General features: G+C 35.8%; 4 protein-coding genes, 1 long non-coding RNA gene and 2 pseudogenes across 5 annotated transcripts; 2 read left to right on the top strand and 5 right to left on the bottom strand.

Annotated features, from left to right (window-relative positions):
* Positions 1-9,904: 9,904 nt before the first annotated feature.
* LOC149213810 (uncharacterized protein At4g15970-like) lies at positions 9,905-11,899 on the bottom strand. The gene is made up of 2 exons (XM_089389163.1): positions 11,585-11,899; positions 9,905-10,427 (listed from the first exon to the last, which is right to left on the bottom strand). The coding sequence occupies exons 1-2, from the start codon at positions 11,897-11,899 to the stop codon at positions 9,945-9,947; spliced, it is 798 nt and encodes a 265-aa protein (XP_089245289.1). The 3' UTR covers positions 9,905-9,944.
* Positions 11,900-13,598: 1,699 nt separating this feature from the next.
* On the bottom strand, positions 13,599-15,537 carry LOC149213809 (uncharacterized). The gene is made up of 5 exons (XM_089389162.1): positions 15,336-15,537; positions 14,831-15,235; positions 14,532-14,623; positions 13,815-13,954; positions 13,599-13,768 (listed from the first exon to the last, which is right to left on the bottom strand). The coding sequence occupies exons 1-5, from the start codon at positions 15,465-15,467 to the stop codon at positions 13,599-13,601; spliced, it is 939 nt and encodes a 312-aa protein (XP_089245288.1). The 5' UTR covers positions 15,468-15,537.
* Positions 15,538-20,252: 4,715 nt separating this feature from the next.
* On the top strand, positions 20,253-20,926 carry LOC149213808 (uncharacterized). The gene is made up of 3 exons (XR_016250862.1): positions 20,253-20,329; positions 20,417-20,503; positions 20,684-20,926. It is a non-coding gene; the product is annotated as an uncharacterized LOC149213808 (long non-coding RNA).
* Positions 20,927-29,493: 8,567 nt separating this feature from the next.
* On the top strand, positions 29,494-32,731 carry LOC149213807 (transcription factor bHLH61-like). Its single transcript, XM_089389161.1, has 4 exons — positions 29,494-29,529; positions 29,614-29,793; positions 32,421-32,512; positions 32,617-32,731. The coding sequence occupies exons 1-4, from the start codon at positions 29,494-29,496 to the stop codon at positions 32,729-32,731; spliced, it is 423 nt and encodes a 140-aa protein (XP_089245287.1).
* Positions 32,732-33,735: 1,004 nt separating this feature from the next.
* Positions 33,736-34,908, bottom strand: LOC149213806 (uncharacterized protein At4g15970 pseudogene; annotated as a pseudogene).
* Positions 34,909-79,408: 44,500 nt separating this feature from the next.
* Positions 79,409-81,813, bottom strand: LOC149213805 (uncharacterized). Its single transcript, XM_089389160.1, has 4 exons — positions 80,463-81,813; positions 79,840-80,252; positions 79,593-79,737; positions 79,409-79,449 (listed from the first exon to the last, which is right to left on the bottom strand). Exons 1-4 carry the CDS (start codon positions 81,811-81,813, stop codon positions 79,409-79,411), a joined length of 1,950 nt encoding a protein of 649 aa, XP_089245286.1.
* Positions 81,814-88,169: 6,356 nt separating this feature from the next.
* On the bottom strand, positions 88,170-137,060 carry LOC149213804 (uncharacterized; annotated as a pseudogene).
* Between the last annotated feature and the right edge of the window lie 7,119 nt (positions 137,061-144,179).

Raw genomic sequence — 144,179 nt, 5'->3', positions numbered from 1 at the left:
TTTTTTTAAGCAATATATAATATACACACATAGTTGGTCTTAAAATATTTTACATAACGTGCATTAAATCATTTTAGCTATGGAATACAATGCCCACTGTAAAATGACTTTCTATTAATAATATATTTTTAAGTATATTCTCTCATGGGGGTGGATGAGCATGGTACAGGGGATTTCACTGAGGGTTCCCACCACGTCACTGAATCAATCCTATGACAATATAGATGGGTGGTGGCATGGCACACCTCCCACATTTTTATTTAATGCTAAGTTTCACTATGGAAAGTATTTGGTATGCAACAAAAGTTATGTGAGAGAGAGTGGTAGTGGTATTGAGTTTGTTTTGGTAGCTGGAACCTTGGTTTTGCAGGCTTTTTTTACTGCTTTGGTGTTTTCATCCATCAACCCTAGTCAATGAATGATAAATTGGTTGGGTATTCCAATAATGGTGGTTGTTATGTTTTGGGGATTTAGCATTGGGACATAGGGTTTATAAGTGTTCTAGATGCGAAGACATAGAGGAAGAGTTCATGTGGTTATTATTGGCATTTCACTGGGATAGCAAAGAGACAAACCTCAAACTACGAAAGCGATAATAGGGAATTTATAGAGCACTGACTTCCTTGTTGTCGAGGATGGTGGCAATGAAAGAGGTCAATATATTTGGCCCTATAGGTTGGGTTCTCCTACGGGTGATGAAGCGATCCCTGATTTAGCAGGGCCATGTAATTCTCCTGAGCACAAGCCTATCAGGGTGGACATTGGGTATCAGATTAAGAAACTTAAATTGCTTGTGATTCAAGTCCCCAAGGTTAGACATGACCAAAAAAAATGCAATTATCTCTTTTCTAAATGATCTACAAAGAAATCAATGGTAAATGCAAAATAGACTGGCAAGCCTTCCAAGGAGAAAATGGTGTCAAAATGGTGTCTTCAGGAGCAACTGGACCATATGGGGGGTCATATGGCCCATATGAAGAAACATGTTCATTTTGAGTTCAAACCACGTCGTCTGGTGGTTGGCTATAAAAAAAATTCGTGTTTCTATAACTTCATCACATACATAATGACTTTTGGATGTACTCTCATTATGCTAGCTCTTTTGGTTCTTTATCTCTTTTCATTTTTGTATGGTTAAATCCTCTTGGCAATGTATCGTGCATATTAAAATATTTTATTTGATGACCCAAATTGAAATTTTTTATTATTAAGAATTTTAAATGTTACATATTAATTTTATATTAAGAATTGGAGAATTACACATCTCTCTCTTATTATTCTTATTAGTAAGTATTTGATATTTTTTATTTTATTTAACTTTTAATTACTTTTTTTATTTGGACATTAAATATTTTATTATATACAACATTAAAATATAATTTTTTAATATGTTTTTTCTATATAAATATATGTGAAGTTAATATTGGTATAAATTATATAAAATTGGTATTAATATAAATTAGTTAATATAAATATTCAAATAATTTATTCAATTTATTTAAATATATAAAATTTAAACTTTTATTAAACTCATTTTTATTTTTCTATTTTTTTTTAAATTAATATAAAATAATATTACTTCGTACAAAAATAAAAATATTTAATTTAAATATTATTTTAAAACATTAAGTAGTAATATCAACCAGAAATAAACTAACCATAACTAATTTAAATTATTGAATATATTATGCTTTTATCTCTTCCCGATCCTTATTAGTCCGTGCCTGGACTATAGCGATCGATTGATCGTTGACTCTGCATTAATTCATCTTTTGACCGATTTTTTTTTCCGCCTAAACATATTTTAACCAAAGTTTAATGCTGACAATGTGATTCACTGAAATTTTAACCAAAGTTTTCCTTTGAAAAATATTGTACCTCTTATTGCGGCCTTCACGTGGCCCGAGACAAAAATATTGTGGTAACTTTGTTTTATACAAAGTTTTATGGCACCCTGCAGCAGTGATTTTTTTGTGCCTTCATTTTATCCAAAGTTCATTTTATCCTAAGTGCAGTTGGGGCCACTTTTTATTAAGATGAAACCACGTGTTGGGTTAGCAAAGTTAGAGAGGAAGCCAAGTGTTTGATGCATGTCACTTAGCTGTGGCACATGACATATTTACAATGCCATCAAGAATTTCATCGAGATCTAGTCCTATTCTGGATTGCAGAGATCTCAGAGGGCGGATCGAGCCGAGTTGAATGAAATGTAGATAAACATTGAACACATTCTTTGTATTTCCTGCTCCCAGACAGAACATCATTGTTTTCTTGGTGGTTTTTCCCTTCAGATTTCAGGTAGCTCTGTCTGTTTTTCCTTAACGGCTTTCATGTTGGGTTTTTAATGTAATCTGGATCTTTTCATAGCATCAATCTGCATTCACCCTGATATATACACAGTGTATATCTACAACACAACTTGTATCCAATTTGGTTATGTGGGCGATTAACAGTATCTATTCCCTATATATATATTTGATTTTTCCTTTTTCTCGGTTTGGTTATGTGGGTGATTAACAGCTTGCATTCCCCGCATTCTCAACTCGGCATATCTTTGTTTCGTATGCAATGTGCCTTGTGGGTGTCCTTGTTATTCCAATTTATATGCAAAGTTTCAAATCGTTTCTTTCTATGTATTTCAACGCTGAGTTTTGGGAATACTGTAAGTTATTTACGCTGAGTTTTGGGAATACTGTAAGTTATTTTTTCCTATATTACGCAAAATATTTAATTTACTCTAGCTCTTTATACATAGCTTTATTGTGACTCAGAGTTTAATCCTCATTTAGTTTTGCGTTTTAGTTATGAATTTCATAAAATTTTTCTCTGTTAGAAAAAAGGGAAAAACTTCTTTGACAGATCCTTTAGAAATACTACGGGTTTTGCTATCTGATTAGGACTGTAACTCCTTATTTATTTGTGAGTTAAAGTTTCTCTGTTTCTTTTTCTTTCTGTTTGTAGTCGTGGGGGCTTTGCTTAATTAGATAGTGTGTTTGCCATGCATTGGTTTGATTATAATACAAGTAAATGATTTTGGTACCATATTTGGGAACCAATTTGAATATGCTAATCTGTAGCATATTTGTTCTCTTTTTGGTTTGAGAGAAATTCCTTCGGTTGAGAGACTAATCTCACTGTTTTTCCTTGTTTAATAAAGGACAGACAAAGGTTTTACTCTATATCTAATATTGTGTTAACAATGTTTACGATCCTATCTCTTTCCATTTTTTTACTTTATATTACAGGGTTTTTGTCATTTCCCAATTTTACTTGTTGCTACAGGAATTTTGTCATTTTCCAGTTTTACTTCATGTTACAGGAATTTTGTCATTTTCCAATGTACTTCTATATTCAAGTACTATAATAATATTATTGATATCTAGCGATAGTTCTTTTCTGTAATTATAGAGAGGGTTTTCCTTCAGTTTTTTCTATTATTGGGTTTTCCTTCAGTTTTTTCTATTATTACTATACTTTTACTCTTCAGTTTTTTCTATTATTGCTATACTTTTACTCTGGATGAAATATTTCAAAATTAAAATTAGAAAGAAGAGACTCTGTTCTTTTCAACAGTGATTTACATATATTATCAAGTTAAAATTCGGAGAATAACTTATACCAGAAATTCTTTACTTATCTGTTTACTATGTTCAGGATTGAATCTAAAACAAGATCCGCACTTTAATTTCCCCCTGCCGTGAGATTACATGATTCAGTAAATGTTCAAGAAAACAAGATCCTCACTTTAATTTCCTCCCTGCGGTGAGATTACATGATTTGGTAAACGTTCAAGATTGAATCTAAAACAATATATATATTTTAATTTCCTCTCTGCCATGAGATTATATGATTTGGTAAATCTCCCCCATGCTACTCCTGACTTCAGGAGTGTTCTCTCTCCTCGTAGACTTTAATGTTTATTGGTTATCTGGTCTTTACCAGATATAGCTGTCTGACCCTTTAACGCATTTTTTTTTCTTCTCCTGATCTCAGATACTTCTGTCCTCTTGATCCTTTCAGTACCCTTTAATTACCAGACATAGCTGTCTGACCCTTTAACGCAGTGTTTTTTTCTTCTCCTGATCTCAGATACTTCTATCTTCTTGATCCTTTCATTAAAAATAAAAAATACTAAGATTTAGTTTTGGAACAGATAACTATCTCCATAACTAATTACCTGGTAAAACAATATTTACTCATAACTGCAAAATTTATCATTCCATAATTAAATTCCAAAAATAATTTATAATTTAAAAATAATAACCATATTTGGTAGCCATAAAAATAAATAAATATTTGTATCAATGATGGATATTACGGTTTAATTTTATTATTAAATTAAATTTACACATTTCATATTTTAAAGAAAATAGGATTATAAATCTATATATTAGACATCAAAAATTTATCAAATTTGATTATTGGTTAAATTTGCAAATTGAGTATTTTAAATAATGAGAAAGATAATGTTTTACTTAAAATACTGTTTGATAGGCGTAATATTTACTTGAAATGCATATTTAATTCACTAGTTAATTATGGTATTTCACATTCACTCCACGATTCTTTCATAATTCGATTAATATAAGTTATGAAAATGAATATATAATCTTTAAATTAAAAATAACTTTCAACTTCAATTAATTTATTTAGTAAATTATGAATTTTTACATTAAATAATTTAAGTTAAAAACATTTACCTACTTCTAACCTCCAATTTCTATCACTTGTTAATTTGTTTAGTAAATCATGAATTTTTATATTAAATCATTTAAGGTAAACACATTTACCTACTTTTAATAAATTATGAATTTTTACATTAAATAATTTAAGTTAAAAACATTTACCTACTTCTAACCTCCAATTTCTATTACTGGTTAATTTATCTAGTAAATTATGAATTTTTATATTAAATCAAACACATTTACCTACTTTTAATTTGGTGTACAATATTTTATATTGATTAATATATAGACTATTGGATTTTAATTGTTTTTCAAATCTGAAAAACCATACACCACCTGCCATAACAGTCAACACATCGACCACCATTCAATTATTAAGACATTGTTGATTGCAGTAGAATGCATTGTACATATAAAGAAGAATTGTAAATATATAGAACTCTGGCCATACCAAAGTTCCTCAACCCTACACAATAATACATTTTACTGACCATGCTTACATAAGCCCATGTTGAATACCATGGCGAAGCTAGAGTTTGTACAATCCTGAATAAAGGCCAAAGTACCATACTACTTTATTATTTATCATCCTAAATTCATATGGACATCAATAATTCATCACATGCATCCCCTAAAAGGAAATGGTTTCCGATGGTAATTGCTCAAATAATGCAACCAACCCAACCTACCATCCAAGGTATGCTTTCTTTCTGTATTGATTTCCCTTCTGTCTCTGCCGCTGCTGCTGCTGGTTCATACACAAGTATTGATTAAGGGACTACTACAATTGATATCATTCATTTTAATCTTACTAATTTAGGATTTGATTTACAGAGATGTCGCATCTGGGTCTTGTTGGGTTTTGAATCCTAAGTATTCCTTAAAAATGCAACAACGATTGAATTTTCTTTAATGAAGTTTAATTTACAGAAAAGATTCACCTGAAAAGACAACTCTTTATAAATTCTAGTGCTGAGACGAGAAGGTTTGACATTCAAATTTCTAAATATTTTTATAAATTATACAAATTATGCAGCTCATCAAGTAAATTTCCCAGCAAAAAGTTTTAGAATTTTTTAATATTTGTTGTAAAATGCAGGTCAGGCACCAAGTCTAATGCAGGGCATGAATAAAACTTGAAAGTATAAAAGAGGATCACTCCGATTTTTAATTTTTTCCTTCTTTTTAAAATGCGGCTAGTGAAGACGTATTCAGACTTCCAGATTTTTCTTTATAATGCAACTCCTGAATTAAACTTAAATTCACTTTCAACAAGCATTTATATTTTATTTCTTTATATTGCTCTAAGGCAATAAAATCTAATAAAATTCGAATTTACATAAGAAAAAGCAATTGGATATCTATATGGATTTTTACGGAAGATCTACATGACGATGGGGATGGGGTTTGAACTTGTTAATGAAGAAGAGCAAAGATTGCAGCCAACGTGGCACCTACCAAGTACTCCACGATGGCAACAACACCGAATGTTGTTTTTTTTGCAATGCACGATGGCAACAAGGCCAAATTTAAGTGGTAAGTGCGGATGAGGGCGTATATTAAGGTCAGTTCATCACTTGTCTACTGCTTCTACTGGTTTGGTGGGCCGGGCACTAATTCAAGGTAGAGGTATTGGCTCTTGGGGGACGCTTCCTGGCTCACTATTTGACAAGATTCACATTGTGGGAGACTCCAAAATAGTTATAGATTGGGCTCTGAGCCACAATTTCATTATAATGCCTTGCCTACAACATTGGTTGCAGAATGCTCAAAATCTGATGGCCTCTTTTTCCAACATCACCTTCGAGCATGTTTTTTGGGAGCAGAATCTGTGTGCTGGTGCTCTCTCCAAACATGATTGGATCCACTTTGACTCTCAGGTGGATGGCTCTGTCCGTGGATCTGGGACTTTCCTCTTCTAGCTCTAGGTTTTTTTTTCTTTACTTGCTCTATTTTTCCTCTTATTTTTGGGTTTCTGACGCGGGCTTCTAGATCATGTGGAGGCTTATGGTAGTTCCTTTTTGTTTTGGTAAAACTGTAGAAAGGGTTAATGTCAAAATGGCAGGGATGGGTTTCTTTTATAGTTGATTTGTCTTCCTATTTCGAACTTGTCTATGTATGCAAGCGCTGATGTCCAAATTGTTAGGACTATACTTTCGGTCAACGAGCCCATTTTGATATTAAACTTAGTGGGCGGAGGATCAAGACCACGGACAAATAAATGCAATATATTTATCGCAAGTCTTCGTACTGTACTATTTATATTAAAATAAAGTTTATATTTTTGACAAATTAAAAATCAATAGGATTTCATAACAATTGTGATGTAAAAATCATGATTTCATATTTTTAAAAATAAACAGAAATTCTAATGTTTTTTAAAAATTATTTAACTTTAAATTTTTATGTAAAATGAGTTGATTAAATTATTTATTAATATAAAGGCTATAATAGATAAATTAAATATATATTAAATAAAAGTTTTGGACAATTTGGATTTATTAATTTTTAAAGTTATAAGTAATTTTGATATCTAAATCCATAATTAATATTTTAAAGTGATTTATTGGTTTTTACGGTGAGCCTTTTTAATGTGAATTAATCAACTACTATTTAAGAATTTTATATCTTAATAGTCATTTATAGGGATTTAATCTGGCTCACCACCACTGCTTTGCCAACAATAGACAAGACATGTTTATTAAAAAATAAAAAAAATTATTGTACTCTCACCAATATAATTTGTTTAAAAACAAATCTGCAAAAATAATTTGAAAATAATTTCAACCGACATCTTGTAATCTGACCAATACAATTTGTTTAAAAACAAATCTGCAAAAATAATTTGAAAATAATTTCGATAGACATCTTTTTATTACAAAATATAAAATTACTCTTATGATTTCAGTATTTAAAAATAATTTCGAAAAAATTTCGGCGGTTATGCCATCTGCAACATAGACCTTCTGGCAAAAAAATTACTCTTATGATTTCAGTATTTAAAAATAATTTCGAAAAAATTTCGGCAGTTATGCCATCTGCAACATAGAACTTCTGGCAAGCCCCGGCAGGGGCTACCCGCTGCATACAGCACTTGTTCCTTATGGTACATTGATCGATATAAATTAGTTTTTCAGTAACTTCATTGGCTATCGGTCTGTCGTGTTTTCACCCTCTTGAGTGACGGAAATACGGTCATCGGTCTTTCTGCTAACAGTCCTCTGTTTTTTGTATTTCTTTATGTAAGGCCAGCCCTTCGTAAATAAAGCTAGCCAATAGCCAGTTAAGGTTTAAGCTACCCAGCCAGTTGAGGTTTGTTTTTTGGTTTTTATTTTTATTTTTATAACTTAGCTGGTTTTATATATAAAGTTCAGAAAGGGTGAGGTTATATTATAGTTATGTTTAAGAAAAATATTTTAATATAGTAATTTATTTTAAGAGATTTATATATTGAACACGAACACAATTATACATTATTTTTATGTTGGTATGCAGAATATATATTTTTGTGCAATAATTTTGAGAAAGTTCTTATACATTCATAATAATAAATCTATTTTATACTATATGATGATATTTGTTATTTCAGTATGTATGAAGTGATTTGATAGTTTTATTAGATAAATTTCAAAAGGTTTATTAATAATAAGCATATTTAAAAAGTAAGGAAATTAATAATGAAAAATTTATAATTCTATCTACTGTATAAAGAAAACCATAAACACAAAATAAAATTAAGAAAACCATAAACACAAAATAAAATTTTTAAATTACAAAATAATTATTCTATTTAACAAAAAAAACCATCAGTATAATTAAAACTAAAATCATTAAGTAAATCAATTTTTCATGTTAAATCATTAAATAAACCATTTTCTTGTGTTAATGTTAAGAGTAATACAAATTTATTACTTTTGCATATCTTAGATTTGGAGTTTTTTTGTGTACTCTTTTAAAAAGTGTTTCCTCTTTTAAATAGCCTATATTCTACATAAATGCCATGAGTCAATATCATGGATCAATAAATTATTTATATTTTTATTATTATTTTTTATCCTCTCACCACAAAATTCCCTTTTTAAAAAAATATCAACATAATTAAAACTAAAATCATTCAATTAAATCACTTTCCAAAAAATATCAACTTAATTAAAACTAAAACCATTCAATTAAATCACTTTCCAATGTTAAAACTATTCAAGTAAATCACCTAATATATTAAAAATTATACAAACTTATACTAAGTTATTCAATTGATTCATAAGAGTGCAATAACTGAATGCTGCCCTCTATGACAACACTGGGTCAAAGCATTAAAATTGTATATAGTAGCCATAATGATATTATGGGAAATTTTACTTTTCTTTAAAATTAGGTCATCTTATGGTTGTCCATGTTTGAGAAGCAATCCAAGCTTATTACATTTATATGATTTACAGGAGTTATAGACAATCTATTTATTAGACTGTTAGTCTATCCATTATCTAAAATGGAAAATTTTCATATGATTTGCAGGAGTGATAGACGATATATCCATTTTTCATATGATTTGCAAGAGTGATAGACGATATATTTATTAGGCCGTTTGTATATCCATTATCGAAAATGGAAAATTTTGTTTCTGAATAGTCCAGTACAAGTCCTCGGTTATCTGCTGTGGACCTCGCGTATCTGCTGGCTTCGGCCTACGATGGTTATCTGCTGGCTTTGCCCTTTGATTTGTAACGGCTATGCGGTAATATTCTGAATTCTGCTGGCTTCGGTCATATGTTTTAAATTTATTCTGAATTCTGCTGGTTTCGGCCATATGTTGTAAATATCTGCTGACTTAGGCCATATGTTGATTTTCCCTCTGAAAATAGTCCAGTACAAGTCCAATGCCAAATGAAAACTAAAATCATTTAGTTAAATCACCTTCTGCATGTCAATAGTAGGAAGCAACGCAAGTATATTATGAAACTAATTTTATTAAATTAAATTATTTTGCACATTTTTTTCAAGCTTGTTACATTTATATTTTAAATTGTAAATTTTAAGAATATCTCAAATCTGATGCTAGGTTAAATAAATATTTTTTTCTAAATTTTAGAATTCAGTGATATTCTTAAAATCTTAAAATCTACAAGTAATATAAAAATTCTATCCCATCTCAATTTATTCTAATATGTTATCTTATATACATCAATGTTTCAGAAAATACCAATCTCACCCCACAAAAAAAGAAAGAAAGAAAAGCAATTAGCCCGGCAGACCTTACCATCAGTGGAAACAGGAATTGGGAGCTCTCCAGTGGACTCGGGTTGTTAGACTGGCGTTGGGAGAGCGGAAGGATGCCCAATCCTGCAGAATTAAAGGCAAATCAGCAAGCTTAGCCTTCATGCCTATACAGCAATTGGCATGCATTGTGACCACATCCCTCAGACTTGCTCTCTGCTGACAGAACCCACTAAAATACTTGGTATCAAGAAACAGCATCTTCAACCCTATTTCAGACATGCGCTTCTCTGATTTGATCTCGTTCAAAACGCCCTGATCGTGCATGTTGGGGTAGGAACTTCTGGAGTCATACCACCATTCATAAAACCCAATACTTCTGTTATTGGAACGAACGAAGTTGAAACCTCCGTTGACTGCATTCGACATGCTGTGAGGATCGCCGACGTAATTATCGCAGGAAATCTGAAAATCGGCGTTTTCATCAAATAATTGGAACGGATTCCGGAACCACATTATATCCGCATCCTGTTCAAGAAATCATCCAGAACCAATTAATACTTAAACATAGCATTGAGAGAATTAAATTTCAAGTTTTAATGGTAACATACTAAAGTGGAAAAAAAATTTCAAATAAAAAGATATATTTGCTACTTTACTAAGATTTCCGTACATTGAATTGGCATATGTGGTCGGCAAATAATACTTTCAACTTATATCCATTTGACAATCTGATGGATAGGAGCGAGCGCCTCACGGTTTTATTTCTGGATATATTTTGAATATGTAATTAAGCTAGAGATGAATCAATAATAATTTTCTTTTCCAATTGAAAAAATAGTGTTTGGAATGTATAAATAGTCTTGTTTTTGGTTGGAACATAATATCTGTCAAGACTAAACTTCTCCACTAACTATTGGATCATATCTGGCAATGCAATTCACAGATAGAATGACACAGAATCAGAATCTATCTATGAACTAGAACAATAGAAAAATGCACCACACAAAGAGGCTGGGATGGTGGCCACAAAGAGATTTCATGTTCTCGAAAGTTCAAATTCAGACAAGGAACACCCACCAAAGATAACCATGAGCCATTTGAGAATGGCTGGATTTGGGGTAGCAAAAAACTCAGAGGAAAAGGAAAAAGAAGAAAAGTTAAGAATCAAAATCCATCCATGAACTAGAACAATAGAAAAATGCATCACACAAAGAGGATGGGATGGTGACCACAAAGAGAGTTCATGTTCTGTAAAGTTCAAATTCAGACAAGGAACACCCACCAAAGATAACCATGAGCCATTTGAGAATGGTTGGATTCAGGGTGGCAGAGAATCTAAAGGAAAAAGAAAAAGAAAAAAAGTTAAGAATCAAAATCCATCCATGAACTAGAACAATAGAAAAATGCACCACACAAAGAGGATAGTATGGTGGCCACAATGAGAGTTCATGTTCTGGAAAGTTCAAATTCAGACAAAGAACACCCACCAAAAATAACCATGAGCCATTTGAGAATGGTTGGATTTGGGGTGGCAGAATATCGAGCAACTTCTAAAGTTTTTTTTTCATATTTTCAATTTTTTTTAGACATATAAACCCTGGCTTATGATAGATTGACAACATGTAGTTTTTTTTTAAGTAAAAATAAAATTACAGGTTTTTCACCTCGATCGGGGTGCAAACCGGTGGTTGGGACAGTGGATGGAGATTAACGTTGAGTACACATGAGTACTGTACCACCACTACCCACACGCTCAAGACGATGGGTGCTGTGGCCCTTGGCATGATTGCATGTTGGGATGTGGGAAAGCTAGCAGCGAGGGTGGTGGAGGAGAAGGTTTTAATGGGAGAAAGGGTAGGTAGGTGGATGATGTTGGTGAGTTTGTTCATGCATGGAGGAGCTAGTGCACTGGACGGGTCTAGCGACGCCATCCTCAACTTCAAGCTTGTCGACCCTGCAAATATCAATGGGTATGTTTTCCGGTATCTCTCTTCCATTGCAATGTTGACCTGTTTGGGTTTCTGCTGGAGGGAGGGAGGGAAAATTAGGAAGGATAATTGGGAAGTTAAGAATCTTGGTGGAATTGGGGTTGGCGCCTGGTTGTGTTGGCTTTGTCCTGCGTCTATATTTTGCTACTGCCGGGTATTGCTGCAATTTCTCTCTGGTTTGAAATCTTACTGTCACGCATGGGGATGTTGGGAACTGTGGGCCGAGGGCTGAGTGGGGATGCCTGTAGGGGTTTTGCGGGTAGGAGTCATGAGCTTGGTGCAGAGGGGCGTAGGTGTCAGTTAAGCGACTGCCTAGGTGCGGACCACTGCTGTCGACACCAATGTAGTTGCTGGGAAGTAGATAGAAACCAATGCAAATAGAGAACTGCTAGGAATCACGGGTGGGAAGTCGGGCATGAAAATATCAGAGGCAATATGTTGGTGTCTTGGGCAGAAGGGAATGGCTCTACTAAACATGGTTGGCCTAACGCTGGCAAGCGGCAGCGCTTACCAACTTGGAATTGGCAAGGGGAAGAGAACCAGTCTGCGGTCATGAGGAGTTCGGTGTGGCAACGAGGTCTCATTGCTCGTAGCAGTAGGCTGATCCCTCCTGGGGAATGGACCTATGACCACGAAGGCCGTGACACCGATACCAAAGGGAAAGAGGAGGAGCAAGGTGGGGCGGTTATCAGTGGTAATCCAACTTAGAGACGAAAGCATTATTATATCATGATGAATTGTTTTTGGTTAACAAATTGTTGCTCTGAACATGTTTGGGGCATCTACTTCATGGATCAACCTATGAAAAATCGCAGTCACGGAAGACGGACCTAGGTGCCCAAAAACGAAAAGGAACCGAGCATGTCTGAGCCTCTAGAGGTAGAAAATCGGTGGAAAGGCTTATCGGTGAGGCTGTCAAGACATATTGCGAGGGCACTGATGAAGGTATTCAGAAAATTTTAGAGGAATGGGAAGTAGAAGTTAAGCAGGGCAGCGAGACTCAGGAAGACATGGATGATTGGAGGACCCTTGTCGTGGACCCTGGTACCACTAGAGGCAGGGTAATGCAATTTAAGTAGATCTTATACCTTTATTGGCTGATGAAAAATTTGTTGGGCAAGGCCATGGAGCAAATCTCAGTGGGTATGGTGTCTATGTCCAATGCATGTCGAGCTACAAACAGGAATTCCAGAAAGTTTAATGTCAATTCCATAAGCAAGATATCAGGGTTCGTAGAATTGAAAATCATATCCCACACATCTTGGAATTGTCTGAGATGTCGGGATCAAATGTCAAAGACCCCGCGCCTTTGGAATTAGCCTCGGAGGAACAAAATGACTAGATAATCTCTTTTGTTTAATTTTGATTTGTATGCGGATAGCGTTTATTTTTCCTTATGCAAGAATATGTATAGATAGAAATACAGAGTATAGGCATGAAACAAAGACTTATATAGCTTGGATAGAAAGACTAAAACTTTTTTGTTTTTGGATGGCATACAATGCGGTAGGTGGTGATCGACTTGGTTTCCCAATGGGCAAGTTAAGGCCACCTAGTCAATATATGTGGTGTAAATTTTCTTATAAATGACTGGGAAAAAAGAGCCCTGCCAAGCTTAACAAAAAAAATACAATTTTTTTCCTTTGTAAAAATAAGCTATTGCTTTAATAATTTTGACAAATCTGGTACTTATTTAAATCGGAGTAGTCTACGGAGGCTGTAGAATGGCCCCTTTTCCGGCACCGGCCGGAAAATCGTCCGGCTCCGGCGATCGGTAAACTCTCCTTCCTCCACCACCATCTCCCCGCTCCGCCACCCTCTTTCTCCGCCACTCTCCCCTGACAGCCCTGACATTCCCTGCATTCTTCCCTGCATTCCCTGACAAAAAAATCAGAATGCAGTTAAACCGCCTGACATCCCTGACCCATCAGCGATGAGCTGGAATTCATGGCGCGCGGGTAACCATTTCGATCTGGCGCGATTCCGCTCTGCAGCTCACTTCCCGCTCTGAATTGCGATTCCGTTGTGCTGAGGTACCGCTCTACAGCTCGGAGGCCAGGAACTCTTCAGCGCGCAGGTACCCTTCGCTATCAGAGCCGTGAAATTCACTGTCAACCTCAGCTGCTAGCTGCATATTGCTATTTGCTGCATCCTCTGTCTATGTCTTCTTTTAATCATTTACTCGATGTCCTCCCTTTCCCTGTGGTGGTTGTTTTTATGTTTATACTCTCGATTCATTTTGCAAGGAGAATCGAGCGATGTGGGTGCGAATGGCATGGGTTAATTGTGATATGCATGGGTTAATCCATTACACTATATTAAGCACTTGATTACTGCCAAATGACTTAAGTTCATCAACAAACCTACATCCTCGATCTGCTTGCATGTATACCATATAGAGAATGGCTTCAGGTGCTTGTAGCTATTCCCCATATTGTTCATGCGTAACGAATTGTTTTCTCGCAGTTCGATCTGCAGCCCAACTACCACTCATTTTAATTTCGTTCTCATTCTCTTTGTTCAACTGCCCATTGGACCTGTAATGAGCTAGTGATTCGTTAAATCGTTTTATATTGGTTTCAAATTTCTTAACAATGAACAAACAACATGCTCTGTTGCGAGTGAGCAACAATCTTCTTACCCATACATGAACTCGGTGTGTAGTCCATTAATACGTTGCAGAAGCTCCTTCAAGTACTCAACAACATCTCCCAATATTGAGGTCCTGTCTGTCTGCTAAAAGGAAATGCCAAGCAAGAGGAGCTTTAGTGTTAGTTACCATTAATTAGCAACATCTCAACAAGCATTCAAATGAAAAAACTCTTAAAGTAGGCAAGTTTCCCCAAATTATATGTTCAAACTGTGAACAATAAACCAGAATCTATCATATCTAAATCATTTGTTGAACCAAGAATTCCACTGAAACTACGAAAATCTAACTAAACCTCCATTTAACTCCTTCCTTTGCTTTTCTGTTGTATTTTTAATAATTAGATCAGCAATTGCTTCAACAGAGCATGTCTCATGCAGCTTAAAACCATAAAGAAAATTGCTTTCCATCTGTTCATTCATCTTCAGCTGCACAATTTCAGCAAGTTTTGTTGGACTGAAGTCATAAAAAATGAAATATCTAGTCACTCTTCTACAAAATCCCTCATTGGAGGCAATTACATGCTTCATCGGCTCAGCATATCCTACAAAGATTACCACCACCTTTCCACTATCCATGACTGACATTATCTCCTCCAATGCTTCCAAGCCATAGTCTTTGTCATCTGCTTTCTGCATGGGTATCAACCTGTATGCTTCGTCAACAAAAAGTATTCCACCCTCTGCTTCCTTGATCTGCAAAATACATGACTTTGGTTAATGTTTTGATATGCAGACTCTTATAGAGTATGTTGATATTTATTCATCTGAACACTTCAGAAAATTATGACCATACCTTTTTCCTAGTCTTGGGGCCAGTATGACCAACAAATTCTCCAACTAGATCTGTTCTTTGAACTTCAGTTACCTTGTCTGAAGGTAAAACACCAACAATATGCAAAAGTTTTCCAAGAATTCGGGCCACCATTGTTTTCCCTGCAAATATGTAACTAAACTTAGCTCAAATTCATAAACAGAAATAGAAAACAAATCTTCCAACCATTATTTTTTATAAGGAAACAATCTATTACAGATCACCATGAAATGATCATTCTATGTGGTGATTTTCAATGGGGCTCAAAAGGAGATGATTAGATGACAGAAGATGAGTTTACGTGATTTACATCTCTCCTTTCTGATACCTTTAAATTATTTTTCATGTTGGTTGAGGCAATATTACGATGAATGTAGAGCACATTTTATTAAAACAGACAAGAGATGAAAAAACAAATTCAGGAAAATATATATTATATAATAAATATGAAGAAAATATGATCAATGCAACGCTAATAAAAACTAAAGAAGAAATTCATAGTGATTTGACAAAATCCACAATCCTCACAAGGACAAGTCTACAACAAAATTGTGGTATTTTTCGTATTAATATACCTTTGTAGTCTGAGCATTTGAACCCTGTATTTTAGTTTCCTTTGATTAAGTTTCGAGTTATGTCAAATGAATTGTCCATTTACCAAATGAGTAATACAATCTTTCAAGTTTCAATATCTTATATGTTTTAACAGTAAGCTCGAAACAAGGAAGAAGGATATTATTTTTATGAATACGGAAATATTTTGCAAGGTTTGACACAGGGTGTACCTGAATAAAATAAAGGTGCAACATTTCTCAATAATTCTTGCTAGAGAGATTTGAAAAAATATGGATTTGAAGAAAAATACTAAAGCCCTAAATGGCTTGAAATCATACTTAGAAATGTCAAAAGATGGAAAGTTGCAATTAGTAGATTGAACATTGGAAACTTATGTCTATTTTCTTCCTGATATGATTTAAATTCATAATGCCATATCAATTAGACATTGCCTGAAGAAAATGAATAACTTATATCAGCTTCATTTTAATTGCCAGGTAGAAAAATGGAAACTTCAAAAAAATAGAGTGATCTTCAAATACAAAATATTTTTCAGACCTTTGCACAAAGCATTGGTGCAAAATATGTAAGGGTACACCCCTTGAGATTTGTCAATAAGGAAACTTGGAAATGCTATGCATTCAAAAATATATGAACCCACAAGTTAAACAAGTACAAATGAGACAATGCAATTTCAAAGTGGGAAGCAATCTGGAGAAAACTATTGAACTTTGAATAGACTGCTTCCCCTCCCACTGTGCCACCTCCATCCCAAGCACAGTTTAAAGAAATACAATTGACAAAAGAAATACTGTAGAGAAAAAATATTGCCAGTACTAATTTTTTAAAGCAGACCAGCACATAAATATTCATAATTAATTGACAAAATATGTCCACCAAGCTGTGGTCTAGTCACAAGTTGGAGCACTTGCTGTAATGATGGCCCAGGTTCAAATATCAAGTTTGAAGGGCATGCCCTTGTCTGGTTTTATTTCAAGACTAGTTGGAGGAAGAAATTGACAGACCATCAACACCACATAGTCACAGTAAACATTTCAGTCAAAAAAATTGACATAATATTTTGGCATCTTCATGGGAAAATGAAGCTTATTAAACAAGGTGTCTGGCATGCAGTAATCCAAATATATTATCAAAATCTGGTTGAGTTGAGCAATGGAATCTTATGTGTACCTTTATTTTGACACACTGGGATACCCCAGTTGTTACTAAGTATATGATGTGTCTTCTCTTTATAATACTTAATAATTTCTGCGGGATGCTTCAGAGTTAGGTAAGCAGAAAACACGGTTTTGTAACTAAATCTTTGCATTTGTTCATGTTGTCAAAGGAATCTTTCATTTAAGGAATGCCTTGTTGAAAATGAATGAGGCAAAAAGCAACATCTTAAAGGAAATGCTTGCATCCCAAATTTTTTGCATCCTTTTGTGCTATTTATTTTTGTCATCATTGAGTGATTGATATTTTAGACCTCAAAAAAAGCATAAAGAGGTTTTATATTTATATATATGTTGAATAACTTGCTAAGATCGAAATTTTGGTTTTGATGTCCTTGCATATTGTTTGACCAGATTAGTTCAAAATGGGCAGGCGAAAGAAATGGCAATATATCATGGATCTTGAGGTGCAAGACCTCAAAGGAAAAATGACTTTCTCTAATAAAGACTTGGTTTGGACAGAAATAAATACAAAAAACAATGGTATTGATCATGTTGCTGTAATCCCGTTACGACGAGTTGCTGACTTTATAAAAGGAGATGAAGAAAATCCTATTGCTCCATGTAAATTCGTACGAAAAACAAAGGGTAAACCAAAAGAAAGATCTACTGCTGCATTGCAATATGATATGTGAGTATTTAAAATATATATTGTTTAGATCTTTTGAAACCACGGTTATCTTTCTTTATATGTACTAACAATTTAAATTTTTGGTTTAGCTATTATTGTTCATTTGGCCCAGAGGACAAAAGAGGAAATCTTTCAGCTAAACGAAGGACTTCATTTGTGCAGAAGAGGGGTTGCCAATGCCACTTTATTGTGAAAGTTATGCATGAAATTCCTGATAGAGCAATATTAACTTTCAATATGTATGAACATGTAGATGGGGAAGGTTGGGCTTGTCATGGTCAATGTGACACTTCAGGTGAGACCAGGGCCTTGCTTAGGCCAAGGCTTTCGAGGGGCATTGTTGCATATGTAGAGAGTTGTTTCTTTTTGGGAGTGCCTATTGATGTAGTGTATAGAACCCACGTTAAGAGACATGTTGACATCGATGTGGAAACTCGAGATAGAGATTTCTTCTTATGCAGGAAAGATATTGTAAACATTTATAATAGGTTGGCGAAGGGAAATTATCAACTTCACAAAAAGGATGAAATGAGTGTAAACCTTTGGTATCAAAAGCATCGGGAAGATTTTTTCGTTTACCAAAAGCCCAATGGTGTGGAGGTCCCTTTTATAATAGGGATTCAAACAAAGTGGATGTTGGAGACAATGGTCAAGCTATCGCACAATAGCTTAATAGCCATGGATTCAACATTTAACACAAACAAATATGGGGTAAGTCAGATGCCAATGATTTATTGAATATATTTATTTAAGTTGTATCCATTCAAAATGATTAATAACTTGTATTTGAATTTATGTAATGTTGAAAATGACAGTATCAGTTGTATACACTCGTGGCATTTGATGAACAACAAAGCGGGGTGCCTGTTGCATGGGTTGTGGCATCACGAAACACATCAGATGATATTGCAATATGGCTGGAGCAGATCATGCGCAAGTGTTTCCAAACCCGTCCTGATTGGAAAGTCAATTCTTTCATGGTTGATGATGCACTGGCTGAAATCAGTTCCTTGAGGTAACTTTAACATTGTCATGATATAACCAAACTTGCATTTTTTCTAAAAATATCACACTAAAATGCATTGAATATGGCAGGAGGATCACAGGTTGTGATGTGATCTTATGTGTTTGGCATGTACGGAGGGCTTGGTTGAAAAATGTCAATCGATTGGCCACTAGTTCCATAAAAGCCAAAGAGATGTTCAGTGAGTTAGGTTTCATCACGAAACACACTCTCAATTATGAAGTGGAAGATGCAATCAATCAATTTTTTATCAAGTTTGCAGATGAAGAGAAGTTCTTAGACTATTTCATCAAGAATTGGGTCACTGGAGATAAAATTCGTAAGTAAACATTTTTTTCATATTATATGTATTTTTTTCTTTTATAAAGGTGATATAGTGAGACTGACATCGTTCTATTTGCAATTAGGTATGTGGGTGAAAGGTTGTCGGGAGTTTCCTCATGCAAATCAGGAGACCAATAATGTTGTTGATTCATACCATTGTTACCTAAAAACAACATTTCTATCTGATAGAAGGAAAAAATGTGCCCGGAGGATGGATTGGTTATTGCATATGCTACTAACAACAGTTGAACCTTGTTATCGGTTCAAGGAAATCTTAAAAGAAGAAGGATTCCTAAACAACTACAAGAGAGAAAAGCAGCTAGAATCATCAGTGGAACGAGCAAGAAAAATTATGGATACTGATTGTTGTCCTCATGAGAACATAACACGTGCTTATTGGGTGAGAAGTCAGACAGATCGAGATAAAAAATACCTTGTCACCTGGTATCGTAAGGATTTTATAACGTGTGAATGTCCATGGTCTATCCGTGGAAACATTCGCAAGCATGCCATAAAGGTTAATTGGTTGTATTTCCAATCGGATAATTCAAATCCATTGCTTCATCAGCATGCAGAGGATAACATATGCAATGACCCACCTGAGATCAATATAGAGCCTCAAAACCATGATGAAGATGTCGATGCTACTCTTATGGCCACAAATGTTGTTGACGCAGATGTCGAGGCACTTCATTTGGCAAGGGAGGAGTTGTTTAGCTATACCCATCTCATTTTAGATAACCCTCCTACTACTTTGGCGAAGACAATCTGATATGCTTAAAAAAATGTTGGATGAAGCCAATAATTTGCACGTTACTGATTTTGACTTCACAACTGGATTGGAATCTCTTGATCCATCTTTGAAGAGGAAGAAGAGTTTCCTTAGCCCCACAAAGAAAAGAAGAAGCAGCAGAAAAAACAATGGTTTGGAAATTGATTTAAATGTTGATCCATCGGAATATGAACCATTTGAGTTTCGATACCTCAATAAGCGAGGACGTCATCGATCAAATAATGCCGTCTCTATGGTTCCAGGTTAGTTTCATGTGTTGAATAGAGTCATGATTTTAGATTTAAGTATTTAATCATCACTATTCTTTAACATGTGGTATGTTTATTTTTACAGCAATGCAACAATCCCCAACCATGGCGATAACCCAAGACCAAAGGGAGATGCAAGGCCATCCAACCTTACTTGCCATGCCAGGTACATTTGACACTCTTTCATTGTGTGTGCACATATACCTTGATGCTCTAGAAAATTTCTTTGCGATAACGTTTGACATTTTTCTAGGTAACTATAGAATAAGTGGAGAAGCATCATCTTCAACCATGACTGATCATCTACAGAAGGACTTCAACTCTAGTGGGAATCAATGAGGTATGCACAAATAATAGATAAGCTAGGTTATTATGGCGTCGTCAGGTGGCCCTTTATCATATGATAAGTATATTTATGTTTTTCCATTGTTATGTTGTTATAAAAATACCTTTTTCATAATCTGTTCTCTTAAAGTTCATGAAACTTTGTGTTTTGACATGGAATGTTGTGTTGTTTCAGAAGGCTCTAGGTACATTGAGAACATGGGTGCCTGCAAAATTTGAGGAAAGTTTGAGCCTTCATCAGTGCAATATTAAAAATATGGGTGCCTGATGAGCACCGAGGAATGTTTGAGCTCTCATCAATGCAAAAGTAAAAGTTCAATTATATGCCACTACTCTCCTGAAGTTTCATGAAATTTTGAACTTTGACATGGAATGTCAAGTTAATTCACATGGCTCTGTAATTGTTCAACAAATTCAATTGTCGATTCTTTTTATTGCAATGTTTCTGTATTTTCTCACGTAATTGGTCTAATATTGCAGACTAAGTTGTAACAATGTTGTATACACACCACAATTTGGGAATGAATTAGTGTTTTAGACATCAATCTAAATTGTTCTTCAAATATATTCTCAAATGTTAGATCTGTTATATGATCAAAACAAATCTGATTTTATTTATGGTGTTCATATTTAAGAAAGAAGCTTTTGGGTTTATAGCATCTTGATGTGCAGTTTTCTGAACCTGTTGCTTTTGAACCAAGTCAACATGAAACTTGCATTCTTAGTTATTCTAATGCTTCAATTATGAGCTCTGTTACCAACTGCACAACCAACCACTGGGATTGAACACATGCAAGGAATCCAGGGGCATTGACTAGGTTGTAGATTTGTTGCTAGTGGACATCACCTACAGAGGCTGGTTGTAGCCATTCATGTACAGAGCATTGTCTTGGCATCTCAAAGCCAACAAATTGAACCACTAGAAACAGAACTGGATATGCTTAGAACTGTTTTGATGAGTGGGGTGCTCCATTGTCGAGAACTAGCCTTGGTTTTCATAGCACTCAAATCAGTGAAGTCTTAAAACTAGACCAGAACATAGAAAAGAGTTGCTGGCCACCATAAGCAAGTAACCAGAAGGGTAATGCATCACACAAGCACAACCAAACACATATGCCTTCAGAAAAATAGTGAGCAGAGGTTACATCCTGTCCATACTCTATAACGTTCAATGCTTACATAAATACAAGTTTGTAGTTTTATAAAGTACACAAATAAAAAATATGTCCATACCAAGCAACACATTTGTCTCCTTTACATAAGAAATCATGGTGTTGTCCATGATTTTGATGCCTTCCTCATTCATTTGTGTTGTAGATGATCCCTCCTCTTGTCAATTAATGAGCTAAACCACTAACTTGACACTGCTTCATTGTGCACTATGACATTTTTATCTAACTTATTCGGAAAATGAGGAACTGATGTGATTCATCTTAATGCAAAAACTTATAAGATTCGACAAACCCCTGTTCAGCATTGAAATTGATGATAGCATTACAGTGATATCAAAGTCCTTCAATATTCTGAGAGTGGTCAAATTACAGTCCACTCAGTAAGCTTATTTAGCACTTACATAAGCATTAATCCAGTATATCTACAGAGATTTGATGATTATACAAGTTGGCATACTTGCTTAAGGGTGATGTACCCTAAATGAAGTAAGAAAATTCTATCCGACTGTAAAATTTGTGTGAATTCTGCAAGTGATTGGCAAGGTGGTTGGAAATGACTGAGAAGCAGTGCCCAGGATTTACCATGCCAAGTTGTTTCTTTTCCTATTAACCTTGTAACCCAAACTGCTCATGATTTTATCCAAACACTTGATTTTTAGCATGCATATTGTATTGAAGAACATGTTATATATGATGGTCACCTCATACTAGTTCTGTCTCAGCCATTGCAGGGAATATTGGCCCTACCTGCTGTCGAGGAACAACCCACAATCCAATCATTGGATCAACTCCCAAAGATGATTACATTACCAGTAGAGGATGGAAATGTATTGCAGCCATTGCAAGGAATATTGGCCCTACCTTCTGTCGAGGGACAACCCAGTATCAAATCATTGGATGAACTCCCAGAGATGATTACATTACCAGTAGATGATGGAACTGTATTACAGATTAACAAAGCTATGTATGCAGAAATTTATCACAAGAAATCTATGCCTTGTGAAGTGCTGTAGCTAGGAAATTGATATTTTTGACATATTTGTTTATATACCCATGGTAGCCTACGTGTTTTATAGTAGAGATTGCTATCCAATGGTACCTTTACATATTCACTGCAATGGTCATCATTTGACATTTAAAACTCCATATGTATATGCGTATATATATAATGGATGCTTGGTTTTTTCAATTATGTTTACAGTTTCAAGTGATGTAAAGAGGCCAATAATCACTAAATCAAATAATATTATTTAAAATATAAACCTGAGGGAAAAGTGCACACTTGTGAGTCGAGACCTTAGTCAGCCCAGGGACCCCAAATTTGGCCTTATGTGTTCTCAAGTATTTGCTTTAAAAATATTAAAATTAAAATATTCTACAAATTAAGTCTTGAAACTAGACCAGAACATAGAAAAGAGTTGCTGGCCACCATAAGCAAGTAACCAGAAGGGTAATGCATCACACAAGCACAACAAACCTCTAAGCAATCAACTAGATACTCATTACAGTGAAAAATAAATCAGTATGTTGATGTAAGGTTTAGTTTCATTAAGTTATTGATTCAAATCTTATGAAAAGAAGTAGAGCCTTAAGTATGTAAATTATTTATTTGTGGAGATGTTAATTGACAGAGAATTGGCTTTAAAGTGTCTTTCCAGCCAAGATAGTAAGATGCATGCTGGGCTGTTGTGGGAGAGGTTTAAGATTTGGGAGGTAACTGACTTTGAATATTGATGATCATTGGGTCCCTCAATTCAGAATGTGAACATTCTCACCTTCATGCCTTGTTTCCCAACTCAGAAATTGTTTAAACTGGTGCATTGTTCCCACTGGGCTTGAACACATGCAAGGAATCCAGGGGCATTGACTAGGTTGTAGATTTGTTTCTAGTGGACATCACCTACAGAGGCTGGTTGTAGCCATTCATGTACAGAGCATTGTCTTGGCATCTCAAAGCCAACAAATTGAACCACTAGAAACAGAACTGGATATGCTTAGTACTGTTTTGATGAGTGGGGTGCTCCATTGTCGAGAACTGGCCTTGGTTTTCATAGCACTCAAATCAGTGAAGTCTTGAAACTAGACCAGAACATAGAAAAGAGTTGTTGGCCACCATAAGCAAGTAACCAGAAGGGTAATGCATCACACAAGCACAACCAACCTCATATGCCTTCAGAAAAATAGTGAGCAGAGGTTACATCCTGTCCATACTCTATAACGTTCAATGCTTACATAAATACAAGTTTGTAGTTTTATAAAGTACACAAATAAAAAATATGTCCATACCAAGCAACACATTTGTCTCCTTTACATAAGAAATCATGGTGTTGTCCATGCTTTTGATGCCTTCCTCATTCATTTGTGTTGTAGATGATCCCTCCTCTTGTCAATTAATGAGCTAAACCACTAACTTGACACTGCTTCATTGTGCACTATGACATTTTTATCTAACTTATTCGGAAAATGAGGAACTGATGTGATTCATCTTAATGCAAAAACTTATAAGATTCGACAAACCCCTGTTCAGCATTGAAATTGATGATAGCATTACAGCGATATCAAAGTCCTTCAATATTCTGAGAGTGGTCAAATTACAGTCCACTCAGTAAGCTTATTTAGCACTTACATAAGCATTAATCCAATATATCTACAGAGATTTGATGATTATACAAGTTGGCATACTTGCTTAAGGGTGATGTACCCTAAATGAAGTAAGAAAATTCTATCCGACTGTAAAATTTGTGTGAATTCTGCAAGTGATTGGCAAGGTGGTTGGAGATGACTGAGAAGCAGTGCCCAGGATTTACCATGCCAATTTGTTTCTTTTCCTATTAACCTTGTAACCCAAACTGCTCATGAGTTTATCCAAACACTTGATTTTTAGCATGCATATTGTATTGAAGAACATGTTATATATGATGGTCACTTCATACTAGTTCTGTCTCAGCCATTGCAGGGAATATTAGCCCTACCTGCTGTCGAGGAACAACCCACAATCCAATCATTGGATCAACTCCCAAAGATGATTACATTACCAGTAGAGGATGGAAATGTATTGCAGCCATTGCAAGGAATATTGGCCCTACCTGCTGTCAGGGGACAACCCAGTATCAAATCATTGGATGAACTCCCAGAGATGATTACATTACCAGTAGAGGATGGAACTGTATTACAGATTAACAAAGCTATGTGTGCAGAAATTTATCACAAGAAATCTATGCCTTGGGAAGTGTTGTAGCTAGGAAATTGATATTTTTGACATATTTGTTTATATACCCATGGTAGCCTACATGTTTTATAGTAGAGATTGCTATCCAATGGTACTTTTACATACTCACTGCAATGGTCATCATTTGACATTTAAAACTCCATATGTATATGCGTATATATATAATGGATGCTTGGTTTTTTCAATTATGTTTACAGTTTCAAGTGATGTAAAGAGGCCAATAATCACTGAATCAAATAATATTATTTAAAATATAAACCTGAGGGAAAAGTGCACACTTGTGAGTCGAGACCTTAGTCAGCCCAGGGACCCCAAATTTGGCCTTATGTGTTCTCAAGTATTTGCTTTAAAAATATTAAAATTAAAATATTCTACAAATTAAGTCTTGAAACTAGACCAGAACATAGAAAAGAGTTGCTGGCCACCATAAGCAAGTAACCAGAAGGGTAATGCATCACACAAGCACAACAAACCTCTAAGCAATCAACTAGATACTCATTACAGTGAAAAAGAAATCAGTATGTTGATGTAAGGTTTAGTTTCATTAAGTTATTGATTCAAATCTTATGAAAAGAAGTAGAGCCTTAAGTATGTAAATTGTTTATTTGTGGAGATGTTAATTGGGGTATCTCTAGCTGTTGGATGGAATGACCACTGTCTTTCTAACTCAGGATTTATTTTCCCTACCCAAGTTCAAATCTGAGCTAGTGACATCATAATGAACTATAATATCTTGCTAAATATTCTTGTATTAGCTTCTAGCTTTGACATAACTTTATCCTGCAACTTCACTCTAATCTTTCCAGTGAAAAAAACTGATCTTCCCCCCTCATTCAAGCAAATTGGAAGTAAATCCCTTTTATGCAATTGGCTTTGTAAATCCCTAATTCACTTCTAGAAAAGTGCGCCCAAGGTGCTTTCAGAAGTTTCCTAGAATAGAGAGCCTCACTCCTAGACTAATGCACACTAGTCTAAAACTGGTTACCTCATTTACCATGCACTTTTCCTATAAATTGATAACAACAATTAAAGGATAGAAACAGTGCCTAAAACAAGGATGTCTATATTTTCACTATAAGAGATGAGACAATTGAAGAGGGAGCATGCATAAACCTCATTGACATACCATTCAAGATTTCCCACCCCAAGTAAACAACTATCTATTATCTATTGGATGAGGAGGACACATACGTAAAGAAACCTTTCATCACTGATCAACAACCAACTAACAAATCACATAGCATATCAATATCTCTCCAGAAACAAAGATCCGAGAAGGTGGTTGGGAGGATCAGACAACATCATAATGTATTGATGATAATCAGAAAATCATGAACCAGTTACTTTTCTCAAAATAGATTTGTCCATGTACATGGAATATATTACATTTGTCCATAAATTTGTCTCCCATACAAAAAACTGTAATGATTGCATGTTGGGGAAAAATAAAATATTAATAGGTTCTTCTTTAGTGAAAGAACCATGCGATGATAGACCCCAGAAAAATGATAACAACAACCCATTCACACAATGGGGATTTATATTGATGGTGATCAATGATTTCTGTTGCAGTGGATGGTGATCCTATGTCATATTTGGCATCTACATATGTGCTTAAAAATGCTCTGGACATTATATCAGTGGACATCTTTTCAATATCTGCAGAGTGATTGATGGTAAAATGTTGAAATTGACAACTCCAATTTATTGCTTCCTTATGAAGAGGTTTTAAATTGTCCTTCCGAACCCGATAGATGCCTTTCATCTGATTACATATCAACTCCGAGTTGGTGAAGACTTCAATATCATTGACATCATGTTGTTTTGCCTCTTTTAACCCTTCAACAAGGGCAATGTAATATGCCTCATTGTTTGTCGTCATTCCAGGCACTTCTCTCTCTCCATGAAATAAATGATTTGTTGCCATATTGTAAAGGACGAATTTAATAACTGCTCGACCTGGATTTGGAAAGCAAGACACTTCAATGCATAAATGCCACTTTTGCACCATTTTTTACACTTCAAAAACCTGAAAAACAAATAACAATAAATTCATGTTAAACAAGTAGACAATTATCTATTTCCTAATACTCAACATGTTTTTCAATCATATATAATTAAAAAAAGCAGATAATTTGTGTTCATTTACACTACATCACTTTTAATACTGGAAACTATTCTGCAAAAAACACATTTAGTAATCACCACTTTATATAGATGAAATGCTCATTATAGGACCCAAATACATCTATGAGTTTTAAAATAAATGATACTCAAGGAAGTGAATATTGTATGCACTTCCCTTATTTTTGGATGTGTGAATAGGAATAATTCTGATCATAGACTAATTCACATCATTCTTTGGTGTGTCTGTTGATAGTAAGTACAGATTCCCTTATTTTGGGATGTGTGAATAGATTAATTCAGATCACAGTGAACATATTGCTTCATTATTCTCAAACATTTCTGTATATTAGTCCCCTCACAAAGGTACCATTACACTAAGGTTGGAGAATTATAGTGTATTATGGTGTGTCATAAATACCATCCTGTACAGCATCATCATTTCCCAACATTCTTATTTTGGAACCCTTTACACTTCTTATAAAATTGTTTTGCCCATTACCCTGTTTCAATGGTTGGAAGCTTTATTGATTCAGTTTCTTTGTGCCCAGTATTTGATAGCAAAGAGTTTCAATTTCTATGTGTTTCTATGAATTTCATGGAGAAGGATTGTTAGACCAGATTAGTTAGGTTGAGTGGCCTGTATAGAGGTGATCGTAGAGAAGTTGCACTCAGAATTGCATTGAACACAAAAACTAAAACTCAAAGCCCTGATTGGCATACTGAACATCAAAGGTACATCTTGTTATTCCATTGCCCACTAACTGTTGTGCAAGCTACACTGAAGACAGAGATCATATTTTCACCTAACGATTGAAAGTGCACTAACATGCCTGCATTTTTTAGGGCAGGTGACCTGACATTCTTATTTCTTGGAGATTGCTCTCTGGTCTTCTAGGTCTCATTTCCGGTCAGTTTCCTTTTTAAACTTGAAGGACAGGTTCTCGGTTGGATTTTCTGATGGGGCCTCTTCCAGAGTCTATGTGGATGTGGTATTCATATCCGGATCATCTCTTCAGAGGTGTATAGTTTTTTGCTGGTACGGAGGAGCAAGTTCCAATTGCAGGGCAGAATTGTTTGCCCTTTGGGGGTGCTGCAGTGTGCCTTTTGGTTGGCAATTGACAAGATTCTTGTTGTTGGAGATGCATTGACAATCATCTAATGGATTCATGGGTCCAATGCTCTTGATATCTCCTTCTTGGTTAATTAAATGGAGACAATTTGGTCACTTCTCCCCTCTTTTGGTTAACTGGATGGAGACAACTAGGTCACTTCTCCCCTCTTTTGCTGACATCTCTTTCCAGCACGTGTTTAGAAAGCAAAATCAAAATGCTGATGCTCTATCCAAGTGTGGCATCTCCATCTTTCCTGGGCTATTTTTTTTTATGAATAACTGCTCCACAATTTTGTTCATGGCGAAGGTTTTTTCAAGGTATAAGCATGCAGGTCGGCAATGCTCTGTTTTAGCAACAATGCGATGGAGGCTCTGTTTTGTTTTTCTGTTCTCTTTATATCTATTTTTAAAGTCACAACCTAAACTGTCACCAAATTGATATGGAGGGTTGTAATCAGCTGGTCAGAAAAGAAAAGAAAAACAAACACCAAAAAAGCAACCTAGAATAATGGCAGAAGTAAACATTAACAAATTGAAAGATGGGTGGTTTTCGTGGGGCCTGTCAAGGAAAGCTTGGAGTATGTGGGAGCAGGAGGCATACTATTTATTCAGGAAAACCATATAGATTGATTTGAAGACTGCACTGGGTGAAGGTACCATTAACTGTGGAGAGATGAACTGTCTATGGTTCTTGTTAAGGGTTGCTATTGAAAGAGGGGTAACAAAATTGCAGATTTCTTAAGAGCTGCAAAACATCACATTTTTGTACCAGGTAAAAGAAGATAGATAAGGTTCACATTGTCAATGGCCCTAATGCTAGCAAGAGACCACAATATCTAAAAATTCCAAATTTCAATGGCATTCTTTTTATTTGTGGGTTTATTATTTAATTTTCTTCTGCTGTGTATTTAGCTTTTATCATCACTGCCATAAGCAGTTTTCAGAACTTGGATTTTCTTTGCTACTTTGTCTCATGATGCTGCCTTCCTTGTGTGATTTAATTTATAAAGTTTTTCCATGCATTTTTCCACAATTTGTTCTTCTTGAATTAGGAGTGTAAGATTCTGTCCCACTACAATTTTCCCCTGTTGATGAGAAGCATAATTATAATTGCTCAATCTGGCCGACTCTGAACAAAGAGCAGCATTATCATTTTTCATTCTTGTGGGGCAAATATCACAAGGCTTTTCAATGCCTTAGTTACATGACTTGGACTTTGGAATGACTTGACAAAGGCAAAGAGTAAGAGGCTCTAGAAAATTTCAGGGAAGACACCACATATGACTCCAGTTATAAAAAGACAAAATAATACTAGTCTTATCTATCAAAATGATAAACGTGGTCATATGTCAAATTTTCTCAGTGTTGGCAAGTTTGATCAGGTTTGATCATGAGACAAAGGGAGGCTGATGCGCCATAATAATTTTGTATATTTCCATATAGTTATCATTGCCAGGTAAAGGAAGGTTGATGCTCCTTGTGCTGCTAATAATAATAACAATAATGGGTATGCTAATGCTGCAAGTGTTGGTAGAGGAAGGAAGAATGGGTTGCCTGCTAAGAATCTTATGGCAGAGAGGAGGCGGAGGAAGAAGGTCAATGATCGCCTGTTAAAGCTTCGTTCTGTGGTGCCCAACGTCTCCAAGGTGATCTCATTTCCTTTTCATTGTCCCCCCTGCTTCTTTCCCTCTTCTGGTTTTCTCTGTTGAATCGGTTACAACACTTCAGTTAGAAAACTTAAGATGACTGAAGTTAGAATCATAGTATAAAAATATTGAGCCTGGCCAAAGATTCTGTTGAAATTCAAGGACTAATTTTGCTGGCATTTGGTTCAGATTTAGGGACCAAAACTCCATGTCTTCAGACACCTTATTTAATAAGCTTCATTTTCCCATGAAGATGCCAAAATATTATGTCAATTTTTTTGACTGAAATGTTTACTGTGACTATGTGGTGTTGATGGTCTGTCAATTTCTTCCTCCAACTAGTCTTGAAATAAAACCAGACAGGGGCATGCCCTTCAAACTTGATATTTGAACCTGGGCCATCATTACAGCAAGTGCTCCAACTTGTGACTAGACCACAACCTGGTGGACATATTTTGTCAATTAATTATGAATATTTATGTGCTGGTCTACTTTAAAAAATTAGTACTGGCAATATTTTTTCTCTACAGTATTTCTTTTGTCAATTGTATTTCTTTAAACTGTGCTTGGGATGGGGGTGGCACAGTGGGAGGGGAAGCAGTCTATTCAAATTTCAATAGTTTTCTCCAGATTGCTTCCCACTTTGAAATTGCATTGTCTGATTTGTACTTGTTTAACTTGTGGGTTCATATATTTTTGAATGCATAGCATTTCCAAGTTTCCTTATTGACAAATCTCAAGGGGTGTACCCTTACATATTTTGCACCAATGCTTTGTGCAAAGGTCTGAAAAATATTTTGTATTTGAAGATCACTCTATTTTTTTGAAGTTTCCATTTTTCTACCTGGCAATTAAAATGAAGCTGATATAAGTTACTCATTTTCTTCAGGCAATGTCTAATTGATCTGGCATTATGAATTTAAATCATATCAGGAAGAAAATAGACATAAGTTTCCAATGTTCAATCTACTAATTGCAACTTTCCATCTTTTGACATTTCTAAGTATGATTTCAAGCCATTTAGGGCTTTAGTATTTTTCTTCAAATCCATATTTTTTCAAATCTCTCTAGCAAGAATTATTGAGAAATGTTGCACCTTTATTTTATTCAGGTACACCCTGTGTCAAACCTTGCAAAATATTTCCGTATTCATAAAAATAATATCCTTTCTTCCTTGTTTCGAGCTTACTGTTAAAACATATAAGATATTGAAACTTGAAAGATTGTATTACTCATTTGGTAAATGGACAATTCATTTGACATAACTCGAAACTTAATCAAAGGAAACTAAAATACAGGGTTCAAATGCTCAGACTACAAAGGTATATTAATACGAAAAATACCACAATTTTGTTGTAGACTTGTCCTTGTGAGGATTGTGGATTTTGTCAAATCACTATGAATTTCTTCTTTAGTTTTTATTAGCGTTGCATTGATCATATTTTCTTCATATTTATTATATAATATATATTTTCCTGAATTTGTTTTTCCATCTCTTGTCTGTTTTAATAAAATGTGCTCTACATTCATCGTAATATTGCCTCAGCCAACATGAAAAATAATTTAAAGGTATCAAAAAGGAGAGATGTAAATCACGTAAACTCATCTTCTGTCATCTAATCATCTCCTTTTGAGCCCCATTGAAAATCACCACGTAGAATGATCATTTCATGGTGATCTGTAATAGACTGTTTCCTTATAAAAAATAATGGTTGGAAGATTTGTTTTCTATTTCTGTTTATGAATTTGAGCTAAGTTTAGTTACATATTTGCAGGGAAAACAATGGTGGCCCGAATTCTTGGAAAACTTTTGCATATTGTTGGTGTTTCACCTTCAGACAAGGTAAATGAAGTTCAAAGAACAGATCTAGTTGGAGAATTTGTTGGTCATACTGGCCCCAAGACTAGGAAAAATGTATGGTCATAATTTTTTAAAGTGTTCAGATGAATAAATATCAACATACTCTATAAGAGTCTGCATATCAAAACATTAACCAAAGTCATGTATTTTGCAGATCAAGGAAGCAGAGGGTGGAATACTTTTTGTTGACGAAGCATACAAGTTGATACCCATGCAGAAAGCAGATGACAAAGACTATGGTTTGGAAGCATTGGAGGAGATAATGTCAGTCATGGATAGTGGAAAGGTGGTGGTAATCTTTGCAGGATATGCTGAGCCGATGAAGCGTGTAATTGCCTCCAATGAGGGATTTTGTAGAAGAGTGACTAGATATTTCATTTTTGATGACTTCAGTCCAACAGAACTTGCTGAAATTGTGCAGCTGAAGATGAATGAACAGATGGAAAGCAGTTTGCTTTATGGTTTTAAGCTGCATGAGACATGCTCTGTTGAAGCAATTGCCGATCTAATTATTAAAAATACAACAGAAAAGCAAAGGAAGGAGTTAAATGGAGGTTTAGTTAGATTTTCGTAGTTTCAATGGAATTCTTGGTTCAACAAATGATTTAGATATGATAGATTTTGGTTTATTGTTCGCAGTTTGAACATATAATTTGGGGAAACTTGCCTACTTTAAGAGTTTTTTCATTTGAATGCTTGTTGAGATGTTGCTAATTAATGGTAACTAACACTAAAGCTCCTCTTGCTTGGCATTTCCTTTTAGCAGACGGACAGGACCTCAATATTGGGAGATGCTGTTGAGTACTTGAAGGAGCTTCTGCAACGTATTAATGGACTACACACTGAGTTCATGTATGGGTAAGAAGATTGTTCCTCACTCACAGCAGAGCATGTTGTTTGTTCATTGTTAATAAATTTGAAACCAATATAAAACGATTTAAGGAATCACTAGCCCATTACAGGTCCAATGGGCAGTTGAACAAAGAGAATGAGAACGAAATTATATTGAGTGGTAGTTGGGCTGCAGATCGAACTGCGGGAAAACAATTCGTTACGCATGAACAATATGGGGAATAGCTACAAGCACCTGAAGCCATTCTCTATATGGTATACATGCAAGCAGATCAAGGATGTAGGTTTGTTGACGAACTTAAGTCATTTGGCAGTAATTGAGTGCTTAATATAGTGTAATGGATTAACCCATGCATATCACAATTAACCCATGCCATTCGCACCCACATCGCTCGATTCTCCTTGCAAAATGAACCGAGAGTATAAACATAAAAACAACCACCACAGGGAAAGGGAGGACATCGAGTAAACGATTAAAAGAAGACATAGACAGAGGATGCAGCAAATAGCAATATGAAGCTAGCAGCTGAGGTTGACAGTGAATTTCACGGCTCTGATAGCGAAGGGTACCTGCGCGCTGAAGAGTTCCTGGCCTTCGAGCTGCAAAGCAGTACCTCAGCACAGCGGAATCGCAATTCAGAGCGGGAAGTGAGCTGCAGAGCGGAATCGCGCCGGTTCGAAATGGTCACCCGCACGCCATGAATTCCAGCTCGTCGCTGATGGGTCAGGGATGTCAGGCGGTTTAACTGCATTCTGATTTTTTTGTCAGGGAATGCAGGGAAGAATGCACGGAATGTCAGGGCTGTCAGGGGAGGGTGGCGGAGAAAGAGGGTGGCGGAGCGGGGAGATGGTGGTGGAGGATGGAGAGTTTACCGATCGCCGGAGCCGGACGATTTTCCGGCCGGTGCCGAAAAAAGGGCCATTCTACAGCTTCCGTAGACTACTCCATTTAAATCTGCAAATCTAAGACAAGTAATATACATAAAATTTCCTTATTTTATTAACAAGCACAAAGTCAACTAATTGACTTCATTACACACCTTACTTGAACGAGGGTTAAATATATCTATATTAGAAGTTTACATATCTCCACATGCCATTTGATTAGAATTTGAACCAGTTTTTCTATTCTTATCGGTATTAATCTCTCAGGTCTATGGAATTGAAATACGTTTACTGAGAAAACAAAGTTGTAACCCAACACCAACACATGTTTCAAAAATAGTATTCTAGCCCACATCAGATCCAAGTAGTCTAGCCCACATCAGATCCAAGTAGTCTTGCGTCATAAAAACCTTCTCTCCTGAAAAATCAGATCCTTCGTTTAGCAAAAGATAGCAGTGCGGATGAATCTGTTGGCAACGCTCGAATGCCTTTTCGTCTACAGCAACGAGGAGGAGATTTTTCATTAGCTGTTGTGTGCCTTCACCGATTTGAAAGCTCTGGAGATACAAGTCCAGTAAACTGTTGTGTTCGGCCCAAGCTGCATTTATCGTTGTGATTATCACAGTCTTGTTTGGCATTGAAACCTTTTCTAGAAGTCTGCCCAAATCCAACTCTGAACTCTGCAAGTTGATACAGAAAAACAGTAATAGTCATGAAAATCTATTTATTGGTGAGGATTATTCTGCCCAAAATTAATGTATGTATAAATGTTGACTTCAAAATTATCAAAGCAAAGAGTAATCATGTTAATTTCAAATTTCTCTGAAGTAAAAACAACTACAGACCCTCCATGAACTTCCCCGAACTTCATCCCATGGTTAGCTGAAAAGTTTTTTATCCAATTTTCAAATTCTAAGATACTTTTAGAATCTACAATCAATATAAAGATAATACTAAACTGGCCTTTTAGCTGATTTTCAAATTCTAAGATATTTTTGGAATTTATAATTAATATAAAAGATAATACTAAATTGGTTTTTTAACCTAATATTCAAATTCTAAGATATTTTTGGAATCTACAATCAATATAAAAATAATATTAAATTAGTTTTTAACTGATGTTCAAATTCCAAAATATTTTTGAAATCTACAATCCATATAAAGATACTAGACTGTGGAAATAGCAGGCATTTCCTTAAATGTGTGTTAAACAAATTTGACCTTTCCAATATTTAAACGTTAACTTTTCAATCCGAATTTACACAGATTGCTGCGTGGGTTAAAAAAATCAAATGCATGAAAAATTAATATATTCACAAAGCCCAACCTACATGGTTTGTCAACGAGTTGAAAAGATTTCGGCCATTGCTCACTCCAAGTGGGTTACCAAGTGGGTTATAGTAATATTGCAGTGCAAGCACCATTGTGAATATCCAGACACATGCTATTATGGCATATTTGCAGACTGTTGTGGGCTGAATGGTCTGCAATTTGTTTTCAACCTGCTGGTTCATCATACTCGGATTAACAAGATGTCTCTTGCAATGTAATGGCTCTAAGGCTGAAATCCCTCGGGTCCTATACTAAAACATTTTCATTATGATTGCCACCAATACACCCAAATATCTACACACAATTCAAGAGAAACCGATACACCCAAATATCTACACACGATTCAAGAGAAATTGAACGATTCTAGATGGTGGAAAGAGTCAAATACAGAGGCAGCCCAACCGCAGTTGTAGTCCCTGACCCGATTGATTGAAGACTGAGGTTGTTTGATGGCCAAACCACAAAGTCAACCAGTGACTTTGTGCTTCTGGTCATCCGAATGTACAATCTGCTCAGGATGCCCCGCAGCACCTTGTCAGCTGTATCCAGTTCATCGCAACCAATATATATGTGTGCGGGTGTTATTGATTTATTAATGGGCAGGTTGTATATGTTCATCATTGGTTAAGTTAGTATATTATTTAAAAGTGGGTATATGTCAGACGGTATATACCTATCTTTAGATTTAAGTAAATACGGTACAACTATTGCTCATTAATGGATCAATGATATAATATATATTGGTTGCCTTAGTGAATAAAAGAATAGTCCATTATGTCAATTATTTTACTTTTACATTGAAGATGTTGCATTGCATTAACTTATTTACATGGAAGATTTTGAAAAATATGTTCATTATCAAAACTGAAATTTTTAAAATCTTTTAAGAAAAAAAAATTAAATAATATATAAAATATTTAAATAATATTGTTTCATAAAAAAATTAAATGTAAAAAAATTAAATCTCTATTCATATTATACTCATATTATTTATGATGATTAATTAAATTTAATTGAATTATTTAATTAAAAATATTTTAAAATTTATGAATAGATAACAACAACTCTTATATTTTCTATCTATTAAATTACAAAATATTTCAAAATCTAGGATTAAAATTGCTAAATATTTCAAAATCTTCGAGTGAGAAATCTCTTAAAATCTAGCAGCTTCTTGAGAGAGGAAACTGTACTTGGTCAACGCGTCCTATCTAATGTTAATACTTTTTTTCCGATATTATAAAACCTTGCCCATCAAAAATGATGTCATGTATTAGCTTATACATTTGGTAATAGCTTGAAAAGGTCGTGTGTCTTTGTTTTTAATATAACTATTAAAGGTATTAGATATATGCTAGTGGAGTTCTAATTTTAAAATATGGAAAGTGGATGGATTTCACTAATGAATTTTAAATATAATTAAATTAAAAACAATTAATATAATTATAATTATTTTTTTAATAAAAATTCACCAAATTAATTAAAATATATTAATTACTTTTTATTATATAGCTATTTTTAATTATATAATTGTGTTGTTAATTATAAATATTTTCTACGGTTATTAATTCAAAAATATAATATATACAAACTAATATATTAATAAATTTGGTTTGCAATATTGTTTATTATGCAATATGATTATTTAGCATATGTTTTTCCATGTTATATTAATATTTTTTTATCTTTTTTTTTTTCATTATCATTGATGTCTTATCTATAATGTTTAACCTTGCAATGATTCATTAGATTATTTTCTGGTTATTATAGATTCATATCTTTCAGTTTTCTTTTATCGAGGTCTTTTGGTTATCTTTATTGCATGTGTTATAGAAGTGTTATTTCATCTATAATGTTTAACCTTGCAATGATTCATTAGGTTATTTTCTTCTCACTATAGATCTCTATCTTCTAGTTCTCTTTAATCGGGGTCTTTTGGTTATTTTTGTTGCATGTGTTATAGCCTATAAGTGTTATTTCAATAGAATTGATTACTTCATATACAATTATATTAGTTGCTTCAATAGCTAGTCCATCAATTGTATAATTGTTATATCTCTATGCTAGTGTTATTGTTCAAGCACAACTTCACAAATAAATAATTTTGTAAGACAACAAATACTCGGTCAATACTCCAAACTCTTAAATGCAATTTGGGTTGAAAAATAAATGCTACACATCCCATTGTTTTCTCTATCACTGCAAATAGCATTTCTCCCCTTACTATTCTAGCTATTTCAAATATTTGCAGTCTTTTTTCCCTAGAAATCACCACCTGCGACTATTTTGTGTCTGAAACGCGGTACAAAGATAAAACTGCCATCCATATTTTTCATTGTCCCGATTTCCACCCTCTTATTAATAGAAAACAAAGCTGCAGATAAATACAAGTCATCTCAACATTCAATTCACTAACAAATTTTCATACACTTTCGACATTACACAAATGCACATGTGTGAAACCACAAAGCAATGCTCTTACAAGTAACCGCCTTTGACCTCAATAATGCCCTTCAACATTTGAAACATATTAATAAATGTGGGACCCATATATCGTGGCATGAAGCATTTACTCCCTGCACACGCTGCCTTTGAACAACATAGTCCATTGTGTGGAAAAAGGTTTCAATCTTTCATTATATCCACTTCCACATGCCACAAACTCTATTTGTACTAAAAATAATATCAAAACACATTACAATTAAAAGACCCCTTTGCACTTCCCTCATTTTGCACAGATTATGCACATGCATTTGTTCTTCGCATAAATTTTGCACATGCACAACCATTTCCTCACAAATGCTTCCTCACTCAGTAACACTCTCAATCATTGACATTCAAAACTAATATTATTTAATGATTATTCGTTGTTAAATACATCCCTAAATAAGAATTAAAAAAGAGATTAGTATATTTATTATCTTAGTAAACTTTGCACAAAACGTTTGCATAACATTTGCATGCACAATAGCCTCCATCCAACTTTATCCATACAATTACCTCTGCATTCAATAATGCCCTTAATTGACATTCAAAACTCCATACACAATACCTCCAAACAACTAGCTTCGAAACTGATATTAATTAATGATTATACGTTGTGAAATATGTCCCTAAATAAGAATTAAAAAGGAGATTTGTATATTTATTATTTTAGTAAACTTTGCACAAAACTTTCACATAAAAATTGTACACACACAACAATATCCACACAACTTCATCTGCAAAACTACTTCCATAGTCAATAATGCCCTTAACTAACATTTGAAACTTTGCACATGATACCTCCAAACAACTAGCTTCGCACAACCACTTTCGTATAGCTACTTTCGTAATTCTAGAAAATGTTCCCAAATAATAATTAGAAAAGACAAAGCCTTTTGCACATTTGTTTACCGCACAACACCTTTTCTTCATAGGTATTGAAGTTATGGTTTTTTGGCACTACCATTTATGCAAAAGAACTCAATTCTCCCGCACATACTCTATCCTCCGCACGGTAAACGTTCAACACAACGACCCCAATACTCACCGTGCAATGGACCTTAGCTCTTTGGCACATACTTTGTACTCCACACAAGCAAACATATTAATATTAATTCGACATTTGTTCATCCCAACCCCTAGCCCTGAGGCCTATGCAAACAACCTGCAACCACATGAATTCTTGCATCATTTAACAGAGCATTAACATAATAGTACCTTGCAACCACATCAATAGTTAGCTTTGCACAACCACCTTCATAAAACTACTTCCATAGTTGTAAAGAACGTTCCTAAATAATAATGTAAAAAGAAAAAAAATTCCGCACATTTGTTACATAGTTTATTTAGCACCTCTGTCTATGCAAAATACCCTGGTTCGCACATAGATACTCTTTCGCACAATGAAACCGTACCAATTAACCCATATTTTATTAGTATCACAACACTCACTATGTAAAGGACCCCAGCTCACCCGCGCATAATAATATAGTTCGACTTTTGTTCATCCCCCTCCCCCCAAGCCTATGCAAACAAGCTACATGAATTTTTTCATCATTGAATAAATTCATTAACATAATAGTGCCTTGCAACCACATCAACACCTAGTATTGCGCAACCACCTTTGTACAACTACTTCTCTAGTTTAAAAAAACATTCCTAAATGATAAAAAATACAAAGCGTTTCGCACACTTGTTACACAGTTTATTTAGCACCCGTGTTTATGAAAAAATCCCCGATTCTCCCATAGATACTCTTTCGCACAATGAAATCATACTAATTATTGCATCGTTCATCAATATCAAAGCACTCACCATGCAAAGGACCCCAACTCTCCCGCAAATAATAATATTAATTCAACATTTATTCAGTACTTCTCCCTCTCCCCAAGCCTATGCAAATAATTTGCAACCACATTAATTTTCACATCATTGAATAGAGCAATAAAAAAACAATTGCATCAACTATCACATTATTGAGCATAGTGCTAGTTACATAACAATGATAGTGTGAGAACACTCACCAACACAATAACCATTCAAAAAAATTCTTTTATTTTAGTTTTAAAATGACTTTTTGAGCATTGCAAGAAAATGAAAATAAAACACTCTCCACCAAGGGAATTATGTCCCATCAAAGCTTCCTCAATCAATAAAAAATTAGAAATAACAATTACTTAAAATTAAAAATTTATTTTTGAATTTATGCAAAAATATAAATATTAAGCATTTTCCCAAAACTTTAGTTAAAATTGCAGAACACAACCAAATAATGCATTGTCAATGCAAATTGACCACGAAGCTAATGCTATAATTTGTGACAAGGTAGGTACTAATAACATGCACAAGATTCATGCTATGATTTAAAAAGGTGAAGTCACAACCTTATCATAATAATTAAGGAATTTTCATTTATTATTCAATAATTATAATAGTTGTTTTTGACATATCCAACTAATGTTAAAGATTAAACAAAAATTGAGCTTATATATAGATTTTCATTGGGATGATTTAAAATTGTTTTTGTTTGGATAAGAGTTAGTGCTTTTCGGACTTAAGGAAACACATTAACAATCCAAAATCTAGAAACATCTAGTATGAGCGAAAGTTTGTCTCTTTACAAACCACTAGCAATCCAAGATCCAGAATATCTGGTTTGAGTGAAAGTTTGTCTCTTTACAAACCACTAACAATACAAGATCTAGAAACATATGATATGAGTAAAAATTTGTCTCTTTACAAACCATCAAAGTCTGTCTCGCGATCTTCTTTCGTTGAAAGTATTGGAATGTAGATGCAAGCAATTAGCAAGGATTCAAGAGAAATATTACTTAGTATTGTACACACAACAACATGAAGCTCCACCATGGAGTTTTCCTTTACCGTTTTCCACTCCCAATTAACATTTTCTCCATGCGACAGGCCCTGCTTGCACCCATTAATCAGCCAGTTGACACATGGCAGTAAGCACAGGGAGGAATAAGCAAGTCATTTTATTGTTCCATACACCCAAATATCTCCACACAATTCAAGAGAAATTGAACGATTCTAGATGGTGGAAAGCATCAAATACAGAGGCAGCGCAACCGCCGTTGTAGTCCCTGACCTGATTGATTGAAGATTGAGGTTATTTCATGGCCAACCCACAAAGTCAACCAATGACTTTGTGCTTCTGGTCATCTGAATGTACAATCTGCTCAAGATCCCCGCAGCACCTTGTCAACTGTATCCAGTTCATTATAGTTATCAATTGTTGGGTCATTGCCTTGAACTTATTTACGTGACAATTTTTTGGAATTTGATTGAGAGCAAGCAATATATATATATATATGTGTGTGTGTGTGTGTGTGTTGGGGGGGGCGAGGGGGGGGGGGGGGGTGTTATTGATTTATTAAGGAGTTGTCTATAATGCGACTTTTTGGAGATTCCGGTGACAGAATCTGGCAGAAGAAATTGAGGTTAAATCTTGATTTGTTGTAGATAAAATGGTTTTTTAACTACATATTTGGATTCAGCACCTTGGAAAACCCTTGGGATGCTTTGATTGTGCAGAAACTAACTATCAAACTTGCGATTCCAATAAATTGCTGTCGGATTTGGACCGGAAAAATCCACCGGAAAAGCTTCCAAAAAGTCTCATTATAGACAACTGCATTTATTAATGGGTGGGTTGTATATGTTCATCATTGGTCAAACTAGTATATTATTTAAAAGTGGGTATATGTGACACTGTATATACCCATCGTTAGATTTAAGCAAATACATTACAACCATTTCTCATTAATATATCAATGATATAATATATATGGTTGCCCTAATGAATAAAAGAAGAGTCAATTATGTCAATTATTTATACTTTTTTGAGGATGCTGCATTGCCTTAAGTTATTTACATTGAAGATTTTGAAAAGTCTATTCGTCATCAAAGTTAAAATTTCTAAAATATTTAAAAATAATAAAAATTAAATAACCACACAAAATATTTAAATAATATCGCCTCATAAAAAATTTAAATGTAAAAAAATTAAATCCCGGCTGATTAATTAAATTTAATTCATTTATCTAATCTAAAAATATTTTAAAATTTATGCATAGATACAACCAACTCTTATATTTTCTTTCTATCAAATTACGAAATATTTCAAAATCTACGATTAAAATTGCTAAATATTTCAAAATCTTCGAGTGAGAAATCTGTGAAAATCTAGCAGCTTCTTGAGAGAGGAAACTGTAATTGGTGAACGCGTCCTATCTAATGTTAATGCTTTTTATGCAATATTATAAAACCTTGCCAATAAAAATGATGTCATGTATTAGCTTATACATTTGGTAATAGCTTTAAAATGTCGTTTCTTTTTGTTTTTAATATAACTATTAAGGCAGTAGATATATGCTAGTGGAGTTTTAATTTTAAAATAGGGAAAGTGGATGGATTTCACCAATGATTTTAATTATAATTAAATTAAAAATAATTAATATAATTATAATTATTTTTTTTAATAAAAATTTACTTATTTTTCAGTTTTTATTATATAGTCATTTTTAATTATATAATTATATGGTTGATTATAAATATTTTCTACTATTACTAATTCAAAAATACAATATATATACTCATTAAAATATTAATAAATTTGGTTTGCAATATTATTTGTTGTGCAATACGATTATTTATTAATATCCACCTGGATGCGGGTGCATTAACGTTATATTAATGAAAGGATTATGTAGCGCCGACATCTGGTCCTGCAGGTGGCAGGTCCGCACAATCTCCCAACTTCTTTCGCGGATGAAGCAAGATCATAATGGGTACCTGCAGATCATTTGGCATTCGGAATTGAATGTGTCGTTCGTTCGAGACTATTCGTATGAAATTTTATTTATGGCTTCGTCGGCTCTCTCCGTTGTCATTTCCATCAGGCCTCCCTTCATTAGCTCGCCTCAGACCTTGCATCCCTGCAGTGCTCTGAAAGTCTGGTTGTATGTCTAGTTTATGACTCTTAATCGGCTCCCTTACCTCCGCACCTGCTTTGTTTTGCCCTGCTCTTCATCACCTTCAAGTTTCCTTGCTACCTTGACAATGGTGCGTCACCGCTGTTGTTGTCGCCGAGGGGGTAGTCGTGGAAGCCGTGGGCGCTCTCAGCCTGCTCCCCCGAATGTTATTCCTCTGGATTCGGCTTCCCCTCCCTCAAACAATGGCAAGCCTTTCCCGCACAACTCTTTCCAAACCACCCATTTCAAATTCCAAAGTCACCTCAATAGACCTGTTCTCTCGACCAGCATCACCGTAATTTTGGCGGAGGAAGAAGCTCGGCCTAGTGTCTCTGTGCATACCTCGACAACGCAATCTTAGGATGATAGCGAGCACCAGGGGAAGACGTTGGCATTGTGTTCAATTGTGGTGATTTGCAGGCTGAGGGAAGTGTCCCTGATGTCTTCAAGCCACCAGACGACAACCTCCAGGAAATCTCGGCCTCTGTTCACCTGGCGAGTGGCTCCGGTGGCATTCGGCGTTTGGCAGCTCTTCCAGGTGGCAGCAGTATAGATGCTGAGGACAATGTTGATGACTCGTGGATGGGCAATCCATGCCCGGTGGAGGAGGAAGCTCAGGACCCTAAAACAGTTGCTTGATGCCTCCTGGGCCATGTCTGATTTCGCAGTTTCTCTCTTTGCTCTTCAGTCCAATGTGCTATGTCAATACGACTTTTGTTAATGTCTTTTGTATCAGGTCTTTGGCTCTGCAAGTTTATCAGGTCTTTGGTTTTGCAGTTTTGCTTATGGTTATCTGGGCAGTATAGAAAGTATGGTTACAACTCTTCTTTGACCTTTTTTGTGGTTTACCATCATGGCCAGCTCTCTCTGTATGGCTTCTGGGATTTTTTGTATCTGGTTTTCCCAACCCTAGGACAGTTTGTCTGTACTGATGGACAGTTTCGGCTTCCTCTGAGGTCTCGACCTCCTTGTAACTATATTTTTACCTTTTATTAATAGAATTAGCCTTTACTTAGAAAAAAAATGCTATATTAATATCTTTTTGTAGGTCCTTTTGTTCGTGCTTTCTTCATTACTATTGATGTCTCATCTATAATGTTTAACTTTACAATGATTCATTAGGTTATTTTCTTTTTATTATAGATTTATATCTTCTAGTTCTCTTTTACCATGATCTTTTCGTTGTTTTTGCTATATGTGTTATTTGAATAGAATTGATTGCTTCATCTACAATTAAATTAGTTGTTTTAATAGCTGGTCCATCAATTGTATAACTATTGTATCTTTGCGCTATTATTATTGTTCAAGTACAATTTCACAAATAACATTTCTTGTAAGACAATAAAAGTTTGGACAATACTCCCAATTCTTAAACGCAATTTGCAAAAAACAAATGCTACACGCCCCATTATTTTCTCTATCATTGCAAATAGTATTTATCCCCTCACTATTTTAGCTATTTTAAATATTTGCAGTCTCGTTTCCCTAGAAATCACCACCTACGACTATTTTACGTTTGAAATACAATACAAAGATAATACCGCCATCCATATTTTTCATTGTCCCGATGTCCACCCTCTTATTAATAGAAAACAAATCTGCAGATAAATAGAAGTCATTTCAACATTCAATTCACTGACCAATTTTCATACACTTTCGACATTACAAAAATGCACATGTGTGAAGCTACAAAGAAATTCTCTTATGCACAACCACCTCCTGACTCAACAATGCCCTTCTATCACTTATCAACATTTGAAACTAATATTAATAAGTGTCAGACCTAGATATCGTGGACATGAAGCGTTTATTCTCTGCACATGCTACCTTTGAACAACACAGTCCATTGTGTGCAAAATATTTCAAGATTTCATTATATGCACTTCCACGTCCCACTAATTCTATTAATAATAAAAATAATATCAAAACACATTACAACTAAAACACGCCTCCGCACTTCACTCATTTTGCATAGATTATGCACATGCATTTGTTCTTCGCATATCTTATGCACATGCACAACCATCTCTGCAAAACTACTTCCGCGCTTAGTAACACCCTTAGTGATAGGCATTCGAAACTGATATTAATTCATGATTATACATTGTTAAATACATCCTTAAATAAGAATTAAAAAATAGATTTGTGTATTTATTGTCTTAGTAAACTTTTCACAAAACTTTCGCATCGAAACTAATATTAATTAATGATTATACATTGTTAAATACATCCCTAAATAAGAATTAAAAAATAAATTTGTGTATTTATTGTCTTAGTAATCTTTGCACAAAACTTTCGCATAACATTTGCACGCACAACAACCTCTGTCCAACTTCGTCCATACAATTACTTTTGCACCCAATAATGCCCTTAATTGACATTCAAAGCTCCACACACAATACCTCCAAACAACTAGCTTCGAAACTCATATTAACTAATGATTATACATTGTGAAATATGTCCCTAAATAAGAATTAAAAAGGAGATTTGTATATTTATTATCTCACTAAACTTTGCACAAAACTTTCACATAACATTTGCACACACACAACAACCTCCACATAACTTCATCTGCACAAGTACTTCCCAAATCAATAATGCCCTTAACTAACATTTCAAACTCTGCACATGATACCTCCAAACAATTAGCTTTACACAACCACCTTCCTATAACTACTTCCATAATTCTAAAAAAAGTTGCTAAATAATAATTAAAAAAGATAAAGCCTTCTACACATTCGTTTTACATCACAACACTGTTTATTCATATGTATTGAAATTATGGTTTTTTTGCACTCCCATGTATCAAAAGAACTCAAATCTCCCGCACATACTCTATCCTCTGCACAGTAAACATTCCACACAACAATCCCAATACTCATTGTGCAAAGGACCTCAACTCTCCGACACATACTTTGTACTCCACATAAGCAAACATAATAATATTAATTCGACATTTGTTCAACCCAACCCCCGATCCCAAGGCATATGCAAAAAACTTGCAACCGCATGAAGTCTTGCATCATTTAACAGAACATTTACATAATAGTACCTTGCAATTGCATCAATAGTTAGCTTCACACAACCATCTTCGTACAACTACTTCCATAGTTGCAAAAAACGTTCCTAAATAATAATTTAAAATGAAAAAGTGTTCTTCACATTTGTTACATAGTTTATTTAACACCTTTCTCTATGCAAAATATCCTGATTCTCTCATAGATACTCTTTCGCACAATGAAACCATACCAATCACCCCATGTTTTATTGGTATCACAATACTCACTATGCAAAGGACCCTAACTCACCCGCATATAATAATATTAATTTGACAATTTTTCAACCCCCCTCTTCCCCCAAACCTATACAAACAAGATACATGAATTCTCGCATCATTGAATAAAGCATTAACATAATAGTGCCTTACAACTGCATCAACAACTAGCTTTACACAACCATTTTTGTAAAACTACTTTTGTAGTTGCAAAAGACATTCCAAATAATAATTTAAAAATACAAATCCTTCCTCACACATGTTACACAATTTATTTAGCACCCTCGTCTATGCAAAATACCTTGGTTCTCCCATAGATACTCTTCCGCACAATGAAACCATACCAATTATTGCATCATTCATTAATATCAAAACACTTACTATGCAAAGGACCCCAACTCTCCCTCAAATAGTAATATTAATTCGACATTTATTCAGCCCTTTCCCCCCTCCCCCAAGCATATGCAAATAAGCTACAACCACATCAATTATCACATCATTGAATAGAGCAATAACAAACAACTACATCAACTATCACGTTACTCAGCATGGCCCTAGTTACATAACAATGATTGTGTCAAAACACTCACCAACACGATAGCCATTCAAAAAAATTGTTTTATTTTAGTTTTAAAATGAATTTTCGAGCATTACAAAAAAATAAAAATAAAACTCTCCACGAAGGGAATTATGTCCCATAAGCCAATCAAAAATCATAAATAACATTTATTGAAAATTCAATTTAAGCATTTTCCCAAAACTTTGGTTAAAATTGCAAAATGACGACCAAATAATGCATTGTCAATGCAAATTGACCACAAAGCAAATACTATAGTTCATGAAACTAATAACATGCAATGGATTCATGCTGTGATTTAAAAAGGTAAAATGGCAACTTTACCATAATAATTAAGAAATTTTCATTTATTATTCACTAACTATAATAGTTGTTTTTGACATATCCAAATATTGTTAAAGATTAAACAACAAGTGAGCTTATATATAGATTTTTATTGGGGATGATTTAAAATTGTGTTTATTTGGATAAGAGCTGGTTCTTTTTGTCATATAGATTTTTATTGGGTATGATTTGAGATTGTTTTTTATTTGGATAAGAGTTAGTTTTTTTGGACTTAAGGAAACACATTAACAATCCAAGATCCAGAGGCATCTGATATGAGTAAAAGTTCGTCTCTCTACAAACCACTAACAATCCAAGATCTAGAGGCATATGGTATGAGTGAAAGTTTGTCTCTTTACAAACAATTAACAATCCAAGATCTAGAGGCATCTGGTATGAGTGAAAATTTGTCTCTTTGCAAACAATTAACAATCCAAGATCTAGAAACATTTGGTATGAGTGAAAGTTTGTCTCTTTATAAACCATCAAAATCTGTCTCTTTACAAATCACCATAAGATAATTCCAAGTAACGTGATTTTTAATAAATAAAAGTAATGAATCAACCTACATTCTTTGATAATTGTTAATAATAATTATTACTACTACTTATTTGACAACTAAATTATACAAATTTAAATCAATCACTTCATTAAATAAATATAAAGCTATCCATGATCTTCCATATATAATTCTGGCTCATAATGGAACTAGAAAATTTGCAACAGGTAATAACTTTGAAAAAACACTAGGAGTAATTTGCTTACATTGTTTTGGGCACTAGAGGATCATAAGACGGACCCATTGGATTGACAAACTCCACATAACTGGAGTCTTTAATAAAAAAATTGATCAGCATTAAGCGAGAAGGTAAAAGAGTGCATTATCGTTGCGTGACTACTCAACCAACCAGCTGATTTATCATACGTCGCTGAATATTTCCCTCCATAATCTGGCGAACACTGACCAAAAAGATAAGTTCCCATTGACCACTTCCACCCAAACAAGCCTGTGGAGAAGTTAAGTGGATAAGTTTGGTGGCCACTTTTACACTCCAATTTTAATATACAGTAATAAATTGGTTTTATTAAAATAATATTTTATAATTAAATATATATTTTAAATTTTAATCCATATAAAAATGTTTAAACAATTAAAGTAAATAATTGTTCACGTTAAATGTTTTATTAAAGTAAATAATTGTTCATGTTAAATGTTTTATTATTTGGTTGAATAATGATAATAATTAATAAATGAAAAATAAATCCCTTAATTGCATAATTATTTTGTTGGTCAAATGAATTGTTTATTGACATAAATTTAAAAAAATGGAAATACTGTAAAATTTTGAAGTTTTTTTTTCGAATTTTTTAATATAATTTAATGAAATTGTTGGTCTTTGTTTATTGGGAGCTATTATTTAATACTTTAAAAACATAAAACTATTTGAGTAGAAATACATAACAAGTTTAAAGATACTCATAAAAACTTTGAAAATAGATTAGGGAAGTTTGTATTCTAATTTGTGAATATGCATAATTACTTTGTTCGTCAAATAAACTGTTTATTGACCTACCTTTTAAAAAATGGAAATAATGGAAATCATGTAAATTGACCTACCTTTTAAAAAATGGAAATAATGGAAATCATGTAAAAATTCATTGGGGAGAATATTTTGGAATTAAATCAATTATATATTTAAAGGTTGTTTTTATTATTATAAAATTTAGTTGGAATTTTTAAATATAATTTAAGGAAACTGTTGGTATTTGTTTATTGGGAATTATTATCTAATATTTTGAAAACATAAAACCATTTGAGTAGAAATACATAACAAGTTTAAAGATATTCATAAAAGCTTTGAAAATAGATTAGGGAAGTTTGTACTCTACTTAGTGGAGATTCTCAAAGCATTCTGCAATTGAAGGAGGTGTGGTGTCAAAGCATTTTGCAATTGAAGGAGGTGTGGTTTTAAGGCATAGTGTTTCTAGCAAGCAAACGTTTTTGGTAGATGGATGTGGTATTCTTCTTGAAGTCAAAAATATTATTAGGGTGAATTATATTTGAATTTTATTGAAATTGCCTAAGTCACTTATCATTTTTTTATTGAACAATTTACATTTTCCTTTATATTTTTTATTTTTGAATAAGTCATTAAAAATTTTTCATCACTTTATAATATTTATAATTTTTAATGTTACAATTATTAATTTAACAATAAAACATATTATATATTTAATTTAAGTGTAAATGTAGATTGAATATAAATATTAAAATAATGATATTTCTTTTTATAATTAAGATAAATTTTAGATATAACTAATTTTCTAAAATAAATTTAAATAATAAATTAAATATAATTTTCAAAACAAATTTTATACTATTTAAAAGTTAGTTAACATATTTTTTAAAAATAAATTTCACAATCTTTGAAAATTAAACTGTTTTATTTTTTATTAATATTAATCACAAATAATTATAAAATTTTCAAATAATACCCATCTATAATTAATTAATTTTATCTTTTAATAGAATCATATTATTCTTATTTTTTTAATAAAATCATATTATTCTTATCTTTTAATAAAATCATAAATAAAAATAGTTTTCTTAAGTTAAAATAATTAAACACAATATTTTGTTTTATTTGTAATTTATGAAATAAAATATTCTATTTTATTTTTAATTTTATTTACATAAAAATTAGCAATTGTTTTCTTTGATAATAGTTAATTTTTTAAACATTTTTAAATATGTGTTTACCCATAATAATTAATGCAAATTATATTACTTATATTAAAACAATCTAGATTAGAATTGTCTTTGCAAAATCTTAGAACAAGATTTTCACATTATAAGAAATGAAGGTTGTATTCTCACCTTAATAAGTAGAAAATAGAATCTCCACACAACACCAAGAATTTTTATGACATGCTAATCAAGTTATATACCAGTTAGGATCTAATACCTGTATCCATATGGCTAAATCTTACTAGATGACTTGTATCCATGGGTTGGGCAATAACATCATAGATTATGTGATTTTAGATATCCCAATATACAAACAAATAATAAATTTTCACCTTTTAAATGACCATGAACGTGAATTTCATCATAGACCTTTATCCGTAACCCTAAAATTTGTCTTGCACAAAAAATCTATTGAGGAAAAATGGAGTAACCGAAGATACTTTCATTTTGATGAAAATAAAGTTAAACTTTTTTCAAGGTCTTGAACTAAATATCCTATCCTATAATAACAATATTGAGGACCTATATCATAATTTTATGACAAATCTCTCTACTTCCATTAACAAATTCTATATTGAAGTGCTAAGGAAAAAGACAAATAGGATAGTCAACCCATGGTATGACAACAAATGTGAAAATGGTAGAAAATCCATCATGGATACTTCCATTGAGTGCTTAAAATTAGATAAGATAAAAAGATACAAAGCCATAATTTAGAGGAAAAGGGGCACTACATTGATAGATATCAAGAGAAGCTTATCCACCTATCAAAGATCGATCCTAAGAGATTGTGGAGGTGAGTTTTGATTTCTAAAACTAAAGAAAATAATACAATCCTCTAAATGAATGGAATTTCTACTTCAAAAATCTATATGAATCTCCTATTATTGTGGACAATATTTCAAATGTTTGTATACATGATGAAGTGTTTTTTATAGAAGACTTAAAATTTGGGGCTAAGAATCTTACAAAGGGGAAGTCTAAGGACATCAAAGGTACACTGGTGAAATATTGAAAATTTGAGAGCCTATCCTCATCCATGATATACCCAAACTCTTCAATTTAGCAGTTAATAGGGATTTTGTAAACCATAGACTCAAAGAATCATTATTCTTATCATTAAAAGTGGGGATAAAAATAATCTCTCTAATTATAGGGCTACTATGATTATCCCCGTCTTATCCAAGATTTAAGTAATTATTTTGGAAAAAAAGATAAGAATATGGCTTGAAAGTCACAGAAAAGAGTTAAAGGACAAGTTGGATTAGGGGACATCATTTGATTATGCACCATCTTGTTCTATTTACGACCATTATGGAAGAATTTTGTAATATAAAGCAAAATTTATTGGTTGTTTCTTTGTTTCTTTAATTTTTGGGGTTTTTTTTTTTTTTTTCCAAGACTAACCTTTGGAATATGCTAAAGGAGCTAAAATTTCCTGGTCAGCAAAGAGCTACTACTATAGGGCTATATGAAAGTGCCATTCCCAAGTTTAGGAGCATTGAGGGGTTTTCAAAAGAAAGTAATTGTGATATACGAGTCAAACAAGGATGTCCCCTATCCCGTGCTCTCTTTGGTATTTACATTGATAAGCTAGAATGTTGTTTTGAATAAGTTAGTTGTGCTAACTTGAATCTTGGTAGTATAGTCATCATCCTTCTTCTATAGCACTAAATGTCATCAAAATGTCATATGTTTATTCCATGTGATAAATTTATACTTGTCTTTAAGAATGTGATGCACTTTCTGTGCATCTGTATAATAAGTTAATGTTTGTTTTTTTAGGGTTAATCCAAAGGATGGATATGAAGTCCAAATTTATGAATGCCCATACTTTAGTATATTTTGGTTGGGGCAATGGCCATGCTCTACTCTCCTGGTGATATTAGTGTTATTATGAATAATTTAATGGATTACCATTATTTCCTCCCTGAGCCTCTCGCTCAAGGTGGGAATCCCACCTATTCGTGGGAATCAACATCACATTAGAACCATCTTCCTCTTTGACTCTTTCTTGCAAAGGTAACAATGTATGCTTCTTACCATCTTTCTCAAGTGTACATGTATTCCTTCTACCATCATGGATAACTCTTCTATTATACTACCATGGCCTTCCCAACAGAATATACTAGACATTCATGGGCATTATATCACATAATATTTCATCCTTATACCTCCCAATCTTAAATTACACCTTACACTATTTATTTACTAGAATTTGATGCCCTTTTTGCAGCGTTGACACTTTATAAGGGGTGGGATTTCTTGTTCTTTTCAAATCAAGTTTCTTTACCATCTCTGTAGAAACAAGATCTTTTCAAATCAAGTTTCTTTACCATCTTTGTAGAAACAAGAATGTCTATACTACCACTATCAATTACAACCTTGCAACACTTACCTCTTAACTTGCACACAATCATGAACAAACTTGAACAAGCTTTTCCTTTAAGATGGTTCCTTAGATTCTTTCTCTGATTTTATTAAGACTATTTTCATCAACAAGAACTTTCCTCCCACGAACTTTTTGGAAGCAGATTCACATTTTATTCTTTTATTTCTTCCACATGTGAAGTCCTTTAACCCACTAAAGTATTTTCTAGTCATTAAGTTGACATATGCCCAATTTTGCACATGTATAGCATCTAGCTTGGTAATCTCTACCTCTGCCTCTGAGAAAAATCCTCTACCTCTAAAATCACCTCCTCTTGGTGACTGATTACTAGGAATTGCAATTTCTTCTATTAGAAGTTGGGATATTTGTTTGTTGTGCTTTCCCTAGTACATGACTTTTTTCTTAGGTCTCTTTTCACTCTATTTTCTATTGATCCTTTCTTCAGCCTTTAAAGCACCTTGGTTTAAAATATCCATAAAGGGCCTTCAAAGGCTTTATTATATTTTAATATACTAGTTGTGAACAAATTTCTTTGACTCTTTGTCCATGTTCCATTATTTTACAGTACCTCGATTAGATTGCCCCTTTACTGTGTCATTCAATAATAAAGAATAATGATATATTTGTAAATCATCGGGATAGACTCACAGTACCCTAAGACCCCACCTAAGTCTCACTACACCACTATCGCTCCTCATTCGCCATCTTTTATTTCTTTAATTAGGTCTGACTATTTCCATTTCATGCAAGGACTTTTAGGTCTGTCGAAACCCTTAGTATATGGGAAACCCTTATCCTGATTGAAGATTCTTTAAATGTGCTAACATGGCTATTCATACCTACTTGTGTGTCTCGTTTATATTGACAAATGTTAGCATTGATTATGAAATTATTTATCATGGAAAATTGATGTAGCGAGAACCTATCACGTCTCACAACTGGTATTGTCCTTATGATCTTGAGTGAGGAGCTTGAGGCATAAATATGTTCATGTGCCTTCACGTGGGAAGGTAGGCTGGTGTTGCATTCTTTATTCATGAACTGCACATATCCTTATTTATTTATACAAAATTGTGATTTTTTTAAATAATATATTTTATTTTCTTTAGTTATAAGAGAATTCTACCCCCATACACAATATTATAATTATAATTATAATTTATTTTTTAATTATATGTAAAATGTGATTAAATAATTTATAAATACTTAAATATAACTTAATGTTAAAAAAAGTTAAATAATTTTTATTTGGTTTGATTTTATTTATTATTTATTATTACTACAGATAGATGTAGAGGATATGGTTTATTATGCATTTTTGAATTTTCAAAAATAATATGTGTTGATGACTTATAGTTTCTTTATGTGATTTTTCCAAAAGATCTCTCAACATTCATAATATGTGTTGTTATTAAAATTAAAAATTTCATAATCATATGAACTTTTAATTTTTCATGTGGGAGCATTATTTAGGACCATTTTTTGTAAGCAAGAAAACTTTTATTATATTTTCAAAAGTTTACATAGAATACATCCATGGATAAACATGAGTAGACTAAGTCTCAGATGTGTTCGTTTTGTGTGCAAAAAGATTCCTGACCTAAAGCATGTTTAGGAAGAACCATCTTCCCTTAAGTGGAAAACCAGATGGTCTCCCTGAGAGTCCAAAGACCAATGTTTGACATAATAGGACCAAAGCGAAAAAAAAAATGTAGCAAATAAAATGTGGACTGAAACAATAAAAGACCACAAGAAAAACAATAAAGTAGAGGTTGAGAGAGCCTTTCTTGGAGATGATTAACGAGCCTGGTCACGATGAGCGAGATACTAGAAGGGAGCATCATAGCCTTCAGGTAACCAAGGAGGTTGTTCCCCTTCAACAAACACACCACCTATGCTGGTGTTGGCCTCCTACTGAGAGATATAACCCTTTGGATGGACTACATCCACAATATTGTTGGCGGAAGTGAATTCCTTCTCCCCATGGCCATAAGAGTCGAGATTGTCTAGTTGCTAGTCCTTCTTTTTTGGGACCCTAGATGTTTAGGGCTAGGAGGCTTGGTACCTTAATGAATTGAGTCTGCATTGTCCAAGTTGGCATGCAAGTTATATGAAGGTGACAGAGGGGGAGGAGGAGGGAATTGAATTCCCAGAGCCTCTTTTAGGGCCATCAGAGTCAACCGAGTCTGGACTAGATAGAGATATATGTCCACAATTCTACTTTCCATGACACATAGGACTTCCTCTTAATCTCTCAGATGACAACCAAGCAAGTTCTTGACTACCTAGTGACCATTGGTAGTGTTTCTGAGCTCATATGCTTCCATTGTTGTGACCAAGTACTTGATGTGCAATGAAAAATCCTCATCAATTTATTCCATGCCTTGTCCATGCTAGGGATGGGGGATTGATGGCCTCTTCCACACCCTCTTTTTCTGGAACGCCCTCATTCATGGACCATAATTGTCAGGTAGGAAAATTGTTTTCATTTAGCGTTGAGCTCCATGATCATCGTTTCTCTACAAATGCAATGGAGGTCAACCATCTACAAAAGCAGTTGAATGTGAGAATAAAAAAATGTCCCTTGGTGGAATAATTCCTTAGTTCATGTCCCGAGTAGGGTATGAGTGCCCTGTCCTCATCTATTCACCACCTTCACTTTTGCATTGAATGTTATCTGCAAGGCTAATAGAGGAGAGTCACCACCCATCCTTATGCATTAATGTGCTAGATCGAACTAGCATGAGGAGCCTGATGGGCACCAGAGTTCAAGAGGACACCTGGATTTGGGGTGCTTAAGTTATACAAGATAGTTTCATATTTTCCAATAAATAAAACTTTTGACAATTAGCATACTGATCTTAAAAATTGATATCAAAATCTCATTAATATCCCCTATTGTTCCTTGATATGTTCCTGACTATATAGGAACTATTTCAAGGCATTTTGGACCCACTTTTGACCTCAAGCTAGTTCTTGGGCAAGTGAGGGCTCCATGGAAAATTTTAGGGGCTAATGTTCACCCAGTGGGCTAATTTTCCATGATTTTTCCAAAAAAAAGATTCGCCAATTTCCAATTTTATAAAAGACAATTCGCCCAAATTTTAGAATATAAAATTATTTTACCGTAAAAATCGCCAACATTATAGAGAGACTATATATAAAATAATTATAAATTTGATTAATTTTACAAATATATCAATAAACATTTATAATTTGCATATTAGGGATTAGTGAGATTCGCCAATGTTTGAAACTTCAAGAAAATTTTCCATCCTTAAAATTTTCCTTGGAGGGCTCCCTCAACTATTGATAATAGATAAGTTCTTATTAGTAATAAGAAGTGGTATATTCTTTAAGCTCATAACGTCATATTCAAAATTGAAAGGGATGATAAATAGGGTTGAGAATAAATGGTAGTAGGCACAAATAAAACATTGTAAACCTCTTAGATCAAAAGCTTATCCATTAGACATAGAGTCTCAAAGTGCAGAGCACAATAACTAAAAGTGAAAGGTGGAATAAGCTTAAAGAAAATAATAAACCTCAGGTGTGGCAGTGAGTAATGAAGTCATAAGAAACCTAAGATGAAGAAAAGTGAATTGTTGGGTATTAAAATTAATCCAACTAATAAACATTTGTTTGATGATTTTAATGATCATCTTAAATGCATATATACAAAGGCATGGAAAAGATGAAAAGAAATCTAAATTCTTTAACCATATTTTGTTTATTGTATAAACATTTCATACAAACCATAAATATAAATAAATATGAAAATAAAATTGTCTCTATAAATGTTGAATATATGAGGACCCTAGCCTGAAAGACGTGATAATTACATTCATAATAGAAATGAATAGAGATGAAAAGTGAGAAGCTTAAAACCAAAAAATGACATAGGAACAATACTCTACTATCCTTGAGACATGAATCCAATAAACAATTCACTTAGATCTAAGAAGTTTACAATTAGCCTTAAGAGCTGAATTATAGAGAAAACTCCTCTCTCACTACTTCCAAAATTATCTCTCCCTTTTTTTATATTAAGCCCTTAATTTTAAAAATTCATTTTAAATAATAATAATAATTTATTCTTTTGTTTTTTTAACTTGGATCTAAGTAATAGTGGGATTGGATAATAAAACAAGGACTTGGTGAAGAAAGGGTAGTTTCTAACCAAGATATAATCTTTGATAAATAGGATAAATTAGTTTAGGGGGCAAGGGCGAGATCAATGAATAAGCCAAACTTGTGTGAATTCAAGAATTTTGGTGGAGTCATTTTATGTTACAACATTGGCTCCAACTGAGGATAGTCTCTCTTTGTGAGGCACAAAGAACACGTAAACAACATTCCTTCACCTTTTGTCTATAAATATATCCTTGTACCTTCTCATCTATGATTCATTGAAATCATTTCTTTGTTTCTCTCTATCGACTTATTCAACATTGAAACAATTGTATGTGCAAATTGAAAATAAAAAGTGTTCTACAAATTGAAAACAAAATGCTCATTTGGAAATATTATTTATGCACAACCAACTCTTATACTAATTTGGTCAACCCTTTTGGTTAAATAAAAGTAAATTTTCAATGCAATTGTGAAAATATTTGATTGAATGAGTGAACATTATTTTCATCCTTTTGCAAGAATAGGATAGGAAACACTAAATTGTGTAATAAAAAATAAAAATTGAAGCTAATAGTTAAAAATTTGAAACTCTACTCTTATGAAAGTGAAATATTTTGATATCTTAAGCAATATTGACTCCATCCATATTGCCACTAGATCTTGAAATCTATGGAAAAAAATCTTCTGATCAGGAGTGAATACCCTATCTTTATCAACATGATTAACCTAGTTTTGCAAGATTTCCACCTTCTCCACTTCTTCGATAATACCAAGTTGTTTCTCTTTTTGTGATCCTAGTGAAGAAAATGAAAAAGACAAGAAATTACCTTCAATTGATTTGAAAACTTTGATTTGGTTTTTCTCATCAACTTCTTCTTTGTTTCCTTCCTCAGATTCAGTCTCGGGTTCTTTATAAATAACTTGATTTTGAAAAAGATTTGAAACAACAATATACCTCTCTTGATTGCTTGATTCAATCCTCGTTTGAAAAAGTAATCCATAGAAGTAGAAATATTAGTTTTTTAAAACTTGTATTGTCACATACCACCTTTGGTGCACTTCTTGAAAGGATGTTTACAAGTGTTCTTCATAAAGGAATTGTATTTTTCATTATCACTGCTCTGATAACCTTCCCTTTCATTCTAGCTCACAAAAATATTTGAAAAGAAGGCCAGTTGAATACATTGTTTTGCAATAAGAATTAAACATTGCATGAAAATCCTTCAATGAAGAAATATTGGCAAAATGCAAGCTTTTATACCATTTTCTCGCATCTTTGTCTAGAGATATCATGAACATCTTCATGAGAACATCCTTGTCAAAAATTTCAAGTTGATGCATAAGACTAGGAAAATCTTGCAAATGGAAAGCAAAAAATTCTTCATCATTTTCTCTAAATTTTGGAAGGATGCATTCATATTTATTGCTATTAAGCAGTGGATTTGGAAAACCATGTAAATTTGAAAAATTGAGAGGAGCATATTTTGTAACTATTAGTAAATAAAATGAATATGCCATTAGATAAGAATGGAATCACCAAAATGTGGAGTCACCAGGTGAAACTGTACAACCTATGTTTGATCTTTGTTCATTTTCAAGAAATAGGTTTGATCTTTGTAATTTTGTAGGGAAATAATTTTTCAATTATGTTCCCTGGTAATGACACCAAAAGATGTCATTCCTTGATATGTTCATGAGTGTTTAGGAACTATGCCAAAGCATCTTGGACCCATTTTGGCCTCAAGCTAGCTTTTGGGCCAAAGAAGGCTCATTTTAGCTATTGATAACAACTCATTACTTACTGTTAGTAAGCACAACATGTTATTTAAGATCATAAATTTAGATTTAAAAGAGAAAGGGGTGATAAATAGGGTTTAGAATAAATAGCAGTAGACTAAGATAAAACACTAAAAACCTCTTAGATCAAAGGCCTATCCATTTGGCATGGAGTCTCAAAGTGTAGAGCACAATAATTAAAATTTAAAAGGTAGAATAAACTTAAGAAATATAATAAACCTCAGGTGTGGTAGTGAGTAAGGCAGTCACAACAAACCTAAGATGAAGAAAATTGAACTATTAGGCATCAAAATTAATTCAGTTGATAAGCATCTGTTTGATGACTTTAATGATCAATTTAAATGCATATATTGAAGGAATTGAAAATAAAAGAACGAAAGAGAAGTCGAATTTCTCTAGGCATACTTTGTTTATTTTACAAACATTTAATACAAACAAAAAATTATAAAGAAATATGAAACTCAAATTTTCTTTATAAATTCTTGAATATGTGAGGACCCTGGTTTGAAAGTTGCAATAATTATATTCATAATAGAAAAGAAAGTAGGTGAAAAGTGAAAAGATTAAAACTAAAAATGACATAGAACAAGTCTTTACTATCCTAGAGATATGAATCCAATAAATAATTCACTTGGATTTAAGAAGTTTACAAATATCCCTAAGGATTGAATTACAAAGAAAGCTCCCCTTCTTATGAAAATAAGTATTCAAATTTAAGAGATTATATATAATCTCTTAAATTTGAATACTTATTTTATATATATATATATATATATATATATTTTCAAATTTAAGAGATATTATATATAATCTCTTAATTTTGAAAACTTATTTTAAATAAAATATCTTTTTTTTGGTTTTTTTAACTTGGCTCCAAATATTGGATAATAAAACTAGGACTTGGTGAAAAAGTTTAGGTTCTAACTAAGAAAAAATATTTGATAAATAGGGGAAATTATTTTAGGAGATGAAGATGAGATCAATGAATAAGTGAAACTTGTGTGAAGTCTAGAAATTTTGGTTAAGTTGTTACATCCTCTTTGATCATTATGATTACTTCTAATGAACTCAAATTAGAGTGTCCTCGATGCATTTTATAAAAAGACATGAATCTCTAGTTAAAGTTTCAATTGTGATATATTTTAAAATATATTTATGTAAGCACATGATGGTTGATGCTTCTAAATGTTTAGAGTGTAAATTGTTCAATCATAACTGTTTAATATAATGAAAAACAACTTTATAATATTTATAGTTTTTCTTAATTAAATTACACAAGATGATTTCATTTAAATATAAATTATAGTTTCAAGCATTAACTATTTATTTGAAAAAAAAAAGTTTTGAGATTTATTTGATAGTGATATGATTTGAAAAATGTAGTTATAATGATATCTTACATAAAAAAAGACTTATCTATTAATGTGATATGCATATTGTGATTTTTTCTAAAAAAAATGTTTGTAATTTATTAATAAAAAATAAATTAAAATATAACAAAATGAATGGAGTCTTTTTATTATTAATATTTAATTCAATTGACAATATATTTTTTTTTTATTATTCTTTTTATTTAATACTTTATTTTACAAACACTACCATTTATCACTTTCCAACCCAATATGGTAGAGATGTTCCTTATGTATTATGTTTAATATTTAGACTTAGTCAACTTACACAAAAATAAAAATAAAACAAATAAGTAATTAAAATAAAATAGTCAATTTGCCAATAGGTAAATTTTAGACTCTAGATTTTAAATATAATTTTTTATCTTTTATATTTAAAAAAAAATACTCATGAAAGTTTTAAAATATGCTTGTGGAAAAAAACACTCAATTAAAGATCTGATATAAATTTTAAAATATGTTTGTGGAAATAAAACACTCAATTAAATATCTCATCGAAAAGTAATTATTTAGATTTTTGATATTTATTTTCTATTATCATAATTTTTCCCTTATAAGTTTCGAGATCAACATATTATTAGAGTGATACTAAATTTGGAGTCTTAGGAAAAATCTTATATTTATGGAAGAAAAAGCATTAAATTAAAGATTTAAAACTTCAATTTCTAAACGATTTATTTGAGGTGTCAGGTGTGAATTGGTAATCAAAAAATTTAAATTTATTTTCTATTACTCTTCATATAAGAACATTGATTGACATGTATTTTGAATGCATGATCACATGATTTATAAATGATATCACATGTTGTGTTTATTGTTAAACAAATAATTTTGTCTAGAAGGGCTCTCCACCCAGTATAGTAGAGATGTTGTAATGTTTAACACTTTAATTTGATTTAAAAAAACCAACAACAACATCCAACTTAGTATATTAGAGATGTTGTAATGTCCTATTTAATATTTAAAATAAAACTAAAATTAAAATTAAAATTACATTAAATAACATAATATTTATAATTAAATCAACCTAGATCCATCTTAACTAAGGATCTACCGAGCTCCTAAATGGAACAAATCTTTTGAAATACAAACCTTCTTTTAAAATGAAAAAATATTTAATCCCTTTAAGTACTTAGACAAATCCAGAATTAAGATAAATCCGGAATTAAGATAAATCCGGAATTAAGATAAATCTACACTAATTTACAAACACTATGATATCTCTCCCATAGTGAACTACAAAGTCCATTCTCAATATAATTACATTTTAAAATTAAATAATCTAAATATATTTTAATATCTTATTTTTCTAAATTTAATAATAATGCAACATTATATAACATTCCTTAAAAAAATTAACAATGTTTTTAATATATAATTAATATAATAATAATCATTTAATTTGAAAAATGGAGAGAAATGTACATACCTTACGAGACAATACATTTTGCATAAATTTCGTTTCGATAAATTGCATTTCTTCTTATTCAATCTCTTTAAATGAAACCCAATATTTTAATGCCATCTAAATATTTACTTTTATTTTAATTTAAGGAATTAATTATATCAAATAACATTTTGATTTTACTAGATCTCACCATCCTAAAAATAGATGATCCACTTTTTCCATCCAATGAATGCGCTAGCGCGCTTCGCAAAAAAATGAACTATAGCGCCAATTAAGCTCAGCTCAGCGAGGATATGGAGCGCGAGCGCGTCGAGACGGTGCAGCCACACACCCCCAGCCATCTGTAGATCCATCCACAGAATCATGGAGGTCGCCTCTACACAGGTCCACAGCAACCTCCAATAGCTACCACCCTCCTAACAGGGGAACCCACCTTTCTGCTTATTAGCTGGTCACTCACTGGACCACCTCCAACAGGGGCTCCCACCTGTCTTTATCTGCTGGTCTCTCACTGGACACCCGGCGAACCTCATGCTCCGGTTGCTGTCGTTACTCCATGTGCCACTGTCAAGCTGATTCTCGTCTCTGCTGCTACATGGCCACCTTCTGGCGGAAATCACAGCCCTTCTATATATCCCCATACTAAGGCATCCTTTCGGTTTTCCTCTTCCAGCCTCTCCCGGCTGGAAGCCAAATTTTCTGCCTCCCTGTTGCACCTGCTTCGTTCATGGTCGTGTCTGGCCTCGGCTCTCCGTCTCGGGCGCGCCCGCGGCCTCCTGGTTCGTATCTGAATACCATTCGCTTTTTTATGTCGTTTTGATATGGGAATGTATCTTTTCGTCTTTGCGTTCTGTTCATGATTACAGTTTTTTATCTATCCTAACTCTCGTTAAGCTGATTACCATATTCTCATCTCCGCTGAGTGTGGTGGCGAGGTTCTTGCCTTACGGGTTGGTATTTTTTACATCTAGCACTCTGACATGAATAGAATTTACATTTTTTTTAGTTATCTGTCCTCATTCTACACAGATGGACTGTCATGACTAGAACTCTTTTTACAAGCGGGTGTGCTATCTCTTATCCGTTCTTTTTCTTTTCTCTATTCTGGGGGGAGGGCCAAGACTGGTATAAAATGTTTATGGCATTTTTGAATAGGATAAAATCATCCTTTCACGTATACCGTCCTTGTCGAGACATTCGCTTCCGAGTTGGGAACTGGTGGTGTATCTTTCATTTTGCCTGCTGCTGTTTTGACTGTAGCACCCTGCCAATAGAACAATTGTAAATCCTCTCATGGTCCCAGCTTCGAATCCTCCTCTGGCTCACTGTCTTCTCCGGCAAATGCTTCCCAGATCGTTTTTCAAATTCCTTTTTTCCGGCGCTCTTCTGAGCCATTAATTGCTCTCTTTCAACGTTCTAATTCCTTTCTGCCACGGCCATCTGCCCTCTTAATTTCTCTGCTCTTTGGTCCTCCCGGCGCTCTCTCTTTTGGCGGCAGACTACCGTCATTCGACTTCTCGGGATCCCTCCCCCTCGATTGATCTCCACTTTTTTCTCTCCCAGAGTCTGTTCTTTCTTCTGACGAGATCTTCTGAGAATGATCTATCCTGTACTTCCCTAGAAGAAGTCTTTATTCTCCAGGCGTTTCTCTCTGTCGCTCCTCCTTCTTGGGCTCCCCCACAGTATCTTGGGGCACGAGTGGATCAACCATAGAGATTTCCCTTTCTGGCAGCGATGGCAGATGAAAGCGACTCTCCTGCCACAAAGGCCTTATTTGCCGCTGCCATCTTGGCTGAATCATCACGTGATCCTGCCTCCCGGAATCCTGGCTGGCATGCCACGGTGTCTGACATGCTCCCACCTGATTTAAGAGACCCCCCTCTTCAGGGCCCGCCACCACAAAAGGATCACCTCTCCCAAGCGCGGCCCCGTCACAAGCATAAGGCTCCTGTCAAAACGGTTGCTCCTCCAAAAGCCGTCTCGGTCTCTGGCTCATCACTGTCGGATCGTATCCATAGTCTACAAAAGCATGCTCTGGTGGGAAAGTGGTATTTTCCCGAAATGAAGGAAGACATTATGAGGCAATGGATCACATCCTCCTGGTCCCCTCTCATTGGATACACACCAATCATTTCTCGTCTTATGAAAGACTGGTTTTCTTTCCATTTTCAGAAGGAGTCGGATCTGGAGTTGGTCCTTAACAGACCTTGGGTCTCTGGCAGAAGCTTCCTCTCCCTGTCAAAGTGGTACTTGGGTTTTGACCCGCTCAAAAACACTCCGTCCCACAGCATGATTTGGGTCAAGCTTCCCAATCTGCCCTTGGAGCTTTGGACCACAGAGATTCTGGCCCAGATTGGAAGCGCAATTGGAAAGTTCATTTATGTGGATCCATGGGTCCGAGGCGAAAAGGATAAAAGAATCGCATGGATTCTTATCGAAAGGCCTTATAAGGGAGGCTACCCCGACCAGATTGAAATCTCCTGGGAGGGGTCATCGATATGTCACCACCTTGATTTTTGGGGCATCTCGTTCCGATGCTCCTCTTGCCATCGGACGGGACACCTCGCTGAAACTTGTAGATTCCGTCGACACAAGACTGTCATCCCCCCTCCACGGAAGGGCCGGCAATCAAACTCCGACTCTCAATCTGAAGACGTCAGTTTATCGGGGAATCACTTCTTCTCCAATTCATATGAGGCCCGATGCTCACAGGTTCTTTCACAAAATCGTCCGGGGTCTCCATTCATGGCGGAACTCAAGGGTCCCCGCTTACCAATGATGCACAATGTTACAGCAGTCCTCTCCCCGCCGCTCATGAACATGTCAGATTTTAATAGTCCTCCCATCCTCGAACAGCAAGAGGAGGCGACTGTTCCTTCACCGCCGGCCATGAATAAAGTTGACTTCGTCGTGGGATCGCACCCTATCCAAATCTCGTCAACTTCCCCCTCTCCCACCAAATTGCCCTCTGCACATCCCAAAGGAAAAGAGGCCCTCACGACTCTGACCCCTTATAATTCTCCTTCAGATTCGCCGGTCAACAGACATGATAGTGACATCGATCTCCTCCTTCAGCGCCATCCATCCATTCTTGAGCCCCTGACGATCCATAAGCCTTCTTTCCCCTCCATCAGCCCTAACTCCGCCAAAAATATTACTGTAAGAAAAAAGCAAAAAGGGGGTAGCCGCCACTTCCGAGGTCGGACGATTGCCTCTGATCTGGAGATCACAAACCTGCCTTTGGTTGATGTCCCGATTCACGAACTTCCCTCCCCTCAGCCTCTTAGAGCATGCTCGGCTGGTCAACCCTCTAAATGACCTTCTTAATCTCTTACAACATCAGGGGTCTTGGTGCCGCCCCAAAATTTCTGGCGCTGAAGGAGACCCTCGTCTCCGCTCACTCTCTCATTATTTTCATTCAAGAAACAATGCATTCCAGCTCAGTCTCCCTGGCTTTTTTCAGGAAAATGTTTCCCTCATGGCACATGGCGGCCACAGATGCAGTGGGCTTATCTGGTGGATTGGTGACTCTGTGGGATCCGCTAAGGGTCAAAGCAAAAGCTTACAAGTGCTGTGCCGGCATCCATCCGAGGACGACCTCACATCCTTAATCTCCTCAATACATATGCGCCCTACCAGAACAGAGCTCTCTTCTGGAATACTTTATTTGATTCCGAAATTCTTGATATTCAATCTCTTTTAATTGCAGGCGATCTAAATCTCACTCTCAACTCAAATGAATGCTGGGGCCGCTGTAGGAAAAAGGACAGTATGGCCGACAAAATGAGACAGGAACTCCTACAAAGGGACCTGGTTGATATCATTCCTGAAAATTTGGCCCCTACATGGGACAATGGCAGGCTTGGCTCAGCTTTTATCGCCAAAAGGATCGATAGATTCATTCTAAATTCCAGCATCATTGAACAATGGGGAATGCCGACAGCGAAGACTGGATGTGTTTCCACATCAGACCATAGGCCCATCTTTTTGGAATGGAAGTTTATGGAGCGCACGATGGGCTATGCTTTTAAGTTTAATAGAGTTCATCTGCTGGACGACTCTTTCAACGAGTTTATAAAAAACTTCTGGGCGAATCTTCTTCAATCCGATGAGGCAATATGGCTCACCTTTCGGGAAAAAATACAGTCTCTGAGAACTGCTACAAAAGATTGGCAGATAAAAAAGATGAAGCAAGATAAACAGGACCTACATCTCATAAACAAGGAAATAGGTATCCTTTCCTCCTCTGTCCAATACAGCGGTCTTTCTATGGAAAAAAAAACTCTCCTCTGGTCTCTGGAAAAAAAGAAGCAAGACCTGCTGCAAAAAGAGGAAGCCTCTTGGCGGCTCAAAAGCAGAGCCACCTGGTTGAAGGAGGGTGACCGGAATACGAGGTTTTTTCACAATTTTGCAAATGGCCGCAGAGCTAAGAACTCAATATGGAAGATTGAGGACGGCAATGGAGGTTTTTTCTTCTCTCAGCAGGATATTTCGGCTGAGGCCACTAGGTTCTTCAAAGATCAATACAAACGACAGGGAAGCGATGTTTCTGACATGATGTGGGCAGTCGACCTCTTACCAGTCATGTTTGATGATAGCAAAAATGAGGAGTTTTTCAGACCTGTATCGGAAGGTGAGCTTCTGGATACCATAAAGAGCTTTAAAAAAGATAAAAGCCCAGGGCCTGATGGCTGGCCCATAGAATTTTTTTCTCATTTCTATGATCTCTTCAAAAAAGACTTGCTGGATATGGTAGATGCCTCCCGCATCTCGGGTCATATTAATGGAGCTCTATCCGCCACTTTCATTGCCCTTATCCCCAAGAAAGCAAAATCGACTTCTTTTGGGGATTACAGGCCGATTGCCTTATGCAATTCCCTCTACAAGATAACCTCCAAGATCATCGCTGAGCGTATGAAGAAAGTTCTCAATTCCTTCATCACCAAGGAGCAACATGCTTTCCTCAAGGGCAGACTTATCCTGGATGCTGTAGCCATGGCTCAAGAATGTCTTTTCTCCATCTGCTCCAAAAACACGGACGCTGCTGCCCTCAAGATTGATTTAAAAAAGGCCTTCGACTGTGTGGATTGGGGCTTTCTCAGAATTCTCCTCGCAAGAATAGGTTTACAATCTCAAGGTATTAGTTGGATTATGGCATGCGTTGAGAGTGTTAATTTCTCTGTCATCATAAATGGTGTTCCATCTACATTCTTCAAAGCGGAGAGGGGGCTCCGCCAGGGATGCCCCCTTTCCCCCCTTCTCTTCATTTTGGTCATGAACTCCCTCAGCGCCCACATTAACTTAGCTGTCTCTGAAGGAAGGTGCAAGCCAGTAAAAATGTGTAAGGACATCACTCTTTCACATAATCTCTTCGTTGATGATATTTTGATTTTCGCTATTCTCTGCAAATCCACATGGGCCTGCTTATATGTAATATTTCAGAAGTTCCAACTGGCCACGGGCTTGGCCATCAACAAATCAAAGACAGTGCTATATCACAATGGAACAAATCTCCAAACAGCACAATGGATTGCTGATCGATTTGGTATAAATCTAGCGCTGCTAAATGATGGTTTCACCTATCTCGGTTTCCGCTTAAAAGCAAAGGGGTATCGCATTCGTGACTGGAACTGGATCATAGACCGCTTCTACAACAAGATATCATGCTGGGAAATGCGCTTACTCTCTCTTGCAGGAAGATTCATATTGGTGCAAACAGTACTCTCCCAGCTCGCTGTTTTTTGGAGTCATCTCTTCCTTCTGCCCGCATCCGTTTCAAACAAAATGAAGTCCTTGGCTGCAAACTATATGTGGGGCGGTCGCTCTTACCAATCAAAGTTCCACCTTGTCAAAATGGATTCCATTACAAGGCCAAGGAAGTCTGGCGGTTGGGGCCTTCTGCACATGAGGTTTTTCGGTAAAGCGCTCCTTTGCAAATCTCTTCACCGAGGCATATATGGCAACAATCCATGGAGCACCTTCATTAGACAGAAATATCTCAAAGGACGGAATATATCTTACTGGCACAGGAGGTCCTCTTTAGGCATCAGGAACGGATCCACCATTTGGTTGAACTTCAGGAAGATACAGTCTTTTTTCTTGCAGAACTTAAGATGGTCTATAGTTTCAGGCGAGAATGTTCTCATCGGCATCGATCCAACTCAGCACAGGCTTGAATCCTCCATTCCCCCAGCTCTTCTTACCTTCTTCCATTCAAGGGGCTTTTTCACCTGGAACAAGCTTATTGATTCGTGGTCCTCTCAACAGCCCATTTGGAAAAATGAATTTCAACTAGCTTTACCCCCTCCCCTCTGTCCCCTATGGCTCTCTGTCATCAACAACTTCTCCAACAAAGGAATCTTACAAATGGGCACTAAGGACGAACTGGTATGGTCGTTTGAGAAGCCCACCCTCCCTCTTACTGTCAAAAATCTCTACTCTCTCCTCTCATCAATCCTTCCGCCATCTCCCCCGATCTTTCCCTCTAAGCTCTGGAAAGCCCCCTGCCCTCTAAAAGCGATCCTCTTCTCATGGCTTCTCTTCTCCAACAAGAACCTCACCTGGGAGGTTCTCCAAAAAAAAGGATGGCACGGTCCGAGCAGGTGTCAACTGTGTTCAGCTCAACAAGAAACAAACACTCACATGTTCTTCGAATGTGCTGCCTCTTCTTCAATCTGGTACGAGCTCTCTCTGACTTATGGTTTTTCTCACCGGTCATTTCTAACTGTACAGGATGGTTTCTTCTGGTGGAGTACACAGCGCCCCTCCTGGCGTGCTCTCTTCATCCTCACTTGCTGGTTCATCTGGAAGTGGAGGAACCAACGGATCTTTCAGAACTCCCGCCAGCCCCTTCACTCTATTTTGATATCTATCTCGGGCTCCATGCCTTCATCGGATTAGCTCCTTTCTTATCAAGCTGCATTTCACCTGATAATGATCTTTTTGTTCCTGTTTTTATGCGGCCTTCAGGGTCCAACTCATGTATATTCTTTACACTAATCTGGACTCATATATGGTTTATCGATCTGGCAGTATCACCACTCTGATATGATCAATGATGACCCAGGTTCATGCTGCGGCCTCCGGGGTCCTTCATATGCAATTTTCTCGGTCCTCCTCATGGGGACACAAATGTTTTTTAAAATTCTCCTGTCTATCTGGAAAATGTCTCCACTGAGACACCTGTAATACTGATCATTATATAAACTTAATATAATCTATTTTGATTTTTTCTTCTGAAAAAAAAAGCTCAGCTCAGCGCAACCACTAAAACTAACCTCAACGGCGTAATCACCCAAAACAAAACAAACTCAAAACTGGCCTGATAATCGTTGCAGCTGTTCATTTCCGAATCTAAACAATTTCAAGTGAGTTTGTTCGATTTTAAACTCTGGGTTATTATTATTATCTTGTGCAGTAGAACAAGTTACAACCCACTTGTGCCTACAACACACAAAACTGTAGAGAAGCCCTACCACAGATTTCAGAAATTCAGTTTAAGAGAGTAAAGTTAACTACAAAGTTCTACTCGTCAAATTTGTCACATTTGCTTATGGGGTTACAAACTCTACAAATACTCTGCCACAACAAAAACCCTCTCTGATCTGAGCTTTAAAAAATTCAATGTCTATAATACATGCAATGCAAGCAAACTGTAATAGAAATGATATTGCTTTCTTCAATATTATCAACAGAAAATAACATATTACAACACTTCCCTCAGGGATAAGTCATCCAAAACCCGTAGGTGCGTTGATTCAGTGTCACACTGCCAATTATTAGTGTGAGTCGAAATTAAACGCCAATGATTGGTTGGCTACCAACGGATTTGGAGAAGAATAACCCTTCTACAAAATAATACAAAAACAATTAAATATAAATGCACATTGGGGATGCCGTTGAAAAATTCGTATATGTGGATCGCCGCTGCCTGGGGGCACCCGACAAGCATGTAGCCTAGATCCTTATTGAAAAAAATTATCTGGGCAGCTTTTAGATCATATTACTAACTGCTGTAATGATTCAAAACTAATACAATGTCTTGATTACTGGGTTGTCCCCTTCCGATGCCTAAATTGCCATCGTACTGGACACCTACTTAGACATTGTCCTCATCGACGGAGCGCTAGACCTTCGACTGCATACAGGCCTCGAAAAAGGAAATGGCATCGAGATATATTTCGGGGGTGCAGACAGTTCATCATATGGCGGAACTTAGACTCCTTCTCGTGGCAATGGCACTCCACCTCACTCAGGTATTCCTCCGCATCACCCACCTGGCATTCCTTCTCATTATTCTATGGAACATCCGTTGCACTCTGCTCACATCCTCACATCCTCCACCTCACCCTCTGATGGCTTTGACCCCCCCATTGACACCTTTTCCTTTGAGCATTCTAAACCTAATCAAGACTTCCCATCCCCGCCACCTAATGCTCCACCACAACGTACTCACAGTGACCCCCTATCAGCCACACACATCTGCTACGTCTAGGCAAACCCCCTCCCCCCCACGTGTTGCTCCCCCTATTCTGACTACTGATCTGCCTATTACATCTACCCCTACTACCCCACACTCTTCGATAGAATCTCCCACAAACTCGATGGATAGCAACCTTGATTTCCTTCTTCAGAGGAAAACCTTGGACCTTCGGTCCCTCACCATCCACAAACCACCGGGTCCTCCATCACCTCGCATTAGCCCCACATCAGCTAGAAACATTACTGTCAGGAAGAAAAAGCCACGTGACAGCCGACACTTTTGTGGCCATCCATGTAAACCCCCCACATCTTGCCCTGTGGATGCACACTCCCTTATAGACGTCCCCATTGCTGATTCCATACCTCGGGCCCTTGGAGCACGACTGCCTGCCCAAGGAAAAATATGACTTTTATCCTCTCACTAAACATGAGGGGTCTTGGAGCCGTCCCCAAATTTATGGCTCTAAAGGAATTATTCACCATAAATGGCCCTTTCATTATACTCTTACAAGAAACAATGCATCGTGCTCCCCAAGCAACTAGATATTTTCGCAGAATGTTTTCGAAATGGAACATGGCGGCCATTGATGCCAATGGACACTCAGGGGCACTGAATGCTATTTTGGACCCTAACTGGGTCAGAATGCGGGCATTCTCATGTTTTTCCAGCATTCTACTTGCCGGGAGTATACTAGGCCTATTGGGTCGTATACACATTCTCACTATCTACGCTCCATACCGTGATAGGGAGATTTTTTGGTAGCGGTTGGTTGAGTCGGAGTTGCTAAACCTAAAATCCTTCATTCTGGTGGGGGACCTAAGCTGTACAATAGGAGCACACGAAAATTGGGGTCGCTCATGCCGCGAGGATGCCATTGCAGATTCTTTAAAATCCATTATCATGGGATAACAACAGGACGGGGGATTGCTACATTGTGAAGCGACTTGATAGGTTTCTCTTGTGTGATATGCTCATTGATAGACTTGGGTTGGTCACATCTGAATTTATTAGCTGCCATATTTTTTATCATCGTCCTATCATTCTACACTGGCGTCATCGAGATTTCAGAAGGGGGCTACCTTTCAAATTTAACAGTATCTGGTTAGAAGGCCCATCCTACACCGAACTAGTAAAAAATATATGGCACACTACGACTTATTGCTCACCATCTCATATGGGGTCATTTATGGACAAACTAAGGACCCTACAACATGCAACTAAGAAGTGGGAGATTGATAAAAAGAGACATCTGAGAAAAGCGGATATTGAACATGAGTTGGAATCAATCCGCCCACTATTGACTGGGAATTCGCTTCCACAGGACATCCGATCCAACGTTCAGACTTGAGAAAAGAAGACTTGAAATCTTGCTCCAAAGGGAAACAACTTGGAAGCTAAAAAGTAAAGCCATCTGGCTTAGGGAGGGTGACCGCAATAATAAGTTTTTTCATCGTTTTGCAAACTGTCGTCATAAAATAAACTCTATCTGGGAGATATATGACTCGGAGAGAACCAAGTATCTATCACAAGAAGACATTAGTCGAGTTGCATTGACTTTTTTCAAATCGGCCTAGGGCCACATACCCCTAGACTGCCCAGAGGATTTATTGTGGGGTATTAAGAACTATCCAAAAATGTTCGATGAGGAAGAAAATCAAGGTCTTTTTAAACATGTTACTGTCGAGGAAATACATGATGTCCTTCTCTCCTTTCATGGTGACAAGAGCCCTGAACGAGATGGTTGGACTGTTGAATTATTTACTCATCTTTTTGATATGTTTCAGCCGAACCTGGTTAACCTCGTAGAAGAATCCCAAATTTTGGGCTCTATTCACCCCCATCTAAACTCCACTTATATTGCCCTCATTCCGAAAAAACCCATCTCCCACTCCTTCTCTGACTTCCTACCCATTTCTCTCTGTAATATAGTCTATAAAATCATCTCAAAGTCCATTGCCAACCGCCTGAAACCCATCCTATTGTCATTCATCTCCCCACAGCAATTTGGGTTTCTCAAACATCGCCAGATCCATGATGTTGTTGCCACGGTTTAGGAATGTTTACATTCCATCCACTCTAAGAAAATCGAGGCTGCTATTATGAAGGTGGACCTCAAAAAAGCCTTCATCTGCTTGGATTGGGGTTACCTAAGATTGGTCCTCCCTAAAATTGGTATACAACCCCCTGCCATTGAATGGATCATGCCCTGTGTCACAACCGTTCAGTTTGCTGTAATCATCAATGGATACTTGACATCTTATTTCAAGGAAGGTAGGGGCCTTAAGCAAGGATGTTCGTTATTGCCCCTCTTATTCGTTCTTGCTTTGGATGGTTTGAGTTTACACATATCTGATGTTGTTGCCACCGAACATTTTCTTCCTCTTAAGATTGGGAGAAATATTTGGATCTCTCACATATTTGTTGTGGATGACGTGTTTGCATGGCGCCATTTATTTCAATTTTTTTTATAGATTTGTAAATCCTACTGGTCTCAAAATGAATCAAAGCAAATCGGTCATTATGCATGCACTGGGGATTTCTCAAACTATTGACTATATTGCTAATTTGTTTGATATTTCTTCTGAATGTATTTATGTTGGTTTAAAATACCTTGGTTTTCATTTAAAGCCATTTAAGTATAGGATCTTGGACTAGAAATGGCTGGTTGAGAGATATTTCCGGAAAATTTACGGTTGGGAATTCAAATGTCTCTCCATGGGAGGGCGTTTCACATTTGTATAAGCAGTGATAATGCAACTGAGCGTCTATTGGGCACATTTATACCAGTTTACTTCATCCATCATTAAGAAGCTTGATGGAATTACTACACATTTTATATGGTCTGGCATGAGACAAAAGCAAATATACCACCTCTCAACGCTGAATCACATTACTCAGCCAAAAAGGATGGGCAGATGGGGCATCCTCGATTTGCAGCGATTTGGGCGCGCTCTCCTAAAATCCATATAGCATGGGATCTTCGACACTGGCATTTGGCGTCAAGTAATTAATCAAAAATACTTGAAAAACATTGATTTTAAAGTATGGATGTGACTGGGCCATAGTGGACAAACATCTGGCTCCGCCATATGGCGTAGTTTCACTAAGATTGGGAATACATTTCTCAAAATTCTTACTCGGAAGCTTGGCACTGGACATCATATCATTATTGGCCGCGACCACATCTGGGGATTGGTTGACATGGACCCTTTCCTAGATTCCATCATTCAGTGCCTAAATTGTCAAGGGATCTTCTTCTGGCACCAACTCATCGCTCCGTGGGTAAATAATTGCTCGGTATGGAAAAAATCATCTGATTTGAACCTAATGAGCACTGTCGCGACAGATTGAGATAACATCTGGATTCATATGAGACTATCAGGTATCTACCGTGAAGAGGAACGTGACACGATTTCCTGGGAAGGTAAAATGACAGAAGACAATATTGAGGTCGCAGATACTTACAACAGACTCTGCTGCTTGCAAACAAACCATCTGGGGGATGGTTGGTTTGCCAAATTTTGGAGCCCTCACCTCCCCATTAAAATCTCCATTTTTCTCTGTCTTGTATGGAAGAACAAAAATTTGACCTCAGAAAATCTTCAGAAGCGGAATTGGTCTGGCCCTGGATACTGTGTTCTATGTGGGAGAGCTGTAGAAGATAATTTACACCTTTGCATAACATGTTTGGAGGTCTCCATAGTTTGGCAACATCTGGAAAACAAAATTTCTTTCTTGGTACTGCTTTTTGGAGAAATTGAAAACTGGTTGATATGGTGGAGCAACCAACATGGCATATGATGCCTCATCCCTGCTATTTTCGTATGGGAGGTATGGAAGTGGCAAAGCAATATAATTTTCAACAGCCACAAAGAACTGGGGACGTAGGTGCTGATGAAAATATTAAACAAGATTGAGGGAGCCTTACAGAATGTATCAATTCAAAAGCCTTCCTGATCACATACAAATCCTGAGATTGAATATCAGGCAGGCTACTTTGATGGAGCAACACACGACCACAAATGTGGATGTGGCTTCATCTTATACATCCATCTAGAGCTGCCATACCGTGTACACTTGGGGCAGGACTGGCCACTAACACTAAGGCAGAGTTAATGGCACTATGGGGGCTTCTGCGGTTCACCAAATTTCTGGACATACAACTCATTCATGTATTTGGAGATTCTAAGGTTGTAATTGACTATGTGGGAGAACAAGACACTATCCACAAGCCCTCTCTACAGGGCTGGCTAAAACAGATCAAGACAATATGGCGCTCTCTTAATCAACCTTCCATTCAACACATATGCAGGAATCTCAATATGGAGGCAGACATATTATCTAAGCTTGGAGTGCGGGAGGTGCTAGATGGCTTCCATGTGAATATCAAAATGATGGAAATTATGATGGAAATTTGGCATGATGCCGGGGAGTTTCCATTACCCGGATAACAAGTTTTCCTGAATTACATGTTGCACCTTTTATCTTTTTTTTGAACCTATGTAGAAATGATACAAGTATGTATCAAATGGGCCATATGAAGAAAACTATCTGAACTGTTATAGTTTTTTGAACCTTTGATAGACTGATATGGTTATATAAGATCCATGAAACTACTGATTCTGAAAAGATGTAATGTCAAAAGACACGGATTTGAACTTAGACAAAATACTTTTCAAGAGAAATCTCCAATTACATATTAATTGATATACCAGTTAAATACATATATTTTGGATACATTTTCTGTCAATACCTACCGAGGTTTCTATGGTGGTCACATGCAATCTGAAATAGTTCTTGCTGTTGACCTCTACGAATCTCTTGTTTTGAGACCCCAACGAACCTTTCCACCCTTTTGAGTCACATGCTTTTAGTGCCGCGTCTTTATCTTTTCTTATGAGGAAACAAGCAATGTTCATGAATATCTGCTTCTCCTCTTCATCAAGAGCGTCTAACAAAATGTTTAAATGAGTTAGGATAGTATGTTGCCCATTTATCTCACTTGCATTTCTCAATACTGCAAACTTTTAGATTCAAGATGTCTCCCTAACATTTCAATAGTTAGTGGCAATCCCATTTCTATTACTGAGTTCATAGAGATTGTAAAAATCATGACTATGCACTGAATTAAGTTCACCAAGATTGTAAAAATTGTGAAGTACGATGACAAAAAAAAATAAACATCTGAACAAGGTAGGAGAAAGTTCCCATTCAAAAACCCTTGATTGAAGCCCCTGCAAGAATTAAGCTCCATTTTGTGCATATGAGGACAATTTTGTATTAAAATAACTGTTAGCTCTGTGCAATTTACAGTGATGGAGTTTTGCATGGTAATTATATATATATATATATATATATATATATATATATATATTTTTGAAATAACTGTTAGATATATGCAATTTAGAATGATGGAGTTTTGAATTTTATATCTATATATATATATATATTTTGCACAGAGCGTGAAATTTTCTTTGGAAGGCATGCATTTTCCTACGAACTGCTCAAGTATATCATCATCATTCCAATATGCAATATTGAAAACATTAGAAATTCAAAAACCAATGAATAGTAGTTACGTTAAAAAAAAATTTGAAGCTTCAGCAATTCCTAACAGCAAACATATAACTCGCACATCCAGTTAACTTCAAATCCAAATCCAGGAGAATGAAATGTGATCCTATGCCGAACAGATTCGTCGAAGTGCAGATCAACAATCATGATCACATTCATGCTGGTTGAAGGCCTGGAATAATGAGATCGTTAGGTTGAATGCGTGGATGTCTGGAACAATAAAATGATTGGTGGATCCATTTGATAAATATGAAATATTATGATTTATCTATGTGTTGATAAATATGAAATATTATGGAGTAAGTCAGTGATTGAGGCATTAATTTTACAAATTTTGTTTTTTTGGTGTAGCATATCGTTTTATTCTCAATGAACCTGATGCAAAGAAAGTAAGCTAATCATTTACTTAATACATAGTCTTTCGCCTATAAGTTGTCAAAGTAAACAATTGATGTGCAGCTCATCTATTTTCTTCAATTTGGGAGCCAATCGTTTAATTAATACAGTCTTTCACCTACAAGTTGTCAAGCTAAAGCTTATAATGTTTTTCCAAAAACCAATTACAAATTAATATGAATATTTAATCCAATTAATATGAATATTTAATATAAATTGGATGGTATTGAAGGGGTAAATGATCCAAAATAATATTTTAGTGATTTTTATTTGTGAGTTTATCCAGTTAGAGATGTGCACTGAAATTAAAAAGTTTCAATGTGTATTTATGCATTTTTCTTAAGTGAGTGTACAAGTCATTGAAATGGATTGTAATAAGGCTTAAATATCACAATTTTTATTTTATTTTATGGAAGATTTCTTTATTTGTAATTTTACATTCTTATATTTTATTAAGATATTTTACAATATTCTTATTGTAAATTATATGTCGTATTGACTTAATAATATATTGGATGAAATTATTGGTGTTGTTACATTCAATTTAAGCAATCATCTTCACTATTTTGACATATCAAAGGAAATATAAGGGAATTATAATTCATTAAAATGTATGGAGGAGAATTTCATATTACACCCAAGAAAGCTCTTAAGTGGGTATTTTAATAGATGTAGTTTGTGTTATATCTAGCTTGGTGATGTGTTTCTCTAGAATTTTCTCGAATAATCATAATGGACAAATATCTATGAGAAATAACTTAAATTCTGATGGCCCAGCCCTTCGGTGACGTGGACACACAGTCACGTGGTCTCACCTCAGGCCCCGGTGTCACTTTGCGTGCGGACAAAACTTCCGCGGTTTTACCTGGCCCCCAATCCGAGGCTCATTAAATCACGCACCTGTCGGTTGAAAGGTTTAGCCACCGGCTTGTTCCGTTACCTCCCGCCTATGTTAAACCCTAAGGACTTACCTTTGGCTCATTTTCACTTGTCACTCTGCCGCTGCTCTCTCTGCGTTCCTGTGGCGATGCTCCCGGTTTCGAACCCTGGTCACTGTTCTGTCCAACAGACGAACCCTGTACTCGGTCAATGGTTACAATGGTTACAGTTTCTGTTGAGGAGCTATTCCTCTGTCTTCGATGCTATCTATCGAGGTGCGTGGACCTGTATGGCTCAGTGGTTCTGTTCTGAGGTTATGGTAAGCTGCTTTATATTTTCGTGGGTTCACTGTAAGAGTCTTTGCGTTCTCTGTTACTGAGCTATAATTTTTGTACAGGTATCTGCGACCTTGAAGCTGCCGCTCTTCCAATCTCTTTCCGCCCTCGAAGGTAAGCTAGCGTGTTATGATTCACCCTGCACGGTTATCTTTTATCGTCACTTATAGGTTCTGTGCCTTTTTCAGTTTGTGGAATGGGGTTCTGTCTCAACAGCTCTCCGTCGACCTGTGGGTGAGTTTACATCTCCTTCATGCTCGCATTTGTTTGCTCCTTCGTTCTCTTATACTGATGATGATTCTAACCTCTCGCTGTTTCTATGTGCAGGCTTGAACAGAAGGCTCGCTCACGAGGGTTTCAAGTTGTGCAATCTTCGAATCCTTTTGACCCTGGTACCCTTTGCAAACGGGTAGGGTTTACTCCTGCTCCAGTATGTCTGTAGATTGTTCAATATGGCTGTAGATGTAGATATCAGCTTGTTTAGGTTGTCTAGGGTTCGGCCGTGCCCTTTGCCGGCGTTTGCAGTCTCTGTGCTTTGTTCTTTTGCATCAAACTACAATCTTAGCGTAACAAGGGTTTGGCAATTTGTGCTTTACGGCGATGCCGAGGTTTATCACATGATACTGTAAGGTTTATCGATCTTTCTGTGTGCAATGACTATGAAATACTTTAATTAAGTTAATGGAAACAGAGTGGTTTGGTTTGATACCTCTTTCTTGTAAGCTTGTATATTGATTTTATGTGGCCGCGTTACTCGTCGTGCTTGGCATACTGGTTCTGTGCAATATGGACTCGTGGTCTTGATTTGATGCGTGTAACGTTCTTGAAATTCTAGTTACAGTTAAACTCTTTCCATTTCAATTCACTTTTAAAAAAATATAGTAGATACATAATAAACACTTGTGTGCACAATATGGGAAAATGTCCGCAATAGATTATCTCAAACAAATTTACACTAGTTCTTTTACAGAGGGTTTCTTGATCAAGTTTCTATTTCTCTCTTTTTCACGAAGGGAAGAAGTCCCTCTACATTTGCCTATTTTGCTTTTTAATCTACATGGAAACATAACTAATTGACAAACTGCCCTACCTGAATCCTAACTGTCATTTAGTTATTCTTTAACAAAACTTAACTAAACAGTTTTCCCTTCCTGGGCTTAAACAACTTTGTAATTTAAAATTCTATGAGATAAAAGGAAATAAAACAATAACCAACTTGGTGGTCTGTCCACCCAATCCTGTAGCCTCTGACTTGTTTCTGTTCTCCCGTGAATCCGTCAATAGTCATTCGTCTCCTTGGAGCTGGATGCTCCTGCATCAGGCTCCCCGGGTGGCAAAAAGTCATGGCTTCGTTCCATGAGGTCATCAACAGAATAGCCCGCCTTTTGTATCTGCGTTGAGTTGAGCCACGAATTGTCCTCTATAGGACGGTTCTTCCACTTGACTAAATACCGCAGATACTCTTTCCTGCGTGTGCGTCTAGCTACTTGTGTATCCAGAATTCTTTCGATCTCAAGGGGTGGTGCCGTTGGCAACTGTCTCGTCCAAGTATCTTCTCCATGGTTGGTGTTCTGTGGCATTGTTGCTGCTGCATCATTCTCCGAACCAGCGACATAGGGAAACAGATCTGCCACGTTAAAAATGGGAGAAATCCCAATCCCAGGTGGCAACTGTATCTCGTAAGCGTTCGCAGAAAATTTTCGGACAATCTTGCAGGGACCGATCTTCTTGAATTTCAATTTATGGTACTCCCGTTTTGGAAACCTCTCCTTACGTAAGTACGCAAGTACTTCATCCCCAACATTAAATTGAACTTCCCGACGCTTTGTGTCAGCTCGTTGTTTATATTTTTGGCTGTTGTCCTGCAATTTCAGCTTGACTTGTTCGTGCAAGTTGCTCATAGCTTGAGCGAATTCTTCCCCATCAGCGCTCCGTTTCTCAAGTTTCCCCAAATCTCGTAATTCATGCACTCCTCGCGGATGCATGCCGTACAAAATCTGGAACGGACTGTACCCGGTGCTGCGGTTCGGTGAATCGTTGTACGCGAACTCTGCTTGTGCAAGTACACGGTCCCACGTCCGGGAATTTTCTCCTGTTAAACTTCGAAGTAAGTTTCCTAGGCTTCTGTTTACTACCTCCGTTTGACCATCAGTCTGCGGGTGGTAAGCGGAGCTGAACTGCAATTGAGTATCTAACTTTTTCCACAGAGTTCTCCAAAAGTGACCAGTAAACTTTACATCCCTGTCAGAGACAATGGATTTCGGGAGTCCATGCAACCGAACGATTTCATTAAAGAAAAGATGTGCTATATAAGTAGCATCGCTGGTTTTCTTACAAGGTACAAAATGTGCCATTTTTGAAAATCGGTCAACTACAACCATTACTGAATCGAAACCTCGTTGTGTCTTCGGCAAACCCAGAACGAAGTCCATACTCACTGAATCCCATGGTCGGCTTGGAATCGGCAATGGAAAATAAAGACCAGTATTTTGACTGTGACCCTTTGCTAGTTGACACACTTTACATCTGCTCACGTACCTCTGCACATCCCGCTGCAATTTCGGCCAGAAATAGAAATGTCGTACCTGAGCAATCGTTTTGTCTATACCAAAGTGTCCAGCCAGTCCTCCACTGTGCTTTTCCTGTACAATATTTTCCCGCATAGAACAGTTGGGTATACACAACTGCCCTCCTTTAAACAACAATCCTTCCTGTAGATTATAGTCTAGCCACTTGCTGTCATTTCGTAACAGCGGGTTTTGGCAAGCCTCATAGGCTTCCATAAACTCAGTGTCGGTCGGATACAGCTCTTTTAGGTGTTCAAATCCCAAAATCTGCATCGTGCTTTCCTGGAGAAGCAACGTTCTCCTACTAAGTGCATCTGCTACCTTATTTGATTGTCCGCTAATGTGTTTCAGTACAAACGTGAAACTTTGCAAGTACTCAACCCAAGCTGCATGTTTATGATTCAATTTATGCTGCTGCATAATGTACTGTAACGCAGAATTGTCAGAGTATAAGACAAACTCGTTACCTAACAGGTAATGTCTCCAATGTTTCAAAGCCTGCACAATGGCGTAAAACTCCTTGTCGTAGGTTGAGTATTTCTGTCTGCTCTCATTTAGCTTTTCACTGAAATAGGCGACCGGTCTGTCCTCCTGGCTAAGAACTGCCCCAATGGCTGTCCCACTGGCATCACAACGAACTTGGAAAAGTTTGTTGAAATCAGGTAGCCTCAATATCGGTCTCTCTGTAATCTTCTTTTTCAGAGTTTGAAAACTACTTTCTGCTGCTTCAGTCCAGTGAAAAGGCTGATTTACCTTCTTAATTGTGTCCAACATAGGTGCGCAAATCTCGCTGAAATTTCTGATAAACTTTCTGTAAAAGCTGGCTAGTCCATGGAAACTTCGGACTTCAAATAAACTTTTTGGAGAAGGCCAGCTAACTATAGCTGCCACCTTTTCTGGATCCATTTTTAATTCATTTTCTGCAATGACAAATCCCAGATATACTAATTCTCGCTGAAAAAAAGTACACTTTTTCAGGTTAATCAGCAGCTTGTTTTGCTGTAACTTCCTCAACACACTCTGCAAATGTCTGAAATGTTCCTCCTTAGTCTTACTAAAAATCAGAATATCATCCAAGTAAACTATTACAAACTTACCATTAAATTCCTTCAGCACTTCATTCATCAGACGCATGAACGTGCTGGGAGCGTTGCTCAAACCGAAAGGCATCACCAGCCACTCATATAAGCCTTCGTTCGTCTTGAAAGCGGTCTTCCATTCATCTCCTTCCCGAATCCGGATCTGGTGATATCCACTCTTCAAGTCAATCTTCGAAAAATAAGCCGCCCCACTCAAACAATCCATCATATCGTCCATCCTAGGTAAGGGAAACCTGTACCTAACGGTAATTTTGTTAATAGCCCTGGAATCTGTACACATCCTCCACTCTCCTCCTTTCTTTGGAGCCAAAACAGTTGGTACTGCACATGGGCTCATGCTCTCCCGAATCAAACCTTTGTCCAACAACTCCTGGACCTGTTTCCTAATTTCTTCATGATCTTTAGGACTCATGCGGTAAGCTGCTTTGTTTGGCAGGCTTGCTCCTGGTATAAAGTCAATGCAGTGACTAATACCTCTCCTTGGTGGCAATTCATCTGGAAGATCATCTACCACAATGTCTCCAAAATCCTGCAGTAATTTCTGAACTTCTTCAGGCAAATCCGAAACCTGTGTATGAAGTACCACTGCCTTTGGTCTCCTTATGACAGCAAAATTTATCTCGCTGTCCTCAATCTGTCTTATAAACTCTTTTCCGCCTAACAGCAGTGCTTTCACTTCACTAGCTTCTGCTGTGTTTTCCTCCTTGATGGGTACAAGCGTATGCTTGATCCCATCTTTCACAAACTTATAGCAGTTGGTTTTCCCATCATGAACTGCACTTCTATCAAACTGCCAAGGTCGTCCCAACAGTAGGTGACAGACATCCATTGGCATGACATCACAAAGGATCTTATCCTTGTACTTACCAATCTGAAATTCTACCTCACATTGTTCGTCGACTAACAGCTGATGTCCTTTCTGCAGCCATGACACTTTGTAGGGCATAGGGTGCTTCAATTTCTTCAATCCCAGCTTTTCTACCATCTCCACAGCCACAAGATTGTCCGTACTCCCACTATCAATGATCAGTTTGCAGCACTTGCCCCGCGACTTGCAGACAGTGCGGAACAAAGCTTTTCGTTGATCTGGTTCTGCAACCTCCTTTGCTGGTTTCAACAACACTTTATTCAACACCAAAGCTTCACCTGTCTCAGGTGCATTTTCCGCTTCTTGAGGTGTTGCCTCAGCATCCTCTGGCTGAGCAACATAAGCTCCTCTCCCACCTGCTGGTTCACCTTCAGGACATTCATACGACTTGTGTCCCCATTTGTGACAGCGATAGCACTGGACAGCTCCCCTGCCCCGACCATATCCTCGCCCCCGCTGAGGTGGTCGTCCTCCTCTAGTGCTATTGTCTTTTTCTGCTGCTCCAGCAGATTTAGAGCTGCTGCTTTCTTCACCTGAACCTGCACCTCGGCCTCTTCCAAACATCTTACCTTTCCCCCTGCCAGTTCCACCTCCTCTTCTGGCATTTTGCTTCCGGTTAATTTTCTCCTCTGCCTTCAGCGCAAACTGATAGGCTTCATCCAATGTCCGGGGTGAAAGGATACCAATTTCATCCAAGATTTCCCCCCTTAAGCCATTCACAAATCTGGCTGTTTTCTCCGGGGTGTCTTCTACATATCCTGCCCGTAAATTTAACTTGTAGAACTCCTCTGTAAATTCTCTTACAGTCATTCCCCTCTGCTTCAGGTTCTGTACCTGCCTGTACAGCATAATCTGGTAATCCTTCGGCAGGAATTTCTCTTTCAGCTTGGCCTCCATCCTAGACCATTTCTTTATAGGCTGTTTGTTAAGCCTCCTCCGCTCCGCCTGAATGCTGTCCCACCACAAGGACGCATGTCCCTTTAGTTTGGTGGCGGCGAACTTCACCTGTTTATCCTCACTGGTTTCCTCGAATTCGAAATATTTGTTGACTTCACTCAGCCAATCCAACAACACGTCTGCGGACAGACTTCCGTCATAAGTAGGTAACTCATGCCTTGGCTTATGACTGGACAGCAAAACTGACTTCAACAATTTGAGTTCCGGTGTTACCCCTTCGAACTCATCCTCCGGTTCAACTTCTTCTTCATCACTGTCATCTGCTGGGTTTCTTCTTCCCCCAGCCTCTACTGCCTCCAAACGTTCTCGCAAGACACGGATCTCCTCACGGAGTCCCTCTTCTGCTACCCTCCGGACTCTTCCTCTTCCTCTTCCTCTTCTGCCAACCTCCATTTCCTTTTACTCAAAAACCTGCTCTGATACCACTTTTGATGGCCCAGCCCTTCGGTGACGTGGACACACAGTCACGTGGTCTCACCTCAGGCCCCGGTGTCACTTTGCGTGCGGACAAAACTCCCGCGGTTTTACCTGGCCCCCAATCCGAGGCTCATTAAATCACGCACCTGCCGGTTGAAAGGTTTAGCCACCGGCTTGTTCCGTTACCTCCCGCCTATGTTAAACCCTAAGGACTTACCTTTGGCTCATTTTCACTTGTCACTCTGCCGCTGCTCTCTCTGCGTTCCTGTGGCGATGCTCCCGGTTTCGAACCCTGGTCACTGTTCTGTCCAACAGACGAACCCTGTACTCGGTCAATGGTTACAATGGTTACAGTTTCTGTTGAGGAGCTATTCCTCTGTCTTCGATGCTATCTATCGAGGTGTGTGGACCTGTATGGCTCAGTGGTTCTGTTCTGAGGTTATGGTAAGCTGCTTTATATTTTCGTGGGTTCACTGTAAGAGTCTTTGCGTTCTCTGTTACTGAGCTATAATTTTTGTACAGGTATCTGCGACCTTGAAGCTGCCGCTCTTCCAATCTCTTTCCGCCCTCGAAGGTAAGCTAGCGTGCTATGATTCACCCTGCACGGTTATCTTTTATCGACACTTACAGGTTCTGTGCCTTTTTCAGTTTGTGGAATGGGGTTCTGTCTCAACAGCTCTCCGTCGACCTGTGGGTGAGTTTACATCTCCTTCATGCTCACATTTGTTTGCTCCTTCGTTCTCTTATACTGATGATGATTCTAACCTCTCGTTGTTTCTATGTGCAGGCTTGAACAGAAGGCTCGCTCACGAGGGTTTCAAGTTGTGCAATCTTCGAATCCTTTCGACCCTGGTACCCTTTGCAAACGGGTAGGGTTTACTCCTGCTCCAGTATGTCTGTAGATTGTTCAATATGGCTGTAGATGTAGATATCAGCTTGTTTAGGTTGTCTAGGGTTCGGCCGTGCCCTTTGCCGGCGTTTGCAGTCTCTGTGCTTTGTTCTTTTGCATCAAACTACAATCTTAGCGTAACAAGGGTTTGGTAATTTGTGCTTTACGGCGATGCCGGGGTTTATCACATGATACTGTAAGGTTTATCGATCTTTCTGTGTGCAATGACTATGAAATACTTTAATTAAGTTAATGGAAACAGAGTGGTTTGGTTTGATACCTCTTTCTTGTAAGCTTGTATATTGATTTTATGTGGCCGCGTTACTCCTCGTGCTTGGCATACTGGTTCTGTGCAATATGGACTCGTGGTCTTGATTTGATGCCTGTAACGTTCTTGAAATTCTAGTTACAGTTAAACTCTTTCCATTTCAATTCACTTTTAAAAAAATACAGTAGATACACAGTAAACACTTGTGTGCACAATATGGGAAAATGTCCGCAATAGATTATCTCAAACAAATTTACACTAGTTCTGTTACAGAGGGTTTCTTGATCAAGTTTCTATTTCTCTCTTTTTCACGAAGGGAAGAAGTCCCTCTACATTTGCCTATTTTGCTTTTTAATCTACATGGAAACATAACTAATTGACAAACTGCCCTACCTGAATCCTAACTGTCATTTAGTTATTCTTTAACAAAACTTAACTAAACAGTTTTCCCTTCCTGGGCTTAAACAACTTTGTAATTTAAAATGCTATGAGATAAAAGGAAATAAAACAATAATTAAGAAAACAATAACCAACTTGGTGGTCTGTCCACCCAATCCTGTAGCCTCTGTCTTGTTTCTGTTCTCCCGTGAATCCGTCAATAGTCATTCGTCTCCTCGGAGCTGGATGCTCCTGCATCAAATTCCTTATATTTAGGCCTCGTGACCAATTTTTCATCACAATAATAATGGAAATTAAGAAGTTGATGTTCTATTGCTTATTTTGAGATTAATTTTTGCAAGATAATATTCCCAAATTTTCTATACTTTGAATGTATCTTTGCACCTTTAAAGCCAATTGCTAATTTTATTTGTTTTCACAATTTCAATAAAAAATCTCCCACTCATTTCACAATTTCAACAATTTTTTTTAACAAATTTACAAATTTTTGAATTGTAGTTTACAAACAAATCACCACTTATCAATTAATTTCCCATCAAATTCTATCTCTAACCACAAATAGCCATATTATGAAGTAAAGTTTCATTTGTCATACTAAACTTTGACCTTTGTGCACTCTCTTTCTCATCGTGAGATAGACGGGCAGCGTAGAGGTCTTACTCCTTGAAACAGTGGGCGGCATGGCCCATTGACAAGGCCTATAAATGGTACAAACACACTTCAAAGGTGAGTTGTCAACTTATGGTTTCACTGGTCACGGTTTCATTAAAAGTATGTAAAGGTTTATGAGCATGCGCAGCCGACTTTTACCATACTTTTGATGGAACCATATAACTAAATCGTGGTCTTAAATGTTATAGCTAGCATTTAAAGAGTATGTATATAATTTTTTTTTTAAGTATGTATGTTTGTTATTAAAGCGAATATGTATAATATATTGAGCTTTGTTTGAGGAGCTCATAATTTTGTTGGGATGGTTAATTTGCAGGAGAAATTTGTTAAAAGAAAATTAATTTTGTTAGTATATTTTTTTAATGGGAAATGGATTCAGATCATCATAATCTTTTGCAAATTTAAAATTTTGAAGCTTAAGAATTATAACCAAAATAAATAAATAAACAAAGCCAAATTTTCTCAAACTTATATGAGAATTTTAGTTTAATATATAGCCATTGCATGTGCCCCATGGCCCTACATTCGAATGAATGACGTTGAGTGCACGTTTTCTTCTAAAAGTTCCATGTCAAAATCATATGAAATGATTAAAAAGTTTGTGTATGTAAGTGTATGCTGAAAATAACCAGCCTATCAAGAGCCATAAATATTTGGAGATAAATAATCATATAACCAGCTTACCAATAAACCATAAATATCTGGCCTTATATAATCACTGCCAAAATCCAATAACAGACATATACAGTAGCCAAGCATTTATACAGACTAGTTATTTGTTGGCATAAATGTCACCTCCACTAACTGTTACATTACTTGACGGTGGTAGTTGGTTGAGAAATTCACTTGGCCAATACCACGTTCACCACATGGCATGCCCAATGCCTTTGCAACATTTTCCCTCTTTCATGGTGGCCCTCTTCTACCATTTTAGGCCAACTAATATGCTTCCAAAAATAAAAAAGTCACTTCACTTAAACAAAACAAACATAAAATTCCTGAATGCCTTATTTCACAGAGAGTGGTGTTTTCAAGGCGATAACACCATCCTCAATCCAATCCGAAAGAATTAGTCCTGCAGCAAAAACAAAGAAACTCAATTCTACCATCTTAGGTAAATCATTCTGTGATCCTTTCCAGTTTAATAGATAACTCTAGTGTCAAACAGAAGCCAAAGAATTAACAACCATCCTCAATCCAATCCGAAAGACCTAGTCCTGCAGCAAAAGCAAAGAAACTCAATTCTGCCATCTTAGTTAAATCATTCTGTGATCCTTTCCAGTTTAATAGATAACTCTAGTGTGAATCAGAACCCAAAGATTTAAGCGATTTCAAATGGCCTTAATATCTGCTAATCATATGATCAAAGAGACCAATAATGTTGAGTAAATGTTTCTCTGTCCAATGCACATATCAATTCCTCTGCAAGTTCATCTTGAAGATCTACGACCATGACTACGATTCATCTCTACGCTGTTACCCATTATCAATAAAAACAAGAGACTTGTTAAGCATTACAGGCACATCAATGGAGAGAGGCACACGCGTAGAGTAACGAAGATGTTAATATTCCCCTCACATTAATATGAACACAAAACATACATTCTGCAATTTCTAAACGAACTCTGTAACTCTTAACTGGCTGGATTGTACCCTGACACCTCTCTACTTTCTTCAATGCCAGAAGGCTTACGTTAAAAAACAAGGGATAAAACGAGATCCCAGATTTCCTCCTCAAATCCCTAACTAATTTCTCAAAGAAGAAACTCAAGATTAGGAAGTTTTTGCATAGAAGCCTCGACTCCACCGTAACGGCTACATTAAGTGATGTAGTAGTAGCGGCTGAAAAATTCATTTGGCCAAATCACACCGTCAACCACATCATATGCTGCCGCATGTCTGGTTTGAAACATCAATTAGAGGCCTTAAAGATGACCGTATATACATACCGATACTAGGCATCTCGTTGACATTATAGATCCGTCTAAAAAATTCTGAAAGAAAAAATATAGTCAAGGCTCCCTATGGCTACTTTATGTTAGTTCAAAAAAATTTTAAAAACTAAAATGAAAATTTAAATTTAGTAACACGTATTCCACTTTTTCAATCGTTTCAACCAAACCAATTGGATATTCTGCCACTATAACATTTTTTAAAACTTCCCCTCTTTTTTACCCAAACCAGTTGCATATTCTACCACATTGAAGTGGCTTTTCCAGCTTTCTCCACCAAAGATTCAACGACTTGACCTAGCAACTCGACCCCGTCCCTGGTAATTTACAAGAAAATATAAAACCCATCATTTAGAAAATAAATAAAACTATAAGCTTTCCCATTCCCAGCGTTTTTTTTTGTGCTAGAAAAACACACAGGCTTACATTTATATCAATGAACGGTATGGTTGGTCTTTCTCATTAAATAGATAATTAATTGTTCTAAAAGGATTAGTTATCCAAAACAATAGTTGAGACTCACAACTATCTCTTTAGTTCACATACAACTAACTACCTATTTTAGTCGAAAGGGGGTTACTATTCTTTAACTATCCCTCTTAATCTCAATTGTTATATTTATGGACAATACTTAGCCTAAATGCTTGAGTGTTTTTTCTGAAATTCAAAAGCATTTTTTCCTTATGGCTTGGTGAAAAGATTCACAAAATTAAAACAATATGTCACCATTGTTGATAAGCAATGTCTTTAATTTGATTTTTAGAAAATACACACAAATTTTCCTACTAAAATCATCAATAAAAGTTAGAAAATAAAAGCTTGCCCCTAATAGATTGAGTTTGCATATGAGGGGACAAGTTCTAGGATCTCTGAGACCATGCACTACTACATATAAGGGAGTTTTAAGATAATATTTAAGACAATTTTTGAGTAAATTGTCTTAACTTGAGACAAAAAGAACTTGTAAATTGTCTTTAAGCGGGTGTCTCAAATTATTGTCTTAAAAAATTGTCTCTATAAAGACAATATAGAACAAAAGTATTACTCTTTCTTAAGAGACAATTCATTTGTGTCTCTCAAGAGACTATAGTTATTTGTCTTAAAAAAATGTATCTATAAAGACAATATAGAACACAAGTATTATTGTCTCTTAAGAGACAATTCATTTTTGTCTCTCAAGAGACCATAGCTATGATTAATGACATATTGTCTCTATAGAGGCAAAAACTGAGATTAAAGACATACTGTCTCTATAGAGACAATATGTCTTTAATCCGAGTTATCGTCTCAATAGAAAAAAGTTCTCTAGAAACACAATATAGAATGTGAATGTGAATGTTTCTTCATTAATTAATTCATGTTAAGGTATGATGGAATTGAACCACCAACCTCCCACTTGTAACGAAGGTGCTCTTCCATTAAGCTAGCACCCTTTAAAGAAATGTGTTATCTCAATAAAAAAAGTTAAAAATGAACGAGCACTCAGAGAAACCAAAAACCTGAGAAAACATAGTAGTGAAAGAGCTCAAGCCAAGAAATATAAGGTATCTATATACAGATGAAATATTAGCAAGAAAAATGAGGGCAAATACATATGAACTAATCCATGATTGTGTGTGTATATGCTTCAAATCAAATAACTTTGCTATATATGTTACATAGAGTTAGGCAACCTGTACTATCGGTCATTTTATTATATGGTATTGACCCAAATAAAACCCACATGCTTCACAGTGAATCGGTTGAATGAATATTGAAACATAGGAAACTAACAATGTCCTCCCTTACATACGAGATTATCACATAGGATTGCTTTAAAATGAAAACAACAAAATTGAAGTAGGAGTTTGATAAATATATCAATCTCATGAAATTTCAAGGGAGCAAACTCAACCTTAGTTGCACATTGTACTACCATGGACTCTGTAAACATTAGAAATGAGATCAAAAGCACTAAAATGTAAAGATCAATGAAAACAGAGAGTTGTTTTATTGAGACTTTGTGTTGAAGAAACGCTTGCTTCAACAAAACAAAACAAAACAAAACAAACAAACAAACAAACAAACAAAAACAAACCATTTTTCTACAAGTATAATTCTGACCTCGAATTCCTTGAAATTGTGAATTATACTTCAATAAAAAGTTACACATCTAGACTCTTTTTGAAGCATCATACTCCATCGATTCTCCAAACAAATCATCATAATCAAAGAGTGCATTAGGTTTTGAATTGGAATTTCATCATCATATGGATTACAGAACTTTTTTGGTCAATTTCTTAATCATGTCGTTGGCAGAAATTTTTGTTGTCACATTTGAAGCAACTTGCTCTGAACTACCATTGTTTTCTTTTGGTACATTTTCCCATGAGGCACCAACCTGACCAGCAAAGGAATCCCCATAAAGATCTCCATAGAACCCACCTTTCGTTGGTGACTTGACTTTGTTCAGATATTGTAGTAACTTTTGAGTGACCCCTTTTGGTGCATCACTCTCTTCCTTTGGCATAACCTGGTCTTGGCCTTTAGGTATCACTATAACCTGCACAAGAGACTCATATTTTCCAACAACACTACCTTATCATTGTAACCTGCACAAGAGACTCATATTTTCCAACAAGACTACCTTCCTTTACCCCGATGGGCCCAGGCTTAGTGCTAACATTTGCACCATCTAATATTCCAACTACCTCCACTTACTCTCCACCATGTTGATCCCTAAAAGCAACTCTCGTTATCTGTGGTTGCTTGGAAGCCTTTCAACTTGGGACTCTTCATCTTTACCAACTGCAAAAAGTGCTCCTAAATCCTTAATGGTTTTTGGTACCAAGTTTATTATGCTTTCCCCAAAGCGGTTTAGAATAGTAATATATGCCACAACTGCATCCTCATCAGAAGGATATAGAGGATCTAAAAGGGTGAACTGTGGAGAAAATTGTTACATAGCCACAAGGGCAACTATATTTTTTTCTCAAAATATAACCTTGGAAATGTTGCTGAAATTTCTAAGTATTACCCGTTAGAAATTTTATCTATATTCTCTGGTTTATTTGTCTTACTTGTTAATTACGAACAAGTTATTTAAACATGTAAATATCGAAATAAACACAATACAATCTCAACCATCTACAGATCAACAACTGAAAGAAATAGCAAACGCACAAGTCACATCATTACTTTTGGACAACTCGTCGCCAGAAAAACCCAACTTTGGAAACCGATGCAGAAATTTTGAGGGTTATTTTATTATGCAGTCTATCCTTGAGTACAACTGGGTGCCAAACAGGCTCACCAAACAGAGAAAATAACATGGCAGTAATACCTCTCTATTCGGAAGCAGATATTCAGAAAATATGCCCCATGAAACCCTCTCTAGCACAACCTGAAGCTTAGCGTCAACCCACCTGGCCTTAGCATCAGCTCAAAACCCCCTGCATCAGCCCTATGAGGCACTGTGCAACCTCTATGTCCCTCTACATCACTCCTGCAACCTCTGTGTGGATGACGTGATCCCTTATGGCCTTTGTGTAGTCCATGCTAGCTCTGTGTGGCTCTCTCTGGCTCAGCGTTTGCCTCTCTCAGCATCTGTGCTAGGCTCTCAACACTACCTTTGCCTCTCCGTCTCATACTCACTGCTCCTCGCTGCAACTGATCACTGATTCCATTTCTCTTAGCAAACCCCGCTCTAGAAAATTGAATGACCGATCACTATGGTGTATTCTCCAATTGACCCTCAAGCCTCCTCTTACAATTTTCCTGTTGGTCCTTCAACGGTCGAGATTACATCTCTAATCAATGACTAAGATTATATTTGGTTTGATCCATGTCATTTGGAACCTTCTAACCCAGTTTAATGTTAATACCCATTAATATTTTATTTCTCCTAAGTTTAGAATTAGGAATTCCATTAAAAATATTAAGTATTTTAATATCTCCTTAACCAGATAGAATCTGCCCAAACCATTTATGGGCCTTTGATATCTCATGTGCTATACCAATTTTCATGGCTAGAGCACATCTGATGCTACCCCAAATCAACACTCCCTCTTAGCGAGGATTGTGGTCTAGTAATACTCCAACTGAGCATCACTATGATTATACGACACTAGTACCTATGCTGATGCTAGGCCTCCCCACCCAACATCCTCTACACTGTTGCATCTTGTAATGATTCCCATGGCCCTACCATTGCCACTGCTACATCTATACTGCAACTCCCTCTGCATCCATGTTGCTGATGGTCCTTTCTCCCAACACTACATCTGCATTGAAACCCCTCTCATCATGCTACGTCGTGCTATTGCTAACTTCTACTACATTGTAACTCAGTTATTGAGAAGTAAGTATCTGATCCACCCAACTACTGACATCCCTGTCAAGCTAGAAACACTCTCGATGCTGAAGCTCTCTCTGTCGCTATCAAGTTCTCCCTCTATTGCCTCTACGATGTTGCAAAACTCCCTACCTCTCACACCATTGCAAACCTCTTTGTGCCATCTTGCACTGTTGCAACCTCCTCTGTGCCTCTCGCACTACTACAACCTGCTAGCTCTACGCTACCTGGGACTACTGTACTGTAGCACTCTTTGTCTCTTCATCTGCATCCGTTTCTACTGACATCCACCAGTCCTGCTACTTCTTGCTTCGGGGCTCCTGTAGCAAGGTATAATCCAAGAGTTTCGGTACCTCAAGGATCCTGCCCCTCATTTCGTGTAGTCTTCTTTATTACAGCTCGATGTCTCCCCACCTCTTCTCTAGAAGTACATGAGCACTCATGGCACAATCGTCATCCTCCTCTACCTGCTTTTCCACCTTCGATGGCGCTGCCTTGGAGTCAGACGCCTCTCCCTTAGTCTTCTTCCTCGAACACTGGTTCGCATAATGACCCAGTTCCCCACAGTTGAACCACTTAACCTTGGAGATGTCCTTTTTCTTCCTCTTCTCCTGATTCTCCGTAGATGCCAAAGCTGCATCCTCTTCCTCTTCCTTCTTTGTCTAGACTCCTTTTCTACTACTTCTTGTCTTAGAAAGTTTCCTGATCTCTTCTTGGCAAAGAGCCACCCACAATTCTTCCCAATTTGGAAGATTTGCCCTTCCCAGAATGCTATGGACGAATTTCTCCCACTCCTCGAAGACTACATTTAGAGCAGTCCTCACCATTGTCTCTTGATATAGCATGGCCCCTATGGAAGTTAGTTGGTCCCGGATCTCCTTCAATCTGCTGAGGAAGTGATTTATCTGCTCTCCCTTCTGCATCTGGTACAACTGCAACTGATTCTCAAGTAACATATTCTTCTGCACGGAAGTATGATGGTACAACGTCTTCAAGGTGTCTCGCATTATGTCTCCTTCTCGGAAATATGTTAGACCACATGATCCTTAACCCCATCAAGGATGATACATTTCGCCTTGGCCATTGCCTCCTCGTACTTTTCATTATCAACCGGGTCAATTAGGATAGCCATTGTTCTCAAAGTGAAGACCTTGATGCGATGTTTATCTATAATGGACAAGATCTTGACCTTCCAAACCACAAATTTGGATGCCCTGTCCAACCTATCGTGATCCCTCATTCCATTCATGGTCATTTCTCTTCTCTTCCTTTCGACTCCTCCGAGTCTCTACTTCCCTCTAGAAGTTCTTTCTTCGACTCCCTTTGAGTCGCTACTTCTCGTCTAGAAGTTCTCTGCTAGACTCCCTCTGAGTCTCGATTTCCCTCTTGGAAATCCACCTGCCAATAGTCGAGTCGCATCTCTCTGATCTCCTATGCACCTGCAACCCTTATCTAGATTCCTTGGCTAGAAATCTACCTCGGTAGCCACTCCCTCTACCTAGGTTTTTCCTAGTTGGGTACTGTTTTGTCTCGGCAACAACAACACCCCACCAACTTCACTCCTCACAAACTTCCCACGGCTTTCGAAGCCCCAACAGCCGAAGGACTGAGCCTCTAGGCTCTGTGCAAAGCTGGCACTTGCTGAAATTCTCCCCAAGCCAACTGTGTCAACCCTTCTAGTCTCTGCGTGGCTTTTCGTGAGCCTTTTTCTGCCCTCCTCAGCCTTTGTGTTGACCTCTCTCTCGCCTGAACTGATGACGTAGTCCCTCTGCGTCAACCCTTCTCCACCACTTTTTGCTAGGAACAACTTATGTCACTCGAGACAACTACTTCTTCTACAAATGCTCTACTTCAGTTGGTGCCTTCAGCTCTTCTGTGATTTGCAACCACGCTTTGATATCATGTTGAAATTTCTAAGTATTACTCGTTAGAAATTTTATCTGTATTCTCTGGTTTATTTCTCCTACTTGTTAATTACGAACAAGCTATTTAATGATTGATGTTGATGTTGATGGCAACCCACCTATCCCACTTGGACCCCCACAATTGTCTCTTTTAATTTTTTAGTTTCCTTATTTGTAGCACAATTTACTATTTTTAGCAGTTTTTTGGGTGCTGAACTTTCGGAGCCGTTTTGAAGACCTAAATGACGTTTTTTGGGAAATATGGGAGCAACATGGGTCCATGGGTCCATGGTGTGCCTCAAACGGAGATCGTACACCAAAATTACAACCCCCAAAATTTGATGTACCAATTTACCCAAACGGGGCCCACAGTTTGGCGTTTCATCTTCTAGGGTTAGGTTTTTGGATGTTTAGGGTTTTCCATTGTTTCTCAACAATAAATAGGCCTTCGAGCCTCATTGTAAAATAGTTCAGAGGCATGTAGCCACCACATCTCTTCTCATAGATAAGCTACCATCGCCCTAGCTGGTTTATTTCCATTTATATTTGTAAGCATATTTCAATATTTTACATTAATGAAATGAAGTATTATTTCTGTTGCATCTCTATGTTTATGGTTATATATGTAATTTGTTGCATTCCTATTTAAATTTGGATCAGTGGTATCAGAGTAGTTTGCTCTTTCTCGGTCTTTCTTTGCATGTCCTCAACAAGGTTGGGATTTAAGGAGTTAGGGCTTGAACTGGTCTAACCTTTACAAGACCAGCCTCGCAAATCCTAATGACCTCCCATGGCAGATGAAAAGAAAGATGAGGGGGCTGGAGATCCTATCAAAATCTTTCTCGAAGAAGCCCTCGAGTGACAAAGGAACGCGATGATGGAAAAATTTACGCAAATCCTTCAGCGACTACCTAGAGGCGACACATCAGCTTCCAATAGCTACTTTGGAAATGCCACACCCCTTAAGGTACAAGTTAATTTTGAAATCCACATATTCAAGGGTCACATAGACGCAGATGCCGTAGATAAATGGTTAAATCTACTAGAGGGTTATTTTTCCGTTCATGATTTTTCTAGTCGGGAAAATATTATTGTCGCTCTTTTCAAAGAAGCCCCCCACGTCAAGGACTGGTGGGAAACCTACTACGAGAAAAAGGATGAAAGTACGAGCTCACTATTTTCAGCCACACCCACTTGGAGTTCATTCTGGAATGGCATCAAGGAGCAGTACTACCCTGTCAAAACTTCTGAGGACAAATATATAAAGTGGACCACGCTGTGGCAAAGAAGGGACCAAGATGTGTTGGAGTTCACAAAAAGTTTGCATACCCTTCGCACACAGTTGGGTATCAAGGATTTTGACCTACATTTGGTACTCAAATACTGCAGCTGCCTACACAGATACATGTGAGGCCATCTGGATGCGGAAGATTCTAGTAGGATTGTTCGGTCAGATGATGGATCCTACGGCGATATATTGTGATAATCAGAGTTGCATTAAACTATCTGAGAATCCAATGTTTGATGACAGGTCCAAGCATATATATATCCGCTATCATCATCTATGGGATTGTGTGGTCAAGAGGATCATGATGTTGATGTACATTTCGACTGAGGAACAGGATGTAGATATTTTGACAAAGGCATTGTCAAAGGGCAAGTTTGAATTCCATAGGGACAAGATCGAGGTTGCTGATAATCCCTTTCTTGTTGAGAGGGAGTGTTGAAAAGTGTGCAACAAGAAATGCTAAATTTAGAAAGTGTTAAAAATAGAACTGCTAAAAATAGCATGTCTAAAAATAGTAGTTTGGCCAATGAGCATTTTGGCCACCTTGGGTGAGAGGTGAAACTGTTAAAATTAGCATCTTCTAAAAATAGAATTTCATGGTCCCTTCCTATTTTTAGCAGTCCTTGGTCTGACTATAGGAAGTAAAAACAAATTTGGTCTTAACAGTAGTTTAAAATATTAATTAATTAATCTCCATGAGTTAATTAGTTATGGAAAATTAAACTTGCAGCCTTTGCGAGAACATGCAATTAGTTGTCCCACTGATAGAGGAATTTATCCTTGATTCTCTCCATTGACTGAGGAATTAAGTATGAGTTCTATAATGAGAGAATCAATTGACTTAGTTTATCTTAGTCAAGTCCAGCTAGATTATTTTAACAAGTTGTTAAAATAATGAGATATAGTTTGTTAATGCTTGCATGCATGTGACAATTATTATTTTCAAATAATTGAGTATTCTCTCATGGATAACTGATGCATGGCAGTTCAGACAGAGACCCGGTTGAGTTCAGATGGTGGGACAGTGTACTATCAGTTGCTAGGATATTTTAGGTGAATATTCCTTGCATGGAGAAGGATTTATTTCCAAGAGAATTACGTGATATAGGAGCTTGGATGACTTTATTAGTATATATACTTGTCTATATAGTCTGTGAGCTTCATATTCTTATTGCAAAGAGTACAGGATAGCTCTTGAGCTGATTCTTTTTGTAACCTCAAGAGGATTTCCACTTGATTGATAATACAGTGTTGGGGTTTTATACTGGTGCTTTCCCTAGTGATATATCTTGTGTTATGGTTGATTATTTCTCTTGATCAGTTATATGTGGTTATGCGTGATGTTTCTCATGAAATCAATTATGCTTATGCTTAATGTTTTGTAGAACTAGATCAAGTATTATGCTTTAGTACATTGCATATATCAGGTTGATCTATAGGTGAAATTTCTACAGATGATGCCCCATAAGTAATGTGCATAAGTGATACTCTTCAAAGTGAGACATGTAGTCAACATGCCATAAGATAACTACCAAAGTAACATAGTTAACCACAATGCACTAAAGAAATGCACACTTGAGCCTTGGTACACCATACTATGTGTCACATATAAGTGATGCACCTTAAATAAAAACATTTAAGTGATGCACCATAAGTTACACATAATTAATGTTCTTTTGTAACACACATTATTGACACACCATAAGCAACACACATAATTTAAATTAATTTATGTACATAGTGACTGCAATATATGAGAAGATATATAATGGAATTCTACCCCCTATTAACAAATCCGCAATGTTTACAAGAGGTTGATGTCTATCTTCCTGAAAAAAGTAATGGAAGCATAAATATGAGAAGGCCAAGAGAATAAAATGACAAATGCAAAGAATTGCTTGCTAAAACACTAAAACAATGTGTTTAAGCTCAAGTGAATCATTGGGAAATGTAAATAAACACACAATCTTGACCTTGAATCACAAGTTGGAAATGTCCGTTGATGTATATTGTTGTGGAATTTCAGAAACCATGGTTTTGTCTAATTCAAAAATCCTAGTTTTATGGAATTTGAAAACCATAATAATTTGGAATTTGATAACATTAGTATTTAGGAATTTGTAATGCATAATTGGTGACTAAGTTTTGTTATTTTGGCGGAGACCTTGTAAAGGACATGGATAGTATCACTTGTGTCAATTTGTAATAAGTTATGGTGGTTAAGGAAATATGTGGAAAACATAGTTAATGGTTGAGGTGAAGTGTGGGTAGCCTCATTTTATCATGAGAGGTTATCATAAGCTCTCTTTATGAAAATTCCTTAGGATGTTATTTTTTACATTATATTTATGAATTTTGTGAATCCTTGAAACATCATATGTATGGAATTTTTTTTTAGAACATTGTGACTAATTTATACCCAACACACCATAAGAGACTCCCATAAGTGACATGCTTAAGCATGTTGAGAAAAGTTCTGCCATTGATGTAAAATAAATAGTTATTGATGTCAAGTGGTGTCAAGTTTAGGGGTAGCTTGTTGGAAATCATTGAGTAGGTGGACAATTGGTTTTCATTTGTGTCAAGTATTCATTTTTAATGTGTTTTTGGTGTTTGCAGAGTTTTGTAGTGTTTGCAAACCACTGGATGCATGATCTAAATGACATACATTTGAGGGAATTTTGTCTACTCTAGATCAACTCAAGTTCTCTTGAAAAGTGCATAGTCCGATAGTCCTCTCAACGAGATTTCCAACGGTATATGGAACTTGGTATAACTCCTAAGGGATCATGAGATATATTTGTTTAAGTTGAAGAGGTTATAGATTTTTGGCATGTTGGTGCAGTGGCATGATAGGTAAAATATGAGAGGCCTGAAGGAAATAGACAAGAAAAATTTTGTTAGTTAATAGGAAAAGTTCCACAGAGGGCCTAGATGAGAGACTTGACATGATGAGAAATGGCACAATTAATGGAAAATGCCAGACGAGAAACATTCCATCAATAGATGTACATATTTCATGTCATGCCACACCAAGTTTAAATTGAAGAGGTATAGAAGAAAATCCTTATGAGCACAACACAAGACGAAATGTTCTAGATAGGAATCTCTCTAACAATAGTAAAAAATGAGAAATTCACGCCCCTTACCCTTTTTCAATTAACAAAGAAAATTAATGAAAAACACAAAAACCATACATATTTTCATATTAAAGAAACGTGGTAGACAGATGGCGATGATGAAGCAGAAAGATGATGTGGCACGTTGACAAAGAGACATGTGACAGATAGGTGGTAGTGTCATGGTTGAGAGATGACATGGATCACTGGTGGAGTGAAACATAACAAGTTGAAATAGCCCTATTGGGTCAGCAAGTGGCCTATTTTTTAATGACACATGACACGACTAAAATAATTCCATGTCACAAGATGATGGTAGCATGGAATTAGCATAAGAAAGGCCTTAGATGGTAAGCACACAGTTCTTAGGACTTAGTCATATATACCAATAGTTGAAGTTAAATGGCGTTGGACAATCAAATTTGGTGTTACAAGTGCCAAAATGCAGTGAAGAAGAAGTTACATGGAAAACTTAGTTTCAAGTTGTGATGACCAAAGCTAGCCGATACAGTCAATTATAAAAGTACCAAGCGTAGAAACCACAACCCATGGTAATTCAAGCACAGAGGATAAATAAGGCAGAGCATTTGATCGAAGTTTGGTTGGTGATATTATTGAAAATTATGGAGTGAAATAGAGTACCAACCTCAGCTCTGAGAAACTAATGACATAATTATAGGAGTGAATTGAATGGAAGGAGTGAAAGTTGATTGCATTCTTTATGAGAAGTTTCTCTTTGAGTTGTGTGTGATTGATTGAAGCAAAATAAATTGTGGTGAGTGGAGTGAATCGAAGTATGAAATGAGTTATAGTTGATGCATTTCTATTGAGAGTGTAATGGAGAGATGAATTGAAGCAAAAGACAATGTGTTGCATAAGTGTGTGATGAAGTGAAGCTAAATTCATTATGCTACGTGTAAGTGAGAGGACTCAATTGGAGAAAGGGAGGAGGTTGTTGAAGATAGAGTTGTGATGTTCATCTGATTTAGAATTAGAGAATCTTATTAGAGATATCAGTATGTAAATGAATGAAATATAGATATGCTGGGAAACAATAGGTTGGTTCCTGTACATATCTAAGGTTGGGTCCTCTAGCAACGATTCTTGACAATATGAGGGGGTTAGGGCCACCTGCGAGTTGGTGCTCACAAATATTTATGTAATACAAAGTAGTGGCTTTGATTTACATCATAATAAAATAATCTTTTGGGTTTCACATTAAATCATTGTGTACAAATTTCATGTGAATGATTTCTTACTATTTGTTAATTGCATTTGATTGAATAATTATATAAATAAGTGTAAATTTTGCAGAACACTAATTCACCCCCCTCTTAGTATTCCTTGATTCCAAACAAAGAAACAAACATATAAGTGACATAATTAAGTGATTCCCTATAAGTAATGTACATATAAGTGACACTCCTCAAAGTGAGACACATAGTTAACATGCCATGAGATACCTACCATAAGTGATGTAATTAAGAATCAATGCACTAAAGCAAAGTGCAAGAGACATGATACACAAGTCTAAAGTCATGTATTTATACTCAATTTGGTCCAAATAAACTTATTCATACATAATGAAATCTTATTCCCAACATAGATAATGGAAATTCATGCCCAAGAATGAAAGAAAGGCAACTAGTTCCTTAGACAAAAAATGGAATTTTGTGCCTAAAATGCCACATCACAGCTAATGTACATAATGTATCTCTCAATCACAATTGCCACCCTTGGCACTCCTGTGTGCATCTCCCAAATTAGTCTTCCTCCTCTTTGAGATGGAGGAACCTTGTGCCTTCTTTGGTCTAAGGGTACTATACCTCTCTAGGCACTAAAAAGGAAATAAGAATATATTAGTTAATTTTCCCATAGCCCAATCAATGAACACACTTAATAAATACAATTATAACTCACATAAACACTAACCTAATACATGAATGTAAATGATCATAGGTTTTTCTCCTTCGTGATACAAGCCTCCCAGTAATGCCTCCATGCAATAATTACAACAATAAATTAATTGAAAAAAATATAAATGTGTACAAAATCAATTTAACTCATGGTTTTTTGATAATATTTTTATCAAACAATTTTTCTTAGCATGAAGATCTGAGGAAATGGGGAAGATTTCCTTTCCTGGCTTAGAGGTGGAGCACTTGGCTTGACAACCTACTTTGAGGCAAAGATGGGGGCTCGGGAGGATGTAGTTACAACAACAGTAGATGCAACCACTATAGATGTAGCTACAATAGATGCAATACTTATTTCTACAATAGTGGAGGCATTAATAGGAGGTGGAGCACTTGGATGGAAAACCTACTTTGAGGCAATGAACGGGGTTGGGGAGGATTCAGTTCTAGCAATTGTAGATGCAATTACTACAGGTGTAACTATAGTAGACGTAATACTACTTGTGACAAAAGTGGATGCAGTGATAGGGGGTTCTAAAGTGGAGTGGTGAATGGTGAATGGATGTGGGCATGGTTAAATGGTGTAAAGGAAAATGTACTAGCCATTGGAGGTGATACATCCCCAATGGTTGAATAATATGGAGAAGCACCCTAGGGGAAGAAATGGGTGTGCTAAGTGCTAGGGATGGGACCCAATGGTTGGATTTGGCTTGTAATGTGGACTAAATGGGACAAGTGGAGGATGGAATTGTGTGGGTATGAAAGGGAAAGGAATAGGGAATAATGTCACCTACAAAGACATTTGTAATATGTTTGATTAGTACATAAACATCAAATTCAACTAAACCAAGATAGTGAAAGTCACATCAAAGTTAAATACAATATAACATATGTTACCTAGGTGGGAGGTGATCTGGTAACCTAGGTGGAGATCAATGCTCAGATTCTATCATTTACACCTATAGAAACACAAGAAAATTAAGATTGTTTTCTCCCAAATAACTTGGACATTTGCAATTTTTTTTAAAATCCTGTTAAGACATCATTGAAATAGACAAGAATAAAGACATTCAAATAGATGTATGTGAGGTGTTGTAATCTAAAATTAAGTAGTCATGGTTGCTTCAAGGTTGGGAGAACTAACATCTTCCCATCTCAATGGTAATGTTAAATTAACATAGTTTGTAATAGGGTCAATAGTGAATTGAAATTAGGGGAATTTTGAGGTCTAAAATGGGCCTCCTAAGAAAGATGTACAACAAAAATAAAATTTATAAGAAAAAATAAGATTCAAGATGATTATGTAAACTATGGGGGGTGATTCACCATTTTTGGAGCAAAATTGTAAAAAGATTAAAAAATAATAAAACTGCTTTCTCAACTCGTATTTTTAACTAAACTCCCTAAGGTTTTACTCAAATTTTGAACTAGAGTACTAGTTGGATGAAAAATTTAATTCCTCATCCAAGGAGTACCCATGTTTCATACTTTCGATGGACCCTACTACATGAAAAACATGATTGCAATCATGTTTTTTCATGTATTTCTCATTCTTCGTGTAGCAGGGTCCATCGCAAGTATGCAATATGATTACTTCTTGTATGGAATCAAATTTTGCATCCAACGAGTGTTTCCACTGAAAATTTGAGTAAACCCATAGGGAGATAAGTTGAAAATACGAATTGAAATTTATATATATATATATATATATATCTATATATATATATATATATATATATATATATATATATATATATATATATCTATATATATATATATATAATTTGATGATGTAATCTAATATTATTTTATAATTTCCTTAGGAGGCCCATTTTAGACCTCAAAATTTCCCTAATGTAGGACTACAATTTGAAAGTACAAAGTAATTAGTGTCTTGCTAGTGTAGCTGTGTAATACTATATATATTCAAGTGTATTGTTCAAAGGCACATGTATCCAAAGTTATTTCTTATAGAAGTATTATAGGATCATGTCTTGCATAATTTGAACTCTTCCTAACATATGGAAGGGTTAGTTTAGAATATTTACATTCCCATGACTAATATATCAAAGATATGCTAGTTTGAACACCACATGCATATCATACATGGAATATAAGGTGGGATCTTATAATCCAACTTTATTTCAGGAAAGACACAAGAAAATTTGAATTGAAGAATGCAATAAAACAATGCTTACCTGAATTCCAAGTCCAAAGGTGTCAAGTTGTGTTATGATCCTCTTGTCTTGATAAATTGATATTGTGTCTAACAAAGGAAGCTATGAAAGCTCGTTGAACCTAACTATATTTTCGAAGGCATCGGGTAAGATATTATCATAACCGATATGCTCTAAGATGTGTTCTTCCAAATTAGCATTTGAATTTTGAAGGGCATAAAAGAGGATGGGAAACAAAGCAAAGTGATTCTCTATATGAATTACACCAGAGCAAAAAATATAATGCCAAAATGGTTTATAAGGGCTTAGTTTCATGAGAGCCATTACAAAAACTATCAAGGGGTTGTTGGGACTCATGTTGACTACACTGTTATAATTCACTATGGCCAAAAAATGCTAGACAACAGTGCCAAAAAGCTCATTAATTCCATATATGTTTAGAGAGAGGGCTTCTTCCATTATTGTGTCAATGGAATCCATGAAATACCTTCCAATCTCCATGAATTTCCAATAGGGAAAAATTGTCTCTAAGTGATTACACACAGCTATAAAAGGGGCCAATAAGATTCGAGAGAAGACATCACATCCTAAAACATGTTGAAAAGTGTGCAACACGAAATGTTAAAAATAGAAATTGCTAAAAGTAGCACTGATATAAATAGTCGGGATATAAATAGCAGTTCAGCCATTGGAGATCTTAACAACAATGGGTGAAAAGTAAAAGTGCTAAAAATAGCTTTTCTTAAAATAGTATTTCAGGATCCCTTCTTATTTTAGTCAGTCCCTGGACTAAACATAGGAAGTAAAATTCGAATTTGATATCAACAGCAGTTTGGAAATTAATTAATTAATTAATTAATTCATCTTGAGTTAATTAGTTAAGGAAAATCAAACTTGAATTCTATGTGAGGACATGCAACTGTTTCTCCATTAATTGATGAATTTAACCTTCAGTGAAAGAGATAAGGATGAGTTGTAATCAGTTGACTTAGTTTAACTTATTAAAGTCCAGTTAGATTAATTTAACAGTTTGTTAAATTAATGAGAGTTCAGTTAGTTAATGCTTGCATGCATGTAACTACTGTATTTCAGATAACTGAGTATTCACTCATGGATAACTCATGCATGTCAGTTCAGTCAGAGACCTAGTTGAGATCAGATGGAGGGACAGTGTACTATCAGTTGCTAGGATATTCCTTGGTGAATATTCCTTGCATGCAGAAGGAATATTATTCCTTATGGATTGTGCAGTTGGACCTGAGGTTATAGTGAGTGTGATGAGGCCAATTCACACATGTGATATCATTGGACCCCAATCAAAACTGTGCAAGGAAATAGGAGGCTTGGAGGGCTTGAGGAAGATATATTCTATGTCTATTAAGTCTCTGAGCTGTATTGTTTGAATTCAGAGAGATCAAGATAGCTTGAGAGCTAATTCTTTTTGTAACTTGAACAAGATTTCCACTTGTATGATAATACAGAGTTGGGGTTTTAGGCTGGTGCTTTCCCCAGTGATATATCTTTTGTGTTATGGTTTATTACTTCTCATTCTCAATTATATCTGTTCATGCTTGATGTTGCTCATGTTCGATTAAGCTTCCACTGAATTGTTTGTAGAAGTAAATCAAGTGTTTTTCTTTAGTACATTGCATTACCAGGTGATCTACAGTGGGAAATTTCTACACAACATAGCAAAACTGATCATCCCACCTCCTACGATGAACTTGTTGTGCCAAAATTCTATCACCAATGAAAGGGAAGCTAAATGTGATGCATAAAATATATTTAGGCTTTCCCAGATGCAAATGGTTGTACAACATGCATAGCATGGCTAAAGAAGCAATACCCCCTCATATGGAATGACTTGTAAACACCAAAGTATTCCACCTTTCATATTCCAAGTGGACCCAAAATAATAATGAAAATATGAAATGAGGAGTATGATATCTCTTGAGTAACAATCTGCGTGTGTTTGTGTGTAACGAGGTTTATGTATACAACTACACAAAGTACACTAATTATACGGTGTAGTGAGTTCATATACAATTAACACAACTCAATGAAAATAAGGATTTGATATGAACCTATAAGTTCGAAACTTGAACATACTCCCAACTTCAAACTACACTCACTTCATAAAATTGCCTAGCTAGAAATGTAACCTTGCATATCAAATCATTTTAAGGGTTTTGAAGAAAACTAAGGTTTGTCTTTGTATTTTGATCTCCATTGAATATTTTGGAATATTTCATAAATTTGATGGATAGTTCATGTCCATCATACTTCCTAAATATGCAATCTAGTTTAGCTCAGGTTGCATATAAAAACTTTTCGAAGGTTTTGAGAAAAACTAAAGTTTTTGTTTGTGTAGGTTTTAACCCGGTTCAGAAATTACCTGCATACAAATTCTAAAAAACAGAAAATAAAAAAAGGTGAGAGCATAACACATAAAATAAATAAACACAGGGATTCCCCCTAGATCCCAAAATCGGGACTACCATATTGATTTTTCATTATGTTCCTTTCAATGTTACAATACATATATATACATGCTGAAGCATCCAATACCATGGACTGAAAACCATCGCGCCCAAAACCATGTAAGAAAACCATAGGTCGGTTGGCCCACCTAATATAGGGTCCCAAAAAAATTCCTTAGGGCACTGCCCTGGACCCCGTAGAGGGGGGCTAACAGCCCCCCTCAAACTTCCCTATGACCAACCTGCTGTGCAGTCGGTGCAACGAAGGAAAGAATATAATGCAACCCAACATTCTCCCACTTGTTGTTTCCTTTCCACATGAGAGCTTAGTCATTTATCCAACCCTGCAATGCCCATTGTTTCTCTACACCAAGAAAACTTCTCAGAGCTCACAGATTTTGTTAATGCATCTGCAATATTCTTCAAAGTGTCAACCTTTACTAGCACCACCTTTTTGTATTCTATCATATCCCTCACAAAGTGATACTGAACATCAATGTGCTTTGTCTTTGAATCATAAGAAGGGTTCTTTGCCAAGAAAATTGCACTTTGGTTGTCACAGTCTATCCTTATAGCTCCTTATACTAACCCCATACTTGAACATAATTTCTGCAACCAAACTGCTTCCTTGCTTGCATGAGTGGCTACCATGTATTATGCCTCTGTAGTTGATAGTGCCACTACAAATTGTTTCTTACTCATCCAAATGACTACACCTCCAAATAGGGTAAACACATACCCACTTGTAGATCTTCTCTTATCCAGATCTCCGGCCAAGTCTACATCAACAAAGCCACGGATCTCCAAAAATATGTCTAATCCTAGTCTTCCTTGGTAGCACAAACCATAATCACTAGTGCCACACAAATATCTGAAAACCCGCTTCACTACTATCCAATGCTCCTTCCCTAGTTTTGACATAAACCTGCTCAATACTCCCACTGCATATGCAATGTATGGTCTAGTACAGACCATCGCATACATCAGTTTACCGACTGCACTTGCATATGGAACATGGGACATGTCCTCTTCCTCTTCTTGTGTCTTGGGACATTGTTCAGCAGATAACTTTACACCTACATGAATAGGAACCTTCACCAATTTACTATCCTACATATTAAACCTCTGCAGTATTGTCTCGACATACTTACTCTGTTTTAACCACGACTTCCTCTTTGCCCGATCTCTTTTAATTTCCATGCCCAATATATAGTTTGCAACTCCAAGACCTTTCATGTCAAATTTGGAGGACAATTGGGTCTTCAAATCTTGGATAATTTCTTTTTCATTTCCAACCAGCAACATATCACCCACATACAAGACTAGATAAATAACATAGTCACCAATTAATTTAAAATACATATAGTGATCTTCTTTGCTTCTAGTGAAGCCAAGTCCCCGTAAATGTATCAAATTTTTGATACCACATCCTTGGTGACTGTTTAACCCATATAGAGACTTTTATAAGTTTCATACAAGTTATTTCTTACCTTTCACCACAAAGCCTTTAGGTTGCTTCGTGTAGATCTCCTCTTCCAGATCCCTGTGAAGAAACGTTGTCTTCACATCCATCTATTCTACCTCAAGATCAAAGGCAACAACAACAGATAAAAGTAATCTAATAGAAGCTACCTTGGCAACAAGAGAAAAAATATCACAAAAATCAATTCTCAGCACCTAGGAATAACCTTTTGCTACCAACCGAGTTTTGTATTTCTCCATCTTTACTTATGCATTTGTCTTCTTCTTGAACACCCATTTTGTTGGGTTGTGTTATATACTTTCCACGACTAGCCCACATAGTTAACGAGGGGGTTAGAACGGGACGGAGTCCCCCCCTTCATTGTGTCAATTGCGTAGCAGGGGGAGTCACAAGGGGTTTGAGGGGTGTAGCTAACCCCACTCTATGGGGTCCGGGGCAACGCTGCAGAACATTTTGGTTTTGGACCCTATGTGAGGTTGTGCGGACCTACCTATGGTTTTGTGCATGTTTTTCGCACATGGTTTTGGAAGCGATGGTTTTTCAGTCCATGGTTTTGGACGCGATGGTTTTCGGTCCATGGTTTTGGACGCGATGGTTTTCGGTCCATGGTATTGGATGCTTCAGCATGTATAAATATGTATTGTAACATTGAAAGGAATATGATGAAAATCAAGCTGGTAGTCCCGGTTGTGGGATCCAAGGGAAAATCTCTATGTATATGTGTTTTATGTGTTATTCTCTCGCATTGTTTATTTTCTGTCTTTTAGAATTCGTATGCAAGTAATTTTTGTATGGGGTTAAAACCTACATTTGGTATCAGAGCTGTTTTGGCTTCAAGGGGATGCTTTTGTTGTTGAGGGGTTTCGCTCGAGCTTGTGGTAGACCCCGTTCAGTGGGAGATCTGCGGGATCGATTCTCGTGGTGAAAGAAGATGGTGAGCAGTGGAAAGATAGAGATCGAGAAACTTAATGGTCATAGTTTTGAGTTATGGAAACTCAAGATGGAGGATCTGTTGATGGATAAAGATCAATGAATCGCAGTAGCTATAGATCAACCTGGTAATGCAATGCACTAAAGCAAAACACTTGATCTACTTTTACAAACAATTTAGTGGAAGCTTAATCAACCATGAGCAACATCAATAAGAACACATATAATTGATAAGAAGGAATCAATCACACATAACACAAGATATATCCAGGTGAAAGCACCATCATAAAACCCCAACCATGTATTATCAATCAAGTGGAAATCCTCTTCAACATACAAAAAGAATCAGCTCAATAGCTATCCTGCTCTCTCTGTAATCAGAAGATCCTGATGATCTTCAATCAGAAGATATGTCTCATGAACCACCCAAGCCTTGTTTATATAGGCTTTCCCTATGGTCCTTACGTAGTTTGCTTAGGAACTAATAGAAAAAGCATATGATATTAATTCCAACATACCAAAAACAACCAATGGTCCAACTACGTATTCCTTGAGAACACTAGTTCCTCAACCATGCAAAAACTACTTACTAGAAATAGTTAAGCATCTGATAGTACACTGTCCCACATCTGATCTCAACTAGGTCTCTAACAGAACTGACATGCAATAGTTATCCATGAGTGAATCCTCAGTTATCTAAAATAATAGTTGTCACATGCATGCAAGCATTAACAAACTATATTTTATTATTTTAACAACTTGTTAAAATAATCTAATTGGACTTGACTAGTTAGAACTAAGACAACTGATTCTCTCATTATAGAACTCATGCTTATTCCCTCAATCAATGGAGGAAACTCAGGTGCATGCTCACAAAGACTTCAAATTCAAATTTCCTTAATTAATTAACTCAACTGAATTAATTAATTAGTATTTCAAACTGTTGTTAAGACCAAAATTAATTTTACTTCCTATAGATAGACTAGGGACTGCTATAAATAGGAAGGGACCCAGAAATGTTATTTTTAGAACTTTCAATTTTTAGCAGTTTCACCTCTCACCCAATGTGGCAAATGACCTTACTGGCCAAACTACTATTTTTAGACATGCTATGTTTAGCAGGTCTATTTTTAGCACATTCCAAATTTAACATTTCCTGTTGCACATTTTTCAACACTCCCTCTCAACAAGAAAGGCTTCCTCTCAAACCCGATCCTGTAACTCTGGAATGTTCTGCATGCAACACATCTACCCAGTCCACTTGCTCTAACAACACTTGGAACAAAGACACTCCCAACTGACCACTCTGTTGGGCTAGGAACATACTCTGATGCTGAAGCTCTACCTTCTGCTGACAAGTGCTCCCTCTCTGACATCTGCACTACTGCAACATCTCCATGCATATCGCACCATTACACACCCCTTTGTGCCACCTAGCACTGTGAAAAACACTTCTGCCTCTCGCATTGCTGGAGTTTGCTAGCTATGCATTATCCTGGGATTCCCTGCACTGTCGCTCTCTCTGCTGCTCCATCCGCATCTGTATCTACCAAATCAGTCAGTTCCTGCTACTCCACATTGGGGCTCCTATAGCAAGGTCTCATCCAAGAGGTTGGGTACCTCAAGGATCCTGCACCTCCTCCTTGGGATGATCACTCTATATCGCCCCACCTCCTACCTGGAGGTATGGCTGCATGTGATCCTTCAACCCACCTGGCTTGAAGTTTTCCCCTACTGGAGGTCCCTGCATGAGTAGATGTCTCTACTCGATCTCCACTCAGCTTCCCCTGTTGTGGCTGCTCCACAACCTCCTGAAGCTGCTACCCCAATCGTGGCTCCTCCACAATCGTCTGAGACTTCTTCTCACTCTGCATGTTGAGAGGTAATATACCCTCCCTCTCAACCACCAAGTCTCCATTAGTTGCCTTGCTACTCAAGGCTTTGCATGCATCTTGAACCTCAAGGGCATATAGGTTCTTGACCCGTGAACCAATCTACTTCACCTATCTAATGATGATGTGTCTAAGGAAAACCTTTCCCTTACTGAAGACTACATCATAGCCTCTGTCTTCCAGCATTGCGATCGACACCAAGTTTCTCTTCAGTCCTGGTACATACTTGACATCGGTCAAGGTGAGGCGAGATCCATGCTCCCTCTAAAAAATAACCATGCCTACACTTGAGACACTATACTTCTCATCATTACCCATCGTTATGAGTATCTGGAGATCTTTCTCCTCCAAAGTACTGAACAAACTCTTGTCGTCGGTCATGTGGAAAGAAGCTCCACTATCAAGAAACCAACCACTTCCCACCATGGATGAAACCATGCATGTGAAGAGTGTGAAATCCAACTCAAACTGTGAAGCAAGTGCCTCACCTTCAGATCCTTCCTCGGATCCCTTCTTGGATTTCCTCTGTGGACAATTTGTAGCATAATGGCCCACCTCATGACAACGAAAGCATCGCACTTTTGATTTGTCAACCTTCTTCCCATCATTGGAAGAACTGGATTCGGAAAGAGAAACCTTCTCCTTCCCCTTCTTCACCTTACTCGCTAAGGCATAGTTCTCCTCATCATTCACGGATGAAGAACTGTCTCTCGCGCTTCGTCTGATCTCCTCCTACATCAAATCCGACCATAGTCATTCCAAGTCTAGCAGTTTCTCCCTTCCATTCATCGAGTCCTGGTAACTATGCCATCTTTTATGAAGGCCAAGGAGTGCTATACTCACCATATCCTCATCTGATGTCACGACCCCTACACTTGCAAGCTCATCCCTGCATGTGATGAGCTTGGTCAGATACATAGAGATCGTCTCATCCCTTTCACACTTGATCTTTCAAAGTTTGTCCTTCAATGCAAGCTTCCTCTGATCGCTGCTATTCTGATATAAATCTTTCAATGTTTTCCACATTGCATGTGGAGTCTCCTTCCCATGGAGGCTCAAGACAATGTCATCTCGCACTCCCTCCAAGAGAATTATCCTAGCTCTAGCAACACACTTCCTCCATTCCACCTGCTTAGTCTTGTCAGTAGGCTTAGGAATTTGTTGATCAATGAAATCCTTAAGGCCATTATCTTCCAAAACTGCCTCCATGTGATCCTTCCAAGCCATATAGTTTGAGCTGCCATCAAGGGCATACTCAGGTCTCAAACCATAGAACGTCATCGATGAAATAGATGTGATAAGAACTTGAGATCTATATCCCGAATAATAAACTTCGAATTTCTCCTGCTAGTATATTGGTCTTGCTTGATCACCTATGCTCCGATACCATGTAGAATTTTGTAGAATTTTTCTACAAATCAGCTAGCTCTGATACCATGTAGAATTTTTCTACAAATCAGATAGCTCTGACACCATGTAGAACTTTTTCTCACCTGTAGATCAACCTGGTAATGCAATGTACTAAAGAAAAACACTTGATCTACTTCTACAAACAATTTAGCGGAAGCTTAATCAACCATGAGCAACATCAATAAGAACACATATAACTGATAAGAAGGAATCAATCACACATAACACAAGATATATCCAGGGGAAAGCACCAGCATAAAATCCCAACCATGTATTATCAATCAAGTGGAAATCCTCTTCAACATACAAAAAGAATCAGCTCAACAGCTATCATGCTCTCTCTGTAATCAAAAGATCCTGATGATCTTCAATTAGAAGATATGTCTCATGAACCACCCAAGCCCTGTTTATATAGGTTTTCCCTATGGTCCTTACATAGTTTTCTTAGGAAATAATAGCAAAAGAATATGCTATTAATTCCAACATACCAAAAACAACCAATGGTCCAACTACGTATTCCTTAAGAACACTAGTTCCTCAACCATGCAAAAACTACTTACTAGAAATAGTTAAGCATCTGATAATACACTATCCCACATCTAATCTCAACTGGGTCTCTGACAGAACTGACATGCAACAATTATCCATGAGTGAATCCTCAGTTATCTAAAATAATAGTTGTCACATGCATGCAAGCATTAACAAACTATATTTTATTATTTTAACAACTTGTTAAAGTAATCTAACTGGACTTGATTAGTTAGAACTAAGTCAACTGATTCTCTTATTATAGAACTCATGCTTATTCCCTCAATCAATGGAGGAAACTCATGTGCATGCTCACAAAGACTTCAAATTCGAATCTCCTTAATTAATTAACTCAACTGAATTAATTAATTAATATTTCAAACTGCTGTTATGACAAAAATTAATTTTACTTCCTATAGATAGACTAGGGACTGCTATAAATAGGAAGCGACCCAGAAATGCTATTTTTATAACTTTCTATTTTTAGCAGTTTCACCTCTCACCTAATGTGGCCAATGACCTTACTAGCCAAACTGCTATTTTTAGACATGCTATTTTTAGCAGGTCTATTTTTAGCACATTCTAAATTTAACATTTCTTGTTGCACATTTTTCAAGAGAGAGTGTCCAATGAAGACTAGAAAAAGTCGGATCAGAAGGCAAAGAGCACAATACAATTGTGTGTCTCAGATTCCATATTGTTAAATGTATTAGTGGAAGCTACGACGAAGGCTTTGTGGGACAAGTTAGGGACTTTATACCAATCTAAGTCTCTAGTGAATAAATTGTTCCTACGAAAAAAGTTGTATAACCTGAGGATGAAAGATGGAGACTCGGTGACAGAGCATCTGAATGCATTTAATACTATGGTAAGTCAGTTATCATCTATTGATATTAAAATTTCAAATGAAGATAAGTGCATCAGTTTGTTGTGTTCTCTACCAGATTGATGGAATAGTCTAGTTATTGCAATAGGTAGCAATGCAACTGCCTTGCAGTTTGATGAAATAATCTCATCCTTGTTGACGGAGGAGATGAGAAATAAAAATATGGAGAGCCAAAGTGGTGATGCCTTGTCTGTACGAAGAAGGTCCCAGAACAGAAACAAAAATAATTCATTGAGTGGGAGATCTAAATCTCCAAGAAAACCAGTAAAGCTGGTGTGTTGGAAATGCGGAAAGGAAGGGCACTACAAAAGGGAATGTAAATCTAAAGCTCTTGATAAAGGAAAGGGATCTAATGATGCTCCTTCTGCAAAGGTGAAAACCACCTCAGATGAAGGTGGGGATGTGTACTTGGCTTCTTCAAATACACATGTAGATCATGAGGCATGGTTGATTGACTCAGGTGCATCCTTTCACTTCACTCCCCATAGAGAGTGGTTCTGTGAGTATGAGAAATATGATGGCGGTGATGTATTCTTGGGGGATGACAGAAGGCTAGAATCGTTGGTCGTGGAAAAGTAAAGTTGAAGTTGCAAGGTGGAAGGGTTAGAACACTTCCGGGTGTTCTGCATATTCCTGCATTAGCCAAAAATCTAATTTCTATAAGCAAGTTGGATGATGCAGGTGTAAAAACAATGTTCGAGAAGAATAACTGTAAGATGGTTCAGGGAGCACTGGTATTGATGCGGGGAGTTCAGATTGGAACTTTGTACAAGCTGCAAGGTAGCACTGTTGTTGATGGGTGCAACAACTCTGTGGTTCCTAAAAAGTGGAGCAGAAAATCTAGTGGTATTTGGAGAGAAGACCATGTTGTGACAACAAAGGCTTGGACATATTGGAGAGAAGGGCCTTTGAATACTTCATGGTAAAGGTATCGTAGAAGGTATGAGTAATAGCTCTCTAGATTTTGATTTCTATGAAAAGTGTGTATATGGGAAGCAAAATCGGGTGAATTTCCCCTATGGTGGTAAGAGGGCAAAACAGATATTAGAGCTTGTGCCCAATGATGTGTTTGGACCTGTGAAGGTTCCATCGCTGGGTAATTCTGTGTACTATGTATCATTTATAGTTGATTTCTCAAGGAATACATCGCGATATCTCCTTAAGAAGAAATCTAAAGTCTTTGACAAGTTTAAAGAATTTAAGGATCTGGTGGAAAATCAGACAGAGAAGAAGATAAAGGTGCTGAGGACAGATAATAGTGGAGAGTTTTGCAGTAAGGAATTTGAAGAATTCTATAAGAAGTGTGGTATAGCACGATAGAAGACTACTCCATATACACCTCAGCAAAATGGAGTTGCAAAAAGAATGACCAAGATGTTGATTGAAAGGGCAAGAAGCATGCTCAGTGGTGTTGGGTTAGGACATGAATTCTGGGTAGAGGTGGTGGAGACAGCATGTTTCTTGGTCAACAGATCACCTTCACCAGTGTTGGAGGATAAGATTCTCCAAGAGGTATGGATTGGTAAGAAACCCTCTCTTTCACATCTGAGGGTATTTCGATGTGATGCATATGTACATGTTCCAAAGGAGAAACAAACCAAGTTGGATAGTAAATCTGAAAAGTGCATTTTTATTGGGTATAAGGATGGCTTAAAGGGTTATAATCTTTGGAACCCAGTAACAAGGAATGTTGTGTATAGCCGAGATGTGGTGTTCAGAGAGGTGAAAATTGTTATTAAACATGAAGTCCAACCAAAGGAACCTAAGAAGATAGAGCTTGATCTAAAGGAGGAAGAATCAAACTCTACAACCGAGGAGGAATTAGAAGATGAAGAGCCACAAACTCCGGGTGTGAGAAGATCAATTCGAGAAAGAAGACAGCCAAAAAGGTACAGTCCATTTGCTTTATGTTCAAATTTTTCTTTATCTATTACTGATGATGATCCCAAAACTATGAAAGGAAGCAGTAGATTCAGAGGATGGAAAACTCTAGAAAGAGGCCATGGTTGATGAAATGGCATCTTTGCACAAAAATGAGGCTTGGGATCTGGTGGAGTTGTTGGCTGGAAGTAAACCCATTGGCAGAAAATGGGTGTTCAAGAAGAAGACAAATGCAGAAGGAAAGGAGGAGAAATACAAAGCTCGGTTGGTAGCAAAAGGTTATTCCCAGGTGTCGGGAATTGATTTTGGTGATATTTTTTCTCTTGTTTCCAAGGTAACTTCTATTAAATTACTTTTATCTGTTGCTGCTGCTTTTGATTTTAAGGTAGAACAGATGGATTTGAAGACAACATTTCTTCACGGGGATCTGGAAAAGGAGATCTACAAGAAGCAACCTAAAGGCTTTGCGGTGAAGGGTAAGAAAGAACTAGTATACAAGTTAAAGAAGTCTCTGTAAGGGTTAAAACAGTCACCAAGGATGTGGTATCAAAAATTTGATACATTAATACAAGGACTTGGCTTAGCCAGAAGCAAAGTGGATCACTGTGTGTATTTTAAATTAATTGGTGATTGTGTTATTTATCTAGTCTTGTATGTGGATGATATGTTGCTGGTTGGAAAAGACAAAGAAATTATCCAGGATTTGAAGATCCATTTGTCCTCCAAATTCGACATGAAAGATCTTGGTGCTGCAAACTATATTTTGGGCATGGAAATTAAAAGAGATCAGACAAAGAGGAAGCTCTGGTTAAACTAGAGGAAGTATGTCGAGACAATATTGTAGAGGTTTAATATGCAGGATAGTAAACCAGTGAAGGTTCCTATTCTTGTATGTGTAAAGTTATCTATTGAACAGTGTCCTAAGGCACAAGAAGAGGAAGAGGATATGTCTTGTGTTCCATATACAAGTGCAGTCGGTAGCCTGATGTATGCGATGGTCTATACTAGACCAGACATTGCACATGCAGTGGGAGCATTGAGCAGGTTTATGTCAAAACCAAGGAAGGAGCACTGGATAGTAGTGAAGCAGGTTTTTAGGTATTTCCGTGGCACTAGTGATTATGGTTTGTGTTACCAAGGAAGACCAGGATTAGACAGAGTGTTGGATATTTGTGGCTTTGTTGATGCAGACTGGGTTGGAGATATGGATCATAGAAGATATGCAAGTGGGTATGTGTTTAACCTATTTGGAGGTGCAGTCAGTTGGATGAATAAGAAAAAATCTATAGTGGCACTATCAACTATAGAGGCAGAATACATGGCAGCCACTCATGCAAGCAAGGAAGCGGTTTGGTTGTAGATATTGTGTTCAAGTATGGGGTTAGTACAGGGAGTTATAAGGATAGACTGTGACGGCCAAAGTGAAATTTTCTTGGCAAAGAACCCTGCATATCATTCAAAGACAAGGCACATTGATGTTTAGTATCACTTTCTGAGGGATATGATAGAAGACAAAAAGGTGTTGCTGGTAAAGGTGGACACTTTGAAGAATACTGCAGATGTATTGACAAAATTTGTGAGCTCTGAGAAGTTCTCTTGGTGTAGACAAACAATGGGCATTGCAGGGCTGGATAAATGACTAAGCTCTCTTGTGTCCCCTTGTGGAAAGAAAATAACAAGTGGGAGAATGTTGGGTTGTGTTATATTCTTTCCACGACTAGCCCATGTAGTTAACAGGGGGGTTAGAAGGGGGGCGGAGCCCGCCCCCTTCATTGTACCGATTGCATAGCGGGGGGAGTCATAGGGGGTTTGAGAGGTGCAAGTAACCCCACTCTATGGGGTCCGGGGCAATGCCTCGGAAAATTTTGGTTTTGGACCCTATGTTAGGTTGGGTGGACCTACCTATGGTTTTGTGCATGTTTTTCACACATGGGTTTGGACGTGATGGTTTTTCGGTCCATGGTTTTAGATGCAATGGTTTTTGGTCCATGGTTTTGGACGCGATGGTTTTCGATCCATGGTATTGGATGCTTCAGCATGTATAAATATGTATTGTAACATTGAAAGAAATATAATGAAAAATCGAGCTGGTAGTCCCAGTTTTTGGATCCAATGGAAAATCTCTGTGTATATGTGTTTTATGTGTTATTCTCTCACATTGTTTATTTTCTGTGTTTTATAATTCGTATGCAAGTAATTTCTATACAGGGTTAAAACCTACACATTTTTTGCCAATGGGTTTCCTTCCAATTGGAAACTCCACCAGATCCCAAGCCTCACTTTTGTGCAAAGATGCCATTTCATCAACCATGGCCTCTTCCTAGAGTTTTCCATCCTCTATATCTACTGCTTCCTTCACAGTTTTGGGATCATCATCAGAAATAGATAGAGCAAAATTTGAACATAAATAAGATGGACTATACCTTTCTGGCTGCCTTCTTTCTTGAACTGATCTTCTCACAACCGGAGTCTGTGCCTCTTCATCTTCTGATTCCTCTTCTGTTGTGGAGTCTGATTCTTCCTCCTTTAGCTCAAACTCTATGTTCTCAGGTTCCTTTGAAGGGACTTCATGTTTAATAACATCTTTCACCTCTTTGAACACCACATCTCGGTTGTACACAACTTTCCTTGTTATTGGGTTCCCACAAGGGCTTCACTTGGGGAGCAATACCATACCAATGGGTTCATATTCGGGGATATTTATAAAGGAAAAATGACATAATGTATTGGGGGATATATAGAGGGGAGAGGGGTTTTATATTAGCAGGTATAAAAAATGGAGTCCAAAGTTAATGAAAAAATATAAATGGGTATAAAAAATGTTAATGAAAAAATGGATACCTACAATATCTAGTGAAAGTAGGGGTTTTTAAATTGGGAAGGTGTATTGGGTTTGTATTGGTAGGGGGTTAAATAATGTGATGTTTAGAAGTATTTTCCAATATGTAGTCAAATTAAGGATATTGTTTAATATGCCATGAATGCACGTGATATTTCAGAGGTTCATTGAGTGAAGCCCCCATGTGGGTTCCAAAGCTTATAACCCTTTAAACCATCCTTATACTCAATAAAGATGCACTTTTCATATTTACTATCCACTTTGTTCTTTTCTCCTTTGGAACTTGTACATATGCATCACATCCAAATACCCTCATATGTGAAAGAGAGGATTTCTTACCAGTCCATGCCTCTTGTGGAGTCTTATCCTCCAACACTGATGAAGGTGATCTGTTGACCAGGTAACATGCAGTCTCCACCGCCCCTTGCCCTTTCCATCAACGTCTTGTTCATTATTTCTGAAACTCCATTTTGCTCAAGTGTGTATGGAGTAGTCTTATGTTGTGCTATACCACACTTCTTATAGGATTCTTCAAATTCCTTCTTGCAAAACTCTCCACCGTTATCTATCCTCGACACCTTTATCTTCTTCTCTGTCTGGTTTTCCACAAGAGCCTTAAATTATTTAAACCTGTCAAAGAATTCAGATTTCTTCTTGAGGAAATATATCCATGTATTCCTTGAGAAGTCATCTATAAATGATACATAGTACACAAAATTACCCTGTGATGGAACCTTCACAGGTCTAAACACATCATTTTGCACAAGCTCTAATATACGTTTCACCCTCTTACCACTAGAGGGGAAACTCACTCGATTCTGCTTCCCATATACACAATTTTCACAGAAATCAAAATCGAGAGAGCTATTAGTCATGCCTTCTACCATACCTTTACCATGAAGTATTTGAAGGCCCTTCTCTCCAATATGTCCATTCCTTTGATGCCATAGCATGGTCTTTTCTCCAGAGACCACTTTTCTACTCCACTTTCATGAACCACATAATTGTTGCATCCATCAATAATAGTGCTACCTTGCAGCTTTTATAGAGTTCCAATCCGAACTCCCTGCATCAATACCAGTGCTCCCCGAACCATCTTGCAGGTATCTTTTTCAAACACTGTTTTACACCTTCATCATCCATCTTGCTTACAGAAATTAGATTTTTGGCTAATGCAGGATATGAAGAACACCCAAAAGTGTTCTATTCCTTCCACCTTGAAACTTCAACTTGAATTTTCCATGACCAATGATTCTAGCCTTCCTATCATTCCCCAAGAAGACATTGTCACCATCATATTTCTCATACTCGCAGAACCACTCTCTATGGGGAGTGAAGTGAAAGGATGCACCTGAGTCAATCAACCATGCCTCATGATCTACATGTGTACTTGAAGAAGCCAAGTACACATCCCCACCTTCATCTGAGGTGGTTTTTGCCTGAGTAGAAGGAGCATCATCAAATCCATTTCATATGTCAGGAGCTTTATATTTAAAGTCCCTTTTGTAGTGCCCTTCCTTTCTGCATTTCCAGTACACCTTTGCATGTTTTCCTGGAGATTTAGATCTCCCTCTAGATTTAGATTTCCCACTTGATGAATTATTTTTATTTATATTCTGGGACCGTCCTCATACAGATAAGACATCACCATTCTGGCTCTCCATATTTTTCCATCTCATCTCCTCCATCAGTAAGGATGAGACTATTTCATCAAACTGCAAGGTAGTTGCATTACTACCTATTGCAATAACCAGACTATCCCATGAATCTAGTAGAGAACAAAACAAACGGATGCAGTTATCTTCATCTGAAATTTTAATATCAATAGATAATAACTAACTTGCCACAATATTAAATGTGCTTAGATGCTCTGTCACCAAGTCTCCATCTTTCATCCTTAGGTTATACAGCTTTTTCCGTAGGAACAGTTTATTCACCAGAGACTTAGATTGGTACAAAGTCCTTAACTTGTCCCACAAATACTTCGCTGTAACTTCCCCTGATACATTCAACAATACTGAATCTGAGACACACAATCGTATTGTGCTCTTTGCCTTCCAATCCAACTTCTTTGATTCTTCATCGGACACCCCCATTGGTTTAGTACCCAAATCTACTCGGATCCACTGATCTTTGTCCACCAACAGAGCCTCCATATTGAGTTTCCACAACTCAAAACTCTGACCATTAAATTTCTCGATCTCTATCTTTCCATTGTTTGCCATCTTCTTTCACCACCAGAATCGATCCCGTAGATCTCCCACTGAACAGGGTCTACCACAGGCCCGAGCAAAACCCCTCAGGAACAAAGACATCCCCTTGAAGCCAAAACAACTTTGATACCAAATGTAAGTTTTAATCCTGTATAGAAATTACTTGCATACGAATTCTAAAAAATAGAAAATAAAGAAAGGCAAGAGCATAACACATAAAAAAATAAACACAGATATTTTCCCCTGGATCCCAAAACCAGGACTACCAGATTGATTTTTCATTATGTTCATTTCAATGTTACAATACATATATATACATGTCGAAGCATCCAATACCATGGACCGAAAACCATCACACCCAAAACCATGTGTGAAAACCATGCACAAAACCATAGGTAGGTTCGCCCACCTAATATAGGGTCCCAAAAAAATTTCCCCAAGGAACTACCCCGAAACCCATAGAGGGGGGCTAACCGACCCTCTCAAACCCCCTATGACCCCCATGTTGTGCAATCAATGCAATGAAGGAAAGAATATAATACAACCCAACAATTTGTGTGTATGGGATTGATGGTTTTGAGAAAAACTAAAACCAACGTTTGTGTGCATTTCTTATTGGTCTCTACAAGGTTGAGCTCATTATATATTTTCACAAGACTACTCTAGTACAAGGACATGTTGTCTAACCTTTGCACTCTTGTTATTTATTCTCCACTTGATGGTACCACAAAGTATGGTTTGACTCTCTAGCTTAAAGCATTCACAAATCCATGACACCAAAGCCATTCAACATCACATTGGCATCATCACTAGTTTGCTCCTACTCTTGGAAGGAATAAGTATTCCATCAATGAGAAACTCATCTAGATGAGCATCATCAATATCTAAAGCTCCCAAGTTGGAAAATACCTTTTCAATTGTTCACTTCCATATTTCATATCTTCGATAGTGCTTCCCACAATATCAACAACTCCCACTTTCTTAGCTAGAGATTCAACCCAACCCGCAAAAAAAGAAATGCAACACAACCCGACCCTAAAAAGTAAATAGGAGTTTGACTTGCTTAGTGTTCAAGTCTTGGACAAAGAACACACACTTGTGCTAATACTGTCAACAAAGGAAATTCTAGCCTATTAAAAATATCAATTCAGTCAAGAGAAAGAAAAGGTTACACCAGAAAAAATAAAATTTACATAACTTGTTAATTTAGTATTACTATTGATAAGAGATATAAGGTACCATTGATTTTCCCATAATTGAATCCTACCATCTATGGAGACCAAGGAATGTTAGGATATCACCCCATGTCCATGTCATGTCCACTAGGATTTATGGAAAACCTAGAATGATTTAGGATCCCCTATTCATGGAGACCCCAAATGTGACATATCCCTCTATGACTAACTATTAAATTTTGTATATATGTTTACATATTTAGCCAATGTAAAGACAACCTGATTATTTTAGAACGTGTGAAGCCCAGCCTACCAATGATTCGTTGGTGAGGGAGAAACTAATTTCAATTAAGTGTCTAAAGAATCTTTTTAGTCATACGTTGTATCCATAACTTCAACAAGGGAACACAATGTACATATCTTTCATCTCATAAGGCTAACTCAGTCAAAACGAGAAGGCTAAAAACTACTTGTTGTAAGTTAAGGAACATAACTTTGAAGTTGGAGCTTAGCTTCAAATTTCACATACTAACTAAACTTGTATCAACTTCCCTATCTCCTATTTAGAGGAAGCAGATATTTTGTAGCTTTTTTACATGATGATATAATAGAAAATGCAAAGTGTGATAGGTGATGGGGCAAATGAATGTCTTGAACAAACCTATAGGCATATTTTGTTTGTGACAACAAACACAATGCTGAGATAGACTTATCTTAGCTTCAAATTGTGCAAACTAAACAAACTCATATCAACTTCCCAATTTCTTATTAGAGGAAGAAAATATATTGTATCTTTTGTACATGATGATATCATACAATGTGTCAAGTCACAACTATTGGGGCAAATAAATGTATATCCCATAGATGTATTTTTGTCACAACAAATAAGCTTTTGAGATAGACCTAAAAGCTGAGGTTATGAGATTTTTAGCTAGCACTGAGTTCTCCAGAGGAGATGGCTATGGGTTAAGAATTTAAAATTTTAAACTAATACAGTTTACAATAGGTCAATTGGGCTTAACCTGAGTGATAATGAGGTAAAATTGTTACCCAAGTGGTTTCCCCAAGGATATGTTACCTCAAAAAAAAAGAAAAAATAGTCGAGTTTACAACTTGTAACCATGAATGATAGCTCAAATATTTCTGACTTTGACAAGAAATCAAACAATACTCAGGAAAAGATAAATGAAGACCACAAGAATCTTGTCCAATTTTGAGTATGTGATTTGTGTTTCCATCAAATTCCACTTTTTGCACGAAGAGCCAAACACTAGGTCGTGTGCATCAAGTTTATACACTCTCCATGATTTACATGCCCATCAAAGTCCAGTTTTTCAAGATGTGCCAAACACAAGGTCCTATGAATTTTTAAAATATGAAGCTCCTAGGTTGGAAACTACCTTTTCAATTGTCTCAATTGGAGATATGGTTCATTTTCATCTTTAAGATATTAGATAGTCCTTCCCACAATATCAACAACTCCCACTTTGTTAGCTATCTCCATACTTGTATCTACCAGTTGCATGTAGTTCTTATGATCTAGAACCATCCTTCTAACCCATGGATAAATGTAGATAATAATTTATAGACAATTAATAAAGCATCCTCCAAGAATTGCAAGCACCTTTACAAGGATGTCCACATCTTAGTCTGTCTCAACTAAAACATGCATTAAACATAAACAAGCGTAGCACTACGATCAACAATTCTGCCCAAAAGATCTATATGATTCTCATATACTTTTTCATGTTTGTTTTTCAAAATTGGAGTCAGGTGAGGTTAAGTAGATAAAGATTTTTAGACTTAGACGAGAAAAATACTCAGGAAAAGATAAATGTATACCATGGATATAATCAATTACAGACAATTAAAAAAGCATCCTACATCTTAGTCCATCTCAACTAAAATAGACATTAAACATGAATGCACATTCTAAAGGGTAAGATGAATTTTTATCTTCGTTGCAAGGGGACACTTAGAAAATTTCAATATAAAATCATTAAAAAAAAATTGTTGAGGCTACAATTATAACTATAACATGTTCTATTCTAAACAAACATTACTAGTTCCAGTCAATTATAGATATTATTAGACTCATCTTCTAATGTAGGATAAGTAGCCATAAGTACATCTTGATATCCTATGTAAAGTGAGTTATAAATCTTCCAATAGACCTCACGCAATTTTCTTGCAAGGTGAAGTAATCCTTGCAGGCAATAGTTTAGAATTACTACTAGTGCTAATGCAGGCACAATAGAATCTACAAGCACCTCCTTGTAAGAAATTCTTGACCTCTTCTCAATGTACCTATCAAAGTGGTTATATAGACTCTTGATATTCCTATGGCTTTGATGGCAGTGGATGACCTAAACTTGACACGAGTTAGCATGGGCACCAAAAATTTTGAGGGTTTTGCATTTGGGTGTGCATTGAATAGCCAAGAGTTTACAAAGGTTGTAATAATGGGGCTTGATAGGGGTAACTCTTCATTAATTTATTAGTTACACCACGAGATAGGTCACATATATTCATATTGCCTTACTCCTACAAATTATATTGAATATAGCTCAATGTTTTTTAGCAAACATGTAGCTCGCAAAGGTAAGTATCTAGTAAACATGCCTTGCATAAATGCAACGAACGTAGGTGTGATTTTTTTTATTTTCCTACCCAAAAAATAGTCCATGGTACCTGGTTTAACCAAATAGAATTCTAGGTTGAATTATTTGGTAGCGAAAATCACATTCATGGTTCCAATCACATTGTTATGCTGAGTATAGACTGATCTTCCTCTGTCTATCATGGAATAAGGAGAAGACCTCTATTCTCCAAAGTGTACAACTACCTCGGGTTCAAAGGACTTGAAATCCTCTACAAGGAAATCAAAATCACAAACATCTCCCACAAAGAGGTCAAGTTGTTTGCCAGAGACTTACTTCCATCTCTTTATTCTCTTCTAAATTGAGACAATGGGAGTTAGAGAGTTGATCCCAAGTTGTTGGTCAAACAACATACAGAGAATTCTATCAACAATGGCAACTTGGTATCCTCTGTTTGAGAGATGCAAATATGTCACCCATCCACAGTAACCATCCCCTCCTACAACCATTACTTTCTTCCCTTTACCTCCCCCTTCCATGGTAGGGGATGTTGTTTTCACTTATTTCTCCTTCACAACAACAACCCTCGGGGAAAATTTGGCAACATTTCTTCTACTGCACTATCTTTTAAACAAAGATAAAGATATAAACCTACCACATCCAAACAAGGCCTCTTGCTTCCAAAATGAAATAGAACTCTGCCCTCTTCTAAAGGAAATTGCATTAGCAGGCATCATGATAGTGCTAGTAGCATCCAAATGAGGCTTAATGCAAGCCATTTAATTGAAACAAGAAGCAGTCGACAATGTCTGTGACATGGATTCATAGTTGAAAGCTAGTGTTTACCTAACATAATAGAGAAATGGTACCTCAGTCTTGAACTGGGCTACATGTGAGAATTAGTACATATAGAAAAGATAATCACAGTCATTTTACACAGAAGATCTACATGACAGAGGTGCATATGATTATTTGGAGTCATATTGGTCCTCCATATTTGGTTATTTGAAGTGATCTAGAACAAACCAAAAGCTTTCCCCCTGACCTGATAGAGAAGCTTCAAAAGAAACTTGAGACCTAATGTCTACCAAATGAATGCAAAATGATAAAAACTATGGTTTGGCCCTAGGGAAGTTGAACATCAACTACTCACAACTGCAATTTCTAGCCTAAATATTAGCAAGAGCAAAGTACCAAATGCAGATTTTAAACATTGTAAGCCAAGTAACAACATTTTTGTAACTTATGCCTATACAAAAAACAAAATCCCAACTAGTAATCTTACTCGTGAAGCAAACCGAAGAACATTTTGTCATATTGAAGGCAAATGCGGCTTGCCCACAATCACCTACGAGCAGGAATCAATGTTAACAGAGGAATATGTTTTTCTCTCGAAAGTTGATAGAGTTAGAAACCATATAGAGCAATTTTATTCTTCAGTAACAATAGGAATAAATGTTCAGTGACAATAAACGACTGAAACTAATGCAAGATAGAGGAAGGGAAACTTCCTTAGTAGCAAAAAGCAAAATAAGAGAGGGAATATTTTCTTAAAATAAATAAATTTAAATAACATTTAAAATAATAATTTTAAAAATAATAGATAATATTTAAAATAATAATATTTAATCTATAAGGTTAAATTATGTACAATCTGTAAAGAAAAATTTGGTCAAACACAACACAAAAAAAATGAATGCCTAATCTGGGGATAATAAAAGTATTATTATCCATTTTAAGTCTAGATTTAACAAGTGTTGAGAGGGATCAAATATCTTATAACTCAAGAAAGGTTTTCACCTCAAGAAATATGATTTCTTTAGGCTTTTGGTAGATCTGGAGTTAAGAGGGATCTTGGCTAGTGTAATTATTAATTATAATTATAAATATTAACTTTATTTCTTTTATTTTTATTTTATTTTTATGTAATTTGACCTAATCAAAATGTTTACATAGCATAAGAGGACATGACATTACAATATCTCTTCCCTACTGGGCTAGAGAGGTCTATGTATCTTTCCATTTGAGCAAAAGGAGGTCACTTGACATAGAGGCTATATCTAATGATCAAGGCCTAGAGAGTGATAATGTTGGCCTAAGGGCATCAATAAAAACTATAGAAGACCTCTCTAATGCAATCAAGTATGTTGATATAAGGAGGGAAAGGGGACATGAGGTCTACACATAAGGGAAATATCCCCCAACCCTTAACGAGGTGATAAATATCTTCAAATCTGTGAATAATGTTATCAATAAACTTAAGTGTAGGTAGCTCATTTTTTTCAGAGAACTTCACTTAGAGCTCAAAATATTTTATTAGAAGCTAGTTGTAGGTTAGAAGGCCTCCACATGTGTTGTTAAGAGACACAAAGCAAGAAGAGGTAGATATACCACATTCCTCTAGGGTATAAGATAATATGATTTCCCCTTAACATTGTCATGAAGAATATTATGATATAAGAGTAGAAGAGCTAGATAACCATATCATGGACTTAGATCAAGTAAAATGAACAAGTATTTTTTCCTGGAGCATCCACTTGAGGTAGAAAAATGAAAAGATGATGTCAAATGTAGAATTTTCTTGAAATTCTGCAACTACTATAGTGAACAATCTGAAAAGTGAAAACTAGTTTCTTTTCACTAAAACACAGAATTTATGTACTTCAAATTTGCAATGGAATAGAAACAGAAATAACAACAATCACACAATTCAAAACACAATTTTTTTCTAGGGAACCCAACTGGGAAAACCCTCTACTTGCTTGAGAATTTTATTGAAGAAAAAAGACTGAGTAATAGATCTCTTACAAAATAATTATTTCAATTAAAAAACACACTTGTTTTCCCTGCTTGTTCTAAGCATGAAGCCCTTGCAAGACTATTGATCTTTGTTGTTCTCTACAAATTTGTGCACAAGCTTCTTTTGCACACTCTTCCTCTCACAAGCTTCATGCACAACCCTCTGCAACCTTCTCACAAACCTGTGAGCTCTATTATCTTGTCTCACCAACTCATGCTCACAAGACAATAATCAAATTGTGCCTTCGTTCCTCCTTATAAGCACTTCGATTGAGCTACTACTAGCAAGTTGTATTTGAGGAAAGTCGAACTATTGATTGATTAGTTAACAAATGCTCACTAATTTTGCTAACTCTTCCTTTGTATAATTTAAGGGCCTGACTCAATTAACTCATCCTTTACCCAAAAAAACTCACACTAGAAGACAATAAACTTCATCTTCCACTAATTATCACTAGACAATTGCTTCTTGCACTCCTAAATTTTAGTAATTCACCCTAAAGTCTAGGAGCTTGTCCCACTTTTTAGGAATTAGCTCCTAACTCATAAGATCTTGTGCATGCTCAAGGAGAAAATCATTGTGGTTCCTTTGATTAAGGAACAAATCAAGCAACCTTTTCTCGCTAACATTTTCAACACTCCCTCTTAGTGATGACATTGTTCTTGGAAGAACCTCCTCCACCTGGATCTGTCTCCAAGAAATGTACTTAGTCCTTCACTATAATTGTACTTAGGGATCCTCTGGCAGACCTATAACAGTTCTCCCACATGTATACATGTTGCCAATAACTATGTCCCATACATGGACTGGATCCTGCACTGCAACTGGCATTTATATCATTTACTAACTAAAATGACATAATGGATTACCTTAGGAGACTTCGTATCTTCCTCTTGATTTTAAGCCCGCGATTGGCGGTTTTCAAGCCTATTCATTTTGTTTCTATTTTATTCTCTGTTAGCAATCATTTTCCCTGTAATTTGTATTCTGAATTAATTCAACAAATATCAATAGACAAATGACCAGAAAGAAAATTGGTTCCATACTGTTTAGCGAATATAGTTTGGTATTTTTTAACTTTTTCGTTTAGAGGCCCCATGCATCTATACTATTATAATGTAAACAGGAAGTGGCTATCAGTGGTGAAAGAACAAATATTAAGATATGTTGATTTAATTACATTCAAATTATGAATAAATAAAACAAATTGAATAGTTTGATTTAACATGGGTCAAATTTCACCATCACTCCAAATTAGTGGCACAAGCTATTAATTAATGGAAAGAGAAAGCCACATTCTTTATTTTATACCACACATATACATCAACACGAGATGCTTTATCTCATACCAACACAAACACATCAAAAGTATCTTATGAAAACTTCTTTTAAAAAAAGGGAGTAACACCAACATGCACCTACACAATTTTTTGTCTAAGCAGCGACCATCTGCGTGGGTACATAATCAGATGGCAAGGACAAGGCCACACATGGTTTCTCCTTCAATTTCATAGCACTCGCCTCCCAGATAGGGGAATGTAGGTCAAAGCAATGAAGGGTTAAATTATGTCACAATGATTATTGTGCTGAAATATTTTCTAACTTCTGTGATTATCCCATTCTCTAAAGTCTAGACTGAAATCAATATGCGGTTTTATCTTCGCGACCTTCCATGAACACCTTGTTACTGAGAGCAGGAACGATGTGAGTCATATCTAGAAATTAATTAATCAATCAATGAAATGGTTGATGCTAATAAAGAAACAAACAATAAATTGAAATGGTGAGGTCTAAGTGGAATGAAACACACTAGCACTTGTTATTTCTAATAATATGTGGATTCAAATAACAGATATCGTGAATTCATATAGTTAATACATGAGTGGATATATGAAACTCAAAAATGTTTGGAAATCCCATATTTTCATCCAATAAATAATTATAAGATGAAAAATATTACTACATTATTAAATCAATACCATCCATAATTTCTCATATTTTACAGAATGAAAATTGATATAAGCCAATTCCAATGTAGACCATGTCTATTGAAGTAATGAGCTGCAATCCTTAAATTATAAACTTGTGAGTAAGGAGTTGCAATCCTTAAATTATAAACTTGTATTCTTAAGTGGTATAACAAAAATTATGTATAGGTGGTCATAAAACTTCATAGAATTAGATGTATCCCCATTCTATCTACATTGTTTTCCACAAAATGAAAGTTCTCCATACTTTAATGGTGGACTGAGCTTGTCAATGCCGATTACTCATCTAGTCATTTCTAGTACACTAAAAATCTTGATCTAGTCATTTCTAGTACACTAAAAATCTTGAAATTTGAGAATTGTAATTACAAAAATCCTTACCAAATTTTATCAAAATCTTAACGCAATTTCTACAATTTCCCAAAAAAAAACAAAAAACTAGAAACAATAAAAACAAAAACAAAACCAAAAAACAAACTAAAACTATCACGATCTGTTAAGACTATGGCTTAAATTCGGCTCCATAAACCGATCTTTAAACCTTTACGCTGAACAGCCGCGCTCAATTAAAGATTCAGCGAACTTTAACCTCTGCGCTCGATGGGCTTAAGCTCAGTTCCGAGCCATTTCACCATAGTGAGCGACTTTCTTTGCTTCCGCAATCCCTTCGCTAGTCTTCCAACTGGTTAGGCAGACCCTTATTAAACCATTCACAGGTTTATAACCATTACAGGCACATCAATGGCGAGAGGCACACACGTACAGGAATGAAGATATTAATATTTACCTCATATTGATATGAACACAGTACATTAATTCTGCATTTTCCAAACCAACTCTGTAACTCCCAATTGGCCTGATTGTATAAAAATGGGCACCCTCAGCCCTACCACCTCTGTATTTTCAAATCCTATGGCAACCTATGCTGATTTTCAAACCCTATAGGCTTGCTTCTTCTTTTTTTTCCTAATTATTTGATATTATTTTTCTAATTAATTTTAAAAATTATAATAAAAATATTTTAAATAGAAAATTTTATAAAAAAAAAATTATTATTAAAATTTCCCAAACACCTAAAATATATTCAATTGACAAAATTGAAACTAAACTCTATAAAATAAATCTATCTTCATTTTACATTGTATTTCACAAAATGAATTGTTTAATCTATTCTTAATATCGATATATGATATGTGTATTTTTATGGAAAATTTTAATTATTGAAATTTATTTTAAAGTTTATGGAAATTAGTGAGAAAAATTAGCCCGCTTACCAATATTAGCCCCTAAAATTTTCCCTATATACTTTAATGTCTTTCATGATAGACAAAAATTGTGAAGTACTTTTTGGTTAGCCTTACTTTTTCATCTTGAAATATATAAGTGTCGTAGAGGCTTCTAGATGAAAATTGGCATGGGCATCGTAAATTTGTGGGGAAAGCCAAAAATAATTGGAATCCATTATTTATTTTTCTTCGAAAATTTGTGATTTCAAATTTCAATATTTTTTCAAATTTTATCAAAATCTCACCTAAATTTCCAGATTTTCCGAGCAATTTAAAGTCCAGTTAAACTACGACCGAAAGATTCCTCGAAATAGTGGGCAGCATGGGGCCCATGGGCTTACGTTCGAATGACGCTTTCTTCGGATACCAAACTTGCACGTCAAAAATGTGTAAAGTCATCAAGTGTGTGCATTTAAGTGTCCCCTCCACCGTAACGGTTACATTACGTGATGGTGGCTAATACTCGTTGAGAAATTCATTTGGCCAAATCACGTCGTTAAACCACATGGCATGCCCCCGCTTATCTGGCTTGAAACATCAATTACAAGGAGCCTGAAGTATACACATAGACAGATACTCAGCATCTCATTGACCTTATAGATCCATCTAAAAAATTCTCAAGTAAAAATATAATCCAAGGGTTTAAAACCGCCCCAAAAAAAATTCTTCTAACTAAAACATAGGCGAGTGTTCAAATTTTAACCTATATTGCCGAAGCTATTTATAAAAGGTGTAATTTAATTTATAGATAAAATGGTTTTTTTAATGAAATATTTGCTGGTTAATTTTAAGTAAAATCTAGTAACTAGATTTTAATTCATTTAATCTCTATAATTCCAGCGCCTCAAAAGTTTTTAGGGCGTTAAATTCATTTATTCATTCAAAAATCTATTTTAAACAATAAAAATCAATTTCTTACTTAAATAGAATCACCAAATTTCAATGACAAAAATTATTTAGTTAAACTACATCTTCATTAAATAGTATATTGCTATTATAATATTATAAATTCTTTTTTATTTTTAATAAAAAAATAATTTTAATGTTATTATTAGTATAGTATGACCAAAGTTTTTATTTATTTAGATATTTAAAAAGCCTTTTATTTACATGCATTATGAAATATATTTTGTTATTTTGTATCTTTTTGGTTTATAATTAACATAAAATTATTTTGATATAGAATTTTTATGAATTTAAAAATGATAGGTTTAATTATAAATTTATTAAATTTAAATGATCAATTTATTTTTATTTTTTATTTTTATGGATATGGAGTGTTTATATATATATATATATATGGGGATTCAATGCCTTCAATATTTGGTCACACAATTTAATTTGCAATTTCAATAATTTTTTGTTTTTTAAACAAATTAATTATAATAATTTATTTTTTTCAATAACTTTATATGATATATACATAGTTTTTTTAACCATAAATAGTTTATGATGATGGTGGTGGTTAACGTCCATTGAGATCAAACTTTGGTTTATCAAACCTAAAGATAAATAGTTTATGATGATGGTGGTGGTTAACGTCCATTGAGATCAAACTTTGGTTTATCAAACCTAAAGAAACGAATTATTTAGTTTGATTTAAGATTTTATTCTTATGCTCAAAAAGTTTGGAGAGAAGCCTCCCGAGCTCACTATAATTTTGACATTCAGTATTGCAACAAAGCATATGAAACTCAGCTCTAATGTGGTTGTAAGCAGGGCACTCTAAGAGGAAGAGATTTTCATCCTCAATGTTTATGTTCTCACAAAGATGTCAGATCCTTTCCATCCATGGTGTTTTAGGAATTGCCCAACTACTTGTTCCTCTATAGAGCTCATGAGAGTTCGTTCTAATCTCGGCTATATTAATTTTCTTATTTGAGCTAGTTAAAACAGAGAGATTCTTTTGATCTTCTAGGGTGGGGTCGATGACCTCCTTATAATATCTTAATTTTCTTTTAGCTACTAAATCTTTCTCACACCACATTTTTTCTTCGAACATAGAAGTAACAATATTTTTAATGTTATTAATGTGTTGCAATGCAGCATTCTCGTCAATCTCCCAACGGTGTCTTTATACCAACCTCGTTTGAGCCTTAGGTGGCTTTGGCTGGAATTTAAAGCTAGCTTAAGAAGTCTATGGTCTCCTATCTTATTGAGTTTGTGCTTGTACAACACTCAATATGGTAAACATTGTCCATATTAAAATATTTTTTTGTTATTAATATATTTTTAAATACACTTCAATATTTATTATTATTAAGTATGGGGGATTTACTTAAATTCAAAAAGAGTCAAGGGATCTCTACTTGAATGGTTCATGAGGCACAATACTTGCTAAGGTTTTGCAAATGGGGTAGCAAGCTAAGTGGGCTTGATTGTGGGGAAAAACTCCACAGTTAAGCGCGCTTGAGCCAGAGGAGTTCTGGGATGGGTGACCTCCTGGGAAGTCCTGGTTACCGGGTGCAAGCCCCGGAAGTGATGATTGATGCTATGTGATTCGTTCTCCACATTTCACTAGTTTCAATCCCACTTCTTCACCCCTGTGAGCATCACCCGATGCAATGAGTGCTAAGTGAACTATTCAAAAATCATGAGAAATTAGTCAGTTACGACTACCTCTCATGGAAATGGTCATACGTTTGAATGACTTACTTAACGCAGTTGAATCCCAAAAATGATTTATTATTATTATTATTATTATTATTATTATTATTATTATTATTATTATTATTATTACTACTATTACTTTGAGTTATTATTAATTTTTTTAAATATTAGATATTAATTATCTTTATTTTTTATTTTTTTCTGATATTGAACTATGTTATTATGGTATATATAATTAACTTTAAAATAAAATAATAAAAATAAATATTCAAATAATTTATTTAATTTTTTTTATTTTTTATTTTTTAATTATATTCATTTGGTTGATTTAAATTTTTAATTATAAATAAAAAAGATAAAAATAAAAATATTTTTACAACTTTTTTTTGTGATGATGATGATGATGGTTAACGTCCACTGAGACCAAACTTTGGTCTATCGGACCTAAAGAAACGAATTATTTAGTTTTATTTAAGATTTTATTCCTATGCTCAAAAAACTTGGAGAGAAGCCTCCCGAGCTCACTGTAATTTTGACAATGTAAAAGGCTAGGAAGGTCAGTATTGCAACAAATATTTTGAAACTAAGATCTAATGTGGTTGTACGTGGGGCACTCTAAGAGGAAGTGATTTTCATCCTCGATGTTCGTATTCTCACAAAGATTGTAGAACCTTTCCATCCATGGTGTTTTAGGAACTGCCCAACAACCTGTTTCACTATGGAGATCATGAGAGTTCGTTCTAATCTTGGCTATATTAATTTTCTTCTTTGAGCTAGTTAAAACAGAGAGATACTTTTGATCTTCTAGGGTGGGGTTGATGACCTCCTTATAATATCTTAATTTTATTTTAGTTGTTAAATCTTTCTCACACCACATTTTTTCTTTGAACTTAGAAGTAACAATATTTTTAATGTTATTAATGTTTTGCAATGCAAAATTCTCGTCGATCTCCCAATGGTTTAACCAGGCTCTAGTGTCTTTATACCAACCTCATTTGAGCCTTAGGTGGTTTTTGCTGGAATTTAAAACTAGCTTAGGAAGTTTATGGTCTCCTATGTTATTGAGTTTTTGTTTGTACAACTGAAGCGTAGTCATAGCTAGGCTCTCGATAGGGGAAAGACCCACTTCTATAAGGAGAATAGGATAGGGTGTGTTGCTTTTAATTTTGAGGTTATACATTATAAAACGCTTCTGGATTTGCTCAATCTTTCTCCAGGATTCTCTAGAGATGCTACAACCCCAAACCTCACATCCATATAAGGTAACCGGAGTGACTAAAGTTTCAAAGAGGAACTCCTTTCTATCCCACATTATGAGGTTTTTCATTTTACAATTATTTTCAAGACCAAAATAAGCTTTCCATCCTCCATTAATCCTTTTCTCAATGCTATAGTTCTAGTTGAGCTTGTGATGAATATCAATTCCTAGGTACTTGTAGGAAGACACTTCCTACAAGTTACTATTGTCATACATAGGATTTGATAATCATAACTTTTGTTTTGTCAGTGTTAACAATCATACCCATGGTAGAGCGAAAATCCTTAAGAAGTATAAGTTGCTTATCAAGATCAAATGGGCACCTTGCGAGAAGAACAATATCGTCAGTGTAGAGAAGAATGATGATGACTATCCTAGCTAAGATCGTGCTAGCGCATCCTGCTTCCTCTAAACAACCTTCTAGCTTGTCGATGTAAATTCCAAATAGGGGAGGGGAGAGGGGGAAACCTTGTTTAACTCTGACATTACATTTAATATCTTTCGACCACCCCTCATTTCTCTTTAACTTGGCAATTACATTCTTGTATAAACTTATAGCGGCAACTCTCAACTCAAAAGGAACCTTTAGCTCTTCTAATCTATTCCAAAGGTTGTTTCTATGAACCATATTGAAAGCCTTTCTAAAGTCCACAAAGCAATAAAAGTGATTGGATTTATCATTGCGACATTCCTCCATAATGATCCTAAGCGTAACGAGGTGGTCTGTTGTTGAGTGCTGCTTTCTAAAACCCGCTTGGGCTTTAGCCAGCTTACCTTCACTTTCAAGCCATATGCTCAACTTTCTTTCCAAAATAATGCCATATAACTTCGCTAGGAGACAGCTGATCATAATTGTTCGATAAATAGAGGGGTTATTTGTATCCCCACTTTTGAAAATACGGATATTGAGGCTTTGAGTCCATGGTTTAGGGAACCCTTGATTAACCGCTTGATTGAAAAGCTTGTGAATGTGGGGGATGAGGACATAGCCTCCAATTTTTAAGATTTCCACCTAGTAACCTTTAATGTCCTTATCTTTCCCATTACCCAAGTGATTAACCCCAAAATCAATGTCTTCTAATGAGAAAACTTCTTCATTGTCAGCAGAGTTTCAAAGCTATCCATGACACTTGGAGATTCATAAAGCTTTTTAATATAGGAATTCCAGTCGTGTAAAGAAATTTTATTATTATCTTTAGTTTTCATAGTTAGAATCTACCTCTAGAATTTCTTAGGAGCTACCTTAGAGAGGCGTAAGAGATTCTCTTGTCTTTTACGAATATACTGCCTTTTTTTCCTTTTAGTTAGGGCTTTGTATATTTTTATCTTGCCAATTTTAAGAGATTCATCAACAACTTCCTTAATTTCTCTCCTCACACGTTTACAATCTTTGTCATACCATGGGCTAGTTTTTCTATTTCTTTTATTACTTGAAACGCCAATTGAGAAATTGTTAATAGAATAAGAGAGGGTTGCAGTAAAATTATGATAGAGATCTTCTATGTTGTCTATACTAGATAAAGGAAGCAAATTAGTTTTTAATTCATTTAGAAAGAGATATTTTTTGTTTATATAAAAGATTAAATTATTTTGGATATAAGGATTATCTTCTATGGGATCTCTATGCATAACAAAATTGAGAGTTATAAGTAAAGGCCTATAATCAGAGTCATGCTCGTGGTCATTTAAGATGTCAAAATTTGTTATTTTGTTGTATAAAGGAAGATTGGAGATAACATAGTCTACTACGCTGCTACCAAGCCCATGGATGCAGGTCATCTGGCAAGAATTGGGCCACTTCTTTAGACCATTGCAAATTATGAGATCCTAAGCACTACAGAGCTTGACTAGCTTCGACCCAAACAAATTCTTCCCGAGGTATTCAGAGCTCCTTTTGTACTGGCTAGCCAGAGGATGGTATTCGTCTAACCAAAGAGGATTAGGGTTGGAATGATTGCTTAGAAGAATAGCTTGGTTGCTTGAAGTTCGAGCATTAAAGTTACCCATTGGATATTGCCTTCATTCCTTAGGCTAGAAATATCATTCTCTAAACCATTGTAAGGACTATTTTTATCTAGATTCTTTTTCTTATAGAAGTTAGAATTGATTAGGGGGAATGACAGATTGTTATGTAGGTCTTTTTATCATAAATGTCAGTAATTTCTATCCAACTATATTGGTTGTAAAGGTTGTTTCTATAAATCCTAGCATGGGGAGAGATGTTCTTCTTAGTGTAACAAGCTATACCCCCAATGCTTCTACAGGAGGATCGCTTATTCCAGGTAGACCATAATGTAGAGCCATCTATGTTAGGGACCTTAGATTCTTTGTGCTCCAAAGTTTCAATAAGCAAAATAATATCAACATCATTCGAGATCCAACTTAGCTTGGGGCCTTTGTTCCATGGAAAGCCCCGACAATTCCAAGAAAGAATCTGGAGCATGTTTAATTGCTCTTTATTATTATCTTTTTTGTTTCTATCTCGAATAACGACTTTTCTATTTCTGATTATTGCCCATTTTCCTTTCTTCCTAACTTCCTTTACCTTTTGAACCTCCTTTCTCAACTCTGCTTGATCTTCTGGAATGAGATCTTCGTTTATAAATATTCTCGTTCCTTTTAGACTTGAGGTTTTACTAAGTATGTCATACATATGGTTAGTAGAGCTCACCTTTATTCAGATCAGCCTTCTTTTATTCTCAATTAGTTTCCCCAACCTTGTTGCTTTTGTGAGACACATTGTTTCAATTTGTAATCTGTTATGTAATTCTGTCTGGGCTATGGATAAAGTATCCTCGTGTACCTCCTTTTTCAAACCAAATATTATAAGGTTCAAGGCCCTTTTGTTACGCTCATGGTCTAATTATATCAGTTTTTTCATTTCATCTTTAATTGGTTTGATATCTAATTTACCTGCCACACTATTTAGGGTGAGGCAGCTATTAACATTTTCTTCTAGCTCTTTAATCATGTCCTTCATTTGAAGACTCTCTAAAGTATCAGCGTCTACTTGCTGGGATGTTTGGTTCATATCTTGGTTTTGTTTTCTATAACCTGCAACCTAGTCTACATTGCCTCCATCTTATTCCCCAATAGTTCTATTTTATTTTCTATTTGTTTTTGGATCTTGTCTTCAAGATATGTGAATTTATTTTCAAGCATCGGTACTAACTCTGTTTGTAGCTAGACTTCTCTTTCTTCTCTACGTTTCTCTACGTTTCTCTAAAGAATCTATATACTCATAGAGTAACTGTGCTAGGTCTACCTTTGGTAATCTTTGATAATTGAGGTAAATTATTCATACTTGAAAGTATATGAGCAAATATGTATTACAAAATATAAGGAATGTGTGCACCTGATATCAGCAAGCCGGATCGTAGAGGCACGTGCCCCAGATTGTTTTTCTATTACCGCAAAGAGGCTATGAATTATTACCGCAGAGAGATTGTAAATTATGACCGCAAAAATTGTAAATACATCACCCTAAATTATTACCATAATATATATATTATATATATAAAATTATTTTATATTTTTCATCATTATGTTATATATAAGATTTTATATTTTTTTGGTCAAAACATTTAAACCTTCTCTTACTCTAATTTATGAAAAATTGCTTTCATTTTACACCATATATTTTTCTCTTAAACATTTAATAATGAAAAATAAATGTTTGATTTTTATTAAAATAAAAAAATTGCTATAAAATTCTTATAATATTTTTCAAAAATTTGTATTAAAATAATTGTTTGGACAATAAAAACAAATATTTTTAATTTCTTTATAAATAATATAAATTTTTCGACCATAAAAATAAATATTTGAAAAAAATTATTGATAACAACATTTTTTTTTTTTTAAATAATAACATTTTAAACAAACCTAATTTTTAGAAAACCTAATAATTACAGGTAACATAATATAGTTTCATTGGGCCTAATTTTACAGGACATTTGTTGTGTGCACCTGCGAGTTTGTCGGAACAAACCCTGCGAGAGTTTCTTGAAAATAAGCTCATTAGGGTCGTTGGTTCAAATTCCACAAGATATTTGTAATGTGCACCTACAAGTTTAGCGGAACAAAGTGAGGGCGACATATGAGATGCTAACAGGATACTAAACACTCACATTAACGTGACACGTGGCATTATTCTCTTTCGTGATATATATTATTTAAAATTATTAATTTTTTTTCATAAAAGAAAATTATTAAGTTAAAATTATTAATTATTTTTTCATAAAAGAAAATTATTAAGTAATAATGTTGCATGTAATAATGTTCATGTTTGTAATAATTAATTTTTTTTTTCTCAATATTGGTATGTTTTTATTTTTTTGTTTTAATATTAATTATCAAATGTAAGATAAAATTGCAGACACTCAATAATATATTCTATTATCCTTGAATGAGGAAATTACACACATATTTATACAATCAATAGTCTCAAGATAGGAATTCTATCTTAGACGTACAGTAGTGTGGTTGAGAGATTCTCTCAACCACACACTAAACTAGGAGAAACTAAATTCCTATTATGTAGGAACAAATTCCTCAAATGGAGAATTACAACCATAGACAAGTAGGAATTAATTATTTCTAACTCCCCCCCTTAATGACTACTTGTCATGATAGTCAAATCCATCACCATCAGGCAAATTGCATGTACAAAACTTCCAAAAACAAAGAGAGATCAGTGCCTTTCTAAGCCAAATATTCATGTCCAAATAACAATCGCAAACAGCTGCGCTGATTGCGCCTTTCAACGCAACTGTTAGATAGAAAAGTGCACCAACCCTCTTGTGCTCAGACACACCAATATCTGAGACCGTGAGCCAGGTGTTACTGCAGTCCACCTACTCTTACGAGCACAAAACTCTTGTGCACACGTTAGCCACTCAGGCAATATGCCACCACCAGGCAAGTCCGATCTACCACCACCGGGCAAATCCGCCAACTTCAATATGCCACCACCAGGCAAGTCCGATCTACCACCACCGGGAAAATCCACCAACTTCAATATGCCACCACCGGGCAAGTCCGATCTGCCACCACCGGGCAAGTCTGATCTGCCACCACCGGGCAAATCCGGAACTTAAATGTGCCACCTTCGGGCAAATTCTGTAGCCACTAAGGCTCTATGGATGGTTTCTGGCTCACCACCAACCAGCCACACAGGCAATCCATTACAAAGTGGTTTTAAGATCACCACGAACTTTCAAATACCTTTAAAAGGCTTACATTTCATTCAACATTTTGGAGTTTCTGGGTACATACAATGACCATTACAACAACTGGACTTGCTTATAACATGTTAGGGAGTCTATTCCACAAACCACACTAACTCAAACAAACATCTATTTTTGCTGTCCACCATAAACGTTGTGGTTGCTCCTTTACCTCATCTATTCATTGTTCACATCTTGGGCATCTTTGTCAAATAAATTCTTGGAACTCCATGCTTATCCTGTCATTTGTTAGAGTCATGAATTCTAACGAAACAACTTTACCTACATTGAGTTAGCTAGGCTCAATAAGGCTCAATAATATTATCCATGATTCCAAGACATAAAAAATAAACTTTCAGGTTGAAAAAATATCAAATTTCTCTATCTTTGCCCATAGATGATTTTAGATCACTATAAAAAACAATCACACCACAGTGAGCTCTCCATGGTCCGTGATCCACGTCGCACAAATCCAGCCTTAGGCAAAAGATCGGAATGAAACCACAATGAACCAAGTTAGGAAACGAACCTCATGCTCAAATTCAAAAGAGAAACACTCTCCTACAGTGCTTCAAACAACGCTCTCTGTCCAGTTCAAACACTCCATGCCCTTGGACACACTCCAAGCGACCTCACCACAATCGAGTCAATGAGTATGCAGTGCTCCACAACAGGCACCTCGCTCGGCCTACTCTCTCCATTCCCCATTGTGTAGTTCGCCAGGTGGACTCCACAAAATTTAGTTAACCATTTCGCAAAAAAGACTCCACATCTAGTCAGCCCTCTGATGGAGCCGAATCGGTAGTTTACACGACGCATGTGTTCATGAATGGCGAGGACACGGACGTGAGGAATCTGGTGGATCTCCGGGTAGCAGAGCAGTCAACTGCTGGAAGATCTGCAGAAATATGGTTATGATAAGCTGAGGTCTATTCCTGCGCTTCATCAGGTTTCGAAATGGATGCTTAACTTCCGCGGCTATTTTACTGGCCTGAACTGAATTAGATCCTCGTCGCAAATGTCCACAGCGTGCGGCAATCTGTTCAGCGCCTGGACGCTGTGCGCGGCAAAAGCAGACACCAAAACGCGAACCGCATTGGAAGAGGCGACGCGTCTTCGGCTCCTGTCGCTTTCCTTCGCCAAGGCTCTCAGCCTCTGGATCGCTTCCCGCGATTCGATCTCTGATAGCAATTCTTCGATCTCAGCCGAAGTGGGCGGCACCTTTGGGGTTGGTATTCTCTCGATTCCACTTGCACTGTTGGCCACGCACCAATCTTGAATCACGCGATGATACCACGATCTCCACGATGGCACGTATCCAACGCTATTACAATCGCGAGCAACTCCACAACAGTATCTCCATCGACCCACGATGATGGACAAACAAAAGTAGTTTATTTCTCTATGCCCAGGAGGATCCAAGCCCAGGAGGGGCCAGGCCCTCACAGGCTCTGATACCAAGATAAAATTGCAGACACTCAATAATATATTCTATTATCCTTGAATGAGGAAATTACACACATATTTATACAATCAATAGTCTCAAGATAGGAATTCTATCTTAGACGTACAGTAGTGTGGTTGAGAGATTCTCTCAACCACACACTAAACTAGGAGAAACTAAATTCCTATTATGTAGGAACAAACTCCTCAAATGGAGAATTACAACCATAGACAAGTAGTCATTAAGGGGGGGAGTTAGAAATAATTAATTCCTACTTCTCTATGGTTGTAATTCTCCATTTGAGGAGTTTGTTCCTACATAATAGGAATTTAGTTTCTCCTAGTTTAGTGTGTGGTTGAGAGAATCTCTCAACCACACTACTGTACGTCTAAGATAGAATTCCTATCTTGAGACTATTGATTGTATAAATATGTGTGTAATTTCCTCATTCAAGGATAATAGAATATATTATTGAGTGTCTGCAATGCAATTTTATCTATGTATTTTAATAATATTCATATTTTGGAGGGCAATCCTCATTTACTATTTTCTAATAATTTAATCAAAACATTCCAACCTCTTTTGAATCTAGAATAATTACTAATGTTAAAAAAAACATTGATAATGAAGCTGTTATTCCTCATGTTAATTAAGTTGTGTTTGTCCATTAAACATTTTATTACAACCTTACTCCTAATTGTAATACCTGATTTTGAGTCTTTGGTTGCATTTAAATAGATAATCTATTGAATGTGTTGGATTAGATTATATAGATATAATGATAAGAGTTGATAGTGTTTAATCCCAGTAAGTCTATATAAATAGACTTATCTATAAATTTTATAAATATATTATTATGGATTCATTGTGAGCTAAAAGCCAACATCTATGTTAAGACACAAAATTAATTCAATGTACATTAAATTCCATATTACACTTGTCCATTCAAAAATCTTTTAAAATTCTAAAGTGTTATAGAATGTTTATTTGCAAACTAAACAAATACAATCTAATCCAACAATTCTAATAAGGCGTTGGACAATGTATATATACAAACTACAACTTACAAAAATGTATATGAATGTATATGTAAATTACAAAAATATGATATAATTCAACAATTATGATAATGATGTAGTAAAATAAGTGAAAATTTGAAGAGAACTCATTAAATTTTATCTCTAATAAATGAGGTTATAACTTTAACTTTTATCTCTTCTTACATAAATGAGTTGAACCTTCTAAAATCAGATAAATGACCTTTTTCTTAAATGTATAAATTTATTAATATTAATTTCTATAATGAAACTTAAGGCCATGGTCTATAATTGACTATAAAATTGAAAACAAATGCTTGAGCTGAAGGATATCTCATCATTACAATTTTTTTTATCAATTGGATTGCAAACCTCTCTGGGAAAATATCACTTCCAAGATAAGAATCTTGATGGTAAATGTCAACTACACTCCTATACACTCCATTATTTGATGCAAATGTAATTTGGAACAAAAATCTAGTTAATATAGAACAATCAATTGTGTAAGATAATATTGATACCCATGAATCCAAATTCATATTCTTATGACAGTTTTATATTTATTCCATCTTCATAATGATGTCAAAGAGTTTTCTATTAGAAACAAGTGTTGTAAGAATTTTTTTAGTAGAAACAAGTTTGGTAAGGTAGCATAGTCTTTGCTATTTAAGTGGAAAAGGTTACATTTCTAGTTGTAGATAATGGAGTGCTCTTACCTTACAACCAAAACCTCTAACCTCCATATATGGTATCTCATTCTTCAAATGTTAGCAATTTTATTTATTAGGATTAAAATATTAAGTACAAAAACAAAAAAACAAAAAAAAACATAGCCAATAAATCTGTAAAACAAACTTACTTAGGTTATAAGATTACTCTGAAAAATTTGTTAGCCAAAAGCATGGTGTCTTTGAATTTCTCAAGGTTAGCAATCTTTATGATGTCTTGAATTACTCAAGGTTAACAAACTTTATTGTTAAAGCCCAAAATAAAAGTTAACAAATTATTTTTACAATAATAATAATAAATATTTTATTCTTTTCTAAGGTTAAACATTATAATTGTTCAATAAGCAAATCCATTGATAATGTACTCCCTGAACAGAGACTAATAGGAAAACTAAAACATTTGAAAACCATTTTTTTAAGTTTTAAAACATATAAATCAATTCAAATACAACTATTGTTATTTGATTTTGTTTACACTAATAAAGATTCCAAATACCTAAATGACCATGGGTCGTTAGAATGTAATTTTGTAATCATTTCATATGATATGAAAAACTAAGAGACTTTCGAAGAAGGAAAAAACCAACTATTTTGTAAATTCATATTGAATATATTTTTAACTATATTATTCTTTTACATTTATATTATCTTATTTTTCTAAATTTATATTATATTTTTTTCTATTTTTACTATAATAGTTTAATTCAAATATAAGATACATTTATATTATCTTATTTTTCTAAATTTATATTATATTTTTTCTACTTTTACCAAAATAGTTTAATTCAAATATACTCTTATAGTAATACATTTTATATAACATTATTATTATGCATGCGGCAGGTATTACCCAATAATTTTATGTTAACTACCTAATAATATCATCAAATTTATTAAAACAAATAAAAATAAATTCCATTTTAATAAAATTAAATTTTACAAATTATTTTTATATTTTTATAATTTTTTATTAATATTTATCTCTAACACTATTAATCATGAATTGAATTTCAACCTATTATTAAATCATGCTTCATAATTAATAGTGATGATGAAGATGGTTAACGTCTGCTGAGACCAAACTTTGGTCTATCGAACCTAAAAAAGCAAATTATTTATTTTAATTTAAAACTTTATTCCTATTCTCAAAAAACTTAGAGAGAAATCTCTCGAGCTCACTATAATTTTAACTTTGTAAAAAGTCAAAAAACACAGTATTATAATGCAATAAATATATAGCTTTACGAATCAGCCCAACCAAATTATCATTTTAGGTAGCAAATTCATTAATAAGCCCTCGTACTATGACAAGACTAAATCTCCACGTCACTAAATGCACTCTGTAACTAACTTTACCTTTGTTCCCTTACGCGTAAGGTTTTAATCATATTTTAATGAAACAGTATCCGTAAAAGAAAGTAACCAAGAATTAGTTAATATCACATATCAACCCATGTGAGTATTAAATTTAGTTATCCGAGATTCATGACATACGAATTTAATGATCTTTGTTTAAAGTTGCTTATTGTTATGATTAAAGTCTTCTGGAATGATTTTATGATTTACTTAATGAAGAACATATCATTTATATTGTTATAAAATTATGAACGTAATAAAAACAAGTTGCACATTTGTTATTTTGCTCACCTAATTGAGGTGGATTTTGGAGATTTTCCAATATACAAATTTATTATGAAAAAGTTTTCAATATAAATTATTTTGTTTTAAGATTTTTGTGATTTATATTGTAGATATAAGTTTTTCTGATTAATCACATTTTCAGGGGGGGCGGGGCTTGCTGAAGAAGCTATATGTCGGCAAATATTTACAATCTGTACATAGTACAATCATCATCGGCCATGGCCCAAATACGCTGCAGCGCAGCTCACAGGAATCGAAATCGGCGGGGGGGCATGCAAACCGACCGCCCCGACCGTTACAACATGCACTCACGTGCAAAACCGTTCTGATTAATCACATTGTTAATATTTGGTCGACGTTTTGAACCAACTAATCCTAAGGATGAACCGCATTAGTTGGTTCGAAACTAATCTTGAAGATGAACCACATTAGTTGGTTTGAAATATCAACCAAATCTTAATGTGATTAATCCAAAAAACTTATATCTACAAATCATTTTATTGATTAATAATTTAATGAATTTGATGAGAATAAATTTTTTCTTCCTCTTAACAAAAGTAAGAAAACAAAAATACATAAAAGTGGGGTTTTTTTTAAGAAACAACTATGCTTATCTCTTTCAAATAAATATTAACAAAGTCGTCCTCCTAAAAAAATAACTATTGTTATTTCATTCAAATGCATATTTAACGGTCATTGAATATATAACATATAATAAAAAATATTATCAATAACTTTAATAAAAATTACTATCAATGTATTTTAATTAAAATTTTAATTAGTTAATTATTAACTATTGTTATTTCATTCAAATGCATATTTAACGGTCATTGAATATATAACATATAATAAAAAATATTATCAATAACTTTAATAAAAATTACTATCAATGTATTTTAATTAAAATTTTAATTAGTTAATTATTAATTGTTAAATGGATAAAATATTAATTAATTATTAATTATTAAAAAATTAACTATAAAATTAATAATTTTTGTAATCTTCCATGTTGATGGTTTGTACCAATTATTTTACTGTTCTAGGTAGATTTTTAGTTTTTCTGTGAGTACCTTGATAAAGGAACTGTTCAGTTTTTTTTCATCAAATCCAACATACTCGCTCTAATAGATTATTACTACATTAGACTTATTTATACTTGAATTATATTGTTGATATATAAGTTTATGTATGTCATATCATTGGTTAAAATTAGATTGGATAAAAATGATTCCAACCACCCCACCAATTACCCAAGATAATCTCAATTAACTCATATTAATATATTTTTGTAATCTTGAGCATTTAAATTTTACAAGGGTTATCATTAAGTATGACCAAACGACTTCCTCAAATATACCAATGCACTATATATTTAGCTTTAAGTATTACATGGTCCCCTTTATTCCCTTTGATGATTTCTATAAATAATTCAATGTGTATATTTTCGATTTTTTTATATTTAAATATACATTATACTTTTGGAGTGTTTTTACAATGTTAATATAGCTTCCTTCCTTTTGGCTTGCTTCCCATACATAGATAAAATCACTCTTCCAGTGGAATTTGAAATTTTTTTACCTTCAATTGTTTTCCAATTATTTTCACAACAGGGTTCTTAGTTATCGTCCTATATATACATAGGAGGTAGTTTATACTAGTGTAACATTTAAATATTACTTGCTTAACCCCAAAAAAATATCTTTACCCTTTTTATACTATCCCCTTCTTCAACAATCCATACTAGACGTTTTGATGGAGGAGCATCAACCCACCTCCAGAAAATAAAAAAAAAAACGAGCTTCTTAGAAAGCATGCGTGTCCATGAAAATATCGTTTCCTCAAATGCATTGATTTTCCCAATTTCTAAGGATATGAGCGATTTTAGGGATTATGTTGGGATATTTTTGAGAAAATCAACGATCCAATGTGATCCATGATATGTATTTTCCTCTATAAATGTGTAATCCTCCAAATTGTGAAAGAGGAGGCGAGTCATGATGTAGTCATTCTGAGGAGCAGTCAGGGCCATATAGGTTACCCGTAGTAGGGTTAGGTTTGAATATTAATGAAATTATGTATTTTTGTGTAATCGGCAAGTGTCTATGTGTTATAATATTTGTGTTAAATCTTGTTGATTCACAAATATATGTGAATTGTGTTATCTAGTCAGGAGATCCTCTATCATTCATTGAAAATATCGATGTTGATTATAAGTTACATTGACGTTGCATGTAAAATATCCATTGTGCGAGTCCAATGTGAGGAGAATCGTTGTGGCTCCTTTCGGCCTATGGATTTTTTTTCCCTACACGTATATGTGGTTGTTCAGTCTTGCAACCCCAAACGAGTTCACGATGATTTTTAATGAGAGGGACCGACGGTTAGGATATAAATAAGCTACCCGATGATTTGGCGATTGAGTGTTGGAGGATTCAGAGTTCAACCAAATGACGCCTGTAGAGACAACGTGCATGAAGATTTTAATTTCCAGTGTCTGAAATACACATGTTGACTTTGTGAATGTCATCATTCTATCACTAAGAGAGACTTGGCATGCTAATTTGGAGATTTAATTTAGAGGAGAAAAAGGGCACTAAGAAAGAATTAAGGGTTCACTATGAGCACATAACCCACCGTCCAAGATCGGGACCATAAAATTATTGAAAATGAAGAGACCCTAGAATTCGTTTGCATCAAAGTGGTATTAGAGCGCAAAAGATTCTGGTGTGTAGGGGTATTAGAGTGCAAAAGATTTTAGTGTGTAGTGTGGAGGAGAAGCAAAAGATTCTGGTGTGTAGGGGTATTAGAGTGCAAAAGATTTTAGTGTGTAGTGTGGAGGAGAAGCAGCGTACTAAGGTACAAGTGATTGAATATATAGTAAGAGATTCGTCCTCTCTGTGCAGGTGGTAATAGGGGAAGGTGAGAATATTTGTAACAACTTAGAGTAAAGAGTGCTCAAATGGTTTGAGAGAAAACAACTAAGAAGATGCCAAAATCCCAATCTCAAGCTAAAGTTTGGTGAGGTATCGTGTAGCAAGGTGGAACTTGTTACTACATAGGTGTGTTACAGCCCACGAGTTGAAGTTGT

Source organism: Pinus tabuliformis, chromosome 1_1 (assembly GCF_031772625.1).
Source record: "Pinus tabuliformis cultivar Carrire ecotype Pingquan chromosome 1_1, CPIR1, whole genome shotgun sequence".
NCBI classification, from domain to species: Eukaryota; Viridiplantae; Streptophyta; class Pinopsida; order Pinales; family Pinaceae; genus Pinus; species Pinus tabuliformis.
This window is presented reverse-complemented; position numbering and strand designations above follow the sequence as displayed.

Excerpts from the sequence above, each read along its gene's own strand:
- LOC149213810 (XM_089389163.1), bottom strand. The coding sequence starts at position 11,899 with ATGGAAGAGAGATACCGGAAAACATACCCATTGATATTTGCAGGGTCG. Across the intron at positions 10,428-11,584 it reads ATCCACTGTCCCAACCACCG|GATGCGGATATAATGTGGTT; the intron begins GTTTGCACCCCG and ends TTTCTTGAACAG.
- LOC149213809 (XM_089389162.1), bottom strand. The coding sequence starts at position 15,467 with ATGGTGGCCCGAATTCTTGGAAAACTTTTGCATATTGTTGGTGTTTTA. Across the intron at positions 14,624-14,830 it reads AGGAGTTAAATGGAGGTTTA|ACAGACAGGACCTCAATATT; the intron begins GTTAGATTTTCG and ends TCCTTTTAGCAG. Across the intron at positions 13,955-14,531 it reads CACACCGAGTTCATGTATGG|AGTTCCTGGCCTCCGAGCTG; the intron begins GTAAGAAGATTG and ends TGCGCGCTGAAG.
- LOC149213807 (XM_089389161.1), top strand. The coding sequence starts at position 29,494 with ATGTCAAATTTTCTCAGTGTTGGCAAGTTTGATCAG. Across the intron at positions 29,530-29,613 it reads GTGTTGGCAAGTTTGATCAG|GTTGATGCTCCTTGTGCTGC; the intron begins GTTTGATCATGA and ends AGGTAAAGGAAG. Across the intron at positions 32,513-32,616 it reads CACACTGAGTTCATGTATGG|GTCCAATGGGCAGTTGAACA; the intron begins GTAAGAAGATTG and ends AGCCCATTACAG.
- LOC149213805 (XM_089389160.1), bottom strand. The coding sequence starts at position 81,813 with ATGGAGGTTGGCAGAAGAGGAAGAGGAAGAGGAAGAGTCCGGAGGGTA. Across the intron at positions 80,253-80,462 it reads TGAGGTAGAATTTCAGATTG|GCGGAAAAGAGTTTATAAGA; the intron begins GTAAGTACAAGG and ends CACTGCTGTTAG. Across the intron at positions 79,738-79,839 it reads GGGCTATTAACAAAATTACC|ATCCGGATTCGGGAAGGAGA; the intron begins GTTAGGTACAGG and ends GGATATCACCAG.